Consider the following 144,179-nt stretch of genomic DNA (forward strand, 5'->3'; position numbering starts at 1 on the left):
AAAAAAAGAGTATTACTATTAGTTAGCATTTAAATAGCACTTTAAGCATTATCAGTGGGATCACATTTGAACACTTGTTTTTCAAAACCTTGCTAGGAGTTTCCCCCAAATCCTGCTGGGAGTTGGGGAAATGGCTCAATATTACCAAATACTAGAATCCTTACAAATTAAGAAATAGTTCAAGATGAATTACTCAACTTATTATTCCTCAAGTTCGAGAAAAATCTTTGCTTCCCTAAAACAGAAGAGCAATGTATAGGCCATACTGCAATGAAGTCGGTTTCACCCACTTCCTGGTGGAATGATATGAAAATCTCCTAAGTATTCGACTCCTTTCTCCTCTTAAAACAACTCAAGTCCTGTTTTCACTTTTAACTCTTTTAACTCAATTACCGTGTATTATGAAGGTTCTTAATCAGCGGTAATCACCTTGCAATCAAATTTCTTTCGTTGTTGTTTTTTTTGGGGAGGGGGGTGATTTTGCCATTTTAAAAGCTCTTAAAGAGCGAGTGCTTTTCAAATTGTTTCTGCTTAGTAGTCATCTTTTTGGGGGGGATATGATTTGGATCTTTAGAAATCCCGAAGAAGTGTCAGAAGAAGTTCAGAAGTTCTAAGAGATCCTGCAATCAGTGCCCCTAAAAGACTTTCTATCATGTGTTTCTTCAAATAGCTTATCTCCCTCTGGTAGCACTCTGATTGCTGGAAAGTTTTTCTTGAGGTCCAATCTAAATTTGTGTCTTTGCACACTTCCATTGATGAGTAGAACAAGTCTAATATTTCTCTCACCTGAGAAAGCTTTTTAATCCTTGAGAAGTACCATTAACACAATATATTTAAATACATTCTATTTGATATAAGTTCCAAGATGGCAGAAGAAGAAAACCTTCTAGCATATAAATCTAGAAAGAAAGTTAGTAGAGTCCAGAATTTTCAGGGAGATTATCAAGTCCCAAGCTTGTTTACTGAGTTGCTAAGAGCAGCAAGAGGTGACTAGGCCTGAAATAGTAATTGTTGTCTTCCTAGCATGGGGAAGATGTAAATCTCAAGGACATTGGTGTCCAATGACCTGGTGCATATTGTAACTATTTCAAAAGGTATATCAAGGGAAGTCATTTTACACAATTCAATATTCAGGATTACCTGATTTTTTAAAGCATTAATTTCTCTACCCATTTCAGAATCAGTTCACTTCACTCCCACCCTGGTCAACAACATCTCCATTTTCATATTCTTTTAATGCCGTCATGGCTGTTTCCAACGCGTCGAAACATCTGTGACAATGAACAGAATAATTAAGTCAATGTCTTCATAGCTTACATATTATACATTTCAAAAGGGTAATTTTTGAACCACTACCTTAAATTATCCTCAATCATAGAGAAGAAAATAAATATAAAAAGAGTTCTTGTCATTACTCAACACATCTGACGATATTTTGGGAAATAAAACCAGAGAAACAGTAGCCTCACCAATGATTTCATCTCTCTTTCAAAAGATATATATTCGTCATCAGCTCTACATTAATGTCACTTCATTTTAGAACACTGCCCACATGATTTCTCGTTATGCTGTCATATTTGTAGAACGAAGGATGCCTTCCAAATAATATAATACAACAATTAAAGGATAAGGAAATTCATTTTGAATAAAAAAAGTTTTACAGTGCTGTGTTGTTTCTTCGTTATTTTCATTGTCGATCCATGTAAATTGGCTGGGGAAGTGTTTAAAGGTCCTAGGCTACAAAACACAAATGATCTCATTTAATGCTATTGGAATACCAAGTTGCATTTAAAATGTTGCTTTAGTGGATGGAATTACAGGTAGTCTCTAACATGAAAAATCAGATGGATCTCAAACGCTCCTTTGCAAACTGACTTTGTGGAACAGGGGAGGCATTTCTCCCTCCCACTCAGAGGTAGTACTCTTAAAAGCAGTTCAATAAAAGCCCCGCAAAAACTAATTCTATCGTAACACTACTAAATTAAAGTCCTGGAAAATGCAGGACCATTTAGAGATTGTCCTCTCCCACTAATATGGCAACCTCTCGCCTGTGGTAAGAAGCTCTGATACCTCGACAGTGATAGCCTCTTGCCACATTCAATTAAAAGTCATCCACTGGAATTCAGTTACAATGCAATTTGAAAGCATTAAATGCTTACCTTTCAAAATTGTGACAGAATACAGAATTTAGATAGACCGTGGTCGATGCTCTCATTGAAGCAGGATATGAAATAAATGTGCAGATAATGACAATATACAACCACGTGTAAGAGCTTTAGGCGAGTGTAATGGAAATTTCAATGTGAACTCAGATGGGGAAGGTCATTCATTATCAAGTACAGAGATCAGAGTAGGCCCCAGTGAGAAACTGCATTTGGGTGAGGATGAGTGTAGATACCATGGGTAAATATCACAGGCACAGGACAGATTTGGGAAAGCCCAGGGCATGTTTTGAAGCACAGAGAATAGCCCAGTTGAACAGGAGTGTAAAGTGTAGAAGACAGAATAATATAATTGAAGAGAGAAAAGGCACGCTGCTGGCACATCGTGAAGAGCCTTATATCCCAGGTCAAGAAATGCTGTGGGGTCTAGCTCAAAAGTCATATACTTAACTTAGTTTGGCTGATCCCACAAAATTAGAAGAGGCCTTTTACTCCTTCAGTCTCTGACTGCATTTCATTTCGACCATTTTTTTTTTATTTTTCTAGTTTTTTTTTATTTTTTTTATTTTTATTTTTTTATTATTAAATTTATTTATTTAACTTTTAACATTCATTTTCACAAAATTTTGGGTTACAAATTTTCTCCCCTTTTATCCCCTCCCCCCCCAAACACCAAGCATTCTAATTGCCCCTATGACCAATCTGCTCTCTCTTCTATCATCCCTCTCTGCCCTTGTCTCCATCTTCTCTTTTGTCCTGTAGGGGCAGATAGCTTTCTATACCCCTTTACCTGTTTTTCTTATTTCCTAGTGGCAAGAACATTACTCGACAGTTGATCCTAACACTTTGAGTTCCAACTTCTCTTCCTCCCTCCCTCCCCACCCCTTCCCTTTGGAAGGCAAGCAATTCAATATAGGCCATATCTGTGTAGTTTTGCAAATGACTTCCATAATAGTTGTGTTGTATAGGACTAACTATATTTCCCTCCATCCTATCCTGTCCCCCATTACTTCTATTCTCTTTTGATCCTATCCCTCCCCATGAGTGTCGACCTCGAATTGCACTCTCCTCCTCATGCCCTGCCTTCTATCATCCCCCCCACCCTGCTTGTCCCCTTATCCCCCACTTTCCTGTATTGTGAGATAGGTTTTCCTACCAAAATGAGTGTGCACTTTATTCTTTTCTTTAGTGGAATGTGATGAGAGTAGACTTCATGTTTTTCTCTCACCTCCCCTCTTTATCCCTCCACTAATGAGTCTTTTGATTGCCTCTTTTATGAGAGATAATTTGCCCCATTCAATTTCTCCCTTTCTCTTCCCAATATATTTCTCTCTCACTGCTTGATTTCATTTTGTTTTAAAGATATGATCCCAACCTATTCAATTCACTCTGTGCACTCTGTCTCTATGTATGTGAGCGTGTGTGCATGTGTAATCCCACCCAGTACCCAGATACTGAAATGTTTCAAGAGTTACAAATATTGTCTTTCTATGTAGGAATGTAAACAGTTCAGCTTTAGTAAGTCCCTTATGACTTCACTTTGCTGTTCACCTTTTCATGGTTCTCTTCATTCTTGTGTTTGAAAGTCAAATTTTCTTTTCAGCTTTGGTCTTTTCATCAAGAATACTTGAAAATCCTCTATTTCATTGAAAGACCATTTTTTCCCCTGAAGTATTATAGTCAGTTTTGCTGGGTAGGTGATTCTTGGTTTTAGTCCTAGTTCCTTTGACTTCTGGAATATACTGTTCCATGCCCTTCGATCCCTTAATGTAGAGGCTGCTAGATCTTGTGTTATCCTGATTGTATTTCCACAATACTTGAATTGTTTCTTTCTAGCTGCCTGCAGTATTTTCTCCTTGACCTGGGAACTCTGGAATTTGGCCACAATGTTCCTAGGAGTTTCTCTTTTTGGATCTCTTTCAGGCGGTGTTCTGTGGATTCCTTGAATATTTATTTTGCCCTCTGATTCTAGAATCTCAGGGCAGTTTTCCTTGATAATTTCATGAAGGATGATGTCTAGGCTCTTCTTTTGATCATGGCTTTCAGGTAGTCCCATAATTTTTAAATTGTCTCTCCTGGATCTATTTTCCAGGTCTGTTGTTTTTCCAACGAGATATTTCACATTATCTTCCATTTTTCCATTTTTCTCTCTTTGTTCTGTGATTTCTTGGTTTTGCATAAAGTCATTAGCCTCCATCTGTGCCATTCTAATTTTGAAAGAACTATTTTCTTCAGTGAGCTTTTGAATCTCCTTTTCCATTTGGCTAATTCTGCTTTTGAAAGCATTCTTCTCCTCATTGGCTTTTTGAACCTCTTTTGCCAATTGAGTTAGGCTAGTTTTTAAGGTGTTAATTTCTTCAACATTTTTTTGGGTCTCCCTTAGCAGGGAGCTGATCTGCTGTTCATGCTTTGACTTCATGTCTCTCATTTCTCTTCCCAGCTTTTCCTCCACCTCTCTAACTTGATTTTCAAAATTCTTTTTGAGCTCTTCCATGGCCTGAGCCCATTGGGTGGGCTGGGACACAGAAGCCTTGATTTCTGTGTCTTTGCCTGATGGTAAGCATTGTTCTTCCTCATCAGAAAGGAAGGGAGGAAATGCCTGTTCGCCAAGAAAGTAACCTTCTATAGTCTTATTTCTTTTCCCTTTTCTGGGCATTTTCCCAGCCAGTGACTTGACCTCTGAATATTTTCCTCACACCCACCTCACCTCCTGATCCTCCCAGCCCGTGTTTGTGGTCTGAGATTCAAATGCTGCTTCCAGCCTCAGGGCTTTTGGCGGGGGCAGGGCTGCTATTCAGTATGAGATTATGATCTGGTGCTGAGATCGGGGCAGGGCCACCTCTCAGGCTCAGTTCCCTCAGGGGGTTTATGCGCAGACCTTCCGCAATGGATTCAAGCTCCCGCCCGCTTGGGGAGCCCCTGTCTGCAGCCGCCTCTCAGCTTCTACCTCCCGGAGGGGGGGGCCTGAATTATGGGGGCACCCCACTCCCCTCTCGACCCGCCAAAGAGACTCTCTCACCCACCCCTGTCACCTGTGGGTGGAGGGACTTGTGCGGCCGCTGGAGATCCAGTCCCTGAAGCCTGCTTGGATCTGTTTCTCTCGGTGCCGCAGCCGTGGCCGCAGCAGGTCTGGGCTGGGCTTTGTGTCTGCAGCGCGACGGACCTTTTGCGAGAGGTTTGCAGATCCCTCTGTGGGTGGAGGGACCCGCGTGGCCGCTGGAGATCCTGTCTGTGAAGCCTGCTCGCATCTTTTCCTCTCGGTGCCGCGGCCGCGGCAGGGCTGCACTCAGCTCCCAGTCCCGGCGCCCAGTCCGCAGCGCGAAGGACCCCCCGCGAGAGGTTTGCAGGTCTCTCTGGAACAGAAATCTCCCTCGCTCCAATGTTCTGTGGCCTCTGGGTGCGGAATTTGCCGTGAGTTACTTCCCTGTAGCCATTCTATGGGTTGTGGGTTCAGAGCTATGTGTATGTGCGTCTTTCTACTCCGCCATCTTGGCTCCGCCCCCTCATTTCGACCATTTTAAAGCACTTAATACATTCTCATTTGCACAGCTTATTTGGGTCCCTACATTACCTCTTTGAATAGCCTACAATCACTCACTGTCAAAGCAGGGACTGCACATTAGTAATCGACCCCTGCCAGTCCAGGACCAGCACAGTATTTTATATACAATCGATGTTTGATAATACTTTTTGACTGAATGACAATTGAACAAATTAGGTAAATAATGAAGGAAATAAATTAGGATGGAAAACATAGAGATTTACCATAGAGAAGCATTTGTGTCCAGAAATAGTGTACTGAACAAGCGACTGTCAAATGCTGTATAGTATCATTCCACCAAACATACTTTCAGGTACAGGTGCTATGCAGCATTTTACTATAGCTCCAGAGATGCAGGACAGAAGGTTTATTTGTCAGCGGTAAGTTAGTGAAGAAAATGAAAGTGAAAAAAAAAAAAAACCCTTTGTTCACTTAGAATCATCCATGGTGGAATTCTATAAGTGTTAATATACAAAATGAATTTGTACTCAGTATTTAACAAAATAGTGAAGTCCTTGCTTACTTTATGTTTCCTTTGAAAGGCCTGCCAAAAGGGGTCTTACCGATTTAAATCTTCCTCTAATTCATCATTTCTCTTCATTTGTCGTTCTAGAGAATCTTCCAGACATTGCTTCCACTCATTGAGTCTCGTGAATTTTTCCCTTTCAATACGAAGCTTTAAAAAAATTTTACAATGAAAAATATCACAATTGAACTGGCATTTCTCAAAGGGATTCTCTTCATTAACTCTAGCTCCAATTGTAAATATCAATTTAAGCATAGATTGTTGAACCAAAACAAATATGGAAAGATTTGAAAATGATTGATCTTCCTTGACATGACATACATTTCCCGTGATTTCACTACAAACTATTTCTTTTCTTTTGAAATTTAAATCAATGAAAGTTCTGATTTGATTCAATATAGGTATTACTTTTACCAACAATATTCATAAATTTAGGAATGGTTGAAAGGAATAGGAATGAATAGAAAGTGGGCCAAGTTTCCCAACACACCACACCTTGGAGGAACATTGGCCTTTCCTACTTCTCTAGAACCCATGATAATTATCCGTTCAGCTCCACTTCCCCTTTGTGTTGGCACACCTGCCCCATGTTCCAATCATTCCTATGTTGAAATGACAATGTATGTCTTTGTAAGTAAGGGTGTAAAACAGTTCTGCTAATCTCTTTGTACTGAAATAAGAGAGATGCAACGTGAGTAAATTGACGTTTTCTTTTTCTCCTTGAGTGGTTATCTGTTGTTCCCGATTATGAGCCAGGTGCTCTTTACTCTCTTGCAAAGGAAGACAGAAGTCTGCTCATTGTGGTGAATACCGCATTTCTCCTCTTTGCTTCCACATTTCTCCAATGAATGATTACCACAGCTGCAATTTCTTCATTTCCTATTTCCATTTCATTCATCTATTTATCTGTAACTCTTCCCTTATTTATTTTCTATTTATCTGTGACTTAATTGGTATAGGAAATTCCCAGTCATAACGTTTATAACGTATCAGTACAAATAGGCCCTGCCCTCAACCGACATCTCAGAATCTGCAACTCTCAGAGTTTTACTGAATAACTTAGGGCACCAAAATTATACAAAACTGGCCCAGGTTCATGAAGCCATTTATGTCAACATTGGGATTTCAACCTACGCTTACGTCTGAGGCAAGATCTCTATTCCTAAAATATAGTGCCTTTCTTCATTGCCATAAAATCAGTTATTCCCTCCTTACTAGTCTACTACAACTGCATTCTCAAGAGGTAGAAGTCATACTGGTATCCAAAAACTTTTCTTCTTAGTCTCTGACTTCACTGAAACATAGATCCTCTTTCTCTTCTGTGATTGGTAATTTATTTTCCCTATAAATTATCCTTTCACCCTGTTTCTCTTTCCTCTTCTATCTCATGGAGACCCCTTTGGTCCTGGATCATGACTTCAAGCCGAGGATCAAAGAGTGAGGGAGGTGAGCATTTAATCCCACCTTCTCATTTTACAAAGGAGGAAGCAATCACACTGGTGTTAAATCAGTTGCATACAGTTTAATTAAAAACAAAAGGGCTACTGGGTCTTTCTGTTCTAATTTTGCCCCCACACCAATCTTTCCTACAAAATGCTAAGCCAAGTACTATCAAACATCGTTGTGATCATGTTACTGCCTTACTCAGCAACATGTACAGGAACTTCTATGGGCTATCAGATTGAGGCTTAAATTCTCCGTCTTTTTTTCTCTTATCTCTCACTTCATCACATTTTTCCAACTTTTAATTCTAATTGCTTTACGGCTCCCCTCCTCACACTCCTATGCTTTTTGTATTTTCCTATCGCTCCCTATCCTACTGATCCATCACTTTCTTAGCCTATTGGACTCCATTGCTCTCCTATCCTGCTGATCCCTTCCCAAATCTCGAAGGCAACTCAAAGTTCTCACTTTTCTTCAATGCTTTCCTTACTATTTTGCTGCAATGATCCTTGCCTTCACTGCATTCTTTGAGATTTTTGTCTGCAGCATTCAGTGAATATGCTATTGGGGTAAGTGCCTACATTGAGAATCACCTCTCATTTTAGTTCTTTATTATTTCAGTGTCTACTGGTGATATATTGTATAGGGACCTAGCAGGAATTCACTAAATATTTTCAGGATAATCAACTGCACTATACTCATTTAGAACTATAAACAGAGCAAAAATGGACAAGTCATGAGTTAGTACAGATTTTTTATAAATGAAGAATCCAAGGTTTGAGAGAGAAAAACATTCATAAAAACAAGTTGTATGCCAAGAGACTGAGCCAGGACGTAAAATTTTGAAAGTTCACCCTCCTATATATGCTATCAATAATGTATATACATATATACAGATGTATAGATGTGTGTACGCATATATAAAATTCAGATATTTGGCAATTTTTCTTCCACTAGAGTTGCTACTTCAGCAAATTTGCACTGGGAACTTCTTGTGTTAAAAATAGGGGTGGATAATACCATCTGTTCTAACCTCCACCTCTAGTGATCTCTCCTTTTCATAAATACTTACGTTTACCATTCACTTAGTAGTTGTTTATATGCTACGTTGTATTAAACATGAAATTCCTTTATTTGGCATTGGTATGCTAGAGAGACTGAAAATTCTTCAAGGAGAAAATGCATGTCTTATACATAGCTTTTGCTACCTGCTCAGAACCTCTCATAGTGGAATTCACATAATGAATATTCACTAGTTAATGAGGTAAATTTTGAACAAGGAAGAAATTGTAATTTGACTGAATTTTTACAGAGCAAAAACTTGGATGATCTGGGAAATTAGACTAGAAATGGGTGCTAGTTTGCCCTGAATACCATTTACATGAGGCAATTTGTACTGACAAAGAGGGACTCTAACTTATTTCTTCCTTACGTTACTTTCAAGGGCTCAGTCCACACCTAGTTTCTGGACTGGAGCCTAAAACCAAAAGGTTTGGAAGGGTAATATTTTAATTGATGTGTTCCACAAATAATGTGAGAGAAATGAAGAGAATGAGGGATAGGGGAGTTAATTGGGGAAAAAAAAGTTGTTTCACTCTCGTACTGGTTTCTGAAACCTAGAAAAATGTCTCAAGCGTCAAATGCCAGAGTAAAGAAGTTTTTCTAAGAATGAGATTGGACCTTGTAATAATTTCATAGCTAAGGGAAGTATACTGAAATTAACGAGGTTAAAAGAACGCTTTTGGAAAATTAGGAGGTGGATACGAAAATGGGGGAGGCAGTGGTTATTTGTATGAAAATGACAATGGTCTTTTGTTTTCAGTGTAGCGAAACTAGCATTTAGTCAGTGTCTAATGTGTTCAAGGAACAAAGGCCATAAAGTTGAGTGATTTGCAATTATGATCTCATTTGATTCGCACAACAACCCTGGGAGGTAGGTGCTATTATCAACCCCATTTCATGTTTGAGAATACTGAAAAGATCAAGTGACTTGCCTAAGATCACACAGAGAGCATCTGAGGCTATATCTGTAATAAGATCTTTCTCAGCCCAGACTCAAGATTTTATCCATAATTGCTGAAAATCCCCTTCAAGCTGAGAAACATCTCATCATACAAAATTCTCTTTTTGATCACTTTGCCTTAGATTTCCCTTGATTTACCACTTATGATGGGTACTAGTTTGAAAATATGTTTGAGGAATGTCAGAAATATCCACTTCTAAACAGGCATAATGATGAATAGCACACATAACTACATATAAATATGGGAAAGCAAATGAAATAGGAGAAAGGCATTTGACACTAATAATGGAAACCCGTTAGGGGAATTTGACTGTGTTGCTATTCTATGCGTAACCTCCCCTTCACTGTAATAATTTCTAATAATAATAACAACAATAATTTTTTTTTTTTACTGAATTTATATGTGGCCATTGCAGGCTCTGGGAAATCGAAAATATATAAAAAACCAGAATAGACAAACTCAAGGTGCTTTCGTACAAATATTACCTTGAGTCAATTTTCATTTTCACTACATTTTCAGCCTAGGCAAAGCCAAGAAATGAACATATAGTTTTGTCCTTCTTGTTCTTCCACTAGTAATACTACTATTATTACCAGTACCACTACTACTTCTACTAGAAGTACTACTACCAAATCTATTACAACTACTACTACTACTTTTGCTACTACAATAATAACAATTACTCTACTGCCAACATCCTGTGAAAAGGAATTTCTATGGAAAATAAGGAAGCATGAATACTCCCTGTCCTCAAGGAACTCCATTATAATTGGGTAAAAAACAATGAGATAAAGCAATTGATTTTTTGATAAGAAATGCGATCACCATAGGACAATCCATATGTAATTAAATACCAGATTTTGTGGTATCAGATGAAAAGTGTATTTGAGGAGATTCAGGAATCAACAGGGGTGAAAAGCCCAAAAAGCATTATGGCAAAAGAATCATACTTTTGTAATTCAAAAACATCTTGAATGTGAAGAGTAGAAAGGTTTTGAATAGGTAGCACAGATGAGGAAGTGTAACTAAACAAGAAGAGTACCTAAACAAGATGGAGGTATGGAGGTGGAAATCCACAAGGTGAGATCAGATTGATTAAGTTAGGGAATATTAATGAAAGCATTCATCTAATTACTTCAACTTCAATTTATCCTTTCCATGTACAATTTCTGTATGTACAAAATGTGAAGAAATAGCATTTTCTTGTTATTCAAGGAGTAGTTTGAACAGAAAGAAACAAAGAATTTGTACTTGACAGTGCTGTTTGGGGGATTAAATGAGAAAATGAAGGTCAAGGTGTTTCTAAAAATCAAGTATGATAGAAATGATTGAGCTATTATTGGTCGTGGGAGAAACACCTCTTCTCTTTGCATAAGGACAGATAAACCAAATAGTCAACCACAGAAAGAGTGAATATAAGTATTAAAATTTACGTGTACAGATTTTGGAAGTTGTAGATGTAATTCTAAGTCAACGGAAATTACAGGCACAGTGTTCAGAAAATTGACAAAACTGGTAAAATGAGAAAGCAGCAATTCCCCAAACCACTAGGTAGTAGCTAAGAAAGAGAAGGGTAGAGAAGTGGAATGGGCTAGGTACTCAAGAGATAGCAGGCAAAGAATATAGCAGTCTCTGGGCTGATAAACTCAAGGACCCCTACCTTCTGGGATAAGAACTCACTGTTCGAGAAAATTGCTGGGAAAACTGGATAACAATGTCGTGGAAACTAAGCATAGACCAATTCCTGACACCATTCACAAGAATGAATGGGTACATGATCTAGGGATAAAGATTGATACCACAGACAAGGTGAAGGAGGAAGGAATAGTGTATTTATCAGATTTATGGAGAAGGGAAGAGTTTTTGACTAAAGGAAAGACAGTAAGCATTATGAAGGGAAAGGTGAATAATTGTGATTGCATTAAGCTGAAAAGTTTTTGCACAAGCAGACCCAATGCAATCAAGATTCGGAGGGATGTAGTACATTGTAGTTAATGTTGGGGATAAAGGCCTCATTGATAGAGTATATAGAGAACTGAGTCAAATGTACCAGAATACAAGTCATTCCCCAATTGATAAATGGTAAAAGGATATGAACAAACAATTTTCAGAGGAAGAAATTAAAGATACCTATAATCATAGAAGAAATGCTCTCGACCACTTTTGATTAGAGACATGCAAATCAAAACAACTCTGAGGTACCACAACACACCTATTAGACTGGCAAACATGACAGAACAGGAAAATGATAAATGTTGGAGAGGATGTGGGAGAGTTGGAACACTAATTCATTGTTTGTGGAGCTGTGAGCTCATCCAACCATTCTGGAGAGCGCTTTGGAACTATGCTGAAAGGGCTACAAAAATGTGCATACCCCTTCACCCAGGAATATACAGCAATATGACTGTATTCCCAAGAGATAATAAAAATGAGAAAGGGCCCCACATGTACAAAAATATTTATAGCATCACTCTTTGTAGTGGCCAAAAACTGAAAATCAAGGGGGTGCCCATCAATTGGGGAATGGCTGAAGACATTATGGTATATGAATATCATGGAATACTATTGCACTATAAGAAATGATGAGCAAGATGACTTCAGAGAAGCCTGGAAATATTTACATGGTTTGATGCTGAGCAAGAGGAGCAGCACCAGCAGAACTTTGTGCACAGCAACCACCAAAGTGTGCAAGAGCTTTTTCTGGTAGACTTCGATAGTCACAGAAAAAAAAAAAATTCCTAATGATGCCCTAAGGCAAAATGCTTTCCACATACAGGGAAAGAACTATCGAATTCAATCGCAGAATTTAACAGATCATTTCTGTATGTGTGTGAGTGTGTGTGTGTGTGTGTGTGTGTGTGTGTATTATATTTTGGTTTGTTATATGATTTCTCCCATTTATTTTAGTTCCTCTACACAGCATGACTATAGTGAAAATGTACTCAGTAGGAATGTATATGTAGATTCTATATAGAAGTGTATGGCTCTTGGGGTGGGAAAAAAATCTAAGTTTTGTCGTAGTGATTGGAGAATATTAAAACTAAATATATTGCTTAAAAATGTGAAATGTCACACTGAATATACTTTCCACTCATTTGTTTCCAGAACAAATTACTGATCTTTTTGCATACGTACTTGACTTTTGGTTTCATCTACTTCCTTCTTTAGTTTTTCCTTATCTTCATAATCAATTTCATTAAATGATGTGACTTGTTGTGAAACTCCTGTCAGGAACTGATAATTGCAGGAAACAGGTGATTCTCGCTGAAGATTTCTTACTCTAGCCTGACAGAAATATGTCCAAATTACTAATATTACAGATTTCATAAAGCAACATTAGCTCATGTAAAATAAATATAAATTTAAAATTCAAATCAAAAGTCTATATAATTTTGCATGCAACTTAATTTCTTCAGTATATTCATAATTATCAACGATTGAAAGACAGAAATCTCTTAGGGATTAAGAAAACAACCTCATTTTGCAGGTGAGAAAAACTAAACTCCAAAGAGGTTTAATGAGTAACCAAGGTCCTAAAGGTAGACGTTTAGAGAGAAAAGGATTGAAACTTGGCTCCTGGGGCAGCAAAGTTGTTTGGATTATACCACTCAACTTCCATTTAGCACGGAGCAAATGAGATCTCCCTCAGAAGACTCCTCAGAAATTACTACAGTCAGCCTGCTTTCCCCATTATGTCTTAATTGACAAGAATGAGACCACCTCCAAAGCTATCTAGGGACTAAAACATTTTACGTGAAATTCCCATGCAAAGTAAAGGAAACAGGAGGGAAGAATGTACACTTTTTTATACTTGGTAGAAAACTTAAAGGTTTCCCATTCCATTTTTCGGAAAAGTTGACTACCTTATTTCTGTGTGCCAGTCCGTAGAAGAAAGACATCTACAAGAAAAGGTTGTGCTTTCTTTCCTCTCATGGTTTACGCTGGAGAGTGAACATCGGCACTGATATGCTTGTCAGGCTTGGTAAAAGCACTTCACATGCCCAAAGCCAAAATGTCAACAACAAATGTGGCCGCTAGGTACTATTCACATCTTCAACAGTCTTTGCTTAGCCTGCGAGGAAGTTGCTTACTCTATTCAGATAGGAGTTACACTCCTGGTTTCAGTGAATGGAGAAAAAAGAGGAAACTCTGGAAAATATGCCAGTTCTCCACGCTATGTGTACATAGCATGTTAGAAGTACAGAGTTTTGGACATACAGACGTATTCATCCGTTCACATATATGTATATGTAGATATCCACACAGAAAAACACAACCGTATGTGTATAGAATGATATACTGCAACAATTCCTCTCCTTTTTCACTACAGAGCAAGGGGAATTATTGAATAAATTATGAAAACCAAATGAAGCCAAAAATCAAAAGAAGCCAAATGTTTTTTTCTAATTAGACAAGATGAAGTACTTTGTAAAAGTAAATTTTAGTAGAGTCTCATCAAATTTTTTGAAGAAAACATAAGGCTAAAAGAAGACAATGTAAAGTTCAGAGAGTAAAATTGGCACAATTCACTGAATTTCTACAAGTAAACTATATTCTATTATGGAATGACTAGATAAAATTTTAAATTTTTTAGATGAAATCATTACCCAGGACAATACATGGTAGAATTCACCCTCATTGCATATATGAAAAATCACAGATAATGAGATCTGCTATTAGACTGTATAAATTATTCATATTAAGGAACTAAAATGAGTGATTCCAGAACCGGCAACTTTGGAAACTGAGCAAGACTTGTTAGTCCAACCACAAAAAAAAAAAAAAAAAAAAAAAAAAACAGAGATGAAAAAATAGTGGAGTACAATTAAAAAATAAGATTAGTAACTGAAAAATTAACGCTTAATGAAGAATCATAATGTTTCTGAATAGAAGCACTGTCTTAAATTTAAAAGAAAAGTAGTGGCTCGACTACGGAATTTCACTACAACTAAAATCCAATCGTTAATGTTTCAAAAATTAGTTCAAAAGTGTCTAAATTGAAACTAGTTAGACAGATGAGTATGTTTAAATTTTAATGAAACTCGTAAAGAGAATATTGCACAGTTATCTCATAAGAGATTTCATACTTGAATGTAATATTGTTCCTAGCATTATGTTGGAAGACTTTTCTTAAGTTGCAGCATTTGAAAAAATTTGTTCCATTTCAATGTTGAAATGGAATAATAGAAAAATTAATGAAATAAAAATTTATCTTTATTTAGACACTAGAGATTTCCTATACAAATATTTATTAAGCCAAATGTCATGGACAACATAATTTCTTGAAGCAAAACGTGTTGTTACCTAAAAGAAGAATTTGTAAATTATTTTTATACTTATAGCTTTTATACTATTATTTTATATTTAAAATTGCTTTCAACTGTTTGCTTTATTACTTATATTGTATTACAGTACATTTTATTTTCATTTTTGTATTCATTTGATCTTAAAAGTTATTATATTACTTGTTCTGTTTATCATATCGTGGATTCTCACTCTCAATTCTTATATATCAGAATTTGTACAATGAAAGATAATAGCATCACCAGCCTGTCGAATATTCAAATTCCTAAGATATCTTGATAAAAATTAACTTGAATTTCATTTCAAAAAGACTAAAACTTATCCAAGTAAAATACTTCAAGAGCGAACCCTCTTGCGGCCTTCTCATTTTCATATTTCCACGTTTGCTCTCTTAAGTGGTTCCATTCACGCATTAACTAATACTTTACTGCTCTCTTCTACTATAAGAGCTTGTTTATCAATATCAGCATAAGCTTTATTGAAGAGATCAATAAATTGCACCTGGGCATCACGAATTTGCTTTTCATGAAATATGATTTTCTTCTGTGTGTCTTCAAGCTCTTGCTGCAGCACCGTATTTTCACTCTGGATTTGGCCTAATCTTTCCTGGAGAGATTCATTTTCCAAACTGTATCTGTTGACTTTTTCCTTTAACACTTGATTTGTTTCTTCAAGTTCCTTTGCCTTCTCTTCAGCATGGTTCAGTTCTCTTTGTGTGTTTTCTACAATGTATGTCTTTTCTGTGAGGGATTCCTGGACATGGTCTAGCTCATTTTCTAAACTCTTGGCTCTACTTTCAGTCTTAGAGAGTTTTTCAGAAAGGACAGCGTTATCCTCTCTTAGACTCAACCAATCACGGTTTAGTTTGTCCTTTAAATGAAGCCACTTATCTCTTTCCCCCTCAAAGGAATCCTCAAGGGCTAATTTTGATAACTCATATTCGCGACCAACTTCAATCAACCTGGACGCGTATGATGCCCTATCGTCCTCTAGTTTTTCAATGTTGTGTTCTGCATTCTGCAGTTTAGAGTTCAGCGTGGCATTCTCAGCTTTCAGAACGTGTACTCGTCGACGGCACTGAAATCCGATTTTTCTTAACGCTTCTCTGTTCCATTGTAATTCCTGTTGAAGCTCCTCAATCATTTCTTTCAAAGCTTCAGTTTCTTCTGTGTGGTGCTTTCTGGTGTGCTGATAGTTAATTTTTACTGTGTGTAATTCCACTTGGTGCATGGCACCATACTCTGCGATTTCCTTTGTTTTCTGCAGGTATTTTTCCTTTACATTCCTAAGAGAAACCTAAACATAAGAAAAAGAAAAAAAATTTTATTCAAAATAAAATTATTTATTGTGATATTTCCATAAAAATTCAAAATAGACACCAAGGGTCCCAGAAGCATAGTGTATTCAGAGAAAAGCTAACTGAGGGAGTTTCACCTATTTCCTATTTCTGTCAATTTGAGCAAAGAACAGGACTTAAAACTACATCGTCAATCGGAAGATTTGGAACGCGTTTTTGAACCGACAAAGCTCTCTGTCTTTCAAGATATTTGATTTCCTTTTCTCCATGCATTTTATCTCACACTGATGATTCTATTTCAGACATTTCAAGGTCTTTGGAAAGTACTTTCAATACATGATCTCACCTAAAATTTGCACAACCTTTATGAGGGAAATATTTATATTTATTTATATTGCTAACTGTGGAACAGAAGTGGAGTTCACGCATTTGAAACTATAGATTATTAGAGCAAAAAGGGACACTACGGATGAGTTAGTACATCATTTTATAATTCAAGAACCAGAAGCCTAACGACAGAAAACCATTTGCTGAAAGTCGTGTGGATGGCAATGGACTGAAGCAGAACACAAAATCTTGGAAAAGTCCCCCTTAGATTGACAGTTTTACCAGATTTCAGACATATAATTATATGAACACACGCACACGTGTGTGTAATTACGTATGTGTACATGTATATTTTTGTGTGTACATATACACATCCACGCAGGAACAGATATATCAATATAAATAAATATATAAATGTACATACATATGTATAAATATATATACATGCATATTTACACATATATATGTATAATACGTAGGTATTCAGCAATTGTTCTTCCACTAGGGCTGCTAACTCAACCAATTTGCATCGAGTAATGTTTGCATTAATAAAAACATGAATGGATTAATACCATCTGCTCTAATTTCCACCTGTACTGATATCTTCTTTCATAAATACTTACAGGAATATCGTTCCCTTAGTAGTTGTTTAAATTCCACTTTGTGTTATAAATGAACTTTCTCTCTTTTGTATTGACTTCCCAGAGAGAGTGAAAATTCTTCAAGGAGACAGTGCATGTCTCACACACAGTCTTTGTATCCTTCTCAGGGCCTATCACAGTGTTTACGTAATTATTATTCACTAATTGATGAAATAACGTTTGAACAAGGGAGAAACTGTAATTTCACTGAAATCTTCCGTAGTGAAAACTTGCACTATCAGGGAAATTACACAAGACATGGTGCCAGTTTGGCCAGAATGCCCATTAACTGACATACCTCTTCCTACCAAAGATGGATTCTAAATTACTGCTTCCTTGCTGTAACTTCCAGGAGTCAGTTCACACCTAGTTCCTTGACTGCATCCTGACGCAAAAAGCTTTTGACGGTTAATATTTTAATCCAAGTCTTCCAGAAAGAAGGTGAGGGAAAGGAAGAAAAGAAGCGATAAGGGAGCTACTTGGGAAACAAAACTTATTTCATTCCAGTGCTGATTTCTGACACCTTGAAAAATTTCTCAAGAATACAAATTCAAAAGAAAAGTAATTTTCAGAAGAATGAGACTGGAACTCATAATAGTTTCTTAACTAAGCCAAGTCTACTGAAATTAGCCAGGTTAAGAAAAGTCTTTTGCAATATTTGGAGATGCTTATCAAAATTTGGGAGGTAGTATTATTTGTATAAAATGGACAATGATCTTTATGTCCTTGGAGCAGGGAAACTGATATTTCTTAAGTATCTAATATGTGCCAAGAACAAAGGCCATAACCTTAAGAGAATTACAATAATTATCTCATTTGATTCTTCCAACAACACTGGGAAGTATGTGCTATTATAATTCCCATTTTGTGGCTAAGGAAAGGGAGAAGAATTAAGTGACTTGCCTAGGATCACACAGACAGAATCTGTGGACACATCTGAAGTCAGATCTTTCTAACCCCACACACAATTTTCTATCCCTAATTCCCCCAACATACGTCTAAGTGGAGAAATATCTCATCATCCAAAGTTCTTTTTTTTGCTAGCTTTGGAAGAGATACGTACTTACTATGCAATTTATGATGACTACTAGGGTGAAATTTGTTTTCAAGAGTATCCGAAATACCTCTTACTATAGATTGTGACTTCTACAATAATGAATCCATACCTAAATACTTGGAAATGTGGGAAAGCAACTGACAATGGAGAAAGGTATTTGCTAGCATTAAAGGGAACAGGTTAGAAGAATTTGACTGTCATGCTATTGTACGCTTAACTGTACCTTCATTTTAATAATTTCTAAGAATAATAAGAGTAACTAAAAAATAATTTTGTATTCAATTTCTTCTTTGCTCTTTGGGGTCTGGAGCATTCAAAATTTATAAAAATCAGACTAGAACATCTTCAAGTATTTTAGTCCAACCACTTTCAACTGCTGGCAAAATCAACAAATAAACATTTAGTTTCCTTGTTCCTGTTTTCCTACTACTAGGACTACTACTACAAGTACTCCTATCACTAGAACTAGTAGTACTGGAACTTCAACTAGTACCACTTGTACTACAACAATCATAACAATTGCCTCTACTGACGGCGTGCTTTGAAAGCAACGTTCTACCAAGAAAGAATGAAGTATCCATTATCCTGTCCTCAAGAAACTTTATTACAGTTGGGCAAAAAACAGTTAGAAAAAGTAAGAAATAGTTTGTTAACAGATGTGAAAACCATAAAGCAATAAATACTCACTTTCATACCCAATTCGGTATTAGGTAATTAGGTGGTATCAGATGAAAAGTGGATTTCAGGAGATTTAGAAATTCATAGGGGTGAAAAGTCCCAATGGCATTATGGCAAAAATATCGTGCTTTTGGAATGCACAAGCCTGCTGGAGATGAAGAGTAGATAGGTTTTTGATGGGGAGTGCAAATGAGAACGTGTAACTGAGCAAGAAGTGAAGAAGGTATGGAGCTAGAAATGCACACGGTGAGATCAGATTGCTGAAGTTAGAGGATATTAGTGAAATCATCCATCTAATTACTTTAATTCTCAATTGTATTTTGCAGGTACAATTTACATATTTAGGAATTGTGAAGAAACAACCTTTTCCTGTTATTCAAGGAGAAGTTTCAATGGAAGTATACAAATAATTTTAACTTCACAGCATTGTTTGGGGATTAAATGAGAAAATGATGGTAAAGGTCTTTCTAAACATAAAGAATCATAGAAATGATTTAAGCATTATGGGTCCTTGGGAAAACATCTCATTCTTTGTGTATGGACAGATAAACCAAATGGTCAACGACAACATGAGTGAATATTAGTATTGAAATTCATGTGCACAAATTGTTTTATGTTATGATTTTTATTTGTCACATTATTTTCATTTCTTAATTTAATTACTTACTTTTAATTACAGTATATTTAATTATTACTGCATTCGTATTATCTTAAAAATCATGACATTACTTGTTCTATTTATCATATTATGGATTCTCATTCTCAATTCTTACATATCAGCATTTTCCCAATGACAGTTAATAACCTCACCAGCCTGTTGTGAATTGAAATTCCTAAATTATGTTGATTAAAATTAGTTTGACTTTCATTTCGAAAATCTTTATGGTTATCCAAGTATGACATTTAATGATCGAACCCTCTTTCAGCCTTCTCAATTTCATATTTACTCATTTGTTCTCCTAAGTGGTTACATTCACTGATTAACACTTGATTGCTCTTGTTTTTAACTATCAGCATAAACTTTATTGAGGAGATCAAAAAACTGTACCTGGGCATCACTTAGTTGCTTTTCTTGAATCGTGACTTTCTTCTGTGTGTCTTCAAGCTCTTGCTGCAGCACCGTATTTTCACTCTGGATTTGGCCTAATCTTTCTTGGAGAGATGCATTTTCCAAACTGTATCTGTTGACTTTTTCCTTTAACACTTGATTTGTTTCTTCAAGTTCCTTTGCCTTCTCTTCAGCATGGTTCAGTTCTCGCTGCGTGTTTTCTACAATGTATGTCTTTTCTGTGAGGGATTCCTGGACATGGTCTAGCTCATTTTCTAAACTCTTGGCTCTACTTTCAACCTTAGAGAGTTTTTCAGAAAGGACAGCGTTATCCTCTCTTTGACTCCACCAGTCTCGGTTTAGTTTGTCCTTTAAATGAAGCCACTTATCTCTTTCCCTGTCAAAGGAATCCTCAAGGGCTAATTTTGATAACTCATATTCGAGACCAACTTCAATCAACCTGGACGCGTATGATGCCCTATCGTCCTCTAGTTTTTCAATGTTTTGTTCTGCATTCTGCAGTTTAGAGTTCAGCGTGGCATCCTCAGCTTTCAGAACGTGTACTCGTCGACGGCACTGAAATCCAATTTTTCGTAACGCTTCTCTATTCCATTGTAATTCCTGTTGAAGCTCCTCAATCTTTTCTTTCAAAGCTCCAGTTTTTTCTGTTTGGTGCTTTCTGGCGCGCTGATACTTAATTATTACTGTTTGTAATTTCACTTGGAACATGGCACTACACTCTGCGATTTCCTTTGTTTTCTGCAGGTATTTTTCCTTTTCATTCTTAAGAGAAACCTAAACATAAGAAAAAGAAAAAAAATTTTATTCAAAATAAAATTATTTATTGTGATATTTCCATAAAAATTCAAAATAAACACCAAGGGTCCCAGAAGCATAGTGTATTCAGAGAAAAGCTAACTGAGGGAGTTTCACCTATTTCCTATTTCTGTCAATTTGAGCAAAGAACAGGACTTAAAACTACATCGTCAATCGGAAGATTTGGAACGCGTTTTTGAACCGACAAAGCTCTCTGTCTTTCAAGATATTTGATTTCCTTTTCTCCATGCATTTTATCTCACACTGATGATTCTATTTCAGACATTTCAAGGTCTTTGGAAAGTACTTTCAATACATGATCTCACCTAAAATTTGCACAACCTTTATGAGGGAAATATTTATATTTATTTATATTGCTAACTGTGGAACAGAAGTGGAGTTCACGCATTTGAAACTATAGATTATTAGAGCAAAAAGGGACACTACGGATGAGTTAGTACATCATTTTATAATTCAAGAACCAGAAGCCTAACGACAGAAAACCATTTGCTGAAAGTCGTGTGGATGGCAATGGACTGAAGCAGAACACAAAATCTTGGAAAAGTCCCCCTTAGATTGACAGTTTTACCAGATTTCAGACATATAATTATATGAACACACGCACACGTGTGTGTAATTACGTATGTGTACATGTATATTTTTGTGTGTACATATACACATCCACGCAGGAACAGATATATCAATATAAATAAATATATAAATGTACATACATATGTATAAATATATATACATGCATATTTACACATATATATGTATAATACGTAGGTATTCAGCAATTGTTCTTCCACTAGGGCTGCTAACTCAACCAATTTGCATCGAGTAATGTTTGCATTAATAAAAACATGAATGGATTAATACCATCTGCTCTAATTTCCACCTGTACTGATATCTTCTTTCATAAATACTTACAGGAATATCGTTCCCTTAGTAGTTGTTTAAATTCCACTTTGTGTTATAAATGAACTTTCTCTCTTTTGTATTGACTTCCCAGAGAGAGTGAAAATTCTTCAAGGAGACAGTACATGTCTCACACACAGTCTTTGTATCCTTCTCAGGGCCTATCACAGTGTTTACGTAATTATTATTCACTAATTGATGAAATAACGTTTGAACAAGGGAGAAACTGTAATTTCACTGAAATCTTCCGTAGTGAAAACTTGCACTATCAGGGAAATTACACAAGACATGGTGCCAGTTTGGCCAGACTGCCCATTAACTGACATACCTCTTCCTACCAAAGATGGATTCTAAATTACTGCTTCCTTGCTGTAACTTCCAGGAGTCAGTTCACACCTAGTTCCTTGACTGCATCCTGACGCAAAAAGCTTTTGACGGTTAATATTTTAATCCAAGTCTTCCAGAAAGAAGGTGAGGGAAAGGAAGAAAAGAAGCGATAAGGGAGCTACTTGGGAAACAAAACTTATTTCATTCCAGTGCTGATTTCTGACACCTTGAAAAATTTCTCAAGAATACAAATTCAAAAGAAAAGTAATTTTCAGAAGAATGAGACTGGAACTCATAATAGTTTCTTAACTAAGCCAAGTCTACTGAAATTAGCCAGGTTAAGAAAAGTCTTTTGCAATATTTGGAGATGCTTATCAAAATTTGGGAGGTAGTATTATTTGTATAAAATGGACAATGATCTTTATGTCCTTGGAGCAGGGAAACTAATATTTCTTAAGTATCTAATATGTGCCAAGAACAAAGGCCATAACCTTAAGAGATTTACAATAATTATCTCATTTGATTCTTCCAACAACACTGAGAAGTATGTGCTATTATAATCCCCATTTTGTGGCTAAGGAAAAGGAGAAGAATTAAGTGACTTGCCTAGGATCACACAGACAGAATCTGTGGACACATCTGAAGTCAGATCTTTCTAACCCCACACACAACTTTCTATCCCTAATTCCCCCAACATACGTCTAAGTGGAGAAATATCTCATCATCCAAAGTTCTTTTTTTTGCTAGCTTTGGAAGAGATACGTACTTACTATGCAATTTATGATGACTACTAGGGTGAAATTTGTTTTCAAGAGTATCCGAAATACCTCTTACTATAGATTGTGACTTCTACAATAATGAATCCATACCTAAATACTTGGAAATGTGGGAAAGCAACTGACAATGGAGAAAGGTATTTGCTAGCATTAAAGGGAACAGGTTAGAAGAATTTGACTGTCATGCTATTGTACGCTTAACTGTACCTTCATTTTAATAATTTCTAAGAATAATAAGAGTAACTAAAAATAATTTTGTATTCAATTTCTTCTTTGCTCTTTGGGGTCTGGAGCATTCAAAATTTATAAAAATCAGACTAGAACATCTTCAAGTATTTTAGTCCAACCACTTTCAACTGCTGGCAAAATCAACAAATAAACATTTAGTTTCCTTGTTCCTGTTTTCCTACTACTAGGACTACTACTACAAGTACTCCTATCACTAGAACTAGTAGTACTGGAACTTCAACTAGTACCACTTGTACTACAACAATCATAACAATTGCCTCTACTGACGGCGTGCTTTGAAAGCAACGTTCTACCAAGAAAGAATGAAGTATCCATTATCCTGTCCTCAAGAAACTTTATTACAGTTGGGCAAAAAACAGTTAGAAAAAGTAAGAAATAGTTTGTTAACAGATGTGAAAACCATAAAGCAATAAATACTCACTTTCATACCCAATTCGGTATTAGGTAATTAGGTGGTATCAGATGAAAAGTGGATTTCAGGAGATTTAGAAATCCATAGGGGTGAAAAGTCCCAATGGCATTATGGCAAAAATATCGTGCTTTTGGAATGCACAAGCCTGCTGGAGATGAAGAGTAGATAGGTTTTTGATGGGGAGTGCAGATGAGAACGTGTAACTGAGCAAGAAATGAAGAAGGTATGGAACTAGAAATGCACACGGTGAGATCAGATTGCTGAAGTTAGAGGATATTAGTGAAATCATCCATCTAATTACTTTAATTCTCAACTGTATTTTGCAGGTACAATTTACATATTTAGAAATTGTGAAGAAACAACCTTTTCCTGTTATTCAAGGAGAAGTTTCAATGGAAGTATACAAATAATTTTTACTTCACAGCATTGTTTGGGGATTAAATGAGAAAATGATGGTAAAGGTCTTTCTAAACATAAAGAATCATAGAAATAATTTAAGCATGATGGGTCCTTGGGAAAACATCTCATTCTTTGTGTATGGACAGATAAACCAAATGGTCAACGACAACATGAGTGAATATTAGTATTGAAATTCATGTGCACAAATTGTTTTTATGTTATGATTTTTATTTATCACATTATTTTCATTTCCTAATTTAATTACTTACTTTTAATTACAGTATATTTAATTATTACTGCATTCGTATTACCTTAAAAATCATGACATTACTTGTTCTATTTATCATATTATGGATTCTCATTCTCAATTCTTACATATCAGCATTTTCCCAATGACAGTTAATAACCTCACCAGCCTGTTGTGAATTGAAATTCCTAAATTATGTTGATTAAATTTAGTTTGACTTTCATTTCGAAAATCTTTATGGTTATCCAAGTATGACATTTAATGATCGAACCCTCTTTCAGCCTTCTCAATTTCATATTTACACATTTTTTCTCCTAAGTGGTTACATTCACTGATTAACACTTGATTGCTCTTGTTTTTAACTATCAGCATAAACTTTATTGAGGAGATCAAAAAACTGTACCTGAGCATCACTTAGTTGCTTTTCTTGAATCGTGACTTTCTTCTGTGTGTCTTCAAGCTCTTGCTGCAGCATCGTATTTTCACTCTGGATTTGGCATAATCTTTCTTGGAGAGAAGCATTTTCCAAACTGTATCTCTTGACTTTTTCCTTTAACATTTGATTTGTTTCTTCAAGTTCCTTTGCCTTCTCTTCAGCATGGTTCAATTCTCTCTGCGTGTTTTCTAAAATGTAAGTCTTTTCTCTGAGGGATTCATGGACATGGCCTAGCTCATTTTCTAAACTCTTGGCGCCACTTTCAGCCTGAGAGAGCTCTTCAGAAAGGAAAGCATGGTTCTCTCTTAAAATAGACAAGTCACTGTTTAACTTGTCCTGTACATGAAGCCACTCATCTCTTGCTTCCTGAAAGGAATGTTCAAGGGCTAGTTTGGACGCCTCACTTTGCTCATAATCGTCAATAACAGATATCAGACGAGACCTGTATGATTCAATTTCGCTCTCTAGTCTCTCTGTGTTTTCTTTTGCATTCTCCAATTGAGAGTTCAGCGCTGCATTTTCAGCTTTCAGAACCTTTACTTGGCCACTGTATTGAAATCGGATTTTTCTTAATGCTTCTCTATTCCACTGCAATTCCTGTTGAAGCTCCTCATTCTTCTCTTTCAAAGCTTCAGTTTCTTCTCTGTGGTGCGTTCTGGTTCGCTGATCCTTAATTTTTACTGTTTTTAATTCCACTTTGTGCATGGCAACTTCATACTGTATGATTTCCTTTTTCTCCTGCAAGTATTCTTCCTTTACATTCCTAACAGGAACCTAAACATAAGAAAAAGAAAAGAAAGTGTTATTCAAAATAAAATGACTTATTCTGATATTTCCTTCAAAATTCAAAGGAAACGCCAAGGGGCCAAGAAGCATAGTGTATTTAGAGAAAAAGTTAACTGAGGGACTTTCACCTCTTTCCCATTTCTATCAATTTGCCGAAAGAATAAGACTGAAAACTGCTTCATCAACCAGAAGATTTGGACACCATTTTTGAACTCACAAAGCTGTCTGTCTGTCGGGAGATTTGGTTTCCTTTTCTGCATACATTCTGTCTCTCACTGATGATTCCATCTGAGACATGTCAAGGTTTATGGAAAGGACTTTCAGTACATCATCTCACCTAAAATTTCCACCACCCTTATGAGGGAAATATTTATATTCCTTCATATTGCTAATTGTGTAACAGAAGTGCAGTTCACGCACGTAAAACTCTAGATTGTTCGAGCAAAAAGGGACACTACTGATGAGTTAGTACATCATTTTACAAAGCAAGAACCAGAAGCCTAAAGACAGAAAATCATTTGTCGAAAGCCATCTGTTTGGCAATGGAATGAAGCAGAACACAAAATCTTGGAAAAGTCACCCGTAGATGCAGAGTTTCAACAAACTTCAGACACATATCTGTAAAAACACACACACACACATATATATATGCGTGTATCTACGTATGTGTACATGTATATTTTTCTGTGTACATATACACATCCACACAGGAACAAATATATCAATATAAATAAATATATAAATATAAATGTACATGTAAATATAGATAGATAGATAGATAGAGAGAGAGAGAGAGAGAGAGAGAGAGAGACAGATAGACAGATAGATAGATAGATATAGATATACAATAGTTAAGTATTTAGCAATTGTTCTTCCAGTAGGGCTGCTAACTCAACCAAATTGCATCAAGTAAGGTTTGCATTAGGAAAAACATGAATGGATCAATACCATCTGCTCTAACGTGCAACTTTAGTGATACCTCCCTTTTATAAATGCTTACTGGAAAATCGTTCACTTCGTAGTTGTTTAAATTCTACCGTTTGTTATAAATGAAGTTTCTCTATTTTGTGTTGACTTCCACAGAGAGTGAAAATTCTTCAAGGAGACAGTGCACGTCTGACACACAGTCTTTTACCCTGCTCAGGATCTATCACAGTGCTGTTCACATAGATAATATTCACTGGCTGATGAAATAACGTTTGAACAAGGAAGAAACTGTAATTTCACTAAATTCTTACATAGTGAAAACTTACACGATCAGGGAAATTACACAAGAAATGGTGCCAGTATGGCCAGAATGCCCATAAAATGACCTACTTCTTGCTGCCAACGATGGACTCTAAGTTACTGCTTCCTTGGTATACCTTCCAGGAGTCAGTTCACACCTAGTTTCTTGACTGCAAACTGAAGCCAAAAGCTTGTGAAGGTTCATATTTTAATCCAAGTCTTCCAGAAAGAAGGTGAGGGAAATGAAGGCAAGAAGTGATAGGGGCGTTAATTGGGAAACAGAACTTATTTCATTCCAGTGCTCATTTCTGACACCTTGAAAAATTTCTCAAGCATGCACATTGAAAAGAAAAGTCATTTTCAGAAGAATGAGATTGGAATTCATAATAGTTTCTTAACTAAGCTAAGTACACTGAAAGTAGCCAGGTTAAGAAAACTCTTTTGCAATATTAGGAGATGTTTATCCAAACGTGGGAGGCAGTATGATTTGTATATAATGGACAATGGTCTTTATGCTTTTGCAGCAGGGAAACTATCATTTGTTCAGTATCCAATATGTGCCAAGAATAAAGGCCATAAATACAACAGATTTACAATAATGATCTCATTTGATTCTCGCAACAGCCCTGAGAAGTATGTACTAGTATTATCCCCATTTTGTGGCTGAGGAAACTGAGAAAAACTAAGTGACTTGCCTAGGATCACACAGATAGAATCTCCGGACACATTTGAAGTCAGATTTTTCTAACCCCAGACCCAAATTTCTATCGCTAATTCCCCCAACATACGTCTAAGTGGAGAACTATCTCATCATCCAAAGTTCTTTTCTTCCCTGCTTTGGCAGAGATACTTACTTACTTTGCAAGTTATGATGACTACCAGGGTGAAATTGCGTTTGGAAGAATCTCAGAAATCTCCCTTAATATACGTTGTGCCTTCCACCATGATGAGTAGCATACAGAAATACATGGAAATGTGGGAAAGCAACTGACAGTGGAGAAAGGTATTTGATAGTATTAAAGGGAAGGGGCTAGAAGAATTTAACTGTCATGCTATTGTACGCTTAACTGCATTTTCATTTTAATAATTTCGAAGAATGATAATAGAAACTGAAATACTTTTGTATTGAATTTGTACTTTTGACGTCTGGGAAATGGAAACTTTGTAAAAAATCAGACTAGAGAAACTCAAAGCACTTTAGGCCAACCATTACCTTAGAACAAATTTAATTTTAGGTAAACTTGCAACTCCTGGGAAAATCAACAGACAACATTGAGTTTCCTTGTTCCTGTTTTTCTACTGCTAGTGCTACCACTACAAGTACTACTATCACTAGAACTACTAGTACTACAACTACTACTAGTACTACTTGTACTGAAAAAATAATAACAATTACTTCTGCTGACAGCATGCTTTGAAAACAACGTTCTATGGAAAATAACGAAGTCTAAATGATCACGGTCCTCAAGGAAATCTATGATAGTTGGGCAAACAAGAGGTAGAACAAGGAAGTAATAGTTTGTTAACAGATGTGAACAGCATAAAGCAATAAATACCCAATGAGGTCATATCAAATGAAAAGTGGATTTCAGGAGATTCAGAAATCCATATGGGTGAAAAGTCCCAATGGCATTATGGCAAAAGAACCATTCTTTTGGAATGCACAAGCATGCTGGAGGTAAAGAGTCAATATGTTTTTGACGGGTAGTGCAGATGAGGACGTGTAACTGTGCGTAAGCCAGAAGAAGACTGTGAAGAAGGTATGGAACCAGAAATCTACATGGTGAGATCAGATCGATGAAGTTAGAGGATATTAATGAAATCATCCATCTCATTACTTGAATTCTCAATTGCATTTTGCAGGTACAATTTACATATTTAGGAATTGTGAAAAACAACTTTTTCCTGTTGTTCAAGGAGAAGTTTCAACGTAAGTAAACAAGTAATTTCTACTTCACAGTATTGCTTCGGAATTAAAAGAGAAAATAATGGTAAAGGTCTTTCTAAACATAAGGAATCATAGAAATGATTTAGGCATTATGGGTCCTTGGGAAAACACCTCACTCTTTCTGTAAAGACAGATAAACCAAATTGTCAAGGACATCATGAGTGAATATTTCTATTGAAATTCGTGTGCACACATTGTGGAGGTTGTAGGTCTAATTTAATTCGACTTAATTGACAGACAGAGCGTTCAGAAAATTTATACTGTTGACGAGACAAAGGGAAATGTCACACTGCACACAATTTCCATTCATCAGGAACAAATTATTGATCTTTTTGCATACATACTTTACTTTTGGTTTCATCTACTTGCTTCGGTAGTTTTTCCTTCTCTTCATAATTCCTTCGATAATATGATGTAACTTGTTGCGAAACTATTCTCATGGATTGGTAGTTGCCGGAAACAGGAACTTCTCGCTGAAGATTTCTTTCTCTGGCCTGAGAGATATATGTCCAAATTATTTCTATTGCTGATTTCAGAAAGCAGTATTAGCTCATATGAAATAAATATCATGTCAAAATTCACATCAAAAGTCATTATAGTTCTGCATGCAATTTAATTTCATCAACATATTCATAATTTTCATAGATTTGCGGTATAAATAACTTAGATGTTATTTAACAAAATTCCCGCATGTTGCACATGAGAAAAATGAAACTCCAAAGAGGTTAGTTGAGTTACCCAAGGTCCTAACGTTAGTCGTTTCTAGGGAAAAAGATTGACACTTGGCTCCTGACACGAGAAAGCTCTTTTGATTATTCTACTCAACCTTCATTTAGCATGGGTCAAATGAGATCTTTCTACTTGCTCAAACATTCAGCCTGATTTCCCATTGCCTGTTTTTTGAGCATAATTGTATCACCTCAAAAGTTATCTAGGGACTAAAATATGATAGGTGAGACTCACATGGAAGGTAATGGAATGAGGGGGGAGGAATGTATACTTTTTTGTACTTGATAGACACATTCATGGTTTCCCATTGGGTTTTTCAGAAAAGTTAACTGCCTCATTTCTATGCACCAACCTTTAGAAAGAAGAGGACATCTACAAGAAACGTTTAAATTTTCCATCCTCTCATTGTTTAACTCGGGGGAAGGAACGTAGGTACTGGTACGCATGTCAGGCTTGGTAAAAGCGCTTCACATGAATGATGTGCTTTGCTCAAAGCCACAATGAGAACCACACATATGGTCACTAGCTGCTGTTCCCATCTTCAAGAGTCTTTGCTAAGCCTTCAAAGAATTCCTTTTCCTGTTCTGATAGGAATTACACGCCTGGTAATGGCGGTCCATCGGCAAAAAAAAAGGAAACTGCGGAAAACATGCTAGCTCTCCCGCTTATGCATATATAGCACATTACAAAATCAGAGTTTTGTACCTGCAGACGTATTCATTCATTCACATATGTGTATAAGCACATATACACACAGAGATACAAAGTCGTGTGTTTATGGACTGTTATACTGCAGAAATTCATCTCTGCTTTCATCATAGTGCCAGGCAAGTTATTGCATAAATTATGAATACCAAATGAAGCCCCAAATCAAAAGAAATCAAAATGTTTTCTCCTATTAGAGAAGTTGAAATACTTTGTGAAACTAAATTTAACTAAAGTCTGGTAAGTTGTTTTGAAGAAAACGTAAGGCTAAAAGAAGACAATGTAAAGTTGAGAAAGTAAAATGGGCACAATTAACTGAATTCTTACATGTTAACTAAATTCCACCATTGAATGAGAAGACAAAATTTTCAAATTCTTTAAATGAAATTATTACCCAGTACAATATATGGTATAATGGACGCTCTTTGCATATATGACAAATCACAGAAAATGAGAGCTGCTCTTAGACTGTGTAAAGCTGTTCTTATTCAACAACTAAAAGGCAGTGATTCCAGAACTTGCAATTTTGCACACCGAGCAAGCATTATTAGTAAAACAATAAAAAGTACTGAGATTAAAAAAAAATTGGTAGTGAAGCACAATAAAAAATAATATTAGTAACCCCAAAATTAACCTCTTTGTGAATAGAATTACTGTCCTAAATTGAAAAGAAAAGGAGTGTCTAGACTCTGGATTTTCACTACAACTATCATCCTGTCGTTAGCGTTGCAAAGAGTAGTTCAGAGGAATCTGAATTGAAACTCGTCAGAATGTTGAGCATGTTTAAATGCTAATGAGATGTCTAATGGGAATATTTCACAGTATCTCAAAAGAAATGTTATCTTTCAACTGTTACATTATTCCTAGCATTTTTTGGTAAGACTTCTCTTAAACTTCAGCGTTGGAATTAATTTATTCCATTTCAATATTTAAATAGAATACTAGGAAAATTAATAAAATAACAAAATTATTTGTGTTTATACACTAGCGAATTCCCCTACACATATTTATGAAACCAAAATGTCATGGCCTCTAGAATTTCTTCAATCAAAATGAGTTCTCTTACCTACAAAAGCATTTTCTAATTTTAGTTTTATTTGGTTTTTAAATTATTATTTTATATGTCACATTATTTTCATTTAGGTTAATTACTTATATTTTATTACAGGATATTTACTTATTATTGCAATCATATTATCTTCAAAATCATGATGTTACTTGTTCTATTTATCATATTATGGATTCTCATTCTCAATTCTTACATATCAGCACTTCCCCAATGAAAGTTGATAACCTCACCAGCCTGTTGAGAATTCAAATTCCTAAATTATCTTGATTAAAATTACTTTGACTTTCATTTCGAAAAGCTTTATCTTTGTCCAAGACATTTAATGACCGAACCCTCTCTCACCCTTCTCAATTTCATATTTACACATGTGTTCTCCTAAGTGGTTACATTCACTGACTAACACTTTCTTGCTCTCTTCTACTAGAAGAACTTGTTGTTCACTATCAGCATAAAGTTTGTTGAAGAGATCAATAAACTGTACCTGGGCATCACTCAGTTGCTTTTCTTTCATCGTAACTTTGTTCTGTGTGTCTTCAAGCGCTTGCTGAAGCACCATATTTTCACTCTGGATTTGGCCTAATCTTTCTTGCAGAGATTCATTTTCCAAACTACATCTGTTGAGTTTTTCCTTTAACACTTGATTTGTTTCTTCAAGTTCCTTTGCCTTCTCTTCAGCATGGTTCAGTTCTCTCTGTGTGTTTTCTACAATATATGTCTTTTCTCTGATTGATTCATGGACATGGCCTAGCTCATTTTCTAAACTCTTGGCTCCACTTTCAGCCTGAGAGAGTTCTTCAGAAAGGAAAGCATGGTTCTCTCTTAAACTAGACAAGTCACTGTTTAACTTGTCCTGTACATGAAGCCACTCATCTCTTGCTTCCTGAAAGGAATGTTCAAGGGCTAGCTTGGACGCCTCACTTTGCTCATAATCGTCAATAACAGACATCAGACGAGACCTGTATGATTCAATTTCGCTCTCTAGTCTCTCTGTGTTTTCTTTTGCATTCTCCAATTGAGAGTTCAGTGCTGCATTTTCAGCTTTCAGAACCTTTACTTGGCCACTGTATTGAAATCGGATTTTTCTTAATGCTTCTCTATTCCACTGCAATTCCTGTTGAAGCTCCTCATTCTTCTCTTTCAAAGCTTCAGTTTCTTCTCTGTGGTGCTTTCTGGTTCGCTGATCCTTAATTTTTACTGTTTTTAATTCCACTTTGTGCATGGCAACTTCATACTGTATGATTTCCTTTTTCTCCTGCAAGTATTCTTCCTTTACATTCCTAACAGGAACCTAAACATAAGAAAAAGAAAAGAAAGTGTTATTCAAAATAAAATGACTTATTCTGATATTTCCTTCAAAATTCAAAGGAAACGCCAAGGGGCCAAGAAGCATAGTGTATTTAGAGAAAAACTTAACTGAGGGACTTTCACCTCTTTCCCATTTCTGTCAATTTGCCGAAAGCATACGACTGAAAACTGCTTCATCAACCAGAAGATTTGGGCACCATTTTTGAACTCACAAAGCTGTCTGTCTTTCACTAGATTTCGTTTCCTTTTCTCCATACATTTTTTCTCACACTGATGATTCTATCTGAGACATGTCAAGGTTTTTGGAAAAGAGTTTCAGTGCATCATCTCACCTAAATTTTGCACCGCCTTTATGAAGGAAATATTTATATTCCTTCATATTGCTAATTGTGTAACAGAAGTGCAGTTCACGCACGTAAATCTCCAGATTGTTCGAGCAAAAAGGGACACTACTGATGAGTTAGTACATCATTTTACAAATCAAGAACCAGAAGCCTAAAGACAGAAAATCATTTGTTGAAAGCCATCTAGATGGCAATGGACTGAAGCAGAACACAAAATCTTGGAAAAGTCACCCTTAGATGCAGAGTTTTAACAAACTTCAGACACACATTTGGAAAAACACACGCACACAAATGTGCATGTATCTATGTATGTGTACATGTATATTTCTGTGTGTGCATATACACATCCACACAGGAACAAATATATCAATACAAATAAATATATAATTATATATATTTACATGTCAATATAGATAGACAGATAGACAGACAGATAGGTAGATAGATAGATAGATAGATAGATAGATAGATAGATAGATAGATAGTTAGATAGATAGATAGGTAGGTAGATAGATAGATAGATAGATAGATAGATAGATAGATAGATAGATAGATAGATAGATAGATAGATAGATAGATAGATAGATAGATAAATAGATAGATAGATAGATAGATAGATAGGTAGATAGAGAGATAGATAGACAGATAGGCAGATAGACAGATAGATATAGATATACAATAGGTAGGTATTCAGCAATTGTTCTTCTAGTAGGGCTGCTAACTCAACCAAATTGCATCAAGTAATGTTTGCATTAGGAAAAACATGAATGGATTAATACCATCTGCTCTAACGTCCAACTTTAGTGATATCTCCCTTTTGTAAATGCTTCCTGAAAAATCATTCACTTCGTAGATGTTTAAATTATTATTTTATATGTCACATTATTTTCATTTAAGTTAATTACTTATATTTTATTACAGGATATTTACTTATTATTGCAATCATATATCTTCAAAATCATGATATTACTTGTTCTATTTATCATATTATGGATTCTCATTCTCAATTCTTACATATCAGCATTTTCCCAATGAAAGTTGATAACCTCACCTGCCTGTTGAGAATTCAAATTCCTAAATTATCTTGATTAAAATTACTTTGACTTTCATTTCGAAAAGCTTTATCTTTGTCCAAGACATTTAATGACCGAACCCTCTATCACCCTTCTCAATTTCATATTTACACATGTGTTCTCCTAAGTGGTTACATTCACTGAATAACACTTTCTTGCTCTCTTCTAATAGAAGAAGTTGTTTTTCACTATCAGTATAAAGTTTGTTGAAGAGATCAATAAACTGTACCTGGGCATCACTCAGTTGCTTTTCTTTCATCGTGACTTTCTTCTGTGTGTCTTCAAGCGCTTGCTGAAGCACCATATTTTCACTCTGGATTTGGCCTAATCTTTCTTGCAGAGATTCATTTTCCAAACTATATCTGTTGAGTTTTTCCTTTAACACTTGATTTGTTTCTTCAAGTTCCTTTGCCTTCTCTTCAGCATGGTTCAGTTCTCTCTGTGTGTTTTCTACAATATATGTCTTTTCTCTGATTGATTCATGGACATGGCCTAGCTCATTTTCTAAACTCTTGGCTCCACTTTCAGCCTGAGAGAGTTCTTCAGAAAGGAAAGCATGGTTCTCTCTTAAACTAGACAAGTCACTGTTTAACTTGTCCTGTACATGAAGCCACTCATCTCTTGCTTCCTGAAAGGAATGTTCAAGGGCTAGCTTGGACGCCTCACTTTGCTCATAATCGTCAATAACAGACATCAGACGAGACCTGTATGATTCAATTTCGCCCTCTAGTCTCTCTGTGTTTTGTTTTGCAGTGTCCAATTTAGAATTCAGCACTGCATTCTCAGCTGTCACAACATTTACTTCTTCACTGTACTGTACTCTGATTGCTGTTAATATTTCTGCATTCAACTGTAATTTCTGTTGAAGATAATCATTCTTTTCCTTTAAAATTTCTATATGGTTTTCTTTGTCTCGATTCTTAATTTTTAGTGTATCTACTTCGAGTTTGAGCATGGCATTTTCATCCTCTAAGATTTGATTTTTGTCGAACAGATATTTTTCTTTCTCATGGCTGTCAGGAATCTAAACATAATAAACAGAAAAAAAGTGCTACTCAAAATAAAGTTATGGATGCTGATTATTCCCTAGCAATTCCACATAAACGCCAAGGTACCAAGAAGCATACTTTAGTAAAACAAAATTAAAATGAGGGAGTTTGCCCTATTTCACATTTCTCTCAGAGTCAGTTTTCACAAAGAACACATTTTAAAAGTGCTTCATTAATCAAAAGGCATGGAGTGTACTTTTAGGCCTAGAAAGCTTATATTTTATTTCCTTTGCTCTGTCCATTCTATTCCACGCTGATAAGTCATATTGTTAATAGAATTAAAATACTTAATATTTTCAAACTGCCTCTTCTATGTTGTGTTATTTTACTCATTTTCAGTGTTGTGCAATCTCTTCTGTATATCTTAGATTCTTTTCCCTTTCCCCCACCTCCTTTCCTCTTCTCTCTCCACTTACTGCCTTACACGGTGTACGATCTTATAGAGCATCAATATCTTGTCTTATATCTTATCTAGTATCTTGTATCTATACATACATTCCTATTAAGTGCATTTTTACCTTAGTTATACTCCCTAGAAGAATTAAAATGAACGGGGGAAACCATAAAACAAAATGTAACAGAAAAGACAATGCTGTGCTACATTCTGCGATCAAATTTCATAGTTGTTTCTCAGTATGGGGAAGGCATTTTGCTTCAAGAAGCCAAAGGGAATTTTTTAAGTCCTTGCAATGCAATGACATACTACATCTACAAGAATATTTCCTCACACACTCTGGTTGTTTCTGCATACAACATTTTCCTGGTGCTGCTCCTGTCACTCATCATCAGTTCACATAAGTCCTTCCAGGCCTCTCTAAAGTCTTCGTGACACATTGCCTTTGGTGGTATTCAGCAAAGTACTTCCCATACATTGTCTCACCTAAGCCTTGCCACACCCTGATGCGGGAAATATTGATATTCTCCTCCCCGTTTTACAGATTAGAACTTAGGTTAGGATACATTATTGAAAAACCTGTCCATTATCACACTCAGTAAGTATCAGCAGCAATATCTCAATCCAGGTCTCTTCAGACTCCAAATCTAGCACACTTTTTTCAATAGCTTATTTCCTTTCAGCAGTTGATATTAAGAATTTGTCCTAAATGGAGACTCCTTGCCCTGGTACAATGAACTTCACTCCAGAACAATGAACTCATAAGTCTTATGTTTCTTAGTAGAAGTCTTACGAATAATCGATTTTCTCATGGATGTGTCGCATTTTCATAGCATCATTGATTTAAAACTTTTAGAAGTTATCAAGTTGAAATCTCTCATTTTAGGGAAGGGAAAAGTCAGGCCTAGAATGTGGTCCCCTACTGATGGTAACCTAGTCTTAACCATGACATGTTAAAGAAATGATGAAAGAATTATTGGGGCCAAATAATAAAATATGACTATTGCACTCCCATCACAACCAAACTCCTCCATGAGCGTTGGATCCCGTTCAGGACCAGAGAACAGAGTTTTGTCCAATAGCTTAGAAGCTGCATTCTATGATATCTTTTCTAAAAAGCCAGAAGGAGAGCATGAATTGGTCACAGGTGAGTTCAATGAAGCACTCCAGTGTGCAAGCACCAAAGGACTACTAAGGGCCAACAACCCAAATGGTTTACTTCAAACAACTGTTGAAAAACAGAAGAAAATGAAAATTTCTAATTTTGGCATTTGAGAAACTTGTGTTTCTATCATGCTGAGCAATGATGAATGTGAGCGAATGGAGGAATTCATGGCCCGGATAGAGCCTTATGTCAGAAACCTAAGTGAAATTTATTTCTGTGGCAAATACTTTTATTCCTTTTCTTTAATGAAAGATGAGGGAGACAAGAAGGTGAAATAGAGCAATCTATTAACATATATTTCAGAACCCTCACTCTCTTCCCTGAAAAGTACAAGCAGATGATATCCCTTAATCAAGGAAGAAAAATGGTTTGTGTTTGAGGTGTCACCTTCTACCTAGTTGCATTCCTTTCTCTCTCTAAGCTAGGAGTTAGTGACACTGATGTGCTGCCCCTTTCCTATGTCCAGAAAGGAAGAGGCACTGTTGTGCACCAGGAACTTTTTTCAGTAGACGTAAAGTTGGGTCTCGGGAGAGATCATTCAATTAAAAGAAAAAGAAACGGTCAAGCAAGACAAACAGTATTGTGCTGATTTTAGTCACTAGCTGTGTCCTGAACTATCTGTTGCAGACAGATGGACAGGACTGAGGATAACAAAGATGTCCCAAAATGAAGAACCGAAATCTGAACTTTCAAAATATGTAGTTAGATTTGAAAATGACCAAAGTAAATATCTCAGAAGTCTGAGTGATTTTGGAAGCAGTTGTTTTGTTTTCTTTCTGCTTCGAAAGAGGATTGTTCAGAATCCCACTTTGCAAAGCTATAACATTTAGCCCCGGAAAAAGTGGTCCTTGAGTTTCCTTTAGCTCTTCTTCGTCCTGCGGACAAGAAGTTCATAAAATTTTCATCATCATTTTCCTTCAACAGTCAGCAACAACATTTTACCTTTAACTGGAATACAGAATCCGACAAAGCACGGACACTAACTTTAAAAACTCAAAGAAAAACAGGCTACTGAAAAGGAAAAGCAACAAGAAGGAAAGCATTTCAAAGTTGGAAAGGAAACTCAATCACTCCTCAGGGCGATAAACACCCAGGGTTAAGTCCCTAACTCTTACAAGCCTCAGCTTGAAGTCTTCACAGGTGAGGATAGATACCATATCTCAAGTGAACTCATTCGATTTGTGGATGGTTCTCTTTGTTGGCAAGTTTTTTCTCATTAATCTTAAAAATGTACATTTGTGCAACTCTTATCCATGGCTCTTAGCTCTTCTCCTTAGACTGAAGCAGAGCAAGCTTCGTCCTTCTTCCACATGACTCTCCTTCAAAAACTTGAACATATAAGGATCAATAGCTCTGTTTTCTTGAACACATCCTCACAAGTCATGGTCCCCAAGGGCCTTTCTCATCCTGTTTGCCATCCTGCTTATTAGCGAGCATAATTCTGAGGAAGCCACAAATGAGTTAAACAACATAAGCCTATCTACTTATTCACTTCAGAGTAGAGAGTGCTTTTCGCCTTCTCTATTTTGGAAGCTATACTTTTCTGAATAAGATGCAAAATTACACTAGCTTTTGGGTTCTCAAATAACATCAATAAATCAACTTTAGTTTAGAACTGGCCACGATTCTTATATCTTTTCAGGCAAAATGCTATCTAAACCTATTTCCCCCAACTCATACGTATGAACCTAATTTTGTAACTAATTGTATAATTTGACAGTAATCCTCACTAAATATCATGTTATGAATAGGCTCAGTCCAGTACTCTGACTTCTTGAGAGTTTGCATTTCCTCCATGTAGAAAGTCTGCAATAATTTTAAGTAAATCAACACGTAAATAAGTAAAACATAAAGACCCTAGAGACCAATAAACTCTTCTGAAAGCCTGAAGGATGTGTGCTAAAGTGTAGTGAAAGGAAGAGAAAAAGAGAACGAACTTGCACTTGCATTGCCCAAAGTATTTTCAGATAAGGAGACTCTCTCTAAAAATGGAGAGGAATCCTCTGGAACTTATGTTCCTATCAAAGTTGAGGATAGAGCAGTGGTGTCAAACAGATCCTCCAGCACTGAGTTCTATGGACAGATTTGGGGGACTTTGAAACCTTTGGCTCAGGGTTAGGTGAGATGAACTCCGTGGCAACATTTGAACCCAGGTTTCTCTGGATATCAGGTTAGTTCTATTCACTACGCCATAGTGATCCTCTACTGTGAGATATACTTTAAAAAGTACTAATTTCACTTTACTCTTTCATGGCTCTTTAGACTGCAATTTTACATTCTAATGCTACTGCATGGGATATATATTTTTTTATATTCATGAGTACATATCTACAAATGATTAGACCCAACTTACTTACACTAGACATAAAAATCCTAGTCCTTTCTCAAGATTAAAAAGAGTATGATGTTCACTTCCCCACTCCCAGGGAACCCACAAGTTTTCTTACCAAGAACAGATGGAAATAGTGACTTTAAAATTCCAATTTACCTGTTTCGAATGATTTGTTTCTGTTCTCAATTCCAGGTCCAGAGTTCTGAGAGGGTATTGAAATTCCTGTCTTAGCTCCACTTTTTCACCACGTCGTTCTTTTTTTCTGAACTGGTGACTCATTTTTAGAACTAGCTTTTCTTCAGCGTCTTGCTCAATTTCTTCTTGCTTCCCGGGAACCCTAGATGAAAATTGTCCTTTTTCAATGACAATGCAGTAGAAATAAGGATGAAATACCATTGAATATACTCATCTGGATTTCTAAAGGAAAAGAAGATTAATTTATTGGGAACTCGATCTATGTAGGGAACTCCCTGTCAAGGAACTCCCTCTGTTCATGCAGAGTGGTCCGTGCTCTACACTTTTGAGTTGACCTGTTTCTGTTCCCTATAACACTGAGAATAAACGTAACTTGCACAGGCTCACAAAGTCAGGATGTGTCAGAAACTGATGGAGTTCTTGGGTGCCTGTGCTTGGACACAATTCTAAAATCACGTTTCTCTTTCAAAATCGCATTTCTCCCTAGCCTCAAAACATTATCTCAGGCAGTTTCTCCCCAGTGCAAGAAAACAGCCTGTCACAGCAACAACTATTATCTCCTTACCTGATACAATAGCCAGTTACAACCATAGAATTCAGAAGTTTGAACAGCTGTGTGCTGGCTGAACAGTCTGTGAACATGGCCAGAACGACATTGACTACTCATTGACCCATCATATGTTTCCTCGATTTAGATATAGGAACACTCCCTTACATTTTTCTTGTCCAACAAGATATTCGTGAGACCAATCTGGCATCCGTTAGTCTGTCCTGACCACTAGTGGACTTAGGGATGTTTCAGTCCTAAAACCGCATCTCTATGCAGTTGCCACTCCTCCTTATGCTATTTCCCTGTGAACTCTGCGTATAATACCTGCCAGGTAGATACCAAAATTACATGTTCCTTTAACAAATAACCTCTGCTTAACCATTGCCTAGTCTCACCTTGAGTCATCTGCTTAGCATATTTGGCACATGTTTTCCTATAGACTATCGTATATAAACTTTACCTGTACCCAGCTAGGGTTGCAGTTTCCCTAAGAACCCTTGCTGCTGAAAAGTGTCAGAAAGCTTTACCTTGATGTCAAAAATGTTTGAGTTTGTGAATTCATTCCAGGTGACCTGCCCGTGGTACTCTGGTCTTTGCGTGGCACTTGTTGCCCCTCTGCCAGTTGTCATCAAAATCAGAGGGGACCCATTTTTTTTATCCAGGCTACTGCAGGGCACTTTAATTCTATCAAAACTGTATCATATATTCACTTGGATGCTTTTGTTTCTTGTATTCAATGAAGAGAAATTCCATAAATTGTATGGAGCTGGAACAAAAGATTATTTCCAAATTCCCGAGTTCTGATACATTTCAAAGACGCCGGTGAAAAGTGTAGAGGGGGATGCATATGAAATTACATCCATTTTTCCATTACTATTGATTAGTGAAGTGATTTTTTACTTCATGTTGAAAAAAATGAAACACAGCTACTTGTGTTACAGTTTTCAAAATTCACTACAAATGCATCTCTACCTGATATCCACAGAGTAAAAATGAGTAAGTAGGGCTCATTCATAATACTGTTTGAATGAGGTGGTATTTTGGCCTTCCTAACCTCAAATCCTCTATCACATTTCTTCAACGGTAAGAAAAAAGCTTCCAAGGATTTGTTTAAAATCATGAGTTCCATACCTCGTGCTAAGGAGTTCTCTTTTCCATTCTGCTTTTTGTTGCTCTAAGTCAGACACCATTTGCCTTGTTTCTGATAATTCTTCCCGCAGTCCACAAATCTTGTTTTCTAAACTCTTCACTTTCCTGGTGAGTAATGGACAATGTCCTTTTTTACGTACCACTGATCGATCATATCTAAGTATTGCATCTTCATTTTTCACAAGTTTAATAAAATCTGTACAGAGAAAAACGCAAGTCAATAAAAATATGAGTATTTTAAAATCCGCTGAACCATAGCAGTATACTTAGAATTCAAATACTCTGGCAATGACAAAATCATATCCACGTATAAATCCTCACATATTGCAAAATAATGCGTTGTCAAAAATTTACATTGAAGATGACAATAACCTATTTCTATGTGTGCACTGTAGGCAATGAAACACAATCTCTAAGTGACAAATTAATTGATATAAAAAAATCTGAAAGCTCAGAATTCTTCACAATGAAAGAAAAATATTTGTGAAAAGGAAATATTTTGAGGTGTATTCTGGGTGGGACAAATAAGATTCATCCAAGGGATTATATACTTAATATCTACATAATGAAAATATACTGAATTATTTTAGAAATATAAATATGTTTTGCTTTACATAATTGTATGGAAACACTGTTTCCTCTTTAGAGATTTATAATATCAGTAAGTATGTAATATTCACACATTGAAATATCCATCCTCATTTATTCATTGGCGAAACCTCTGGTAACTTGAAACACCAGAGGAAGGTCAAAAATCGTTCTGAGCACTAAAGAAAATAGCTGCCCCTTTATTCTTGAGAGACATATGGAGTCAAATTGAGACCTAATCCAGAGTTAGAAATGTTCGTTATGTCGTTACAGTTTCAACGAACTTGATTATTGGGTTTTCCTTGGTAACTTCCAATTCTTCATATATTCATTCACTGTTGAACTGAAGTGAGGCAACAAGAGAGAACCCAGTTGCTGGATGTAGCCACACTGGAGTAGAAGCGAAGCTGACACTGAGGGAACTGGTTAGCTCACCGATTCAAAGAAAAGAAGGTACTGAGGCACCGAGAAGTTAAAAGACTTGTTAAGATTCACACAATTGGAACGTGTAAACGGCAGAATCTGAACCTAGCTATTCATGGCATCGTGTCCAATGCACTATCCTCTATGCCATGCTGAGAGAAGAATTATAAAAACTAGGCAGAATATTTACAAGATGTTTGATATTTGGGGCCATTTTATGAAAGATTATCATATTTTGACTATTCTTTTCATGAAAGAGTTCACTCCTTGAGACCTTTATACTCGTAGTCAGTTCAGTCTCTTCAATGGTTCTCCTATTACCAACCAATATTAATAACACAGATTATATAATATAGCACTTAGAGGCTTACAAAATACACCTCCTCCAACAACAATCCTGTGAAGTATGACATTTTATACGTTATGAAACTGAAGTTCCACGTTTAAGTGTGTGCACTACAGACAAAATCAAGGCCCTGTGCAAATGTGCAATATCCTAACTTTCCATATTTAATTCTTACAGGTATATATTGTCCAGAAAAACTGGATTTTTCAGTGTCACTTTTTTACCTTTCTACTCAGAGTTTCCATGGTTGAAAATGCTCATTTCATCTCCCTATTTTCCCATGATCTCTACCTACTGATTTCATACTCATTCTTTAAAAGTCAGCTCAAATGCTACCTTCACACACAGGTTATTTATTTTGTAATGTTGATAGTCTTTCCCCCACTGAACCTCAAACAGCAATATGACTGTGCTTCTCAAACATACATATATATATGCATATGTATGCACACATATATAGTACATATATACGTATATGTACATATACATATATATATGAATATACATATTAATTTTTGAGTTATCTATGTAGGCTATATTCCGTACTAGATTGCACATTGAATGAGGAAACTTATCTAAACTTTGAATATTTAGCACACAATAGGTACTTAGTGATTCTTTGGTGAAGGCCTGCCAGAGATTAAGCTGACCTCTACTTTGCTATGAGAAAATGGGTTAGGACTTCAGTTGTATCTTCTTGCATACACACACATCTTTGGTTTCTGTTGAACATTGTTATTTTCTTAAGAAATTGTAAAACGTTCGTACCATCACAACCAACACTAAGTTGTTCCATCACTAACAAAACATTCTTATAGTTCAAGGCAGGTAAATCATCACCCTCTGTAGCTGTGTCAGAAGACTGAGTGAGGTCATCACAATTGTTTGCATCCATCTGTACTGTGTCCTGTAAAATACATGACAGCAGGGGAAAATTAAAAAAACAAATATTTAAAGAACAACAATGGCTAACATTTCTGTCGCACTTTCAGATTTTCACAAAACTTCGTGGCATTCTCACAACCATTTTGTGAGACAAGCAATATTCATAATCATTTTACAAATGTAAGGTGGCTTGTCCAGTATCATAGACTCAGCTAGGAATCCAAGGATGGATTCAAAATTAGGTCTTATTGACCCTACCTAGTATGCCACCTAACCCATTAGAAGCTACATTATTTAGGAATCTTGTGAAAATTATTATATATATGTATGATATCATGTATGATATCATATAACGTATATAAAATAACGATATATAATCATATATTATTATATCATATGTATAATATATATAATCACATCTTCCTGATTATAAACATTCTTCTTTAATATATAGGGAGAAATGAAGTAAATTCCAGCTTTATCATCAAATTTCTAGCATTCACAATGGACATATTTGACTAGGAGACAATTTCTAAAATTATTCATTTTCAGATTAACTATTCCTATTCGTTGTCACTGAAACATGCATTATTTTCTAAAGTTATTGCAAAAAGCATTGAAAAGTAAACCAAGTTATGAAAGTCTTGCAAGCAAACTAGCATGAAAGGCACTTTGCATAATACAAAATATCAGAAATTGGAATATTATTATTACATACCTGTTCCAGGTCACTTTTATCAAAACTTTCTTGACTTTCCTCTGATGATCCTTTAAATTCCAATTATTGGGTTAAATGGGCATTAATGTTTAAGTAACAGGTGATTTTATTCAGAAGTATTTTTCTCATAGAAATGAAACCTCCCCCTCTTATCAGCAGTGGCAATCAGGACAGCTATAAGTTATCCATTGTATTCTCTTTTCAAGAAAGGAATGAATATAAGAAAATTCGATTTCACTAATCATGCATTCATCAAATTATTCTGTAATCTCAATCAACTGCTGCATTTTAAGTAGCTTGTGAGATGTTCATTTTATACCAAATCACAGGAAGCTGTGAGGATTGATTTATGTATTCATTCCAGATGATATTGTAAAATTTGAAAATTAAAGGTAAACTAATGAACAATGGTCATGTGTGATCATTTTGGTAGTTAGGCCAGGAGTAATCAATCCATTGGGTTACTTGTTTTTCTCAATGATGAAAGAGAAGGAGAGAGGCTTGCTAGCCTTCACGGAATGTGGGGAATATATTATCTGATATCTGCCCTCCTTTTCACTGTCCAAGTAGTAGAGTTATTTATATTCATTTGTCAAACCCTTTTGTCTGCCCTGGATCTAACCTTCTACAGAAACTGCTGATTCCAAGATTAGCAATGGTCTCTAAAGGCTAAATCTGATAGCCTTTATCCTCGTTCTTACTCTTTCTTGACCTTACATGATCGTGATCACATACTGTTCAAGTTCTATGCTTCATGGATAACCTCCTCTGATGCTATTTGTTAGCAACTCTCATGATTTCTTGAGATAGGGTCAGAACACGTCATAGCAGACTATATTCACATTTTGACAATCTTACTAGACTGACGGAACAGGGTATTATTGTCATTATACTTTGCCTCCCTTTCAGAAAAGCATTTGACAAATTCCTACAAGTCATCTTTCTGGGCAGAATAACAAACGCAAGTACAAGAACAGGATAGAGAATTACATAGAAATGGTTGTCAGAATTTCTTGGGAGTTTTTTGGATGATGTGCTTTCTCTGAATCAATATAATAGCCGTGAGAGACAAAGCAATTTTAGATTTCATCAAAATAGAAATCACGTTCAGAGGAAGGGAGATATAAATCCAGCTGACCCCTGCCTTCGTCAGACCACACCTAAATACTGTTCTGTGTTTTGGGCACCATCTTTTGGGACTGGCTCCTGGATCTCTCAGCCTGTATGTCCTCCTGGAGCTTCAAATTCAACATGAACAAGTCTGAACTCATCATTTTCTTTTCTCTCCATTCCAGCTCTTAAATCTACAGTCTTTAATACTTTTTATCTTTGGTAAACGCATGCCATCTTCTCAGGAATATGGGCCCGTATCTTTGATACTCCTCTCATCCATACATGTATGTGTGTGTATGAAGAAACATACACATGCAAAAGCTGCTAAGTCCCTGTTGATTCTACCTCCATCACATCTGTCATCCTCTCCCTTTTCATCAGTATCAAAGAACCCCCATTTCACGAACTCCTCAACTTTTACCTGGATTTTTGCCATAGCTTACTAAGCAGTCTTCATATTTCTGAATTCTACCTTCTCTGCTTCCTTCTACACAAAGTCATCAAGTAATCTCTTTAAGACCCTGAACTGGCCATTCTCTTGCTCTCAATCCTTCTGTGGTACCTTATTGCTGCAGTTCTCGGGGCTATGAAACCTTTCTTCCACAACCAATACCCTTTCTCCTGATCTCTCACCCCTCAATTTTCCTGGAGCAGTGTAATTCTTCTCCCTTACCTTCCATACTACTGACATTTTAACACAGTTTGTACGTTGTACCCCTTCAGAGAAAGTAAATTTCTTGAGGCAAAAAAACTGTTTGTTTTTATCTTTCCATCGTCCAATAAAGCAGCAAGAATGTGATATTCACATGATAAATAATCGTTCCTTAATAAATACTAACTTGAATTGCGATAATACATACATAACTCAATTTATGTGGCTTTGGGAAATGTAGAAAGGAGGCAGCAAGTACAAAAATGCCACTTGAAATACGGTACTCATAACACAACAGCAAAAACTGAAAACTGCAGGGCACATCTCCTATTAGGTGTGATTTTTTGAAAATAAAAATCACTTAATCTCCTACTTGTAAAAAAGGGGAAAATGAGACAATACCGTCAATATCATCTGAGTCATCTAAGTTCCTTTCTTCCACTAAATCTGTAAGATAAGTAGGGAGAAATGGAAGGAAAAAAGGATATGAATATTTACGTTTTTAAAAATATACTTTCTTTCTTCCTAAATTATAGAATTAGGACACTTACATGACTTTCGTTTTTCCTGAACTCCATTTCCCAGATTATCATTCGTGTAATAAACATGCTTTTCTGTAGTGGGTTGAATGGACTATGAAACCAATAAGAAGAAGATAGTTATATTGAAAGCTTTGAATAAATATCAGATGTAAATTAACAGTATCATTTTTATTACCTTCACATTTTGATGTCTCTCAAGAGAATCTGAAAGAAAAAGAATGAAAGGTTTATCAACAAGTGTATTTCAGCAATATAATACCATCACAACTTCCCACAAAACGAATAGCCTTGTTGGATACCCTTATGTGAATTAAAGAATGAAAGCCATAATTTGGTGTACTTCCGGTTATGGCGTTTGCATCACAGCAATTAGAATCAATTATCAGTTCTTGAAATAAAACAAGAATATAGTGTTAACACAACATGCAACGCACATTTCAAGTAGACCCTACTTCAAGGGTTTTACATATTTGTATATGGAGCAGTACATAACATGCTCCACAGTGACACATGTAAAGGTGATTCTTTTGAAGGGATGGATACTCAAGATTCCCAGGGGGCTCTTATGAAGTTGATGCTGCAACACAGCATCATATCTTCCAAACAATGGCAGTGATTGATGCAATTATATCACAAGGGACCCCAGTGTGGATGATTCCTTAATTAGTTGTATAATTTGGAAATTCGCGTAATATGTAAGCAGTCACAATAAGGTACTTTCAAACAACGTATAAATGATATTCTTATCTCAGAAATAAAGAGCTAGAATTATGTTTTGAATACATCCACTTCGATGCACACTTGTAGAATAACAGTTAATAATACAGTTTCATTTCTTTCCTTACCAGTGCTGCCTACTGGCATCTCTACACCTCTGGTATCCATTAATTTATCAGTCTTAAAAGGTTTTTCTTTACTCATGACGGAAAGTGCCGTCCACAGCCAGAGAAAGTACTAAGGAGTGTGAATTCAGAGTCAAGCAGACAATTTTCCTTTCGTTTTATTTTCTTTGTCATGGCTCTTCCCATTCACTCCAGTTCTTCTATATAACATGACTAATGTGAAAAAACGTTTGATAGGAAAATACATGTACAGCCTATATCTGATTGCAGAATGTCTTGAGGAGGGGGAAAGGGAAGGAGGGGGAGAAAATGTAAAATTAATGGAAGTGTATGTTCAAAACTATAAAAATATAAAAGCTACTTTTTAAGTTTAGTTTATCCATATAGGAAAGAACGTATATAAAATATTTTTAAGACATGATGGAAAAACTTTTGCCATTTGGAGAGTTATTTCAAGAAAGAAAAATGGTTTTAGTCATCTCCTTTAGTAATTCAAAGTTATTAATATATAAACACCCTTTCCACATATGTATTTTACCATTAATGAAAAAGAAAGCTATGTACATGTTGGAGATATATCTCAGAAATCAAAATTTGAAGCTTTGAAACTATTGTATACTTTTAAAATATCATTTGTTTTCAGTATTCAACAGTCATTTCCATATATCTTAGATTCCCCCCTCCCTGTAACCCCGTATGTCCCCATGTCCATGCTGAGACAGCATACCGTTTGTTATAGATTCTACACTTACATTCCAATTCAATATATTTTCACCTTGGTCATGTTACATAGAAGAGTTAAAACGAATGAGAGAAATCCTAAAACAAATCAAAACAGAATATAAAAGAAAATGATCTGCTTCATTATGTGATGAAATTTCGTAGTTCTTTCCCTGCATGTGGAAGGCATTTTGCCTTAAGAGACCACTGGAAATTATGTACATCCCTGCATTGCAATGAAGTGCTACGCCTAGCAGAAAAATTCCTCCCATATAGCGGTTGTTGCTGTGTACAAAGGTCTCCTGGTTCTCTTCCTTTCACTCACAATCTTTTCACATTACTATTTCCAGGCCTCTCATTAATCTTCCTGTTCATCATTTCTTATAGCAAAACAGTATTCCATTACATTCCTGTGCCACACTTTATTCAGCTATTCCTTAAATGATATGCATCCCGTAGAGTTTCAGGTTTTGGCCACCCAAAGGAGAGCTGCTATAAATATTTTTGTACATTTGGGACTCTTTCTCATTTTTGTGATCTCTTGGGGATACAGTGTTAGAAGCGGTAGTTCTAGGTCAAGGGCTGTGCACATTTTTTAGCTCTCTGGACATAGTTCCAAAATGTTCTCCAGAATGGTTGGATCAGGTCCCAGCTCCACCCACAAGAGATTAGTGTTCCAACTCTCCCACATCTTCTCCAACATGCATCATCTTCCTATTTTCTCATGTTACCCAACCTGATGGCTGTGATGTGGTATCTCAGAGTTGGTTTGAATTGCATCTCTCTAATCAAAAGTTCTTGAGAGCTTTTTTTATATCACTCTAGACAGCTTTTATTTCTTCCTCTGAAAACTGCCTATTCATAACCTTTGACCGGTAATGGGCTGGGGATTGACTTCTATTCTTGTACATTTGACTCACTTCTCCATCTATTTTAGAAATGAGGCCTTTATCACAGACGCTAATTGCAAAAATTGTTTCCCAGGTTTCTGCTTTCCTCCTAATCTTCGTTGCATTGGGTTTGGTTGTAGAAAGCTTTTCAGTTTAATGGAATCAACATTTTCCATTTTGAATTTCATAATGCTTTCCACCTCCTGTTTAGTCAAAAATTCTTCCCTTCTTCATAAATCTGAAAAATAGATTATTCCTTGCTCCATTAATTTATTTATAGTATCAATCCTTATTCCTATAGCATGTATCCATTTGGAATTTATTCCTGTGTACGGTTTTGGGCAATGTTCTAACCCTAGTTTCCACCACAATGTTATCCAGTTGTCACAGCAATTATTGTCAAGTAGTGAGTCCTTATCCCAGGAAACTGGGTTCCTTGGCTTTCTCGAAGTGTAGATTGCTATATTCTTTGACCACTGCGTCGGAAGGACGTAAGCTATACGACCGGTCTGCCCTTCTGTTTCTTGGCCCGTATCAAGAGGTTTTAATGATTGTTGCTTTATAATGAAATTTGGGATCTGGTAGATCAAGGTCACCTTCCCTGGTATTTCTCTTCATTAGTTCGCTTGACATTCTGGGCCTTTTTCTCTTCCCGACGAATTTTGATCTTATTTTGTCTAGCTATAGAAAATAATTATCTGATAATTTGATTGTTATGGCACTGAATAAGTAAATTAACTTAGGTAGAATTGTCACGTTTTTTTAACATTGGCTTGGCCTAGCCATGAGCAACTAGTGTTTTTCCGCTTTCTTAGACCTGTCTTTATTTGTGCAAAAACGGTTTTGTAATTGTATTCAGATAATCCCTGGATTTCTCTTGGCAGGTAGACTCCTAAATATTTTATAGTGTCTAACCTAGCTTTACAAGGAATTGTTCTTTCTATCTCTTGCTCTTGAGCTTTGTTAATAATATATAGAAATGCAGAAGATCTGTTCATTTTGCAACCTGAAACTTTGCCAAGTTGTTTATGATTTATCATTTCAAGTAGTTTTTTACTAGAGCCTCTGGCATTCTCTAAGTATATCATCATATCATTTGCAAAGTGAGATAGCTTAGTTTCTTCTTTGCCTATTCTAATTCCATCCTTTTCTTTTTCTTCTCCTATTGCTACCACTAATATTTCTAGTACCATATTGTATAACATGGGTGATAATGGACATCCTTGTTTCACCCCTGGTCTTCTTGCAAGTACATCTAGCTTATCTCCCTTGCATATGATGCTTGCTGAAGGTTTTCGGTAGATACTGCTTATTGTTTTATTATTTTATGGGAAGTTCCATCTACTCCTATGCTCTCCAGTCTTTTCAATAGGAATGGGTGTTGTATATTGTCCAAGGATTTTCTGCATCTTTTGAGATAATCATGTGGTTTCTGTTAGTTTTTGACATGATCAATAATGTTAATAGTTTTCCTAATAATGAACCATTCTTTTCAAGGTAAGTTGCTGTATTTTTTTTTTTTGCTAAAATCTTTTTTAAAATTTTTGCACCAATATTCATTAGAGAAATTGGTCCAGGATTTCCTTTTTCTGTTTTGGCCCTTCCTGGTTTAGGTATCACAACGATATTTGCATCATAAAACGACTTTGAGAGGACTCCTTTGCCAATTTTCCCAAATACTCGATATAATATTGGAAGTAACTGTTCCTTAAATGTGTGATAGAATTCAATTGTTAATCCATCCAAACTTGGAGATTTTTTCCTAGGGAGTTCATGGATGGCTTGTTCAATTTCTTTTTTCCGAGACAGGGTTATGTAACTACTCAACTTCCTCTTTTGTTAATCTGGGCAATTCACATTTTTTAAAATAGTCATCCATCTCCTTTAGATTGTCGAATTTATGGGCATACAGTTGGGCAAAGTAATTTCTAGTTAATGTTTTAATTTCCGGCTCATTGTAGGTGACTTCAACCCTTTTCATCTTTGATAGTGTAATTTGCTTTTCTTCTTTGGTTTTGTTTTGTTTTTTTTATCAAATGGCTCAAAGGTTTCTCAATTTTGTGGTTTTTCATAAAACCAACTTAAAGTTTCATTTATGACTTCAATAGTTTTCTTAATTTCCATTTTATTAATCTCTCTTCTGGTTTTCAGTCTTTCTGATTGGGGATTTACTTGGGGATTTTCAATTTTTTCTTGTTCTGGCTTTTTCACCTGCATGCCCAATTCGTTCATGTCCTTAGAGGAAGAAATTTTACATCTTTAAATTCCTACATCAGCCATTGTCTATTTTGAAATATTAAATGACTTTACTATATATCAGTCCAAAAACGTCTTAAGATGTTGTTTAATATACAAAACTATATAATTACCTTTACTATTCATCAGTCCACAATATATTACTAAATTCAAAGCTTTTTTTTTATCAGGGATTTCTTGTTTATTAAGTATTTACAATTAGTTTGACAAGAGGAATTGGTTGCATCAATGAACATATGCAAAACTTTTTATTAACTTTGGGAATTTTCAATTATTGATATATATGTATATGTACACGTATACATAGATACACACACATACATAAATATGTATGTATGTATAGTCAAAGTCAGGTCCTCTGGTCCGCTGAAATATGGGGCCGTGCTCTAGAGCCCTTCTGGAGGGGAGCACAAAGGTAAATGCATCAAGAAACAGGTACTACTGTGCAAGTTTTTGTATATAGGATTATTGTTGCACCTTTGATTGTGATATTGCCTACGTGAAAATTAATATATCCCTTCACCTTTCAGTGCTCAAGTCAATTCTCTGCCACCCGAAGTTTCACAGAAGGTGCTAACCTGCTCTTGCAGAAGGAGATAATTCATGCCAACGGAAATACAAGTCTTGTCTTTATCACCAAAAAGAATTGTGTGATATGGGCTTGTATCCTGAGGCAGACATTTATATAACCCACTCATTAAACTGAAATTCATCTCATTGTTTCCTAAAGCTAAGGACAAGAAGAGAAAAGTAATTAACAAGAGCACTGGATTTCTTAATTCAACACAATACCTGGCAGAGCCAGGACTAGATCACTTAGTCCTAAATCCTGCCTGTCTTATCTAGCTACACTACAGCACTGTCTGACTTGGGAAGGACAACTTTTACTTGTCAGCATTTCCAATTTGTATTACCCATGAAGAGTTGTGCAACAAGATGACATTACTCAATTAAAGTAATGGCTTCATGAAAACAAAACTGAATATCAATCATCAGGGAGAGAGAGAAAAAAGACTTTTGGATTGCAATGTTTTGGGATAATTTGTGACTTTGCTACCATAACCCTGAATTAAAATATCAAAGAAATGAGAATTACTGATTAGGGAATGCTCCACCCCAGAATACAATAATTTGTCAAAATGCCAGAAAACCAGAAAATTTCGAATTTCTCTGACAAATAATTTGGGCTTATTCTCAATGTGAACAAAAGAAAACAAGAAATAATTACAAGGAAGGAAGATGTTGCTTCAGGGAACGAAAAATGACTACCAGGCCCCAGGATCGGAACTCTATCACACTCATACTTCATGATAAGAGCCTGGTTTCCTTTGCCAATATGATTTATAAGAAAATGTGTACGCAAAGGGTTCACTACTAATAAAACTCAAGAAAATATGTCCTCACTTTATTACTACTCTCATCTTCCCCTCAAAACAATGAAGATTTGAGGTTCATGGTCACAGCTCAGTGACTCCTCAAGTTCAAAAAAGTCATCACCAATTTTGTCTAATGCTGCATGAAGCTATGCTGTACTGCCACACTCGTGTATCAGATAACAAATTTTACTAATTCTTGGATGAACATAAATGAGATAGAACAAATAAATGTCTTATGGTACAGAATGAGTATTTCAAGGAAAGCATACATATTTAATAAAAATATATTTAAAAAAAGAAATTTTTTTCTTCCTATTCCTATCCCTAGTTGTTTGAAGCTTTTAAAATTCTAACCTTACTATGGTTGCGCTTACACTCTGATTTGGGTTTCTATAGAAAATGATTCTGGTTATTATATATTTCATAAAGTCAGTGTCTGCATTCAGATATCTGTCACAAACCTACTTATGAATAGTTCTATCAGTAACAATCCTTTCAGTTTTCCCTATATTTATTTCCGTCTTGTAGACTATAAATTTTCTTGTTTGATGAAATTCATAGACATTCCACCTTCATTGAGTTTCCTAAGTACAATTATTTTTATTACAATTTGATTTGGAATTTCAAAAAATTTGATTAAATTTCTTTCTCTAGATAACATAATAGAAATTGAGGAATACAACTTGACATTTTTAATCTTAAAAGTTCATTCTATTTGCATGTATGTAGCTAGAGATATACTATTTTACAAACGAAGAAAACGAAGAAAAATGAAGTTCATTCATCACCTGACAAGCTATAAGCAAGGAATGTTTTCTGAAAAGGATGTGATTTTAGACTGTACTAGATATACTTAAAATTAAATACTGTTTCTTGTGCCATTGTGATTTCTTATTTCTTTTAAGGAACGATTTACATAGCTCATCTCTTTCAGATCTGTAGTGTAATATGCGCATGATCACACTTTCTTTGGAGCTCTGTTGGCATGAGCAAGGCATCTAAGCTAACTGCTCCTTAGTTTCATCACCATTCAAATGGAAGTAAACAGAATACCCACACTGCTTTTCTCACAAGGTAAAGGGTAAATTGATTTGAAACAGAAAACTCATAAATACGGGATGAAGTTATTATTGCAAGCCCAGGTCATTGAGATTCCCAATGGCCCAGCTGGCAGGATTCAATATTAGGCAACCACTCAGAAAAATCTCTTCTCTTTGAAAGTTTAACGGCCTGAATCAGGAGATTGGAAGTGTTCCTAGGATGATGTTGGAAGTGGGCACATGTGCAAATATCTACCAAAAATCTAGGAACATATATGTATTACCTTTCAAACCTTTGTCCCCTGTTCCCCCTAACTTCTGTGTCTTTTGCATCCTCTTTGGTATCTCTGAACTGAAAGCTTTATGAACATTTAGAAATGTTGGAAACGTTTAAAATGTATCCATTTCCAAAGCTTGGATAAGTGATTTTCATAGACTTCCAAAAAGGAAGAAGGCTTTGCTCTCCAGCTGTTTTACCGTTCTGCCTTTATATGTCCAAATATTAGATGAGCCCATCTGTGTCGGTGTGCCTCTGTGTGTGAACATGCTACAGTTACAGGAGACGTTTACGTACTTATTTTTCCCATGTTTTAGCATCAAAAATAACTAATATCACTACATATAATACATGTGAAATATGTTCAAAATTTTTCACATGATTTCATTAATTACATTTAGAACAATGGAGAAATCTGATAATTGTTATTGTAACTTGCTTAAAGAAATTTTTGGAGAAAGCAGACATTAATAACACAAAATACCTTGAGGCTGTTTTGTTCAGGATAATCAACCTACAAGGATAATTAAGTAAATAACCAAAAATAGACCAATTCCTACCCTTTAAAAGTATAAAATGGAAATAGAACATATATACATATATTTATATACGTAAATATTTAATATATATGAAATTAAAGATTGCTCTTTCATTATTTTTTAAAATTAGCTATTTTTTTTAATTTGTCACTCTTACCTTCCTGATCGTTGGCAGGTCCAGTCACGGTAAATCTGGAATCAGCAGCCCTTTCCAAACTGCTGATTTGGAGTGAAAGGGGCTGATTAAGTGCCTTCTGTTGTCCATATTGATAAATTAGTTCGTAATGACTATGTACAAAGTAAAAGATAAAACAAAATATTTCTACATCAACCAAGATAAAATTATACGTACCGGGTCTCTGCATACCTTAGACTTTAATAATCAGATTATCAGCAAAATTGTTGTTATTCTTTTGATAAAGTCTGTAGGGTATAGCTAATTATTCAGCCTAAACCTAGTATACATGTACTCAGAGTCACAGTAATAGAGAAGTATAGATTCAGAGCTTTAGATCATCTACTCCAAACACTTTATTTTCTAGATTAAGTAACTGAGTTCCAGAAAAGGTTAACAGTTCTCCAGGGTGATCCATAAAGTGAGAGGCATCATTTTTCCTCAGGTCCTCTGATTCCAATTAGAGCACTCTTTCCCCTGACCAAACTGCCTCATTGTAAATTTTGATGTTGATTATTATATTTATTACTTATTCTCTTTAGCTGTCACTCACTTTCAGGTGTCCAACATATCATGTGGCTTTTCCTAAAACTAACTTTAAATTTACTATAACTGGAGGTATCAGCAAAGATTAAGAAACAAACAGGAAAAAAAAACCGTGTCTTTAAAGCAGACTTTATAAATAAATTTTTGTGAAGTGAACTTTTGGGATGATCAAATACTAAAATGTATGGAAAACATTGGAAAACCTTATAGAACTATAAAAATGGCACCTATCATCCTCGTTATCCTTACTTCTGAAAAATCTGATCTCACATACCCTGACTCTACTTTGTAACTCGTCTCATGCTTATGTCCTCCTGAACTTGGATAACCGAAATTGGCCTTTGGACCAACTTCTTCACAGTGCCTTGAAGTATGCTTGCCAGATGCTTGCCATATTATGCAACTATGAAAGTCCCAGACAGTCTCCTTTGTATAGAGGAGAAATGATTTTAAATGCAATTCCATACAAATTATTAGAATTAAAACGTTGATACTTACATGGAATGACCACTGAAAGCAGCATGTTCCTCAGCTGTCTGTCCAAATGCATCTCGGCAAGAGAGATCAATATCATATTGAAGAAGAAGACTGACTACACCTGTTGGTTTACAACGGGCAGCAATCATCAGGGCTGTTCTAGAATAACAAAGAAACCATCGACATTTCAGAATTTAAAGGAGTCACACGTAATTAGATTTCTCTCGATATGTTGCAACAAGAGGATATCTCATATATGAGGTTATACGCATGTGCAACATGAATACTTCGTGAGGGATGAGTACTTTTTGTGCTTATATGCAGCATGAAAAATGGCAGTTAGGAAAAGAAGGAAAGACAGGATTGAGAGGGGTATTTTTTGTCCTCTTAGAGTTCTAGCAGGAACTGTCCAATTCAAGATTTTCATGACAACAAGAAGGTAGTGCATCAGAGTAACTTGTGTACAAAAGTGAAGAACTTTCAAGGGAGCCTACACCAAGTTTCCACTTGTTTACTAGCCTTGAAAGGAAAGTGGAGGCTCTTTGAAAGTAATGTTTATGGACAAGCTCATGTAACTGAAGAAAGGTTCATCACCAGATAGCTAGGACCATTGGATTTCAGGAAGGCCCATTAACCCATGAAGGCAGTTGATAAAGAGTTAGTGTGATTACAAGCTGCACTAGTAGAGAAAATATCCAAAATCGTGAAAACAGAGATCTTTTGAAGTTCCGAGTTTGTGTTATGTTGAATAATTCACTGTCTTTCTGCCTAAGGCAGTATTGTAGGTATATCAGTAATGTCACGTAGAGGTGTGCTGTTCCTTGATTACTTCGTGATAACTCATGGGGCAGCGAGGTGGTGCAGTGCATAGAGCACGAGTGCAGGAGTCAGGAGGACCTGAGCTCAAATCTCACCTCAGATACTTGACACTCACTAGGTGTGTGACCTTGGCCTAGTCACTTAACCCTAATTGTCTCATCCTGGGTCATCTCCAGTCATCCTGATGAATATCTGGTCACTGGATTCAGATGGTTCTGGAGGAGATGTGAGGCTGGCAACCTGCACAGCCCTCCCTCGCTCAAAATAAAGTCAATTGCAAGTCATGGCAGTATTGCCCTGATGGCATGGTCTTCCTCTGCAAGGAAGGGTGAACACTCACGCAGTGATAACCGATATAGGCTAACTCTGTGGAAGGTGGAAGTAGTGTCAAAAATATCCATGTAATGTAAATATATTATATAGGGAAATTATGGATATTTTAAGGTATATTCAAGTGTTAATAAACTCTTTATGGCAGGTAGAAATGTTGATTCTGTTTAAATGTTTTTCTCTGATCCAAAATCTCAATACCAAACATAGCAAAAGGAACGAGTACAATATATTTGGGGGTGGCGCGGAATAAAGGATTATGGGAAAGATTGAAACTGATGGAGTTATGAAATATAGTATTAGCTCTTAATATTATCCTATCTTTTAAAATATTAGGTTTGTTTTTTAAAAGATTATTTTTAGTTTTGCGATCCAAGATGATGGAGTAAGCAGTAAATCGCCATAACTCTCCAATATTCACCTCGAAACAACCATAAAATACTGCCCTCAAACAAATCCTGCCACAGCAGAACCATCAAAGGTATAGGGTGAAACAATCTTAGAGCCCCCAAACCTTGGAAGATTGACAGGGAAGTTCTTTCTCACTTAGGTAAAAGGGAGCATACTCCAGGACAGGAAGTGTCCCAACAGGGCAGCAGCAAGCCTCATCTCAACAAAGCAATGGTAGATTCGGAGTCCCAGTATAGGGAGTGGGCAGACTCCAGTTCTAAGAACTGACATGCCTCAGAATAGACTCAGCCAAACAGGTAGGGTCTATCCCTACAGGTGATTAAGGAAACAGGCAGCCACCAATGGTTACAATGCCAAGAACTTCAGGGTACATCTAGGGAAACTCAAGAACACTCCACCAGTCGTAGCACATGACAAACATCAGCAGTAGAACTCCGGGACAGCATCAGGTAAGCTGCCAGAACCCTACTATCTGCAGCAGTGCCTTTCATTCCCACTCCCATCCCCCGAGCAAACCACCGTAAAAGAGGGCTCCCACACGAGTCAGCAAAACATTGCAGCACCAGGTAAACAGCCAGGACCTGGAGACCCTGCTACAAAATTCTGAAACAGTGCCCTTTCCACATTGTGAGCAGAGCTCAAATTGAAAAGAAAGGGGAAAAAAAGACGAGCAAAAAGTCATTGGAAAAAATGACCATAGGAAGTTATTGTGGCCACAAAGAATGTGGAGGAAAAAAATTCAGAGAAGGAGAATGACGCCAAAACACGTATAGGCAAAATCGCAAAGCAAAAAGAGAAGTGAGCTCAATCCCAGAGAGAGCTCATGGAAGAGCTCAGAAAGGAAATTAAAATCATATAAGAGAGGTAGAAGGAAAAGTGTGCAAAGAATTGAGCGATGAAAGAGAATTGTGACAATATAAAATACTTGGGAATCTCTCTTCCAATACAAACCAACCAACAATGAACACAATTACAAAACGTTTTTCACTCAAATCAAGTCAGATCTGAATAATCTAAAAAATATCAGTTATTCATTGGTAGGCCAAGTTAATATGATACAAATGACAATTCTACCAAAAGTAATATCTTACTCAGTGCCATACCAATCAAACTACCAAAATTATTGTATAGAAATTAAAAAATAAAATTCATCGGGATGAACAAAAGGTCCAGAATACCAAGGGAATTAATCAAAAATAATACAAGTGAAGGTGATCTATCTCTACCATATATAAAATTCTATTGTATAAATCGACAATCATCAAAGCCACTTGGGACAGGCTGAGAAACAGAGTGTAGGATTAGTGGAATATGTTTGGTATCAAAGAACCAGGGTCAATGACTACAGTAATCTTCTATATGAGAAATCCAAAGATTCCAGCTTCTGAATTCACTAGTTGACAAAAAATGCTGAGAAAACCGGGGGAAAAAGTCTCATGACAGAAAATGTTATTCACATCCAGAGAAACAATTATGGAGTCTGAATGGAGGTGGAAGCATACTATTTTCTCTCCCTTTTGGTTTTTTGTTTTTTCTGTCTTCAGATTTTCCTCTTTTATTCTGCTACTTCTGTCAAACATGAGCAGTGTAGAAATAGGTTGAATATGATTGTACATGTACAGCCTATATCAGTTTGCATAACATCCTGGGAAAGGGGGAGGCCCAGGAAGAAGAGCAATTTGAACTCAAAATTTGAAAACTGCAAAAAATTGAAAAGTAAAAATAAATAAATTTTAAAAGAATAAAAGAGAGAAAATGTGACAATGTAAGTGCTTCCATCGTCCTCAAATATTAAAAGAACCAGGAGAAGGCTTCAATGCCTTTCTTGGATCCTCTATGTGGAATTTCTGGTATTAGGACAAAAATCCTGTAGCATAAGAAAGTATGGAAGGACTAAAATCTCAGCCAGTGGCATAAATATTCACAGTGATAAGGTCACAGGATCATGAAAGTCAGTCATCTTATTATTGTATTGATTTGTATTTGTCAGTGCACATATCCTTAAGAACAATGAAAGGAAGAAGAAGGAAAAATTACACACATCAATTCTCATGATTGACATGAAGATTATTTCATGTAGAGAATCAATTGCATCACGAGTACACAAAACAGCTATGTGATGATCTTAAGTCATTGAAAATCAAACAATGAAACCTGAGAAAATAAATCACTAATTGATGGTGGATGGCATGCCCACATGAATGGCTTTCTCTGCTGCAGAAGCATAAATAGTAGCCCTTTTCATAATTGATGTTTGTGCACATTGTCACCCTTTCTCAGTGATGAACAATTTCAATTATTGTTGCTCACTAAGAGTTCCCTGATTGAAGTTGTTCTTATTCCTCTAATAACAGTTACCTCTTTTTTTCTTGGAAGCTTTAATTACCGTACCTGTCAAGCCTATCCGATGTATTCACATTTGCTCCATTCTTTAAGAAAAGATCTACCATATCTCGGTTATTTTCTTTAACTGCAAGCAAAAGTGGTGTGCAGCCTTCCTGCAAAATCATATTAAAGATCAAGTTAAGGTATGCAAGAATTGTTTATATGATAGAATTCAGTTGAAGGCATGTTGTGAACATCCTGTGAACTTGCTAATGACATGCTAAGGAAGTAGGCTACAATGGAACTCTGGAATGAGAAGAGCAGGGCATAAATCCAGCTTCTGTTAGTTAATTTCCATGTGACCGTAAGTAAATTATTTCACTTCTTTGGGCCTTAATTTCCTCACATGTAAAATGAGGGAATGAAGTTAGATAGCCTCTGGGATTGCTTCCAGTTATTAATTTGTGATCAGGACGTAGAAAACCAGGATGTGTAAGAGATTTTCCTAATCTTTTAGGGGTACCTTCCTTTCCTCTGTCTTCATGTCATGATCAATGATCGTTCTGCGTGCAGTCACCCTTATTTCCCCAGTACTTGGCCAAGCTACAACTAAGTTCTGGTCAGTTTTCAAGTTGCCTAGTTCTCTTCATCCTTTCCCTTGAAGTGTGTTACAACCAGCCTCAAAACTCAAGAAAATCTTGCCTTAAGGTGGCTGAACCTTGAAGAAAGTCATTCTCTTGATATTTTCCCTCCCTTCACAACCCTCCTAATGTATATTTTGATTTTTATTTTCTTTCTTGAGCAGCAGTGACGAGGAGTCAAACCTTTTCTTAAAAATCAGGAGATACTCAATAAGTCTAGAAAGGAAACGGCATAGCGTGTAGGAAATAGAAAAAAAAAACACACCTACATACACTTAAGAATTTGTTCTTGTAAAATGTCTGTCTGCAGTTTTATGCTGAACAAATTTTTAACAGAATATTTTTTAAAACATTATGACATTTCTTCTTGACCAATTAACATTGTACTATCATAGGTAAAGGTTTATATGTAAAGTATTGCAGACAGATATTTGATGGAACCTTTGAATTCTGGGTACCAGACCTAATATAGCATGCAAAGAAAATTCTAGAGAGATAGATGTGGTGGACTGAATGGAGAGCCAAACTCAAAATCAGTGAAACAGAGATTCAAGGCCTGCTGCTGAGACACTTAGAGTGGCTAGGTGAGCCTGGGAAGTCACTTCACATTTCACCATTACAAACCATTCCCTAAGTCACGTTTTCATAACTTTTTGTGTGTGTGTGTCATGCACCCCTTTCCAGAATAATGCTTTTAAATACCTAAAATACAGAGAATGCAAAGGAAGCCAATAACATTGAAAGAACTATAAAATAAATGGTGATTTTTTTTGAAATTAATGGATCCCAGGTTAACAACCCTACTCGAAGATTAAATCTTAGAACAGGCCCTGGTCCAAAGCAGTCGAGGGAAGTTCCTCATTAAGAGTTCCGTTGTGAATGGAGTCTCCTCCCCGTTTTGCCTGGCCATCAGAAAATTCCCAAGGCCAATGAACTTTGACTAGAGATGGATTTTAAGATACTTGCATTAAAGAAATGCTTCCAAGAATATAATGTGCATTGGAAAATACCTGATTTACACATTTGATCTCAGAAAATATTTTCTCACACAAGAGGTAGACTTCTACCTTGTTTTTTGCTTCCATGTCTATTGTATGTCTAAGCAGCTTTGCTGCTATGGCTGTGTTAAGTCCAGAGGCAGCATAGTGAAGTGCAGTGTTGTCATGGGTATCCATCAGAGCAGGGTCTGCACCATAATCCAGCAGGATCCTTGCACACTCCTCCTGCTGACACTGTACTGCCTGTGAATGGAATGTAGAGAAAGAGACAATCAATACTCTAAAAAGTATTTAGTATACTAAAACATCATTAGTGATATTTAAATAATTTAGTAAAGCACATTTTCTTATTCCAAAGGCATTCTATAGACCAGCAAGGTTAACTAGGGCATACCTTCATTAAAGATGTCTGATAGTTCTTGTCACGCAGGTTTATTTTGCATTTTCTCTCTACTAAGAGAGACACAACATCTGGATGGCCATTTGCAGAAGCCAGGTGTAGAGGTGTGCTATGAAAATGAGAGCTAAGTCAATGCTTGGTAATTACGAAAATCAAAATTGTACTCTTGTTAGGTACTATACTTGTAACATAAAATGCATTATTGTTACTCCGCCTGAAATCGAAATCGCTGCCCAAATAAATATAAGTGGCCACCCTTCTCACCCGAGGACATCTACAATGTGCATTAGTTCTTCTGACCGGATATGATGAACAAAAACGTCTGGGAAATAAATAGCAGACTCAGAAGAACATTTCACTGGAAGAGAGCAGCATTTGCTCCCACCACGTCACTGAGAAAGAGTAAGTCAGCTGGAAGCAGACTACAAGTAAAAGGAAGGAGTTTCCCCTCCATTAAAAATGGGCAGGCAGGAGGGTCAGGGGTCACCAGCACTCAGAACTTGGGATCCAATCTCCAGGAGGCAGAGCCTGCGCCTGCTCTGGCCCAGGTGCTCAAAGGACAAGTTTTCCAAGGATTAGCCAAGGCACATGCAGACTCGTGGAGGGAGGGTGGAGGAGGGGGTGTCTTACACTGTTCCTGGGGGGGGGCCATCCCTTCTCTCACCCCCAGCGCCCTCTCACCGCTTCTCTTTATCCAGATCGTCCACGTGTGCCTGGCCCAGCAGCAGCAGGTGCTGCACCCTGGCCACATCCCCGAAGGAGGCAGCTTTATGGATCTTCCCGAGGTCCTTCATTCTGATGACATAACCGGCACCTGGGACCAAGGGTCGGACCTCGCTGTCTCTCCTGGGAGAGGAGGAGCCAGATGGAGACCGCTCTCTCCTTCTCAAGATTTTGAAAATCTTCCTCATCCTGAGGGCGGGCTTCAGAGATGGTCTGGAGAACTCACTTGGAGACCCTCAGCCTTCTCCGGGAGCTCGCTTACTCTCCAAAACACTTCGATAGTCAGAGACTCCAAGGAAACTGCGTCCAAACAGGGCAACAGTTAGAAAGGAATCGATCCTGGAGATGCTTGGAGCCCTAGCAACGCCTCGAGGGAGACCGAAGTGCGCGTGAGCTTGACAGACGCTCAAGGCATGCGCACGCGCCCAACGGGAAAGATTAAGCCTGCACGAGTGCTCACGTGCCAGGTCCATTAACTCTCTGCTGGAAGGCTCCAAAGGTCATGATCGCGAGGGTGGCTGGGCCCAAGGCTGGCTGCTTCCCCTGCTAGAGGTTCTGCCGGGTCTCGCGCTGGGACAGGATGCATAGGGGCGGGGCTGTGAAGGGGTGGAGGAGACCTAATGGGAAAGCTGGAGCAGCTGGATTCAGAGGACTTGGATTCGAATGTCGAACTCCGGACTGGCTCTGTTGTTTCACTTGGGAAAGCACCTCCTCTCCCAGCCTCAGTTTCTGCGTCTGTAAAAGGAAGAGGTGATTCTCCATAGCCCGCCAAGGGTCTACAAGGCTTTAAGAATTCGTTGACGCCCCGACTGAAAACGAGTAGCATGTTACTACTCTGATGTCTGGTAGCCTAGGTTCCTCTTTGCTCTCATTCTTCCTTTTCCCTTCTGACCTTCAGGAGAGGAGGGCAATGATTCCTCAGGGACAGGCTGCCTGGCACGGGGAGGGTGGAGCTGGCCTTAGACAGGAAGCCCTGGGTTCAAGCCTAGCTTCTGCAAAATTATCATTGCCCTAGATATGTCCTAAGTAAGGGTAGGGGAAGAGTGGGTTGCAGCAGTTTCTTGGAAAAAGTGATGTTCGTTTTAGCTGATCATAAGAAAGGCTACGGTAATAGAATAATACAGTTTAAATCTCTCAAGTTAACAGTTCCATTCACCTCTGGGCTGCAGGGTCCCCGTCCACAAGACTATGATAATAATGGGGGCTACATATTAAGAGGAATATTGATAAGTTAAGAGTTGTGATTATGGTTTGTCCTTCCTTCTGATAGAGGACCTTGACCTCAGTAAGAAGACAACATGACTTATACTTCAACTGGATTGGAGGGAGGGCTGTGCAAAGCCACCAGCTTGATTTTCTCCTCTGGAGCCATCTGAGTCCACTGGCTACATATCGATCAGCATGACTGGAGATGACCCAGCGTGTGCCGAGGAAACTTGTTCGTTTGAAATAAATGTCTTTTCAAATTCTCACTTTGAGTGAGGCAATGCCAGTTCAGTGAAGAAGCCTGTTTAAAAGGTAAATCAAAGGATATCTACTTTAATGGAAATTAAAAAAAAAAAATTCAACTCTCTTCTCTCCTGAAGAGAAACAATTATTATTTACATTCACTCTGAAGCCAGGATGGCCAAAAAATACTCATTAAGTGGTACTTCGTCAGCGACCTATAGTTCACTTAATCAGAGGCAGAGTGAATTGAGTTGAAGGCATTATCGTTAAGAAGCGAATCCAACCAGTAAATGTCCGGTAACTATGTAGGTTTGAGTCATGAAATCTCACCTTTCTTTGGGCAGAACCCCCTACAGGAAAGAGGTGATACCCTATGTCGGGGAGAAAAAGAGGAGAGAGGACAGGACGAGCTGAGTAGCCCAACTAGAACTGCTCAGCTGGGTCCCTATTGAGCTAAAGTGAGCTACTCACAGGCTTTGGTATCTCCTTTATTCTTGAGGAGCAATAGAACTTGAAGAAGATGATGACACGGCTTACCACTGAATTGGATTTCAATAAGGAATGGCTGTGCAAAGTCACCAGCTTCACTTTCTCCTCCAGAACCACCAGGGTTCTTTGGCCATATATGAATCAGGATGACTGGAGAAGGCTGAACTCAATTCAGAGACAAGTGATATGGATGAACTAAGAATGAATAAGACAGTTGAGGGACGGTATGATGTCTAATTTCAGATCCGTGAAGAGCTGCTGTGCTGACTTGGGTATCTCTAGAACAGATTGGTCAAATCAGTGATGAAAGGTGCCTAGTTGTGACTTTTATAAGAAAAATGAAAATTTATGGCAATGGAATGGATTGGTTGTGAGACAAGTTCCTTCAGGAGACACTGTCTGACTATGGGTGACTACTACAGACACAATTCTTACATTGACTGCAAGGTTGGACTCTGGAATTTATAATGTCTCTTCCGACAGGGATATTTTCATTCTCTGTATTTGTTTGTATCGTCCTGTTGCAGACTTCCATTAGAATAGATCATGAAAGCTGCCTTGGTTTTGAAGGTACATATAATGCAGAGCAGATTGGCGATCTTTATTGATGTTACCTCAGGAAGTACTTGCAAAGGGGAATACAAACAGCTATGACCACATGGTCTTTGGCTTTTCCCCTTTTTTTCCTCTGCAGCTTTCCATTCATGATGTGAAATTTGTACTCTGCACTACTAACATTCATTCTGTTCATTCAGGTCCATGATCACTGGACTTCTGAATACAACAATAACGGATACTCACAAGATGATGTCCTTTTCTCCTCCTCCTCCTCCTCTCCCTTCTACTTTGCCTCCTTCTACTCCTCCTCCTCCTCCTTTTTCTCCTTTTTGTTCTTCTTCTTCTTCTTCTTCTTCTTCTTCTTCTTCTTCTACTTCTTCATCATCAACATCATCATCATCTTGTTCTTCTTCTTCTTCTTCTTCTTCTTCTTCTTCTTCTTCTTCTTCTTCTTCTGTTTCTTCTACTTCTTTTCCCCTTTTCTTATCCCTCTCCCTCTTCCTTTACCTTTAACTTTTTCGCTCACTTTCCCTTTCCCTCTCTCTCTCTCCTCCCCCTCCTTCTTCTCTTTGCTCTCCTCCTTTTTATTCTCCTCCTTCGGTAATGGTAATTTAAATGTAAACATCTTTCCCATTCCTTAATATGATCTGCTGAGGTCACATTCTTCTTTGTCTCCTCCTCCTCCTCCACCTCCTCTTCCACTTCCTTCTCCTAGTCATCAAAAATATCCACCCATCACTTCCTAAAAGAGATCTCAAATTTGAAACTGCAAGGAACATTGTAGTCAAATTCCAGAATTATCAGGTGAATGAGAACATACTGCATGCATTCAGAAAGAAGCAGTTCAAATACCATGGAATTACAGTCAGGATCACGAAGGTCCTTGGAACTTCTACATTAAAAGGTCAGAGGCTTTGGGATATGCTATTCTGTAAGGCAAAGAAGGTTGGACTATATCCAAGGGTCAGGTACCCAGCAAAAATGAGGGTGATCTTTCAGTAAAGGAGATGGATATTAAATGAAAGAAGGGACTTCCAGATCTTCCTGATGAAAGGGCAGAGATTGATGGGAAATTTGACCTTCAAATACAAGACTCAAGGGAAGTATGAAAAAATAAACAAGAAAAACACATTTTAAAAAAATATCAGCTTATTCAATAAGAGAAAACTGTTGACATACCTATGTGGGACAACAATACTCTTCACAATCTTGACCATTTTATCTTTATTCTGACATTTAAAAATCTTGAAAATTTTATCTTTATAATGACATAGACAGAGGCTGTGGGTATAAACTAACAGATGTGACAAAAAAAGGAATTAAGTATCACAAAAAGATTGCAATGGGAGAAGGGCAAAGGAGGACGCAGAAAACTGTAAATTACTCCACTTAAGGAGACACAAAAATATATGACTGTAAAGGGAAAGAAGGGAGGGAGATGAGCATTGTTTTTACTTTGCTCTCATTAGATATGATTCAAGAAAGGAAGAACATACTCAGTTAAGTATGGAACCTAACTAGGCTCAGAAGCAGTAAGAAGAGGAAGGGGAAAGAAAAAGGACGGGGTCTTTAGAAGGGAAGGAAGACAAAGGGAGCACCTCTGCCCTTTCTGAGAATCAGAAAGGGGCAGCTCATCAGTGTCACTAATACCTACAGGGAGGAAGGAATGCAACCAATAGAAGGTGATATCTCAAACAAATTTCTTTCCTTCCTTCATTAATTGATTTCATCCGTTTCTGCTTTCATAGGCAGAGGGAAAGAGTGATAAAATGCATGATAATAATTTGATCGATTTCACGATGTTGTCTCACACATGTTCCATGAAAGAGAAGGAACATAAGGATTTGTAACAGGAATAACTTTCAGTTAGATTTCTAAAATAAGGCTCCTTCCATTACAATGATTCAGTAATTGACATTCATCATTGCTCTGTATGATAAAAAATCAAGTTCCTCAAATGCCAGATTTAGGATTTTGCATTTCTTTTATCCAAAATCGATTGGAAGTAAATCATTTAGCAAGTAAATCATTTAGCCCTTAGTAGTCCTTTGCCGCCTGGGTACTGGAGTGCTCCCTATTCATGCTCTCCTCGTGACTTTATAGAAGGAATCTCATAGAATGGATCTTCTAAGCATTTTGAGATAGCTTTTCCACCTATCCTGAATGGGGCCCAGTTTGCTTGAACTGATGGCACTGCAACATCAAACTTTTATACTTTGAACTCAATAATTCTTCCACTATTCTTTTGAAATTTGATGGTAAAGGAAGTTTAGGTTACAATCTACTGACCACACTCCGGGTCTCACTTTTCCCATCCTTAAAAGAGATGTTCAGACTAGAAAACTTCTAAAAGTTTTAAATCAATGATAAAATGAAAATGCTACAGTTCTCCCAGAAAAGAGCTGTTTCTCAAGACGTGTATTAGGAAAGTTTAAGACAGTCATCATTTCATTGATTTGCAGCTAAGATGATTGTACCAGAATAATGACTCTAAATATAGGACAAATTCTTATCTTCAACACCTAAGAGGAAAATAACTTTTGCAAAAGAGTGTTAGACTTCGAGTATGAAGAGCCCTAGATTGAAATACTGCTACTAAAACCTACTGAGTGTGATGATATGGGCGGGGGGGGTGGAACATTTAACAAGTTCTCCTCACCTAAGTTCGATTCTGTAAAATGAATTGAACAATATGAATATTGCCCTCATAAGTGTGTTGCCAGTCTGAAGTGAGATAATGCAATGAAAGTCATTTGCACAGAACCCTACTATGCCTGTGCAAATAGTAGGTATTGTTACCTTTGTCATTACTGTAGGATGAATCAGTGTGGTGTCCCATCGATAGAGCAAAGGAAATGAAATATGCTGAAAGGCAGACAGTTTTACAGGCCTAAAAATCCAACCCACATCTTCAGATTGATGAAGCACCTTGAAGACCTATTCTTTGGGAAACCTGAGTCTGACCGAAATGTGAAATACGTGCAACTCCCTCGATTTACTTTTTCTCCGTATGCTTCTTGGCCCCTTGGAGTTTGTTTTGAATTACTAAGGAAAACTCAGAATATACAATTTAATCTTGAATAGCATTTTTTCCCCTTTTAATTGTATTCAGGTCCCGAATGATAGTAATGAAAAAGAAAAATATCTGCTGGACAAAATTGGAACCCTACAGTACAAAGTTGCTATGCTCAAACTGGAGCTAAATACAGTAAAAATTAAAGATCATGCAAAAGAAAATCAAGATCCAGAAGAAACTGAGGTTTGAAAAGAAAAGAAATATGGGCTTCAAGAGGAATTACAACTGAATGAAGGAGCAGTAACAAAAATCATATCCCAGTAGAGTGGACAAGTAAATGTTCGGACAGCTGAGAATGTAGTGTTGAACACTAAGGTAGAGAATGCAACAAAGAAAAATAGAAAAGGCTTGAGACAGAAACGAAATCATACCACCCCTTCTACTATTGAGGTCATGAACAAAGTGAGACATCGAAACTAGCCTTTGGACATACCTTTCAGGGAGAAAGAGATGAGTGACTTCATTTACAGGACAAACTAAACCATAACTTGTCTAGGTTAGGGAAAGGCAATTGTGTCCTTTGTCAAGAGCTCTCTACACCTAAAAGTAAAGCCAACAGTGTAAAAAAATGAGCTGCACCATGTACATGACTACCTTAGAGAAACGATAGCCATTTTGGAAAGCACACAGAGAGAAGTAAAACAGGCCCAACATAACGCAAAGAAACTTGAACACACAAAGCAAGTGTAAAAAGAAAAACTGAACAAATATATTGTCAAACATAAATCTATCCAAGAAAGATTAGCTTACATCTGGAGTGAAAATATATTACTTCAACAACAGCTTGAAGATACGCAAAACAAAGGCATCATTCAAGAACAGGTATGGAGTGATGACCAGGTAGAATGTATTGATGTCTTCAGCAAAGTTCGTGTTGATACTGAAAAACAAATTTTTAAGGTAGAAGAGAGAAATAAAGAGGTAATCAGTGAATATAATCCCTTAAGAGAACAAATGTGCAAATATGAAAATGGGAAAGCAGAAAAAGAGATAGCTCCTTATTTGTCATAGTTTGATAAGCATTTTCTTTTTAAAATGAAAATCAAAGTAATTTTAATCAAGATAAAAGAAGATTTGAATTTTCAGCCTGCAGATGATACAACCTTTCATTGAAAAAATACTGATATGTAGGAAAGGAGAATGAGAAACAATAATACGATGAATATGCTACTAAAATAATAATGTAGCACTGTGTAATAAAATATGAACCTAATCATTATAAGAAAAAAATAATTAAACAGAATGTAATAGAATATAGATATTTAAATAACTAAATGGAAATAATTTCAACTATGAAACTGATAGAATAAAAATAAAATTAAAAAGAAAAGTATGAAAATAAAATTTAAAAATCATCTTTCAAATAAGATGACTCTTTTTGATAATGAAATTATGTAGCCCATGAAATGTGGCTTTCATAAATACACGTAGGGTTAATCCCTTGTGCATAAATACTGATGAATTGATGTCTCTAATAATATGCCTACTTTTCCATTTTAATTCTGCCATGGAATAAATTACATGAAATGCTATACCTGAAGAAAATCCTGAAAAATTATGCTAGCAATTATGGAATAATTGAAATGGTACATCTGAATTTTGATTGTGTGGAATAATATAGTTACACTTTTCATAATTACTTGAAAATATTTATCAGTCGATCTATGTTCAATTCCAAACACTTGGAAATAATTTTAGAAATATTAATCCCTGGATCATATTTTTAATGTTATTCCAAATGCTGTCCACTATGTCCCTTTAAAATTTAGGACGGTGATGCTGTTCAAAGATATTATGATTCTGCATTAAGGATAAGTATTTTTTCTACATTAATATTTCCAATTAAAAAATGTTCTTTGCATTGCCACTCCATATTTTTATCTCACTATTTTTTCTCTGTTTTACTAACACTTCTTGCTAAATGCACACAATTGTAGTTTCTTGAATGATTGCCTTTTATTTTTTGAAGATGGTTAGTCTTTTGTGGTATAATAGCAGTTCTTATTATTTGAGATTTCTTCGCACATGCAGTGGGAGGCCAGACTACAACAAATTGTGCTGGGTAAAAAAAATTTCGTATAATAATATATATATTTAATTTTAATATATACGATCATGTGATTGAATCTCATGATTTCATGCTAGAACTTAATTTGTTTTTAGGCATTCAATTCATTATGCCAATTTTTCCTTTCACAATTTTATATTGGCTTCCTTTAGTTTATGTTTCCTTTCTAAAACTTCCTAGACTTTAGTTAAATTTTTTTTACATGATACTTAATTTTATCTAATGATGGAAAAATATTAATTTCTTTTGCTTTTCAGTTTTATTTGCTATTAATAATATGTACAATAATTTATTGTCTAGTGAAATAAATAGGATTTTATAGCATATCTGTATATATCTATAAAAATACAACTGTGTATTTGTGTTGTGTGTAAATACACACACGTATGTATGCAGTTTTGCTACATTAGGGCATGAAATGAAATGAAATGATTTCCCTTTACTTAAGTGGTGGAATTAACATATTTTCCCCTTTTTCTGCCTATTGACTGCAGCCAAGAGCGTACTTCCTATTCTAGCAGAAAAAGGAATTGAATTGTATGTTTGCCAAGGACAGTTCAAGATGTGAATGATAGCGAATGATCTTTTTTTCTGTTTTTCTTTTCTTTTTTCTTTTTTTTTTCTTTTGGCTTCCAGAAATCCAAATCAATCTGTTCATGTGTTTTTACCAAGCTTGACTAGCGTATCAGTGCACATGTTCATCCTTCAGGGAAAACTATGGGAGTAAAGAAAACGCAATTTTTACAATAGATGTCCTTATTCAAATAAAGTACTCTACCTTTTTGAAAAATGGAAAGAGAAACCCTAAAGTTTCTATGTAGAATAGGAACCTATAAATTCTTCCTTTCCATTGCCCCATCTTCCATGTGAATTGCACTAAAACAAATTTTAGCCCCTAGGTGGCCTTGGAGGTGTTGTAAATCTCAGAAAGTGGTAATGGGGAAATAGGGCTGAATGCATGACTTTATGAGGAGTATACCGAGAATGTAGGAAGATAGCCTTTGATCCATGCTGAATGAAGGATGGGTGGTATAGTCAAAAGAGCTGTGTAATCTCAGGAGCCAAATTGCACTTCATTTCTCTATTAATTGCAACCGTTATGGCTGTGCGTAACTCATTTGGCCTCTGTGGTGTAGCTTTTCTCATCTGCAAAATGAGGTGGTTGTATTCACTAGTCCCTGAGAATATTTCTAGTTCTAAATCTACCAAAAGTGTGAATACATTAATGAAATTATGTTGCATGTCATAATGTTTATATCTGTTAATTTTTAAGGTTTATTCTTCTTATATAAGCTGATATGAATTCATGAACTAATTAATAGAAACAATGCGAACATATTTCTATTAGGTTACAGTAAGAAAGCTTCAACTAGAACTTACTCATTCAAAAAAACATGCAGGACAGAAGCTTAACTAGAGGGTAAATCACTTTTTTGAAATAATTTGAGGGATATGAAACAAAACTGCAGAAGGAAATACATCAAACTAAATGCAACCTATGTATTCAAAAAGTCAATAGTTGCTCATTGATTAATGGAAAGTGTTTTCAATGTAACTTCAGTTTTTACCATTATTATCTGAACACTGCGTCTGTTGTTCAAATGGACATAAAACAAGATTGATAAACTCCACCATTTCTACTCTTCAACTGGGATAATTATATTCACTCTTTAGGTGTTTGACAGTTTTGTTTTTCTGTCCTTATGCAAAGAATGAGATAGTTTTCCAAGTAACAGTACTAACTAAGTCATTTCCATCACTTTATATTTGGAAATTCCTTAATCTTTATTTTCTCATTTAATCCCCATAACAGTTCTGTGAAGTGGAAGTTGCTTACTTCTAATCAAACCACTTGAATAAGAGAAAAATGATATTTCTTCATAATTTGTAAATATATAACTTGTGCATGCCAACGGACATTGAGAATTAAATTAATTAGATGAATAATCTTATTAATATTCTCTAATTTATTCGTAATGATCTCACCGTGTTGCTTTGCATCTCCACAACTTCAGTCATGCTCTTCTTCTTGCTTAATTATACTTCCCCATTTCTGCTACCTATCCATAATCTATCTGTTCCTCAGCACCCTGATGCACGAATACCTCTTTCACCTCCAAGATCCTTTTGAATTCCAAAAGAATGATTCTTTTGCTACATGTCTTTTTGGACTTTTCAGTCCTATTGATTTCACAGTCTTCTGAATTCCACTTTTCATCTCATACCACATGATTTCCTATTTAACTGTGTACTGATAGCCTTATGTTGTTCCTGTTATCAACCTACCATTCTGTGTGCCTAAGGCTTGTTTCCTCAACTAGACTGTAATTCCTTCAGGACATGGATTGTTTATAAAACGTCATCTTCCATAGAATTTGTTTTTCACAGCTTGTTGGAAACAAAAGTCATGGTCATTATTGTAGTAGTAGTGGTGGTAGTGGCATTAGCAGTAGTAGTCATCTTCATAGTGGTAGAAGAAGAAGAAGCTAAGTAAATGTTTATTTCTTGATTTTACCCTGAGTTGAAAGTGTAGCTAACATTAAAATTGTTCCAAGGTCATATGTGGACTGTATTTGGAATAGTCCACTTTGAGTCTTTCTAGTCTCATTTTTTATTAGTTCCCAATTCCCTAGAGTCTCCCAGTGGCAAAATAGAAATTCAATAAAAAATGTTTTACTGTTACTATTAATAGCACTACTACAAGTACTACTACTACAACCACCACCAATACTACCACTACTACTTCTACTACTACTACTAAAACTACTAGTACTAGTACTGCTACTACTACTACTACTACTACTACTACTACTACTACTACTACTACTACTACTACTACTAAAATTATTATAATAAAGGCTAAGGAAAGCATAGAAGAGTTTGACAGTCAAGTTCCCTAAAATGTTCCCTTTGTTATTGCAAAATACATTTCTCTGTTATCAGTTGTGTTTCACATTTATGTGCTTTTAAATGTAATATATTCATCATTACACCAGCCAAAAATTACAGAAATATATATACTTGGTATCCTTCAAAACCTATTTTCAGTCTTGTACCCATTTTCAATGGTAAAGTAATAGAAATCTATGCCAGCACACTGAAAAATAAAATTTTCGACGACGAGGTTGTTCTCTGCTTGGAGGTACGTTGCTGGAATTATGGATAGAATGTTGGCCTGGGGTTAGAATGACCTGAAAAATATTTCTAAGTCTCAGAAATCAATACTGGAATAAAATATGTTTTGTTTCCCAATTAACTCCCCTACCACCCATTCCTTTTATTACCGTCGCATTCTTTTTGGGACACATTGATTAAAATATTAGCCTTCCAAAACTTTTGTCCTTAGGCTACAATTGGGAAGGTACGTGTGAACTGAGCAGTAGAAGGTATAGCAAGGAAGCACTAAGTTAGAGTCCATCTTTGGCATTATGACTTAACTCACATGATTGCCTTCCAGGGAAAACTGGCATCATTTCTTCCCTGTCTAATTTCCCTGACTATGCTGGCAACTAAGTTTTTACTACATAAGAATTAATCCAAATTACTGTTTCCTCCTTTTTCAACACTTCATCAAATAGTGAATGCCGGTTATGTGAATTAAACTATGGTTAATTCTGACCAGGTTACAAATACTATGTGTAAGACATGTCCTCTTTCCTTGTAGAATATGCACTTTCACTGGGAAGCCAATGCAGAATAGTGGAAGTTCATTTATAATACAAGGTAAGATATAAAGAACTACTCACTGAATGGTATATATGTAAATATTTATAAAAAGGAGAGACCACTATAGTCGGGGGTTAGAGGAGGTGGTAGTTAAGCCAGTCCTGTTCTTCCCTACACAAAAAATGGTCAATGAAAATTTGCAAAGTTAGCAATTCTACTGCAAGAACAGTTGCCAAATAGCTACATTTACTGTGTAGTATATATTTGCATGCATAATATCTATTGATATGATACATATATACTAAGAAATACCTGCACTTGAAGGTGACTTTTCCAACATCCCCAGGCTTGGCTCAGCCCCTTGCTGGCCATATGAGTTTTCACAAAGGGTTTTCTGTCTTCAGGCCTTGGTTTCCTCATTTTCAAAATGTTCTAATTGACTTTTCATGTTAGGGACTGTCTATATTTACATCCACTAAAGGAACATTATAAATGCAGCTTTGCAGTCTAATAACATTAAATGATATCATTTGTATTGTGTGGAGTAGGACCTTTAAATACTTCGCTAGCTCCTTTATCCAGATCTGCAACTAAAATTACAAAGACACAAAAACACATCAGTGTAAAACGTTTTTCAAAAGAAATTTACTTACGTTTTAGATTTTGGATTATATTGGTGGAAGCTATCCGGCTTTCTACAAATATTAAAACATAACCAAAACTCATTTGGGGAATATTGTACAATGAAGTTATATTGATGAAGAGCTGATCTTGAATATGCATCTCTTGCAATAGGGATGAAAAGATAAGTTAGGCTACTGTTTCTCTGGTTTTGTTTTTTAAGAAAATGTTGTTGGATGACATCAAGAATTCTTTTTAGATTTATTTCCTTCTCTGTGATTCAAAATAGTTTAAGGCACTTGGTCAAAATTAATACTTTTTAATTATATAATATTTGAGCTATAAAGAGTTTGACTCAACTATCCTGCTCATTCACACAGATTAAAAAAAAAACTTTTGGAAACAAGTAAAAAGAAATCTGGAGAATCTGAAAAAGGAGATTTTCTTGACAAGGGGGAAGTGTTGCAAGTATAATCTGAAAGGGATAGACAAATTAATAGGTTGAAAAATAAGGTAATCCATAACATAGAAGAATGTGAAATATCTTCTCTTTATATTCCTCTTGAAGTAGTTAGAACATGTAGCAGGTCATTGGAGAGCTACATCCTTGAGATTTACATCTTCCCCATGACTGTAAAGCAATACTTTCTGTTTAAGTCCTAGTCACATGTTTCTTGCTCCTCTTAGGAACTCAGTAGATAAGTTGGGGAATTTATATTTACATGAATCTTCTAGGCTCCAGTGACTTTCTATCTAGATTTGTATGTTAGAAATTTTTCACCTTCTGCCATTATAAAATTCATGTCCAATAAAATGTATCTAAATATAGTGTGTTAAAAGCACCTATCAAGGATTTTCAAATTGTCACGTGTGAGAAATATCAAGCTTGTTTTGCTCATCAGTGGAAACTGCAAAGACACAAATATTGATTTCACGTATACACAAATTTTCTAAGAATTGGAGTCTTCCCAAAAGGAGATAGACTGTTTGAAGAAAGCAAATGATGGAAAGCCTTTCATGTGCAGTCTTTCCAGGGCTCTTAGAAATTCTGAGCTCCCTCTCATTCTCCGCTTCTCTAATCCTGAAGATAAAAAAATATCCCCGACAAGGAGGACTGAATCATAAAGTATTCGGAAACTATTTGAAAAGAGATTTGAAAATTACCAAAAATAGGTGAAACAAAATTTGATTGCAAGATGATTACCGCTAATATTAAGAAACTTCATAATACAACATAGAGTTAAAAGTGAAGGACTTTCTCTGTGAAAAAAGGGCTCGTGTTGGTTTAAGGGAAGGAAAGACTCTAGTAGTCTAAAGATTTTCATTTCATTCCTCCAGTAAGTGGGTGAAAACCTTTTTAGTGCACTATGTCCTCTGCATCGCTTTTCTATTTTAGGGAATCAAAGACCTTCCCCCAGCATGAAGAATAAGAAATTGACTCATTCATCTTAAACTCTTTCTTTTCTTCTTCTTCTTTTTCTAATTTTCTTTGTTTACAGTGTTGTACAGTCATATACATATAACTTAGATTTTTTTTTCCTCTTCCCTCCTGCTCCTTTCCCCATGGGTTTATCAAGCAATAGATTGCTACATTCCTTGACTTTGTGACTTGTGTGTCTAACTTATTCCCCTGATCTAAGATTCTGTTTCTTAGCCACGTGGTTTTCATAGTTATTGCTTTATTATATAATTTGAGATCTGGCAGAGATAGGCCACCTTCCCGAGCATTTATTTCATTACCTCCCTTGATATTCTGGACCATTTGTGCTTCCAAATGAATTTGGATATTATTTATTCTATTTCTAGAAGTTATTTATCTTGTGTTTGGTATGCCACTTAATAAGGAAATTAATTTAGGTTGAATTGTCATTTTTTAAATATTTTATCTGATTTAAACTTGATCTGATTATTTGGTGTCATGGGCAGAAGGGAGGAAAATCAAGGAGGGAGAAAAGTTTGGAACATAAAATTTTACAATAGTGAATTGCCAGGCCTAGAGGCCTGTGTGGGCTACCCGAGTCTTCTTACCTTACCTCCGAGGTCTTCGGTTGGCCAAAACCGGATGCTCATATGAGACAAAGGACGTTCCAGAGTCGAACAAGGGTTGAGCTTTATTTCAGGGTCTAGTTACAAGTGCAGGGGAGTCTTCCTTAGGAGGAAGAGCGGGAGATTTCCTAAGGAGGCTAGGATCTTAAGGGATTGGAAGTAGAAGTACAAGCGGGGAGAGAGGGGGATGGGAGAGAGGAAAGAAGAAAAGCGGAACCTACTGTCCTCTTGGCTCCTCACGTGCTAAGAGAGCTTTCAGGCTTCCTCAATCCTACTTAACCTTCAGCCGCACAGTTTGCATCTGAATACCGTGCTGTTAGGTAACTAGGTGTGCCCAGATCCGGGACAATCTCGAGGGCGGGGAGATCTCTCTCCCATCACGTTTCTCACGGGAAGAGGCGGAATTACTCGAGATACTTCGGTTCACCTCGATTCCCTGCCGTTCCCTGGGGGGGTCTCGTGAGAGCTCTAAGATTTAGAAGTCCCACTTTTACCCACCCGAGACCGTCCACAGGGATTTGAACTTCCAATCCCAACCGTGAATGTTGAGAACTATACATGTAATTGAAAAGAATACTACTAAGAGTATTAATGAAAACATTAGAAGACTATTTGAATGTGAGTTACTAGTTTTATTAAAAAAGAGAATGAAATACCAGAGAATTAATAATTAAACAACTAAAATGTGACTACATTTTGTTCATTTGTACATTTGTTCAACATCAAATCATCTTAACCACATATGTAGAAATATGCCACTTGCATTTTGTTGAGTATTCTTTTGCTGTGGTCAATCAAATATTAGAATCATAAAGCTTGAGGTATAAGAGATTTCAGAGGACATCTCAACCAACGCCATTATTTGAGATATGAGAAAAATGCAGGTGAGGAATGTCAACTGACTATCCACATTCATACTAGAAATATGAGGCATGGGATTTGAATCCAAATGATCTGACTTCAATCTGTGTTTTTTTTCCCCATTAAAGAGTGCCTGCTTCTCTTAATTTAAAGCATTAAGTATAATAGAATATTTTCCAACTCCTGGACATGTAGGCCTCGGTCTTCAGCCTTTCTCTGAACAGAATGTGTTATTAGTGGTCATGTGGCTCTCAGATTCAGAGTAGAAGCCGAATGCTCAGGTTTTTTAGCAGCTTTTCCATTTTTCATAGACTGATTTTCCATGTGTGTAAAGAATATTTTCAAAGAATTGTCAGAAAGAAAACAAAAGAATGCACCTTTCCTCCTTACGTAATACAGAAAGCTTTCAATGGTCCTGGAAAGCTTTGGTAACAGGATAGGGGTGCTGGGGAAGGGATTTTACATCTTCTGAAAAATTGATCAAAAAATCATTCTTTAGACAGGGTGGGAAGGTACATATATGGGAAGAGATTGTAAAGTCAAACGACTTATTTAAAAACATCTAGGTCAGCCTAATGTCTGCTTTATTATTAATTGTTATATGTCCCTTTAGCTTGCATAGATTATTATTTCAAATAGGGTAGATATATTTTCAATGTTTCTGCAGTGGAGGAAAGTGGCATTTATGATCTAACGATTAACAAATTATGAGATAAAATTTTGCATGTCCTTAAGGAGACAAGTGATTGAAGTGTTTAAAAAGATAAAATGAACAATTAAAGAGCATTTGTTTGTCATGCTGTAGACTCGTATTTCTGTGATATAAAATCGTGATGAGGAATAGGGACAATATCTGTAAGGGTAAGAAGTGTACGGAGAAGTGTAACACAACTGAAAACACAGGAAGGAGGCAGCTTATGAAGTTATTGAAAAACCAAGCAGAGGATTTTGTATTTGATCTCAGAGCTAAAAACGAGCCAGTGGAATTTAATGTGTAGAGAAATGAAATGATTAGAAGATTTAGCATTTAGGAAGACCACTTTGTCTGCAGAATAGGATATGGACTTTAAGAAGGTAGTGACTGGAGGCCAGCAAATCCACTAAGAAGGTTCCCGAATAGTCCAAGAGCCAGTCGATGAGGGTCTGTATGAAGATGATGGGATATATACAAGAGAGGATGTTTAAGGTAGAAACAAGACTCGGTAAGAGATCTGATATGTGGTATAAATGCAAAGAAACAGTCCAAGTGATGCCAAGGTTATAAGCCTCAGTGACCGGAAAACTTTACCTAGTGTAATATAGTTCCTACAATAAGGTCCAAAAAAGAAAAGAAACTGCCTCAACCAGTAAAAGTTTCTCTTCCTTGACGAAGGTAATATAAGTTTGGAATGCACGATCCTTTTAAGGTTATTAGTACAACGAACTCATAGATAGTACAAAATAATTCATGACAAATGCTTGAGAAATTTGAATGAATCCCTTCGTGAAGTCAGAAAGGGGAAAAATAACTCTGATGCAGGATAGATCTTTTATGTCCAAGGAATTTCAAAGTGTTTTTTTTAAGTAACGCATTAGCTTTTTAAGAAAAACAGATATTGCACTTTGGATATGAAGAATTACTTTAGAACTGTTGAAATTTTTATTACAACTCAAAGGTTCTTAATCTGTATTTTAAGAGTCTATGTGAATGTTCAAAAGGCTAACAATGTGCTATATTTCAAAAGGCATTGGTTATGAAGGTCACAATGGAATCTTCAGAGCTAATCAAGTATAAGTCATTTACAAAGACATCCAGAGAAACGAAGTGACTAAAGTTACATATCTGATCAAAGTTCCAATTTCCTATGCAATCATTTTTCTCTTACACCTATACCTCTTGCTCATCAAAATGTTTAAGGTGTGTCATCCTATTATGATTAATCATAGAGAGCAACAAAAATAAAGAAATGAGACAGGAGTTTTAGTAATTCCTGAATATTTTAAAGTAAATCGCAGATTCTTCAATGTAACAACTTCTGAATTCCTAACATTCCTATTAATCTGAACCTGCTCTCCCACAGCTACTCTTTCCCCTCCACCCTTACCCTTGTTGTAAGCTTAAGGAGAAAAACGGTTAGGAGCTTTTTTTTTTCCATTGGAGCAGCGATGCAAAGAGGGGTATTAGATATTGCAGTCTGCTGAGATGAGGATATAGACTTCTCTTTTCATTTTCTGTTTTTCCCCATACTTCCCATCACTAGTTCCATTATGGGTACAAAATTAGAAAGTTCATTTGATTTGGGCATTGATCGTCTAATAGTCTCAGTGAGTGGATCAAACATTGCTCAGAAAAGAGTTACAAGACACTAGCGTACATATATTCTGTTAGGTTGTATTGCATTACATTGCAATATATTATAGTTATTTTTATATTTTGTTATGTTACATCACGTTACATCACATCACATCAAATGACATCACATTACATCATCACATGATGTATTCTGTCATATTTTATGATATCTTTTTATTATATCATATATTATAATTGTATTATGCCATATTATATAGCATCATATTAAATCATATGGAACTTATCATATCTCATTAACTTATTATATTTACTATATCCTCCCATTTATTCAGCACCTCAAAATGCTATTATTTACAAAGTTCACTCCTCAGAACAACTCAGTGAGATAATATATAGAAATTGATGTAGTAGACTATAAGGAAATATGCAAGAGAGAGTGAGGAAATATGAAAATTCTACTCTGAAGAATTTAACAAGATTCACCACCGTCGCACGGGCTAATGGCAGTGATAAATTGGAAAAGGGGAATTGTAACACAAACTACGTGCGAAAATATACCTAAGAATCAAGAACTCAAAGTGACCACTCAAAAGTCTTACACCTATATAACATGAATATTTTCCTTAGTCGAGTAGGAAGACAACAAATATAGTGAACATTCATACACTCACTCACTCTCACACACACACACACACACACACACACACATTCAGAGACATACACACACATGGAGACATTGATACCTTATAAGAAAGGAAATCATGGGTTACTGTCATAATAATTACTTAATAACGAATTATCTATATGTGGTTTAATCATGTTCTTGGTAGAGGCTAATCTTGGTAGATAAAAGCAGTAGAATTATCTTTGAAGAAAAAAAAGGGATATAGCATGGAATTACATCAGCTGCAACACCAGAAATATAAACATTCAATGTCAAGTATTTTGAAATGGTCAAAGGGAAAGATATAGACCCTCATCTATTTCTTTTTAAAATTCATTTCTTCAATATATTTTGCTTTCTTCCATCACCAGAATTTTTCCTAGTGTCCTTTCCTGTACCTCCAGAGCCATCTCACATAAAAAATAGTATTTTCAAAGTAAACTATAACAAAGAGAACAGCTAGGAAAAGTTCAATTTAACAAATAAATCTGGAAACATAACCAATATTCCACACTGATGAACTTCCCACCAGTGTAAATGAGTGAGGTGGGAGTGCCATTTTAACTCTTCCTTGGGGACAGGCTTGTTTGTCATTCTACCACATTCACTTTTGATTATTTTGTGCTTGTGGTTTCATTTACATTACCATAGTCCAAGTATATATTGTTTTCCTGGCTCTGATTTCTTCACTCTGAGTCAGATCATGCAAATGTCTCCATGATTCTTTGTTTTCATGATATTTGCAGTTTATTATAGCACAGATAAATATCTGACTACATTCATGTACCACAATCTGTTTAATTATTCTCCAATTCTTTGGCATCTACTTTCTTTTCGATTCTTTTCTATGACAAAAATTAGTGCGATAAATATTTTTTTATGGATGAGGACTTGATTCTTGTCAAAGATCCTAATAGTGTAATATCTGGCTCAGAAAGTGTGAATGTCATACCCTCTTTATTTGCAAAACTCCAAACTGCTTTCCAAAATGATTGAACTACTTTGCTGCTCTACCAGCACTATACCTCTGTGCTTACCTTCTTACAATCCCATACCTTGCTTTCTGAGAGTAGCTTGATGCTTTGTGAAGTCAAAATACTTACCACAATGAGAATGTCCAATAACTTGATTTTCTTGCCCGTCAGAGATGGCCAGGGAAGGGAAGGGCAACATAGAGTTAGACTACAAGCCCAATTGTAAGAGTTCATAGAAAGTTAACCAATCAAGAAGAGTTTCATAAGCATTTACTATATACTAGGCACTGTGCTTAGGGCCAAAGAACATGAGATGACAAACAGCATAAACTCACAAAACAGTGAGGGGGAAAAGCAGTAGGGGGAAAAGTTAGTGTGGAGTTCTTGGGGTTCTAAGTCGATTCATAAGTTACAGTGGCTGAACAATATAGAGACGTGAAATGGAGCAGGTCTGAATATTTTTTCTGATCGGTGGTGATAACGGAACTACAACATTTGAATTCTACCTCCTCTATGCCCAGTTCAGAATGTGAGGAAATGGCAACAGCAGTTGAACAGATAAAACTAGGAAGAACACTTGGATCTAACCAACACATCCAGAAGAATTGCATAACGATAAAATTTACAATTAATTAAATGAATACAACAAAATTTTCATGGTACTGAGGAATATGTTTTCAAGGTATCTAAAAGGAGGAAAGAGTTCAGAAGGAGTGAGAGGCTCCTTTCCTTTTTAAAATGTGACTCAAAAATACAGCAGCAATTAAGCCTCACACACAGTCCTCATCATGATAAACCATAGGAATGGACTGTGCTTGCATACAAGGTATCCTGGATGGATGCATCATAAGGGAAGAAAAGGTTTTCAGAGGTTGTTATCAAGCAGACCATACCTTCTTAAATGGACGTGTTTGGATATCTTTGTTAATTTTTAAAAGTCCTTGACTCAGAAAAAAACGTTTAATCTTCTCCTGAAACATGATATCCCCAATCCTATGCTAAAATCATACAAAATTCTGTAACAGAGGCAGCCAGTCGTTTAACAGGGGACAAAACAGAGACATATTTGCTTCCTTTATTTATCTTTTTCTTGAAGGATGTCTTTTGAAGACTGAAAATGAAAGGATCCCAATCTATTCAGTGAAATTCAACAAACATCTTTTTAAAAAAAAAATTTAATTTATTTATTTTTCAGTTCTCAACATATAATTCCACAAGAATTTGAATTAAAAATTTTCTCCCCACCTCTCCCCAGCCCCTACTCCAGGACAGCATGCACCCCATCCACCTCTTCCTCCAGTCTCTCCTGCCTTCTAGTACCCATCTTCTTCCTTCCATTCCCCTACACCTCTATTTTCTTGTAAGTAAAAATAGATTTCTGTAGTCCTTTGTCTGTACATCTTCATTTCCACTTGCATGCTAAAGCAATATTTAACATTTAGTATTAAAATTTTGAGTTTCATATTCTCTCCCGCCCTCTCCACCCATCTCGATTGAGATAACAAGCAATTCAATATAGGTCATAAATGTCTAACAGTGCAAAGCACCTCCACATAGTTTGGTTTTAAAAGACTTACCACATTACTCACTGTCCTATCCTGCCCTCCACTTATTCCATTCTCTCCCTTGACCTATCTTGCCACAATAGTGTTTGCTTCTGATTATCCCTTTCCCAAATTTGCTGTCCCTTATATTATCTTCCCTCTCCTATGCCCTTTCCCTTTGCCTTCCTGTAGGGGAAAACAGATTTACACATGCAGTTGAGTGTATGTTATTCCCCCGCTCTAGCCATATCCCATGACAGTAAGGCTCACTTATTTCCCTTCATCCCCCACTCCTCGTCTCCTCCATTGTAAAAGCCTTCCCTTCTATTTTTCATATGAGATGATTTCCTACATTCCACCTCTCCCTTGCTCTTACTCATAATACATTCCCTTCAAAAGTAAATTTCATCTTTTTAGGTATTCTCCCTTCATATTCAGGTCATCCTGTTTCCTCTGTCTATATTGTTTGTGTGTATACATATATACACATATGTATGCAAATATATTTGTATATATACATATATATATACAGAGACATATACATACTCAGACACACATAGGCATATATAATATAAATATTTACATACCCATACATATCTGAATCTACTCATAGACATATGGATTTATATACATATAATATATATGTATATGTGTGTATACACACACACACACACACACACACACACATATATATATATGTATATACTACCTCTATCTGCCCTAATAATGTAAAAGTTCTCAGGAATTGTAAATAACAACTTTTCACGTAGGAATGTAAGCAACTCAGATTCAATGTGTCCTTTAAGACTTGGCTTTCCTGTTTATTTTTTCATATTTCTCTTGATTCTTGTATTTGAGAGTCAAATTTTCTATTCACCTTTGGTCTTTTCTTTTTTACAAATTCGTATTTATGAGCATTTATTTCCACAAGATTTTGAGTTCCACATTCTCTCCCCGTCTTTCCCCTCCCCCATCCCAAAACACCCTGCATTCTGATTGCCCCTTCCCTCATTCTGCCTTCCCTTCTATCACACACCTACCTTTCCTTGTTTCCATCTTCTCTGTTTTATGATGGAACAAGATAGATTTCTATACCCCATTACCACTATTTCTTACATCCCAGTTGTGTGGAAAGCAATTCTGAACGTTGGTTCTCCAAACGTTGAATTTCAGCTTCTCTCCTTTCCTCCCTCCCCACTCATACCTATTCAGAAGACAAGCATTTAAATATAGGCTCTATTAGCAGAGTTTTGCCAAAGACTTCTATTATAAACATGTTGTGAAAAACTAACTATATTTCCCTCCATCCTATCCTGCCCTCTATTTACTCCTGTTTTCTCTTTAGGTTTTGTCCCTCCCCTAATGTGTTTACCTCTAATTACTTCCTCATCCCATTTGCCTTCCCACACCTCAGGTATACCTTTCTCCCCTATTTTCCTGTAGTGTAAGATAGATATTTATAAGAAATTGAGTGTGCATGTTATTCCCTCCTTAAGCCAAATGTGATGAGAGTAAGCTTCACTTTTTCCCTCCCACCTCACCCCTTTTGCACTGCATTGAGAAAGCTTTTTCTTTCCTCTTTAATAGGAGATCATTTGCCCCCTTACATTTCTCCCTTTCTCCTCCCAATATATTCCTCTCACCTCTTAGTTTTATTTTTTACGTATCATTACTTCCTATTCAACATACCCTCAGCCCTCTCTCTCTCTCTCTCTCTCTCTCTCTCTCTCTCTCTCTCTCTCTCTCTCTCCTCTCTCTCTCTCTCTGTATCTCTCTCTCTCTCTCTCTCTCTCTCTCTCTCTCTCTCTCTCTCTCTCTCTCTGCCTATCTGTGCATGTGTGTGTGTGTGTGTGTGTGTGCGCGTGTGTGTGTACTTCCATCAACTAGCCAAATACTGAGAAAAGTTTCAAGAGTTAGGAATATTATCTTTCTATATAGGAATGTCAACATTTCAACTCTAGTAAGTCCCTTATGGTTTCTCTTTCATGTTTATCTTTTCATGCTTCTTCGATTCTTGTCTTTGAAAGCCCAATTTTCTATTCCATTCTGGGGTTTTCATCGTGAATGCTTGAAAGTCTTCTATTTCACTGAATGACCGCTTTTCCCCCTGAAGTGTTCTACTCAATATTGCTGGGTAGGTGATTCTTGGTTTGAATCCCAGGTCCTTTGACTTCTGCAATATCATATTGCAACTCCCCAGTCCCGTAATGTAGAAACTGTTAGTTGTTTTGCTTTTCTGATTGTATTTGCACCATACTGGAATTTTTTCTTTCTGGCTGGGTGCTGTATTTTCTCCTTGACCTAGGAGCTCTAGAATTTGCCTGCAATATTCCTAAGAGTTTTTCTTTTTGGATCTCTTTCAGGAGGTGTAATTTTTACCTTCTGCTTCGAGAATATCGGGGCAGTTTTCTGAGATAATTCCATGAGAGATGGTGTCTAGGGTCTTTTTTGGGATCACGATTTTCACGTAGTCCCATGATTTTTAAATTGTCTCTCCTGGATCTATTTTCCAGGTCAGTTGTTTTTCCAAAGAGATATTTCACATTGTCTTCTATTTTTTCATTCTTTGGGGTTTTTTTACTGATTATTTTATTTGCTTTCAGTGTTGTCCAATCACTTCCCATTATCTTAGATTTTTTCAGCATCCTCGTCCTCATTGTCTCCCCTCTCCCTACTCCATCGCAAAGACAGCAAGCGGTATTAAAGAGCCTATACAATACATTCCTACTGAATGCAATTTCACCTCCGTCGTGTTGAATAGAAGACTTAAAATGAGTGGGAAAAACCATAAAACCAAACCAAAGGTAACACACAAAAAATGGTGTGCTTCATGCTGTGATGAATCCCACAGTTCTTTCTGTGGATGTTAAAGGTATTTTGCCTCCAAAGTCCATTGGGAATTGTTTAAGTCCTTGCATTGCTTTGCAGGACGAAGTCTACCAGAAAAATTCCTCACACACTGTGGTTGTTGCTGTGTACAAAGTTCTCCTAGTTCTCCTCCTTTCACTCAGCATCAGTTCCTGTAAGACTTTCCTGGCCTCTCTGAGGTCTTCCTGTTCATCATTTCTTATAGCAGAAGAGCATTCCCTTACATTCATATATCACATCTTGGTCAGCCATTCCCCACATGATGGGCATCCCCTTGATTTCCAGTATTTGCCCATCATAACTAGAGCTGCTTTAAATATTTTTATACGTGGGAGACCCTTTCCTATATTGCTATATCAACGGGTATGAACATTTTTGCAACCCTTTGGGCATCGTTCTAAATGGCTCTCATGGGTGACTGGATCAGATCACAGGTCCACCAACAATGAATTAATGTTCCAACTCTCCTACATCGTTTCCCACAATTATCATCTTCGTGTTGTCTCATGTTAGCTTATCTGATAAGCGTGATATGGCACCTCCAAGTTTTTTTATTATTTGCATCGCTCTAATCAGTATTGATTTACAGAATTGGTTCATGTGACTACAAATAGCTTTAATTTCTTACTCTAAAATGTGCCTATCCCTATCCTTTGACCACATACCAGGTGGGAAATGACCTGTATTCTTGTCCACTTGACTCAGTTCTCTCTATATAGTAGAAACTACACCTTTTACACAGACCCCAGTGGCAAAACTTCTTTCCCAGTTTCCTGTTTTCCTCCTAATCTAGGCTGAATTGGATTTGTTTCTGCAAAAACTTTTCAAGCTAATATAATCGAAATTATCCATTGTGCACTTCATAACGTTCTCCCTCTCTTCAGTCAAATATTTCTCCATTCTCCATAAAATTGACAAATACAGTATTACATGCTCCCCTAATTTGTTTATAGTATCAATCTTTATACCGAGATCATTTGGACTTTATTCTTGTGTAGGTATCACGTTTTGATCTCTATCCAGTTTCTGCCACACTGCTATCCAGTTTCGCCAGCAATTTTTGTCGAACAGGGGGTTCTTTTCCCAGAAGCTGGAATCTTTGGCTTTCTCGAACAGTAGATTGGTATATTCATTGCCTATTGTGTCTTGTGTACCTATATTTTTCCCCTGGTCGGGTCTACTCCTTTGTGTCTTAGCCAGTAGCAAATGGTTTTGATGAATGCTGCTTTGTAATACAATTTGAGATCTGGAAGTACTACCCCACTCCACTCGCATTTTTTTAATTAGGTCCCTTGATTTTCTGGACCTTTTGTTCTTCCAGATGAATTGTGGTTCTATCTCTATCTTTTCTAGCTCTAGAAAATAGTTATCTGGTAATTTGATAGTATTGCACTAAAGAAATAATGTAATTTCAGTTGAATTGTCATTTTATTATATTGACTCAGCCTACCCATGAGCAAGGGATGCTTTAATACCTACTGAGATCTGACTTTACTTGTGTCAAAAGTGTTTTGTCAATGTGTTCATATAGTCCCTGGTTTTCTTCTGACAGGTAGAATCCCAGATACGTTACAGTGAATACTGTAGCTTTCAGTGGGAGAAGGTAGAGAAGTAGGAACTCAAAGTTTGAGGAACGTACTTTGTAGAATTGTTTTTGCATACAACTGGGAAAAAGGAAATAAAGGGAATATAATGGAGTACAGAAATTTATCTTGCCCTGCAAGACAAGGGAGAGGACAGGGACAAGGGAATGTAGGGGTATGATAGAAGGGAGGGTATATTGAGTGAAGGGGTAATGAGGATGTTCAGTGTTTTGGGGTGGGGTTGGGGAGACATGGGGAGTAAATTTGGAACTCAAAATTTTGTGGAAATAAATGTTGAAAACTAAAAATAAATAAACACTTGAAATCAATGAATGAATCAATGAATGAATAAAAGCTGTAGCTTACCTGACCCTGAGGTGGCTGTTGTGAGAAAGCAGAGGCCAGGTGAAATCATTCCAGATTTCCCAGGAGTTACCAGAGAGCTAGCTGCCTTAGATGTATGGGAGGAGTGGTCTGACCACAGAAGATCTCCTCTGTCGAACTAGAGCATAGGAACACTCGGTGGTTGGTGAACTTGTCTGCACTACTGTCTTCCCTTGTCCCCTGGGATGCTGAGGCATGTATAGATTCCTGGTGTTGGTTTGCGGACTCCAACGCACTGGGGTTTCACATTTCTTCCTTGTTCGCTGAAGTTCTTGATGATTTCTTAGAAGATATTGTCCAGGTCCTTTTTTGCACCATGGCTTTCTGTTAGACCAAGAATTCTTTCATTTTTTCTCCTGGATATATTTTCCAGTTTAGTTTCAGAACACCTACACTACTGGTCCCCTTCAGCCTCAGCAAGAGGGACCACCCAGCCCTTTGAGATTTTCCTAACATCACAGGCTAAGAGACTGTTTTCGACTTCGACTGATCCCACTGTTCCAGAATTTCTCCTGGGGAATTATTTTAAGGGTTTTTCAAAGATCAACAAGAGGAAGGGGACAGCATTGAACAATCACTCCTGCATCTTGGCTCCCAGAAGTTCAAGTAGATAACTTACAGACTTTGGATCTGTGGGCTGAGAGTCACAGGAGTGACTGCTGCTGTTACCAAGGGTCCTGTACATCTCTCTCCCTCACTTACACAGGACTCCTTTTCTGGGCTGATATGTTGGAGAATTCGCATACCTTCTTCAGTTTCAGTCCAGCCAGGTGCTCCACTATGGTGTGTTCTGTGCTGATGCAGCATGTGCACTCCACGCTCCCCCAGCCCCATGTTAGAGATTCTTCCCGTCGAAATTCCAGACCGTCCTGGGTTGGAAATCTGCCACACTCTATCTCACAGTGGATTCTGCCACTCTCATATTGATTCAGGGTAATTGTAACAGGGCAGCAGAGTCAAGATATTAGAGTGAAAGGAACGACTCACGTAAGCTCTAGGCAAAACTCCTTCGGATACCTCTGAAGGCAGAATCTGTCCAAATTTTGGAGGTGTGTGATCCAGGGAGAGACAGACTGTGGTGGATTCAGAACCCAGGACAGACTGGAAGGTTCACAGGAAGGATCGGTTCTGCGGGGGTCAACCCACAGCGTACAGTGCAGTGTGGCCAGCACAGTGGAGTGGAGGGGCCCCGGGAAACCTGATAGCAGCAGGCAGAATGGACAGAGCTGCAGCCATGTTTGGGAGGCCATCAAAGCCAAGCCAGTGAGAGCTACTGAGTGCCAGATATCAGCAAAGCAGCTCCTGAGACTTTCAGTCCTCAGATCAAACAAGGTGAACCTACTTGAACTCCTGGGAGCCAGGATGGCAGAGTGATCAGTAAGTGCTTTCTCCTCCCACCCTGATGACTGTGAAAGAACCATAAAATATTTCCCCATAAAAATCCTGAGTCAGCGGGAACAGCAAAGGGGGCAAATAGTCTCCCAACAGCTGAGGCTAGGAATATAGCTAAAGGGGATTTCTCCTACTGTGGCAGAGGCAAACCAGAAGGTCAGAGGACCCAGGGCAGAGAAAAGTTGCACTGGGACCCAGCCGAGCCTCAGCACCGTGAGAGAGGCCCCAGAAGGGGTGGGAACTCAGACTAGCATCTAGGAGTGTCTTAGCACTCCAGGAGAAAACGGGAAGACAATAGGGCAGCTGTGATCACCATCCCCTGAGCTTACTTTTGCCTCAGTGCAGCAGAGGAGATAGCCTGTGACCAGATCACACCTCCCCCACACTTAAGGAGCTAACCTCAGGGCTGATCTGGGATACACAAAGCAAAAACTTGCTCTTAGCTTTTTCACAAGTCAGCTCAGCACCAAGTTGCGCAGCTTCTAACTGAAAGAACTAGAAGCCACAACACACAATCAATATCATGAACAAGAAAAAGCAGAAAGGCAAAAACCATAGAATCTTTCTATGGGAATAAGGACCAAAACACAAATATCAAAGAGGTCAGTACTGGGGCTGTACTTCCTTCTGAAACTTCAGAATGGTCTAGAAACAGCTCACATGCACAAACAACTCTGCAGGAACACCTGAAGAAAGAAATAGAAGAAAAACTGACCAATGATTTTAAAATGATAAAAAAAAAGAATTCACTGATGAGAACATCTCCTTGAAAAGGAAAATCGAACAAATGGAAAAGGAATACAAAATTAACTGGAGAAAATAACTCCCTAAAAGGAAAAGTTAGTTAAATGGAAAAGGAAGAGAAAAACCAAACTGGGAAAATTGGGCAAATGGAAAAGGAAGTACAAAAATTAACTGGAAAAAATAACTCCTTCAAAGGAAAAATTGGACAGATGGAAAAGGTGATGACAAAGTTAACTGAAGGATACAATTCCATAAACATTACAACTGGGCCACTAGAAACCAATTAATCAAGGAGACATCAAGAAGCAGTCAAACAAAATCTAAAGAATGAAAAGATAGAAGAAAATGTAAAATATCTACCTAGAAACACAACTGACCTGGAAAATAGATCCAGGAGAGACAATTTAAGAATTCTTGGCCTGCCAGAGAGCCATGATGAAAAAAAGAGTCTGGACAGTATCTTCCAGGAAATCATCACGGAAAACTGCCCAGAAGTGCTAGATCCAGAGGGCAAAATACTCATCGAAAGAATCCACCGTTCACCTCCCGACAGCGATCCCAAACTCAAACCCCCAAGAAATATCGTGGCCATATTGCACAACTATCAAGTGAAGGAGAAAATACTACAGGAAGCCAGAAAGAAACAATTCAAATATGGAGGAGCTACAGTCGGGATCACATAGGACCCGGAAGCTTCTACATTAAAAGATCGAAGGAATTGGACCCCAATATTCCCTGAAGCAAAGAAGCAGGGATTACAACCAAGGATCAACTACCCAGCACACTTCAGCATAACATTTCAGGCAAAGAGAACACCATTCAACGAAGTGAAGGATTTCCAGACCTTCCTGACAAAAACACCCGAAAGTAATAGACAATTTGATATTCAAATGCAGGTCTCAAGAGAAGCATAAAAAGGTAAACGGGGGGGGGGGGGAAGACTTGTTACTCAATTTGTTCAAACTGCTTACCTCCCTATGAGGGAAGTTGGTATCTGTTAATCTTGAGAATTGTGCATCTATTATGAAATACCAAAGAGATATATGCAGAGGGAACGGGCATAAAGTAAATGATGTCATGTTAAAAATATGATTGAAGTATGCCCAAGGGATTCTAAGAGGAGATGTGAAGAGGAGGAAGCAGAAAGTGGTAAATTACATCACAGGAAGAAGTACAAAAGTATAGTAGAGGGAAAGAGGGGAGGGTGATGAGCATTGTTTGAGAGGTAGTCTCATCAGATTTGTTTCAAGGAGGGAACAATAACCTCAAGTAGATAATCCTAACTAGCTCCAGAGGCAGTAGGAAGGGAAGGGGGAAGAAACAGGAGGGAAGATAAAAGGGAGGAAAGAAGCAGTAAGGGTAAAGGAGAGTAAAAGGGAGTGGGGTCAAAAGAAGGAAGGGAAGGCTGCAGGAGGAGGTGGTGAAAAATCAAATTTATTCAGATTCTCCTTTTAGAGATATCTGAAGGAATTTCTGGTACAGCATAGGTGAGTACATGCTCTCCATCTCCCATCTTGCACAACAGCCCCCTCAGTTTCTGTTAAAAAGCAACAATCATCCAAACTACTTGGTACTAGCTAAGACATAGTTGGTTAGGCATAGGTTAGGTACACAAGACACATTAATCAATGCTTATAGGATCCTATTGTTTGAGAAACCCAAGGATTCCAGCTTCTGGGATACAAACTCACTGTGTGCCAAACCTGCTGGGAAAACTTGAAAATAGCATGGCAGAAACTGGGCATAGACCAATGCCTGACAGTATATGCCCCCCAAAAAAGTCCAAATGGTTCACGATCAAGCTATAAAGGCTGATACTATATAAAAATATCAGGGAGCAAGGAATAGATTATTTGTCAATTGAAGGAGAATGGAGACATTTATGTCCAAATAAGAGATAGAGAATATTATGAAATGCAAAATGCATAATGTTGATTACACTACATTGAAAAAATTTTGCACAAACGTAGCCAATGCACCCAAATTAGGAGGGAAGCAAAAAACTGGGATTCTTATGAATTTTGCCTGGAGAAAGGCCTGATTTCTAAAATATATAGAAAACTGATTCAAAGTTGAGAAGAATACAAGGCCTTCCCCAATTGATACACATTGAAACGATATGAACAGGTACTTTTTAGAGGAAGTAATTAACGTTATGTATGGTGACAGGAAAAATGCCCTAAATCATTCTTGTTTAGAGAGATGAGAATCAAAACAATACGCAGTTAACTCTCCGTTGATGCACTAAGATGTTAGCAATCAGCAGCAAGAACTCATATATGTCGGACCAGTGTTCTCCAGTACACAAAATGGAAGGAAAAATACATCTGAAAGTAAGCTTGTCTTCTTTTTTAGTTAAAAATGACAACTAGTTTAGCAATTGTATCTGAATAAGAAGTAAACCTGTCTTATCTATTATTTCTTAAATAGAAATTACATTATAATGTTCAACGATAGGTAATTAAAGTGTTCTAGCCAATTTAGTGGTCTCGAGAATTCCTGCAACAACTAACAATTTGAGGGACACTGTTAAAAATATAGTGAAATAAACGTTTTTAATAAAGGATTGTACAAACATATTTTCATACATATACACCTGGTGCATATTAAAACATGACAACATATTTTCGAAGTCAAGATTTTTTCACATTTGTATATTTAATGGAAAAGCAGTAAACATTGTCAAACATAGTTCATTTGATACATAAACATTATTTCTTCCTCTAAGCGTATTTCTGGATGCTAATTCATCTTTGACATTCTCAAGGATTTTTCAGTCTGTTTTCTATTGGAGAAGTCCGTCAAGGTTTGTAATCAAAGTTTATCAGTAGCTGCTGGGAAAGGAACGAAGGAAAATCAATTGACCTTATATATATGTATGTTTATATGTGTGTATGTATACACATACCACATATATGTATGTGTGTAATTCTTTACTTTTCCTTGGGACAAAGGATTCATTATATGAAGGAATTCTGTGTGTGAGAAGCATGAAAATTGTCACTGGTACAACTGAGCCTAAGAGTGTCCTGAGCCCTTTGAAGTGAAGGAAGTTGGTCATGGTGTCATAGGCAGCATGTATCTTATCATAGGGATGAGTTGAACTCAAGCTCTTGGGGAAGTCATCTACCCTACAAGGTGTTTTAAAGTTCAAACACAATGCTTTCAATGTTTCAAGTGCTATAATAAAGTTCATCTTCTTATTACACTTAAGATGTGTGTTGCCTTGATTTCAGCCAATTGTTACTATGATCTTCTTTTAAATTTTTGCTGTAGAAAACACTATATAAATAACAATCAGGATGGTGTTCATGAAAACCTCTTTACTTATGCTCATGTTGAACTTTACTTCCTACTTAAGTATGCTGATGTTTGCTTTTGAGTTCACCACACAATCAATCATGCCAATAATTTGATTTGCCTGTTTCAATAAAATAAAAACCACAATAGCAGTTTGCGGCAACTTCTTTGTATCTTTTGGTTAAACTGATAACCAGGGCGTCAATAAAAATTTTGCTTTGATTTTCAGTACTGTTGGTCATGGGACAAAGAGTGTCCATTGAGATTCTAACAATTATATTGATATTTGTAAACGGTTTTTCAATCCTGTCATTCTTAGTACCGTTTGCCCCCTGTCTCCTCACCCTTATGAAATCATCGTAGAATCACAGGATTAAACAGAACAATAGACTCTCAGCATTGAATATGACTTCAATAGCTTTCTAATCCAGACAGTCCTTAATCCTCTATCATCCTGAGGGCATTCGCCCAATGTGACTCATTTCTCATTTGAAGATCAGAAGGTGCTACCGAGAACTCAGCAGTATTCTTCCTTCTGTTTCATGGGATATGGTGGCCAAAGATTCATTACTTACTGACCAGGCTTCAGCATCTGAGTCTATCTTTAATTGACCAGGCTTCTCTTCTGAAAACAGACACAAGAGGGCTTGTGCCACCTTTCTAGCTTATTGGAAAGAAGCTGCTAAATCTTGCACTTCACCTGCAAAGAAGAGTCCCTGGTTGCATCAACGGGATGAAGAAGAGAGATGTGGAAATGAAACAGCACCTCTGTGGAAGTTTTCCACCATATTTAAAAATCAGGTATAGGATCTAAATATAACATTTTATTTGTGAGCTGTTAGAACATACCTTCATTGAGTTCCCTGGTTATATTTTCTTCCAACTCCTGTCACATCTGAAGTCAAATGAAAAACCAAGTCAGAACAGTGAGGTAAATGAGGAAAAAGGAAGTCAAGATAATACACAGAACTCAAAAAATCATATAAAGAATATAGACATTCAAAGAAATGACTAATAAAATTAAGACCTCAGTATATTTGATTTTAGACTTTCAACAGAAAAGCTACTGACGTAATAAATTAATATTATTATGAACACAATCATGAATTTCTCACGATTAAATGCAAAGAGACATGTGAACATTTTTTAGCACAGTAGTCATGTCTCAGGTTGGGAATACAATTTTCTTCTGTGTTGAGCAAATTGTGCCCTCTTTATTTTCATTGGATCAATATAACATTTTTCTCTAAAAATAAAATCAGTTTCATATCCTATGCTTCAAAATAGTTAATTTCAAACATTAAAATTGTCTTCATTAAGCTTCATTCTAAACACAAAATGACCCGTAAGAGGTCCTTAACAGAGAAGAAAATTCCTGGAAATGATGAAATACAATACATTATCGCCAAGGAAGGGCAGAGAGTACTAAATGAAAGCAGCTCCTCCATTGTCTGTTACATTCGAATTATTTCTTTATTCAGGCAGACACTGACTTCATTTGAGATTCAAAATACATGCATTCTCCTTGTGCAGATTTTAGAAACCACGCTAAAATAAATTCTATTTCCATCTTTAAGTTATAAAGAAGGAAGGAAAGATTGTTTCCTCATTCATTACTTCAATTCTTAAAACCCCTTCATAGATACAGGAAGAGAAGATGAAATGGGAAATCACTGTTGATAACGATTAAAGTGGTATAGTTTCCCTTTCAGGAGACAAATGAAATAGTTTGAATAGTATAGACAGATATGAGGTCACTCTTACAACATACACATACACCATTATTTGGACATTTTGTTTGTATTGAGTGTGACCTGGTGTGGAGTATGCCGACTTCTCATGTACTATAATTTTGTGCCTCCAATCTTATGGCCAGTATCGTAATTAGTTTTTCTGTTCTGTATTCTGCAAATGTGAAGTTCAAAATGGGTTTGTGGGAATTATTTCGTGTTTACTTAAGTAATGATAATGTCTGTTGCCTACGCAAGAGTCGAGAATGCCCTTCGGGCTGAACGTAAGGTTAATGTAAGGTTAATGGATCATGGGGGAAGAATTCAAGACCTCCCCATCCAGTAATGGGCCTCAGACATGTTTTGCTAATTTCTAACGAGGCACAGAGTCACAATAGTCTTGCCCTTCAGCCCTGAAAAGAGTATCTACGCTCTGAGGTGAGGGTTTATTTTGGGCCTTAGTATTTGGACTCTTAATAATCACTCTGAAGGCAGGAGTGTCCATACTCTGACTACTTCTTAAAGAGGCCTATTCAATGAATGAGCAAGGAGTCACCCTAAGGGAATACCTGTATAGCCATTGGCCTAAAAGTGCCAAGGTCTCCCATTGCATCTGTGGTCATCTCCAGGCTTCCTGAGGAATATCACTTCACTAGATTCAGATGGCTCTGGGGACGAAGTGATTCTATTGATGTTGCACAGCCCTCCCTCACTCAGAACAAATTCAAGTGTCATCAATTCTTTGATGGGAAGGTGTTCTTCGGGGATGAAGAAGAAACACATGTATGTGTCCATGGAGAAAAATATTCATAGCAGCTCTCTTTGTGGTGGCCCAAAACTGGAAATCAAGGCGATGACCATCAATTGGGGAACAGCTGTATAAACTGTGGTATTTAACGGTAATGGAATGTTAATGTACTATAAGAAATGATGAAGAGGAAGACTTTGAGAGACCTGGAAAAACTTGTATGAAATGATGCTGAGTGAAAGGAGCAGAACCAGAAATCCTTTTCGCACAGCACCAACCACAGTGTGTGAGAAATGTTTCTAGTGGACGTAGTCCTTCGTTGCAATGCAAGGACTTAAAAAATTCAGAATGGTCTCTTAAGGTAAAACGCCTTTCACATGCAGACAAAGAACTACGAAATTGGATCACAGAATGAAGGAGAATATTTTCTTTTGTATTATGTTTTCTTTTGTTTGATGATTTCTCCCATTCGTTTTAATTCTTCTAAGGAACACGAATAAGATGAAAATGAATTGAGTACGAATGTATGTATAGACCCCATATGAAATTGTATGTTTTCTCATGGAGGGCGGGTGCAGAGAGGAGGACGGAGAGGAAGGGATGAGAGAAAAATCTAAGATATATGGAAGTGATTGTAGAACACTGGAAACACATAAAATAATAATTAAAAAAGAAAAAAATGTTATTCCATCTTCTATCTCCAAGATATTCCAAAGACTTTCTCCCATGCCAGGCATATAATCCCACCTTCCCTGGGTCTTTCAGAATTCCCAGTATCTTTTGAAAGCTCAGTTCAAGTGCGTCCAAGTCCTATTTTAATTCCGAGTTCATTTGCCCACCGTGTAAAACAAATGATCTTGTAGGTAGTGTGTATATGCTTCGTACTTACTTAGATAAAAGCATAAATGGCTTTTAGTCCTTTTCAACGACATCCCTCCTTCCACGCAGTGGAGATGGTATTGAGACAATCATAGTTTAAGTCATTTTATGAATATTAACTTAACCGTTGGTAATTTCAGTGTAGGATGACTGAGAAATTGCTCTGTTATTGCAAAAAATCCTTAACACCCTTAATGAAGTCACCACAATAAGGGAGAAGACAAAATAAAATTCTAGTGAAACTGAAAGATAGCTTAGAGGGATCGATCATTGTTGGTTTCACTACGTGCTCCAAAGCAACAAGATCCATCTTTCCACATAATTGGCCATCACATACAGCAATGATTACGACAAGTCTTTATAAAAAGACCACCATGAAGATAATTGTTACCTCCATGCCAATAATGTGTTGAATAGAGCAAAGAAGAGACCTTCTGTGAGAAATAAAGAGGTATTATTCAAATCATAACTTCTTTTGATGTTTAGTGACTTCAGAAGAAAGATTGAAGAAAAGGGGATTCTAGAAGGTATGCTGAAAAACATAACTCACGTTTGAGAAATGAAAGAGAACAAAGGCTTTTACGATGATTTAGAATATTTCTCTGTCTGCATGTCTCTTCTGATGATTTTTTTCCAGAATTTGAAGGTAACTACCCAAAGCAAAAGAAAACCACACACAAAGAAGAAATGAAATTGGTTATTATGAGAAAAGAAAAGATTGATTCCTGGAAATGACATCAGAATCAGCTGACTACAGTCTGAATATAGACTAGTTGTTGTTTTTTTAATGGCAAAAATAAACTTCTATTCATAAGGGAATTATATGGTGATATAGATGCCCCAGCATCTATGGTGGTCCAAGCCATGAACAGAGAGCAAGTAAGACCATTGAGCAATATTGAGTACACCCATTTTCATAGATATAGTTGCAGAGAACAGAAGGGTGAAACAAATTGTTGATTAAGGAGCTGCAGAAGTAAGAACACATGTATAGATCTTACGCCACACGATTCAATGAAATAAAATGAAGTGAAGGTGAGCTGATTGGCAAAGGGAAGGAGTGATTATAATTCCTATCTATGTACAAGTGAAACAAAGTGGTCAACTATGGCTTAATAAGGAGACTTTCTCATGAAAGTTTTCCTAAAAATTGCAAAACTATCTGTTTTCAAAATGAACGTTTTAATTAAAACTTCACAATGAAGACATGTTTATTAACTTTTATTCATGTTTCCTTATCATATCTAAATCACTCAGAAGATTACAAGCCATTGACCCAAAATGCTTAATCATTTCATCTTCCCTGAGTGATTAACACATTCAGTACATATATTTTTAAGGCATTTTAATTGTGTCTTTAAAAAAAATGAAACATTTGCTGTATTGAATGTTGACTGCATTACATTTATCATGTTGGCTCTGGGAGGTCCTTAGAATTAGGCACGTTTTATAAAGGGAGAGAAAGATGCCATAGATATGCAATACCTTTTAAGTTTCTAATCTTAGTTGAAGAAAATACGCATACAAATAGAAACTAATAACTAAATTAGGACGTAATTCTTTATATTATATGTGATGACTTTGCCAAAGATTTCTCTACAGTATTGAATAAAAAAAATGTGTTGATATGGGTATGGCTTTTTGTGTTTATATAGATGTTGAAGACGTTCTAAAAAAAAGCAGAAGGATCACAGAAAGACTGTGTTTTAAGTGTTAAGATGCCAGTACCATGGGAAAACAATCAGAGGAGATAAAACCCATGTTTAAGAACTGGTTAATGAGGAAACAGAATTCATTTTAAGGAATATGAGCGGCACTAGTCCCGGGTACATAAAATGTGTTCATTTATGTATGGCTACAACTGAGGACGTAACAGATGGCATAGGATAGTTGATCCATAAAAACATAAGTACATTTGCATGCATAAAATTTAAGTATCTGGCAATTGTTCTTCCAGTAGAGTTGTTACCTCCGCAAATTTGCATGGAGTGTTTCTTGTGTTAAGAAGAACACCACGGGATTAATCCCATCCACTGTAATCTCCAATTGTAGTGATCTCTCCCTTTTATAAATACTTATGTGTATATCATTCCCTCAATAGTTGTTTATGTGTTATCTTATATTAAAAATGAAATTCCTCTATTTTGCATTGGCTTCCTATTGAGGCTGCAGATTCTTCAAGGAGAAAGGGCATGTCTTACACAAAGCCTTTGCAACCTACTGAGGACCTACTATAGTGCAATTAGCATAATTAACATGCACTAGTTGATGATGTAAGTTTTGAACAAGGAAGAAACTGTAATTTGACTGAAAGCTGACATACTGAAAACTTGCATGCTCTGGGACATTAGACGAAAAAGGGTGCCAGTTTTCCCTGATCACAAATAAAATGAGGTAATTTGTACTGCCAAAGATGGACTCCAACTTATTGCTTCCTTGCTTTACCTTCGAGGGCTCGGTCCACACCTAGTTTTTTGACTGCAGCCTGAAGCCAAAAGCTTTGGAAGGTTATTATTTCCATCAGTGTGCTCCTAAAAGAAGGAGGGAAATGAAGACAATGAGTGATAGGGGAGTTAAATGGAAAACAAAGCTTATTTCTTTGCTATACTGATTTCTGAAACTTAGAAAAATTTCTGAAACATGAAAATGCAAAAGAAAAAAGTTTCCATAGGAATGAGACTGGCCCTCACAATAATTTCTTAGTTAAGACAAGTAAACTGAAATGAACCAGGTGAAGAGAACACTTTTTTAAAATTAGGAAGTGCTTATGAAAATGTGGGAGGCCGTGATTAGTTTAACATAATCGACAATGGTCACTATGTTTTTGGAGCAGAGACAGTAGCATTTATCAAGTGTCTAATATGTGCCTAAAATAAAGGCCACAAAGCTAAGAGATTTACAATTATTATCTCTTTTGATTCTTACACCAATCCTGGGAAACAGCTGTTGTTATTATCCCCCAAATGAGAAAGATTAAATGACTTGTATCACACAGATAGCATCTGAGGCAACATTTGATATCAGATCTTTCTAACCCCAGGCTCAACTTTCTATGCATAATTCCTTCAAAGTACCTCTAAGTGGAAAAGAATCTCATGCTCAAAAATTCTGTTTTTGACCACATTGGCTTAAATTTCACTTACTTTATCACGTATGATGGATACTAGGCTGAAAATGTTTTGAAGAACATCGCTATTATCCACTTCCATACTTTTTTGGTTGGCATAATGATGAATAGCATACATAATTACATACAAATATGGGAAAGCAACCGAGAATGGAGAAATCTACTTGATGGTAATAAAGTGAACTCTTTAGGAAAATTTGACTGCAATGTTATTCTACGCTTAACTTTGCCTTCATTGTAACAATTTCCAAAAATAATAATAGTAACGATACAATAATTATATATGGAATATGTATTTTGCCATTGAGGGCTCTGGGAAATTGAAAATTTGTTTAAAAAAATCAGACTAGAAAAACTCAAAGTGCTTTAGTCCAAATGTCACCTTGCAACAATTTTAATTTTAGCTTAACTTTCAACTCATGGCAAAATCCACAAATAAATCTTTCGTTTTCTTCTTCTTGTTCTTATTCTTCTACTGCTAGTACTACTGCTAATACTCGTACTCCTGCTACTAGAATTACTGCTACCACTACTATCACAACTGCTCGTACTACTTTTACTACTACAATAATAAAATTACTTCTACTGCTAACATGCTGTGAAAAGGAATTCTTTCAAAAATGACAAAGTATAAGTAATCCCTGTCTTGTAGGAACATTTTTCTAGTTGAGTTACAAAGACTTAGAAAAAAGAAATGATAGTTTGATAACAGATGTGAACACCATAATGAATATACACTTAAATCCTAAATTATGTGCTATCTGATGACACGTGGAATTCAGGAGATTAAGAAGTCAAGACAGGTGAAAAGTCCAAAAAGGAGCCTGGGAAAACATTCAGTCAAAAGTCTCTTGAAGTTGAAGAGTAGAGTAGGAGGAGTTGTTGTAGTAGTGGTAGCGGTAGTAGTGGTAGTAGTAGTAGCAGCAACAGTAGTACTAGTAGTACTAGTAGTAGGGGTAGCATTGGCAGTAGCATTAGTAGTAGTAGTAGTAGTTTTCAGAACGTTTATAATATTGGTGAAAAAAGAGAAACATCATACTGAATATACTTTTCATTAATCAGGGACAAATTATTAATTGCGTAATTTGATTTTAGTTTTATTTTTTTGCTTCTGTAGTTTTTTCTGATCTTCATTATCAATTCGATAAAATGATGTGACTTGCTGTGAAACTACTGTCTGCAAATGATATTTGAGGGAAAGACGAAATTTTGTTGCAGGTATCTGACTTTAGCCTGATAGAAATATGTCCAAATAATTTCTATTACTGATTTCATAAATCAAGATTATCTTCCAGAGTCTGCAATTTTGGACACTGTGCAAGAATAAGTGTCAAAGCAATAAAAAAAAATGGAGATAAATGAAAAAATCCTAGGGAAGCACAATTAAAAAATAAGATCAGTAACACACAAAAGTTAATGCTACATGCATAAACATAATCCTTTTGAACAGAATTACTGTCCTCAGTTTTACAGAAAAGTGGTGGTTCGTGTTTGGAATTTCACTAAAAATATGATACAATCTTTAGTGTTTCAAAAATTAGTTCAGAGAAGTCTGAGTTGCAACTACTCGGATTGTTCAGCATGGTTACATTCTTGTAAAACATGTAGTGGTAATATGCTCTAGTATCTCAAAAGAGATGTCTGATTTGAATTGTGATATTATTCCTAGCATGACATTGTAGAATTTTTCTTAAGTTTTAGCACTTCAAATAATTTATTCCATTACAGTATTAAAATGGAACATTAGGAATATTGTTAGAAGAATAAATTTATCAGTACTTCTGCATTAATGATTACCCCTATCAATATTTATTGTCAAAATTTCATGCAGTACATAATTTCTTTCAGCAAAGTGAGCCATCTAGCCTAAAAGATGATTTTAAAATTTTATTTGTATAATTTAATTTTTTATTTTATTTTTTATTTAAGATTATTGTCATTTCTTTATTTAATTATGCTTATTTTATTCCACTGATTTATTACATTCATATTAACTTAGAGACTATTATGTCATTATTTTCTTATCATATGTCATATTATTGGTTCTCATGCTCCTTTCTTACATAGCAGAATTTTTACAATAAAGTTAAAAATGTCTACCTGCTGAAAATTCAAATTCCTCAATTATTTTGATCAAAATTACTTTAACTTCCATTTCTGAAAGTTAAATGCTTATCAGATACATTATTTAAAGATCTACCTCTGCTCAGCTTTCTCATTTTCATATTTACATGTTTGCTTTTTAAATTGGTTACATTCACTGATTTAACCATTTTTTTCTCTCTTCTATCACAAGAACTTCCTTTTTAGTATCAGCATAAACTCTATTGAAGAGATCAAGAAACTGTACCTGGGCAAGACTCAATAGCTTTTCTTGAAGGATGACTGTCTTTTGGGTGTCTTCATGCTGTAGCTGAAGGAACATATTTGAACACTGAATTTGGGCACGTATTTCTTGGATAAGGTCGTTTTTGACAAGATGTATTTTTGCGTATTTTTTCCCAATTTATTTATTTATTTTTAATCTTCAACATGCATTTCCACAAGATTGTGAGTTTTAAATTTTCTCCCCATCTCTCCCCTCCCCCACCCCAAAACAGTGTACATTCTCATGACCCCTTCCCCCAGTCTCCCCTCCCTTGTATCACACCCCTTCCTTCCCATATCTCTATATTCTCTCTTTTCCAGTAGGGCAAGATACATTTCTATACCCCATACAGTTTTCTACACCCCATTACCTGCATTTCTTATTTCCCAGTTATGTGAAAAAACAATTCACAAGAGTCATTTCTAAAACTCCTCAAAACTGATTGTTTGTAATTACTTCCTCCTCCCATTTACCCTCCCTTCTGTCATCTCCCAAACCCTACTTATCCCTTTCCCCCGTACTTTCCTGTAGTGTAAGATAAATTTTCATGCCAAATTGAGTTTGCATGTTCTTCCCTCTTTAAATCAAACGTGATGAGAGCAAGCTTCACTTTTTTCCTCTCACCTCTGCCTTACCTTAATTTTATTTATTTAGATATCATCCCTTCCTATTTAAGTCAATCTCTGCCCTCTCTCCCTCTCTCTCTCCCTCTCTCTCTCTTTCTCTCTCTCTCTCTCTCTCTCTCTCTCTCTCTCTCTCTCTCTCTCTCTCTCTCTCTCTCTCCCTCTCTCCATATATACATATATATTTACTTATGTGTGTGTGTGTATGTGTGTGTATAATCCCTTCCACTACCTAAATACTGAGAAGAGTTTCAAGAGTTACAAATATTATGATTCCATGTAAGAATGTAAATATTTCAGGTTAGTATATAACTTATGATTTCTCTTCACTGTTTACCTTTTTATACTTCTCTTGATTCTTGTGTTTGAAAGTCTAATTTTCTATTCAGCTCTGGTCTTTTCGTCAAGAATGCTTGAAAGTCCTCGATTTCATTGAATGACCATTTTTTTCTCTTAAAGTGTTATATTCAGTTTCACTTCCTAGGTGATCTTTCAGTTTAGTCCTATTTTCTTTGACATCTGCAATATCATATTGCAAGCACCTTGATCCCGTAATGTAGAAGCTTCCAGATCCTGTGTTGTCCCCATTGTATTGCTGCAATACTCAAATTGATTCTTTCTGGCTGCTTGAAATATTTTCTCTTTGACCTGGGATCTCTGGAATTTGCCTACAATATTCCTAGGTGGGTTTTTTTTTTCAAGTCACTTTCAGGAAGTGATTGGTGGATTCCTTCAGTATTTATTTTGCCCACTGGTTCCAGAATATCAGGGCAAGTTTCCTTGATAATTTCATGAAAGATGATGTCTAGGCTCTATTTTTGATCATGGCTTTCAGGTAGTTCCTTAATTTTTAAGTTGTCTCTCTTGGACCTGTTTTCCAGGTCAGTTGATTTTCCAGTGAGATATTTCACATTATCTTCTTTACTTTTCATTGTTTTGGTGGTGTTTTGTAATTTTTTGGTTTCTCATTAAGTCAATAGCTTCCATCTGCTCCTTTCTGATTTTTCAAGGACTATTTTCTTCAGTGAGATTTGGAACCTCCTTTTCCATTTCACTAATTGTGCTCTTTAAAGCATTCTTCTCCTCATTGGCTTTTTGGGCTTCTTTAGCCATTTGAGGTAGTCTATTTTTAAAGGTGCTAAATTTTTCAGTATTTTTTTGGTTGTCTTTTCGCAAGCTGTTGACTCGTTTTTCATGATGTTCTTGCATTACGCTCATAACACTTCCCAATTTTCCTCCACCTCTCTTAGCTGATTTTGAAAATCATTTTTGACCTCTTATATGGCCTGAGACCACTGCATATATATTTTAGAGGTTTAGGATGTAGAAGACTTGACTTCCCTTGATGGTATGCATTGTTCTTCCTCATCCAAAGAATGGAAGAAATACCCGTTCGCAAAGAAAATAGTCTTTTATACTCATGTTTTTTCCCTTTGTTGAACTTTTCCCCAGCCAGTTTCTTGACTTTTGAATCCTTTTTCAAGAGGAGGGTCTACTCTGGTTACATGTAAGTTCTCAGTTCCTGCGAGGTGGCAAAAATAAGGGGGAGGGATTGATTCCTCTCCTGGCCTCTGGTCTGGTCAGTGAGCAGTATTCCCTCTACAGAGACTCCACTAGCTCCACCACACCAGCTACCATTCCTTCTAACCCCAAGGTCCCCACTCAGGATTGAGATCCACATCAGTTTCTCAGTTCACCCAGGGGTTTAGGCCAGGGCTCCAACAATGGAAGATGCAGCTGCAAGGGTCCTGCACCTAGACTGCTGCATTCCCTTCTCACCCAAATGAAAGAGCTTTCTCACTGACCTTTGAAGCTGTCTTTGGCATTTGTGAGTTGAGGAATATGGGACCTGCAGCTGCTGCTGGTGCTTTCTTGAGGCTTGCTCCAGTCTTGTCCCTGTCACTGTGCTACCTATTCTGTTGTTCACTCTGCACAGCATGACAGACCTTTTCTGTGGACTTCAAGGCTACTCAGGGCTGGAAATCTCTTTCAATCTGACATTTTGTGGCTTGTGCTGCTCTCGAGTTTGTTTAGATTTAATTTTTACACGTATCTAATGGGCTGTGGGAGGAGAGTGCTAGAGGTGCGTGCTTCTACTCCATCATCTTGACCATGCCCCTTTGACAACGCATTTGATCGGTTCATCCTTTTCCTGTTCAATTGTGTTTTCAAATTCCTTTTGCCTTCTGTTTTGCATGGTGTAATTCTCTCTGTATGCTTTCTCAAATGAATGTCTTTTTTCTGAGGGAATCATGTACATGGTACACCTCTTTTTCTAACCTAGTGATTATGTTCACCTTTAGAGAGCTCTTAACAAAGGGAACCACGGTTTTCTCTTAGGCTAGAAAAGTCATGACTTAGTTTGTGTTGTAAACGAAGCTATTCTTCACGTTGTCCCTGAAAGGAATGTTCAAGAGCTCTCTCTGATGTCCCATTTGGCTCATGAGCATGAAGAGCAAAAATCAGAAGGGAACAGTATGATGCAATTTCTTTCTCTAGACTGCTGTCCTTCCCTTTGCATTGTTTAATTTAGAGTTCAACACTGCATTCCCAGTTGTCAGAACTTTTATTTTTTCCACCCTAGTGGAATATGAATTTAATTAATGCTTCTTTATTCAGTTGTAATTCCTTTTGAAGTTCATCATTCTTTGCTTTTAAAACTTCAATGTCTTCTACATATTGATTTTATTTTTCCTGATCCTTAATTGTTTCTGCGTCTACATCCACTTTGAACATGGCAAATTCATCCTGTATGATTCCATTTTTATCCAAAAGATATTTTTCTTTTTCATTCCTAACAGGAACCCAAACATAATAAACAGAAAATATGTTAGTGAAAATAAATTCATGAATTGTGAGTTTTGCTTAGAAATTCAAAATCAACCCCAGGAGGCCAAGAAGGATAGTGTTTTCAGTAAACTGAGGAAGTTTCATCTATTTCACATTTCTGTCAGACTCAATTTTCCTAAAGAACAGGTCTTAAAAGTGCTTCATCAGTCAGAAAATATGGACTGTAATTTTAAGCCCACAAAGCTGTCTGCTTTCGGTATATTTGATTTCTTTTGCACTATCCATTCTATCCCACACGGATTAGTCACGATGTTACAATAAAAATAGCAAAACCTAATTATTTATGTGGGCCTTCTATGGTTTTTCAAAAGTACTTTCAAAACATCATGTCACCTAAAACTTTGATGAACATTTTGAGAGACATATTTGTAGTCATCCTCCCCATTTTGCTGATGAGGATTTATGAATGAAGTATCCCACACCAGAGACAACATTTTTTAGGCTTGCTTACCATGAGGAACCAGATGATAGTCACAGTCACTATGAAGTGACATGCCTTTAGCGACCCTTTATTATTGTGATAAGTTGATGGAGATCTCACATTTTCACACTTTTTATTAAGCAATCTTCTCTGATTTCATCAACTGTTCATTATCTCTGGGACATTACCAGTCTATGAGAGACTTATACAAGTTCACATACTTGAAGGTGGGAGGGAAAGATTGGGATGGAAAGCAAGGCAAATGGACCTGGCAGTACAAATCACACCTTCCTGTTGGATGCAACAAATACTCCATAAAGAGAACAGTTCTGGTCTTTCAAGGAACAGGTGTGCCACCTACACAGAGAGATGGAAAAGGGACACTAACCTGAACGTGAATCCCTGCTATCAGAAGAGCTCGAGTTGCTGCTGCTGCTACCCCAGCCTGAGGAGCTGCTGCCACCGCCGTCACTGCTGCTGCTCTTCTGGCTCAACCTTGTGCCCCGCACCCCCCTGCCCCCCGCATGGCCTTGGACACTTGTGTTTTCACAGTGTGAGATTTCCTGGGTCTCTTTCCCACACCATAACGTATTTTTCTATTTCCCTCAGGATTGATGCTTTTAGTGTTTCAAAATCAATTTCTTTGTCATCAGAATTAGAATTCAGTAAAGATGGCTCTCCTAACTCTGTTATATGGACGACTCACACAAGTTTATCTCTGCGGCGTTTGTTGATAGCCAAGCTTAACTGCCTTTTTTCATCATAGTTCCTAGGCTTAGCATTATCTTCCTCCCCAGATTTATTGCCAACATTTGTTCCTTGAAATGTTTGGCAGGGTATTTTTCAGCTTTTTCTGTAGTTATTTGCTTAATTTTTTTTCCTCTCACTTTCATCTTTATTGATACATTTTTTTTTTTGTTTCTTTCTGCTTCTCTCTTTTAGATCTTTTATTCTTTTTCTTCAGCTTTTGGTAAGGTCCTTCAGACAGAACTTGCAGGTGTTGATGAACACATTTAAGCTGCTCTTGCAGTTTTGCACTCTCTCATCAGGAGACTCTCCAAAAGAGTTGTCTTCAAAGGAAGCATCTGCTGGGGATGGAAGCTCAATTCCAGGTGGACAGTCTCGGGCGGGTAAAGGTGGGAACTTCTAAATCTTAGAGTTCTCACGAGACCCCCCAGGAAACGACTGGGAATCGAGGTGAACCGAGCTATCTCGTGTATTTCCGCCTCTTCCCGTGAGAAACGTGATGGGAGAGAGCTCTCCCCGCCCTCGACATTGTCCCGGATCTGGGCACACTATTGTTATCTAACAGCCCGGAATTCAGATGCAAACTATGCTGCTGGAGGGTTTAAGTAGGATCAGGAAAGCCTGAAAGCTCTCTTGGGCGGAGGGGCGAGGAGTGGTGAGGACAACAAGGCTCAGCTTTTCCTCTCTCTTCTCTCCCCTCCCCCTCTCTCCCCACTTATACTTCTACTTCCAATCTCTTATTCTAAGATCTTTGCCTCCTTGGGAGATTCTTCGTTCCCTCCTAAGGAAGAATTCCCCTGCACTTGTAACTAGACCCTGAAATAAAGCTCAACCCTTGTTCGACTCTGGAGCATTCTTTCTCTCATACCAGCATCCGGTTTGGCCAACCGAAGACCTCGGGATAGAGGTAAGAAGACTCGGGTAGCCCTCAGGCCTCTAGGCCTGGCAAGCATCACTGCTACTTTCTCTACAGAATGCTTTGGTGACATCCTTTTCTATATAGCACATAGACATTCTTGCAATGGGTTCATCTGTGATCTTGGAAACTGAATCTCAAAAACATCTGAAGTGTTCTTGCCATCACTACCACCTCAAGATCTGGTGGGTTATACTTGCAGCAATTCATAAACGTTAACTGAACATCTGCAGCAAATTCACGTGCATCCTTACATTTCTGGTTATACCTTTTTCTTTAGTTGTGCCAAGGTCCATTGGATTTTTGACAACATCATTGTACTTATGGAGTCCTAGAGCAGTACTGGCAACAGGCTTATGGAAAGGTCAAGTATATGCTACTTCGTCCTTTGAAAACATTTCTTCAAGAATTTCATTACGGTATTTTAATTACTCAGTTAATTTAACATGTTCCCAACTCTATATTTTTGCTGAGAATCTGGTATGATATTCTTGACTACTTTTTCTATTACAAGTGGTATTTTAGCAGATTTGTGCTCAACCAGGCTTGATGAAGATTCACTACTTGCTGTATCTATCCACGTTATACAGGTTATAGTATCTGCTTTCCTTTTCACACCCCTTTTCACTTATGTTACAGCTTGTGTGTTATAGCTTGGTGGAGCTAGTTTAGCAATGTGCAATGCAGAAAGTAACGTCTGAGGACATAGAGGAGATGGAATCACTTGCTGTTTAGCTACCTTTTCTGATGCCTTAGGGAATGGTTTTTCTTTCATAGTGGAAACTCCTGAAGATTGTTGAGTACCTTTTCATTTTTTTTCCTTTCCACCTGCCACTAGTTGTTCTGAAGGCATTTGAGACAGTTTTTGCAGAAACAGTTTCTCTAAGACTTGTGTCATTAGAACAATGTCATCACCTGGCTTGCAAAACAATTGCAAAACAATATTTTCAAGTCTTCTATACATTCTGAGGCTTCCGCATAGTATTTATGTTCCAAGAGCTTTAGGAGGCTGTAATAATCTGGGAGAGTGAGCTTGGCCGCATCCACAGTCTGCTGGAAGGGTAAAGAGAAACTTTGCTGCCATAGAGCCTTCAGGACAATCTTCTGCAATTACTGCAGTTGGTTTGTGAGGAGGCCAGTCTTTCTGGCATTTATGTACTCTGGTGGAAGGGGGTTGGCAATAGCCATCTGTTGGCTTGACAGAGACATTCTGAACAGCTTTTTCCTGATGGAGTGTTGTCTTCCATGTATTTGTATCGCCACTCACCCATCGGCGTTACTGCTCACTCGAAATGGTGACCAGCCTGAGTCATTTTGGAAGTAGTAGCTTCTATTTCTTTGTTCACTCATGGAGGCTTATTCAGAATTCCATCTTACAAAGAACTGACACTCAGACCCTGCCTTTGTCTTTGAGTGTCATTTTGCTCTTCTTCAACCTGGGGAGAACAATATTGTAAAGTTTTTCATCACTTTTTTCTTCAGAATTCTGCAGAGACATTTTAACTTTAACTGGAATATAGAATGTGAAAAAGGATGGAAAAGAGATAAAAATTCTAAGAAAAGGAGGCTACTGAAAACGAAAGGGAATAAGGATATCATTTCAAAATTGTAAGGGACCCTCAAGAACTATTCAGTCCAATTCATATCCATTGCTAGGTGTGTAACAGAAGTGCAGTTTAGTCTTTTAGAACTATAGATTGTGAGAGCAGAAAGGGATACTAGAGATGAGTTAGCACATCATGGAATAAATGAGGAATCAGAGGCCTGAAACAGGAAGCCATTTGTTGAAAATCATGTGGATGGCAATGGACTGAGGTAGGACTCAAAATCTGGTAAAAGTCACAGTCAGACGCAGATTTTGGACAATTTGTGTATGTACACATGCATATGTTTCTGTGTACATATATATAGAGGAACAGATATACACATATACACATATGCATATATACATATATATGCATGTGTGTGTATAGATATATATATATAGATATATAGATATATACATATATAATGTAGGTATTCGGCAATTGTTCTTCCAGCAGAGGTACTAACTTAGCAAATTTATATGGAATATTTTTGGCGTTGGAAACCCAGTAATGGATCAACATCACCTGCGCTAATCTCCAACTATAATAATCTCTCCTTTATATAAATACTTACAGGTATAGCATTTATTTAATACTTCTTTAAATTCTACCTTGTATAATAAATGAATTTCCTCTGTTTTGTATTGGCTTCCCAGTGAGATTGAAAATTCTTCAAGGTAAGAGGCCATGTCTTACACCAAGTCTTTGTAACCTGTTCAGAATCTATCATAGTACTATTTGCATAATTAACAGTCACTGGTTGATGAAATAAGTTTTGATGAAGAAAGTAACTATCATTTCACTGAAGTCTTACGTAGTGAACATTTTCATCATCAGGAAAATTAGACAAGAAATGGTGCCACTTTCCCCTGAGTGTGAATTAAATGACCAATTTCATGTTGTCAGAGATGGAATCTAAATTGTTGCTTCCTTGCTATGCCTTCGCACCTAAGACCATATATGAAGGCAGATCTTTGTAAGTCTAGGTTCAAATCTCTATACAAAATTCCCCAATGTATCTCTGAAAATTCTCACCATCCAAAGTTCTCTTTTTGACTGCTTTGACATAGATTTTGCTTAGTTTTCCACGTACGATGGATACTAGGTTGAAACTGTGTTTTGAACGTTATCAGAAATATCTATTTCTATAATTTTGGGCTGGTATCATGATAAATAGCCCACTACATAATACATGTAACTGTGGGAAAGCAACTGATTATGGAGAAAGGCATTTTATAGTAATAAAAGGAGCAGGTTGTGAGACTTTGACTGCCATGTTATTCTACGATTAACTTCACATTCATCGTAACAATTTCTAATACTAAAAATGTTGAGAATGAAATAATTTTATACTGAATTTCTATTTTGCCACTGGGTCTCTGGGAAATTGAAAATGCATAAAAAATAAGACCAGAAAAACAAAAAAATGCTTTAGGCCCATTATTGCCTTAGAACAAATTTAATGTTGGGTAAACTTTCAATTCATGGTAAAATCAACAAATAAACATTTACTTTCCTTGTTCTTCCTCTTCTACTACTCGTGCTACTACTGCTAGAACAACTACTACAACGTCTTTTACTATTACAGTAATAACACTTACTTATACTGCCAACACTCTGGGAAAAGGAAGCTCTATTGAGTAAATGAAGAATAAATAATTCTTGTCCTCAAGGAACCACAATCTAGTTGAAAAAAACAGACTTAGAATCAGGACATGATAATTTGTTAACAGATGTGAACACCATAAGGAAATCAGTATAAAGTTAACCACTAAATTATGGTTTGTCCAAATCTAAGTGGAATTCAGGAGATTAAGAATTCAATAGGTATGAAAAGTTCAAAAAGCGTTATGGCAAAAGAATCATACTTTTGTAATTCAAAGGCACCTTGAAGTGAAGAGTAGATAGGTTTTAGATAGGTATACTAAATAGGGAAGTGTAACTAAGTGAGAAGAAGAGGGTGCTGAACGTATGGAGCTGGAAATCAGCATGGTGAGGTCACTTTGATTAAGGTAGAAGATAATAATGAGATTCTCCACCTAATTACTTTCATTCTCAATGGCATTTTGCATGTGTAATTTATATATTTACAAATTTTGACGAAATGACATTTTGCTTTTATTCAAGGAGTAGTTCGAAGAGAAGGAGAGAAATAATTTCTACTTCACAGTGCTGTTTGGGGGAATAAATCAGGAAATAAATGTAAAGGTCTTTCTAAATACGAAGTATGATAGAAATGATTTACTTATTATTGGCAGTTGGAAAAACACCCGATTCTTTGTGTAAGGCTAGAAAAACAAAATTGGCAACCACATAAAGAGTGAATGCTGTGAAATGATTAAATATTGGGTGGGGCTAGGATGGAGGAGTAGGAAGATGCATAGACTTTAGCACTTCCCCTACAGCCCACAAAATAACGGTAAAAAGGTCTCTCCACAAAGTGTAGAGCAACAGAAGTCTCAGAACAACAGAGCAAAAGAGGTTTCCAGTCAAAGGCAACCTGCAGGCTTACAGGAAAGGTCTATCTCACAGGACGCTGAGCAGAGCAGAGCTCAACCCTGGCCATGCGGCACTGGGAGGAAGAGGACCTGAACAGACCTCTGGGAAGAGCTCCTAACAGGGAGGATCCCACTTACTTCAACCCACAAGCAACACAGAAATCACCCAAAGTCAATGGGGGAGGGATTTCCCAGCTGGGGAGAGGTAAAGGGATTTCTTCAGCAATAGCCCAAAGTGATGGCAGAGGCCAGGAGCAGACACGGGAAGCCACAGAGGGTGGGAAGTAACCTGGGTCCATTGTTCAAGAAGCTCAACTGAAAGCCTCTGGCAGTAGGGAGCAGCTGATCTAAACGTCATCCCTGAGTGATAGTAAATGGCTGTGAAAGTGCCCCAAAAAGGGAAAAAATGTAAGACCATCAAAGGTTACATTCTTGGTGACCAGCTGTCTCCTCCCATCCTTTCAGACAAGAAAGAACAAGACTTACTGTCACAGGAAGTTAAGACCTCTGCCTCCAGGGCCTCCAAACTGAACTTAAAGTAGACTCAGGCAATGGAAAAACTCGAAAAGCAAGGTAGCACCTGGTTCAAGGACAACCACAAAAATGCTGAGGAAAATAAAACCTTTATAAAGAGACTGACACGATTGGGAAAAGAGGTCCAAAAAGCCAGGGAGGAGAAGGAGGCAATAAAAAGTTGAATTAGGCAAAAGAAGGAAAAGGTTCAAAAGCTCAGTGAGCAAAACAGTTCTCTGAAACAGAGAACTGAGTTCAGGGAAATGAATGAGTGTAAGATAAACCGAGAAGTTGGAAAACAAACAAAAAAGAGTTTGAAAAAATACAAGATAATGTGAAACACCTCAATGGAAACACAAATGACCTGGAAAATAGATCCTGGGAGGACAATATAAAAATTATTGGACTACCTGAAAGTCATGATCAAAAAAGGAGCGTAGACATTATCTTCCATGAAATTATTGAGGAAAACAGTGCTGATATTCTAGAACGAGAGGACTAAATAAACATTGAAAGAATCCACTTACCACCTCCAGAAAAACACCCGAAAAGAGAAACTCCTAGGAAGATCATGGCAAATTTCAGAGTTCCAAGGTCATGTAGGAAATTCAGCAATCAGCTAGAAAGAAAGAATTCGAGTGTTGTGGAAATACAATCAGGATAACACAAGATGTGTTAGCTTCATCATTAAGGGATTGAAGGGCTAGGAAAAGCATATTCTAGAAGTCAAAGGAACTGCGATTAAAACCAGGAATGAGCTACCCAGCAAAACTGAGTATAATACTTCAGGAGAACAAATGGTCATTCAGTGATATAGAGGACTTTGCAGCATTCATGTTGAAAAGACCTGACTTGTACAGAAAATTTGACTTTCAAACACAAAAATCAGGAGAAGCTTCAAAAGATAAACAGGAAAGAAAAGTCATAAAAAAACTCTCTAAATCTGAAGTGTTTATCTTCCTACTTGGAAGGAAATTATTTATAACTCTTGAGACTATTCTCAGTGTTTGGGTAGGTGGAAGGATTGTATACACATGCACACATGCACACACACACACGCATTGACAAAGAGTACAGGCTGTGTTGAATCAGAAGAGAGGATATCTACAAAAATAATATATAGAAAAAACCTGAAGTGTGAGGGAGTAACATACTGGGAGGAGAAAGGGAGAAATGCAATGGGATGGGCTATAACTCATAAAGAGAGAAAGAAAAATCTAGTTCCATGGAGGAGAAAAGGGAGAAGAGGACAGGGGGTAAGTGATGCTACTCTCACTACATTCGTCTAAAGGAGGGAAATTAAATGCTCACTCAAATTGGTATAAAAATCTCTGTTATACTAGAGGAATGTAGCGCAGGAGGCAACAAGAGGGGTGAGGGGAATGATAGAAGGGAGGGCAAATGGAAGAAGGGAATAACTAGAAATAAACACTTTTGGGAAGGAAGAAGGTTAAATGAAGGAATAAAACATACCGGGGAATAGAACAGGATACTGGGAAATATAGTTAGTATTAGAAAACATGATTATTATAGAAGTCTTCTTTAAAGCGGCCTGCATTTACTCTGTATTAAATTATTTGCCTTCTCTGGGGGATGAGTAGGGAGGGAGGGAGGGAGAGAAGGAGAGAGGGATGGAAAGAAGGTTGAATTCAAAGCAGTAGAAAGGAATGCTGATAATTTTTATTGCATATAACCCATAAACAGGTAACACAGGTAGTGAGGTACAGAAATTTATCTTGCCCTACAAGATAAGACAGAAGATGGGGAAAAGGGAAGGGTGTGGTGTGATGGAAGGGAGGGCTCATTGAGTGAAGGGGTAATCAGAATGCAGGGAATTAGTGGGTGGGGGGACGGGAGAGATAGGGAGAATAATTGGACATATTACAAAGTGATGTTAAAGCACTTAACATTAAAACAATTGACAGAATTAATTACTGAGACTACACCAGAGACATCGTTAGATTGGGGAAATGCATTTTATTCTAAACCTCCTAGAGTCAGGTAACCTGGGGTAAAATGGGCATTGATGGAAAGGTTAAGGTTTGATTGGTAAATTTGTTTTTATGATCGTTATTTAAGTGGGAACTAAAACAGGTATAGAACGGCATGGAAGTCACTTAAGACTTCTCTCAAAAGATGTGCCTTAGCCAATGTGAAATTATAGTCATAACTGAAACCGTGGTCATTGCAACTTGCTATTTGAAGATGCTATGAGACTACTAAGTGACTGTTATTCTGAATCTAACTCCATATATGGATAGCAAAATAGTAATCTGAGCCTCCAATCCATGGTGCCATTAAGCCTGTATAGGAATTGAAAAAGGTGATCTCATGGGAAGGGTGGGAGAGCGGCTGTACAGCCTGGGCTGAGGTAGGATTCTCCTGACTCAATTTCCCCACTGATAGCTGGCAGACTCGAAGCCTCAGTGAATGCAAGTTGACAATCTATTCCTGCCTGAAACTGACAGGAATTTGGGGAGATTTGTTTTTCGCTGCAATGTCCTAACACTTAGTGGCAATTTCCTCTAGTCAAAAGGGTGGTAAGCCTAATACGACATCAATTAAATTATAGCTTGTTGGTAGGGGAACATCCAAGGTCAAGTCTAAAATTAAGCTATTAGGCTTAGGAGTTTAGAACAACAACAGTAAGCTAAGGTCGTCTACTTCTTAGTAGGAATGTGGAGACAATTAGGACAAGGGCTTATGAAGTTAGCATACATAGTTATCATTAGTATCTCAGTTGGATACTGCTAAAAAAAATTACATTGTGGTCTACATTGTGAACACTTTAAAAGAGATATCACCCGACCAAAGGTGGGAATTGTTTTATGTGATATGAAATATGTTACAAATGAAAAATTAAAAAAAATATTAAATATAATTTAATTTAATATATTAAAATTCAAGTGTACAGTTGGTGGAGTTTTTATGTCTAGCTTTATGTGAGTGTAAATGACAGGCAGAGTGTTCAGAAAATTTATAATATTGATGAAATAAAGGAAATAGCACACTCAACACACTTTCCCTTAACCAGTGAGAAATTATAGATTTTATGCATACATACATTACTTTTCCTTTGATCTAATTTCTCCTGTAGTTTTTTCTTATTTTCAAAATCAGTTCGATAAAATGATGCAACTTGTGAAACTACTGTCATGGAATGATATCACAAAGAATCAGCAAGTTCTTGTTGAAGCTTTCTTACTGTAACCTGAGTGAAATATTTCCAAATTATTTCTGTTCATGATTCCATGACATGATATTAGCTCATAAAAAAACGAACACACTTTTAAAATGAACAGAAATTAATATTTTCTCTTTCAACTTAACTTCATTTATATATTCATAATTACCATAGATTTACAGCTAGAGATATCTTAAGGACTATTTAATACAAGCACCTCATTTTGCCAACATGAAAACTGAAGCCCAACGAAGTTAAATGAATTACTCAAGGTCCTAAAGGCAGTCATTGAGAGAGAAGAGGATTGGAACTTGTCTCCTGAGACTACAAACCTCAATTAACTATACAACTTCACCTCCACTCAGCATGGATCAAATGCTGTCTTCTTCTTGCTCAGTGTACTCCCCATTAAGCAATGCATTCAACCTGATTTCCCCATCACCTCTTTCAGAGAAAAATTAAAAGACCTCCAAAGTTACCTAGGGACTAAACTCTTTTATCTGAAATTGACATGGAAGGTGATGTAATGGAGTGGGAATAATCAATAGTTTTTATATTTGATAGAAACATTAGGGGTTTCCCCTTCCCTTTTTCAGAAACGTGAACTACTTTCTTTCTCTGCCCCTGCCTTTACAATGAGGAAGACATGCATAAGAAAGGGATGCATTTTCGTTCCTCTCATAGTTTCCCCTGGAGAATGAACATAGGTGCTGATATCCTTATCAGGCTTAGTAAAAGCACTTGACAAGTATGTTTTAGTTTGCTCGCAGCCAAAACTGCAACATATATCCTTGTTAACTACCTTTCACATGTTCAACTCTCTTTGCCAAGGCTTCAAAGCAATTCACTTATCCATTAGAATAGGAATTACACGTCTGGCTGTAGCCAATGGACAGAGAAAATGAAAACAATAAAAATAGGGTAGTTTTCCCACTTATGTATACACAGTATATTGCAAGGTCAGTGTTTCTACATACATAAGTATATTCATCCATATGCACATATCCATATGTCCAAATATGCACAGAAATACACAGTCACAAATGCATAGAGAGATATGCTACAAAATATCATCTTCACTTCACCATACAGCAAAGTATGTGAATGCACCAGTGAGTAAGAGAAAATGAAACCAAAAAATAAAAGGAACTAAAGCTTTTTTTTCTCTTATTAGATAATATTAAGTGCCTTGAAACATTAAATTTAAATAACATCTAGTAAATTTTTGAAGGAAGCAGAAAGCAGAAAGATGGCAATAAAAACTTGTGAAAATAAAACTGACCTAATTAACTAAATACATACAAGTAAACTGAATTGTAGTATGGAAGGACTGGATTCAAATTCATGACCATATATACTAAAAATAAAATTTAAAAATTTTTTTGTGACGTGTTTCCCCATTGAATTGATGATGAATCAGAGAGAATGAGAACTGCTAGTAGATTGTAAGGGGCAATGCATATTCAACAAATAAAAGGCAATGATTCTAGAAACTGCAATTTTGGACACTGAGCAAGGATAATTATTAAAACAATAAAAAATACTGAGATAAAAAAAAATTAGTAGGGACACCCAAACAATTAAAAAATAAGATTAGTGAGGACACCTCAGGGGCTGAATCTGCAGTTGCAACAGTGAGGCCTCAGACCCCTTGGCCCACAGGCACCAAAGGCCAGTGATGGGGTTCAATCAGCAGACCAGGAAGGGAGACGGCTTTCCCATAGCTCTGGCAGCAGGCAGTGGCCACAGATCTTGCACAGCAGCCCCTATGGAAGCTCCCTTGTTGGAGCGTAAAAACCCCTGGGGCCATTGAAGAGCTGAGTCTTGCCTCTGCCCTGGGTGGAGGCCCTGGGCTAGCTGCTCTTTGCTTCACACTGAATGGTGGCCCTGCCATCCAGCCTATCTGAAAATCAGCCCCAAGTGCTGACTTGGGAACTCGAGGCCAAGTGCCAGTGGAGAGGTATCTGCTAAGATTCTTGGCATAGAAATCGCTCTCTGCATCCAGACCAGGACACGCTTCATTGTGCCACTTTGGAGGAAGTGAAATCTCACAGATTCCCGGAGAATACCCTGCTCTTGACAAAGGACCCAAAAGTCAAGTAACTGGTTGGGAAAATGCCCAAAAAAGGGAAAAAATATAAGACTGTAGAAGGTCACTTTCTTGGTGAGCAGATGTCTCCTCCCATACATTTGGATGAGGAAAAGCAATGCTTACCCTCAGGGAAAGACATAAAAGTCAAGGCTTCCGTATCCCAAACAACCAAAATAAATATTCAATGGTCTCAGGACATGGAAGAGCTCAAAAAGGAATTTGAAAATCAAGTTAAAGAGGTGGAGGAAAAACTGGGAAGAGAGATGAGAGAGATGCAAGAAAAGCATGAAAAGCAGGCCAACACCTTGTTAAAGGAGACCCAAAAAAATGCTGAACAAAATAACACCTTCAAAAATAGGCTGACTCAATTGGCAAAAGAGTTTCAAAACGTCAATGAGGTGAAGAATGCTTTAAAAAGTAGAATTAGCTAAATGGAAAAGGAGGTCCAAAAGCTCACTGAAGAAAATAGTCCTTTAAAAATTAGAATTCAACAGATGGAGGCTAATGACTTTATAAGAAAACAAGGAATCTCAAAACAAAACCAAAAGAATGAAAATATGGAAGATAATGTGAAATATCTCATGGGGAAAAACAACTGACCTGGAAAATAGATCCAGGGGAGACAATTTAAAAATTTTGGGATTACCTGAAAGCCATGATCATAAAAAGAGCCTAGACATCATCTCTCATGAAATTTTCACGGAAAACTGCCCTGAGATTCTAGAACCAGAGAGCAAAATAAATATTGAAAGAATCCACGGATCACCACCTGAAAGAGATCCAAAAAGAGAAACTCCTAGGAACATTGTGGCCAAATTTCAGAGTTCCCAGGTCAAGGAGAAAATATTTCAAGCAGCTAGAAAGAAACAATTCAAGTACTGGGGAAATAAAATCAGGATAACAAGAGATCTAGCACCTTCCACATTAAGGGATCGAAGGTCATGGAATGTGATTATCCAAAAGTCAAAGAAACTAGGACTAAAACCAAGAATCACCTACCCAGCAAAACTGAGTATATTAGTTCAGGGGAAAAAATGCTCTTTCTATGAAATAGAGGACTTTCAAGTACTCTTGATGAAAAGACCAGAGCTGAAAAGAAAATTTGACTTTCAAACAGAAGAACGAAGAGAAGCATGAAAAGGTAAATAGCAAAGAGAAGTCATATGGGACTTACTAAAATTGAAATGTTTACATTCCTACATGGAAAGATAATATTTGTAACTCTGCAAACTTTTCAGTATCTGAGTAGTTGGTAAGATTACACACCCACAGACACACACACACACAGCACAGAGTGAATTGAAGAGGATATGATCATATCTTTAAAAAAAATGGAATTAAGTGGTGAGAGAGAAATACATTGGGAGGAGAAAGGGGGAAATGGAATGGGGAAAATTATCTGTCATAAAAGAGGAAAGCAAAAGACTTTTCAGTGGAGGGAAAAAGAGGGGAGGTGAGAGAAAAACATGAAGCTTACTCTCATCAATTCGACTAAAGGAAGGAATAAAATGCACACTCATTTTGGTATGAATACTGATCTTCAATACAGAAAAGTTGGGGAGAAGGAGATAAGCAGGGTGGGGGGGATGATGGAAGGGAGAGCATTGGGAGGAGGGAGCAATTTGAAGTCATCACTCTTGGGGAGCAACAGCATCCAAAGAGAGAATAGAAGCAATGGGGGGGCAGGATAGGATGGAGGGAAATATAGTTAGTCTTACACAACACGACCATTATGGAAGTCATTTGCAAACTTACACAGACATGGCCTATATTGAATTGCTTGTTTCCCAAAGGGAATGGGTGAGGAGGGAGGGATGAAGAACAGTTGGAAGTCAAAGTTTTAGGAACAACTCTCAAGTATTGTTCTTACTATTAGGAAATAAGAAATACTGGTAATGGGGTATAACAAGTTATCTGGCCCTACAGTTCAAAAGAGAAGATCGGGACAAGGGAAGGAAGGGATGTTCGAAGAGAGGGTCGATCGGTAATAGGGGCAATTAGAGTGCTCAGTGAATTGGGGCGGGGGGAGGGGAGAAATGGGGAGAAAATTTGGAACCCAAAATTTTGTAAAAATGAATGTTAAAAGCTAAATAAATAAATTTTTAAAAAATCCAAAAAAAAAGTAAATATGTACTGGTTGACTTTGTAGCTGCAAAAAAAAAAATAAGTTTATTAACACAAAAAATATTAATGCTTAGTGCATAATTATATTCCTTTTAATAGAAATACTGTCCTAAATTTTAAAGAAAGGTAGAGACTAGTCATTGGAATTCCACTAAAAATATGATTCACTCTTCAATGTTTCTAAAACTAGTTCAAAGGAGTATGAATAAAAACTCGTCAGACTGATGAATATTTTAAAAATCTTATGAAAAGGGTAACGGTAATACTCACGAGTATCTCAAGGGAGATATATGATTTTAATTGCTACATTATTCCTAGCAAAATTTTGTAGGATTCTTCAGAAGTTTTAGCATTTCAAATAATTTATTGTATTTCATTAAGAAAATGTAATATTTGGAAAGGAATGAGAATAATAAATTAATCAATATCTATGCACAAGAGATAACACTATCTATGCTAATGAAAAAAAAATTTCATTGACTATACAATTTCTTTAAGCAAAGTGAGTCATCTTACCTAAAAGATGACACTGACACTTTATTTTTTTATTTTATTTTTATACTTTTATGTATTTATTTTTATTTATTTCTACATAAATACTTTCTTTATGAAAATTTATTTCTATTTCATAGAAATTTTAATTTGATATATTAAGTATTTACTTTTATGAACTTAATTACCTGTATTTTACTGTATTACATTTCATTACTATTATTAAATTCACACTTACTTATGCGTTTTTATGGTATTATTTTATCATACTATTGCTTCTCATTCTTCTTTCTTACATTTCAAAATTTTGACAATAAAAGTTAATAATATTGCGTGCCTGCTGAAAATTCAATGCTTAAATTATCTTCATCAAATCAATTTTGACTTTCATTTCAAAAAGTTACATGTTTACCCAAACAGAATTCTTAAAACCCTACCTCTCTTTCAGCCTACACATTTTCATATATACACATTTGCTCTCTTAAGTACATACATTCACTGGTCAACACTTTACTTCTCTATTCTACCGTAAGAACTTGTTTTTCAGTGTCAGCACAAACTATATTCAAAAGATCAATGAACAGTACCTGGGATTCACTCAAGAACTTTTCTTTAGTCATGGTTTTCTTTTGGGTGTCTTCAAGCTGTTGCTGAAACAACATATTTTCACTCTGAATTTGTGCTAATCTTTCTTGGATAGATTCCCATTTGATAATGTAACTTGTTCACTTTCCCCTTTTTCAGTTGATTTGTGTGTTGAAGTTCCTTTTCTTCTGTTGGGCAAGGTTTAATTCTCTCTGTATGCTTTTTAAATGGGTGTCTTTTCCCTGAAGCAATCGTGCACCAGACAGCTAATTCTCTAAACTATTGGTTTTTCTTTCAGCTTTAGACAGCTCATGAGGAAGGACACCATTGTTCTCTCTTAAGCTAGGGGTGTCATGATAGCTTGTGTTGTAAACAAAGCCACTCATCTCATTCTCCCTGAAAGGAATGTTCATGGGCTAGTTTGATGACTCACTTTGCTCATGATCGAGAACAGCAAAAATCGCATGGGAACTTCATGATGCAATTACTCTCTCTACTCTGTCTCTGTTTTGCATTGTTCAATTTAAAGTTCAGAACTGCATTTTCAGTCGTCAGATCATGTACTTTTCCACTGCACTGGAATGTAATTTTTCTTAAGACTTCTTCATTCAGTTGTAATTCTTTTGAAGCTCCTCAATCTTTTCTTTTCAAACTTTTATATCTTCCATACAATGACATTCTTTTTCTTCATCCTTAATTATTACTGTGTCTAGTTCGAGTTTGAGCTTGGCAACTTCGTCGTGTAGGATTAGATTTTTATTCAACAGACATTTTTCTTTCTCATTGCCGTTAGGAATCTAAATATAACAAACAGAAAAAAAATGTTACTCAAAACAAAATTATGTATTCTGATTTTCCTTAGTAATTCAAAATAAATGCCAAGGTGCCAAGAAGCAGAGTTTCCTCAGAAAAAATTAAATTAAGGGAGTTTCACCTATTTCACATTTCTGTCCAACTCAGTTTTCAAAAAGAACAGGTCTTAAAAGTGCTTCATCAATCTGAAGATAAGAAGTAAACTTCTAGTCCCACGAAGCTGCCTTTCAGCATATTTTATTTCCTTTGCTCTATCCATTCTATTCCAAACTGGATAGTCAAAGCGCTACAATAAAAATAAAAATACTTAATATTTACACATTGCCTTTTTATATTAAATTATTTTTTTGTTTTCCGTGTTCTAGAATCACTTCCATATAGCTTAGATGTTTTCCCTTTCCTTCTCCTCCATCACCTCTCTCTACACACACCCTCCCTGATTCTGTGTACAATCTTATATAGGTTCTACACGTACATTCCTATTAAACACATTTTCCTGTTTTTCACGTTGCAGAGAACAATTAAAATGAATGGGAGAAACCATAAAACAAAACATAATCCAAAGGAAAATGGTCTGCTTCATTCTGTTATCCAGTTCAGTATTTCTGTCTCAGGATGTGCAAGGCGGTTTGCCTCCAGAGGCCATTCAGAATCTTTTAGGTACTTGCATGGCAATGAATTACTAAGTGTACCAGAAAAATTCGTTGCACACTGCGGTTTTTGCTGTGTAAAGAGTTTTCCTGGTTCTGCTCCTATCACTAATCATCACTTCTAATAAATCCTTTCAGGTCTGTGTGAAGTCTTCATGCCACGTTGCCTTTTAAGGTATTTTAGAAAGTTCTTCCAATATATTATCACGGCTAAAATTTGCAACACACTTAAGAAGGAAATATTTAGATTATTCTCCCCATTTTACACATCAGGACTTACGGTAGGAGATATTACTGAATAACCTGCCCATTGTCACACTCAGTACGTAGTAGTAGCAGTGTTTCAAACCACGTCTCTTCAAACTCCAAATCAAACATGCTGTTGCAATAGCTAATTCCTCTTAGGAGCTGAAGACAAGCATTTGTCCTACGTTTAGAATCATTGTCTTGGTACAATTATATTATCTCCAGAACAATGAAGTGATAAGTCATAAATTTCTTAGTGGAAGTCCTCAGAAAATTCTCTTTGCTGATAGCTGTAGCGTTTTCACAGCAACACTGATTTAAATCTTTTAGAAGTTGTTAAGTCAAAACCTCTCATTTTCGGGATGGAAAAAGTGAGACCTGCAGTGTGTTCTCCTAGTGATGGTAACCTACCCTTCACCATCATATTTTAAAAGAATGATGAAAGCATTACTGAGGCCAAAGTGTAAAAAGTGCATATTGCACTCGTATCATAGTAAAACTGGTCCAGGAGCATTGTTCCCCATTCAGGACTGGTGGAAAGAGTTACATCAAAAAGCTTATAAGCTCCATGCTGTGACATCCTTTCTGGAAGTGTAGCAGGAGGGTATGAGGAGGTTTCAGCTGAGTTAAAAGGAGCACCCCAGGGCACCATTAACCAAGGATTACTGGGGGCCACCAACACAAATGATTTCCTTCAAACAACTTTTGAAGAAAATATGAAAATGCAAAACTGTAAATTTAGAATTTGATGAATATGTATTCCTATCATGGTGAGCAATGTTGAATTAGAATTAATGTAGGAATTCAGGTCACAGATAAAGCCAGAGGTCAGAAATCTAAGAAAAGTTTTTCTGTGGCAAATATTTTTTACTTCTCTTTCATGGGACATGAATGAGACAACAAAGTGAAATAGAGCAAATTAATAATATATACATATGTGTGTGTGTATATATATATACATATATATGTATGTATATATATTATATATTATTATATTATATATAATTATATATGTATTATTATATATTATTAATTTGCTCTATTTTTATATATTTGCTCTCTCTGTATATATATATATAGTAACCCTTAATCTCTCTCGTGAAAAGTACAAAGAGATGAATCGCTTAATCAAGGAATAAAAATGGTTTGTTTTGGAGGCGTCACTTTCTACCTCTTTGCATTCCTTTCTCCCACTAATTTAGGAGTGAATGACACTGATGAGCTCCCCCTTTTCTCTGACCAGAAAAGGCAAAGGCATTACTGAAATCCAGGGATTTTTTGAGTTGAAGTAGAGTTGGGTCTCAAGAATGGCCATTGAATGAAAAAGGAAAAAGGAACAACCAAGCATAACAAACAGCATATGCGGATTTTGATAACCAGCCATGTCCCGACTTGTGTGCTGTAGACAGATGTACCGGACTGAGGATGACAAATATGTAGCAAAATGAAGAAGCACAGTCCTGATTTTGAAAATATGGACTTAGGTTGGAAAGTGATCAAAGTGAATACCTCAGAAATCTCAGTGATTTGGGAAGAAGCTTTCTTTCTGCTTCCAAGAGGATTATTCACAATTCCACCTTGTTCAACTCTGGCTTTTAGCTCCAGAAAAAAGTCTCTTTGAGATGAGCTCTTCTTCGTCCTGGGGACAACAATTTCAGAAAATTTTAAATCATCTTTTTTCCTTCCAAAGTCAGCAACAACATTTGACCTTCAACTGGAATATAGAATGTGAAAAAGCAAGGAAAATAGCTTTATAGATTAAAAGAAATGCAGGCTACTGAAAATGAAAAGCCAAAATATAATAGCATTTCAAAGATGGAAAGCAACCTCAGTCACTACCCAAGGCAAGCCTTATCAATTCTTAGGGACCTAACTCTTACAAGCCTCAACTTGAAGGCTTCACAGGTGGGGGTGGCCACCACGTCTCAAGTGAGCGCATTCTGTTTCAAGATGTTTGTGTTGGTTAACAATTTTTTCCTGACATTCACCCTAAAAATGTACATTTTGGAAACTCTGATCCATTGCTCCGAGCTCTGATCCTCAGTCTGAAGCACAGAATGCTTCATCTTTCTTCAAAATGACTGTCCTTCAAAATCCTGAAGACATAAGAATCAATATCTTTAGTTCCTTTAACAGATCCTCACAAGTCATGGACCCCCAGGGTCTTCCTGTTAGGCATCGTGCTTACTACTTGTCATAATTCTGTGAGAGCCACAAATGAATTAATCAGGATAAGCCAATCTATTCACTTCAGAGTACACAGGGATTTTCACCTTGTCTGTTTTGAAAGCTATGCTTCTCTGAATAGGATGCAAAATTACACTAGCTTTTGGGTTCTCAGATAACAGTACCAACTCAGCTTCAGTTTAGAACTGACTAAGATTAACATCTTCTCAGACAAAATGCTGTCCAATTCTATTTCCTCCAACTTATACTTATGAAACTATTTTGTATTTAATTATATAATTTTGTATTCATTCTTACTGAATTTCATGTGATTAACAGGTTCCATCCAGTGCTCTGACTTATGAAGACTTTGTCTTTCCTCCATGTAGAAAGACTTGAATAATTTTACGTAAATTAATAAGAAAATAAGTAAAAGATAAAGATCCTAGAGAGCAACGAACTATTCTGAAATAGTGAGGGATGTATACTAAAGTGTAATGTAAGGAAGAGCAAAAGGGAATGAACTTGAAATTTCATTCGCCAAGAATTTTCAGGTAAGGAAATACTCTCTGCAAAAAGAGAGGATTTCTCTGGAACTTATATTCTTATGGAAGGTGAGGAGAGATCAGTGGTGTCAAATAGATGCCCCCAGGACTGAGTTTTGTGAAGAAATTCGGGGCAATTTCAGACCTCTGGCTCAGAGTCAGGTAAGATGAACTCTGTGTCAACATTTGAAACCAGATCTTTCTGGACTTGAGGCTTATTGTATTCATTACATCATGCTGATTCTGTATTGGGAGAAATACTTCACAAAGTACCAATTCCATTGTACTTTTCCATGGCCTTTTAGACTGTAATTTTACATTCAAATGATACTAGACGGGAATTTTTTTGTTTGTTTTATATTTATGTGTACTTATTTACAAATGATTGAACATAACTTATTTATTTAAGACATTATTTATTTTATGTCTTGTTTAGGATGAAGTAGCTTGGTAAACTGCATTGCCTGTTGTATTTCCCATTTCCATGTAAAAACAATTTTATAACATTTGTTTTCAAAACTTTGAGTTCCAAGTTCTCTCCCTTCCTCCCTCCCCACCCACCTTTATTGAGAATTCAAGCAATTCAATATATGTTATACATTTGAAGTCATACTAAATACTTCCAAAATAATCATATTGTGAAAGAATAACTATATTTGCCTCCATCCAATCACACTTCCCATTTATTCTCGTCTCTCATTTCACCCTGTCCCTCCTTCAAAGTGTTTGCTTTGGATTACCCCCTCCCCCAAACTTCTTCCCTTCTGTCAATCCCCCCCTCTTATGCCCTTCCCCTTACTTTCCTGTACGGTAAGATAGATGTCCATACCCAAGAGAGTGTGGATGTTATTCCTTCCTTAAGCTAATTCTGATGATGGTAAGGTTGACTCTCTCACTCTCACCTCCCTCCTCTTCCCGTCCACTGTAAAAGCGTTCTCTTACCACTTTTGTGTGAGATAAATTACTCCCTTCCACCTGTCCCTTGTCCATTTCTCCTCCTCCCGGTACATTCCTCTTTCAACTTTTATATTACTTTTCAATACCATCCTTTGATATTCAACTCACCCAGTGCCCGCCAACTATCATAATGAGAAAAGTCTCATGAGTTACAAATTTTTTTTCCATATAGGAATATTAACAGTTTCATTTTAATAAGTTATTTATGATATCTCTTTCCTACTTTCCTTTCCATGCTTTTCTTAAGTCTTGTATTTGTAAGATTCTTTTTCTGTTGAGCTCTGTTTTACTCAAATATGTATTAAATTCCTCTGCATCATTGAATATAATTTTTCCCCACTCAGTTTTGATAGGTAAGTAAGTCTCAGTTTTAATCCTTGCTACTTTGACCTCTAGAATATATTCCAAGTTCTCTGACTTTTATATTGCCCAAGCGCCCAATTCTTGTGGTACTGGGATTGTTGTTCCACAATATTTGGATGATTTCTTTCTGGCTGCTTCCAATATTTTATCCTTGACCTGGGAACTCTGGAACTTGGCTATGACATTCTGGGAGTTTTCCTTTTCATATCTCTTCCGGGAGATGATAGGTGCCTGCTTTCAATTTCTATTTTATTCTCTGTTTCTAGAATATCTAGAATATCAGTTCTCCTTTAGAACTTTTAGAAATATGATGTAGAGACTCTTCTTATATCATGTCTTTGAAGTAGTCGAAGATTTTTTCAATTATCCCTCCTGCATCTATTTTCCAGGTCAGATGTTTTTCGGTTAGATATTTCAGATTATTTTGTGTTTTATATTCTTTTGGTTTTGCTTCGTCATTTCTTCATTTCTGATACACTCTTTATCTTCTGTTTGCTCCATTCTAATTTTAAGGACTCACTTACTCAACGAACTTTCGAGTTTCCTTTAAAATTTGGATGATTCTGCTTTTTAAGGCATTCTTCTCCTCATTGATTTTGTCCACCTCTTTTGCCCTTTGGTCTAGTCCACTTTTTTAACACGTTATTTCCTTCAAGATATTTTTGGTCTCGTTTATGAACTTGTTGACTCCTATTTTGCCTATGATTTTTTTCCCCTTACTCTCTTTTCTCTTCCAAATTTCCCTCTATTTCTCTTATGTGATTTTCAAAATCCTTTCTGAGCTCTTCTATGACCTGGGACCAATTTATATTTATGTGATATAAAAATCATAGCCCTTTCTTAAGATTAAAAAGACTATAATACTCACCTCCCTATTCCAGGAAACCCATACATATTCTTAACAAAAAGAGATGGAAATAGTGTCTTTTAAATTTCATTTTCCCTGATTCAAATGATTTGCTACTGTTCTCAGTTCAAGGTCCAGAATTCTGAGAAAGCATTGAAGTTTCTGTTGAGCTCCACTTTTTTACATCATCATTCTTTTTTCCTTAACTGATGTCTAATATTTTCAAATAGCATTTCTGCAGTCACTTGCTTCACTTCCTCTTGTTTCAGAGTAAACCTAGGTGAAAATTGCCTTTTTTCAATGACAGTTCAGTGGAAGGAAGTAATAAATGCCATTTGAATATACTCATCTGGATGTCTAAAAGAAAAAGAATGTTCATTTCAGCTGAACTAAATCCATGTAGGGAACTCATTGTCAAGAAACTCCCTCTATTGATGCAGAGTGGTCCGTGCTCTACCCTTTGAAGCTTACCTTTTCGTATTACCTGTGGCACTGAGAATTTGTTGGCCTGCACAGGCCCACAAAGTCAGGACATGTTAGAAATTGATGGGGTGCTTGGGTGCATGTGATTGGACTCCTATTCTAAAATCACATTTCTCTTCAAAGATAACATTTGTTGTTAGCCTCAAAACCCTATCTCAGGCAGTTTCTCCCCAGTCCAAGAACACAGCCTGCCCCAGCAACCACTATTTTCTCATTTACTGATACAGTAGCAAGTTCCAACTAGAGAATTCATGAGTTTAAACAGCTGTATGCTGGCTGACCTGTTTGTGTACTTGATCATAATGACATTCACTACTCACTGACCAATCATATGTATCTTAGACTTCGATATAAGTACACTCCCTTTCATTTATCTCCTCCAACAAGATATTCATGAGATCAGGACGGTATTCCTTAGTCAGTCCTGTGGCCAGTGGTCAGTCCTGACCACTAGTTGACTTAGTGAGGTTTCAGGCCTAAAATTGTACCTCCATGGAGTGGCACTTATTCGTTTCCAGACGAATGTTGGGTAAAATACTTCCCCAGTAGCAAAACTACATGTTCCTTTAAGAACTATCCATTCCATAATCCCACCTTGAATCATCTAGTTAGCCTATTTGACACATGTTTTACTATAGAAAATCCTCTAGAAACATTACCTGTACACAGATAAGGTTGCAGGTGCCCTAAGGACCCTTGTCCGCTGAAAAATGTAAATCTTTACTTTGAGTTCAGAAATGCTTGAGTCTTTGCATTCATTCGAAGTGAACTGCCCCTTGTACTATGATCTTGGCAAGGGTCTCACTGCCCCCCTTCTAGCCTTCATCAAAATCAGTGAGGAACCCATTTTTTATCCAGGCTACTTTAGGGCATTATAGTTCTATGAAAAATGGGTCATATTCTTATTTGTGTACAACTTCTTTTTTGTATTCAATGAAAAGGAATTCCATAAATTCTATATAGCTAGAACAACAGACTTTTTTCATTATTCCTGAGTTTTGATGCATTGGGATGACTCTGGAGAAATGTGTAGAAGGGCATGTACATAAAATTCTATCCATTTTCCCATCACTATTGATTATTCAGAGTTGACTTTTTTACTTCATTTTGAAAAATAAAACACAAATAATTGTGCTACCATTTTCAAATTTCGCTCAAAATACATCTCTTCCTTACATCCCTAGAGTGCAAATGAATAAGTAAGGCTCAACAATAATACTGTTTTAATGACGTAGTCCTTTTGCCTTTCTAATCTTAAATCCCCTGTCACATTTCTTCAACAGTAAGAATAATGCTTCCAAGACTTTCTTTAAAATCGCGAGTTTCATACCTAAGGCCATGGAGTTCTCTGTTCCATTCTGCTTTTTGGTGTACGAACTCACATATCCTTTGTCCTGTTTCTGGCCATCCTTCCTGTAGTCCACGAATCTTGCTTTGTAAACTCTTAACTTTTCTGGTGAGTAGTGGGCAATGCCTTTTTTCACGTTGTAGTGATCAGTCCTATCCAGGAACAGCATCCTCAGGTTTCACAAGTTTAATAAGATGTATACAGACAAAAACACAAAATAAAAATATGAGTATTTTAAAATCTGCAAGACAGTAGCAGTATTCCCAGAACTGAAATGCTCTTGCAATGGCAAAATAATATCCAAGCATAAATCCGGAGAATATAACAAAATATTACTTGGTCAAAAACTTCACATTGTGTATCAGAATAACCTATTTTTCTGTGAGCATTGAAGAAAATGATAAAAGATCACTAAGGGATAAATTACTTAATAGAAAAAATATATATGAAAGCTCAGAATTCTTCACAGTATGAGAAAAATATATGTGGAAAGTAAATATTTTGATGTGTACTCTGCGATGGGACAAATAAGATTAATATAATGGATGCTATGCCTAATATCTATATATTTCAAATATACTGAATGATTTTATAAGTATCATAAATGCGTTTTATTTTACAAAGTTGTGTGGAAACACGGCTTCTCCTTTAGAGATTTATAATAGCAAAAACCGTTCAAGATTCACATGGTAATATCAATCTTCGTTTATTCATTGGCCAGACTTCTAGTAACTTGAAACAAATATAGCTGAAACAGCAGAGGAAAGTGAAAAATTCTTTATAGTATTAAGCAAAATAGCTGCCCCTTTACTCTTCAGAGAGGTATGGAGCCAAATTGTTACCTAACCCAGAGGTAGTAACGTGTGTTATGTCAAGTTACAGATTCAACAGATTTGAGTATTGGGTTTCCCTTGGTAACTTTCAATTCTTCGTATATTTCAGTGTTTAGCAAAACTGAGGCAACAAGACAAAACTCGCTTGCTAGATGGAGCCACACTGATTGTAGCAGGAAGTGAAGCTGACGGTAAGAGAAATGATAAGCTGAAACATTCAAAGCAAAGGAAGAAGCTGTGGCACAGAGAAGTCAAAAGGCATGTTAATACTCACACAATTGGTATGTGTATAAGGCAGAATCTGAACCTAGCCATTTCTGGTACGGTGTCCAGTACACTGTACTATATGTCATGTTGACAGAAGAATTACAAAAATTAGGCAGAACACTGACAAGATTGTTGACATTTTGTGCCGTTTTATGGAAGATTTTAGTAATTTAACCATTCTTTTCATGAAAGAGATCACTGCCTGATCTCTTGATACTTGAAGTCAAGTCAATCTCTTCAATGGTTCTCCTTTCACCAACCAAGCAAATAAAATTAATGCACCTTATCCTACCATGAAGTATTAATAACACACATTATATAATATAGCACTTAGAGGCTTACAAGATACATTCCACCCCCAAAAAAATCCTGTGAACTATGGTATTTTCTTGATTAAGAAACTGAAGCTCCAAGTTTAAGTGACTTGGCAACAGAAAAAATCTCGGCCCTCGGCAAATTTGTAATCCCCTAAGTTTCCATATTTAATTCTCACTGCTAAATACTGTCCAGAAAAACTCGATTTTTCGCTGTCACTTTTCTGCCTTTTTACTCAGTTTCCATCGTTTAAAGGTTCATTTCACCTCCCTATACTCCCATGATCTATAGCTACTGAATTCATACCTATCCTTTAAAACTCAACTCACATGCTACCTTCACACACAGGTTATTTTTTCTTGAAAGTTAGTGTTCTTTCCCCCACTGAAGCTCACAGAGCATTATGACGGTGCATTTCATACATATGCGTATATATACAAATATGCATTTGTATGAATATTTATATATATAAATACATATATAGCACATGTGTACACATATATCTACTTAGGTACACATGCACTTATATTTATATGAATATACATATCAGTATTCGAGTTACCTAGGTAGGGTATATCCCCTATTAGATTGCACACTCAATGAGATAACTTATACAAACTTTGTGTATTCAGCACAAAATAGGTACTTAGTAATTGTTTTTGAACTGACACAAGTAGAAGATGGCTGAAAAATTTATGACCCTGCAATCAACACAATCCCTTTCCCCTTGGCCAAGGCCTGTCAGTGATTGACTTTCCTCTATTTTGTTGTGAATGAATGGCATAAGGTTGCAATGGTCTCTTCTTGTATACATGCACGTCCTCGATTTCTGTTTAACAGTTATTATGTTTCGAAATTTTAAACTGTACTTACCTTTGCAATCACTACTGAGCTGTTCAACCAATAACAAAATATTCTTACAGTTTAAGGGAGATAAATCGTCATCCTCTTTATTTGTCTCAGAGGACTAAGTGACGTCCTCCCAATCATTTGCACACCACTTTGTCCTGTAAAATAAGTAACAGTAGGGGAAAATTCAAAAAAAAATCAGAAATCTTTAAAATAATAACGGTGGCTAACATTTCTCTCACACATGAGGGTTTTCACAACACTTTATATACATCATCTTGTGGCATCCTCACAACCATTTTGTGAGACAAGCATTACTCAAACTCATTTCACAGATGTTAGGTGGCTTGTCCAGCACCACAGAGTTAGCTAGGATCCCAAGGATGGATTTTAATGTGAGTAGAATATAAGGTAGTTCAAAGTTTACTCTAAATTCTTCATGATTAACCTTTTAACTTTCAATATGCATTACAAATCTAAAAGGCAAATAACAGTTTATAGAGTTTATGTATTCTCACTTCAGATATTATAACATGACCTTTATACTAGGCTCAAAAAGTGCAAATTAAGGACAATGATGTATGAAAGGTGATATAAACACCACACTATCCAATATATGTTTAATTTCTGGGTTTTTAAAATTTCTCCTATCTTCATTGAATTTGGCATCCCTTCAGGTTATTTTTATGTAGTGTCTCCCCTCCTTTTCCCTGTCTAAATATTAGAGTTATTTACAGTCACTCCTCAAACCCATTTATCTGACTGTGACCCTAAAACTCTACTCAAACTGCTTCCTCCAAGGTTGCCAATGGTATCTTCACTGCTAAATCTGATCACACTTTTTGAAGTCTTTTTCTTTCATCACCTTACCTAGCATCACAGCCTTGGTAATGAGGCTGACACAGGCACTGACTGACCTAACTCAGTGTTTGGGAGGGTCCAAAGAATATTATGGAAGAGAAACTGTATTATACTGTTGTATGCCTGTGAAACCTGGACACTATAGGAGGTCCATGACGGGAAACGGAATCTCTTTCATTTGAATGGTATTAGGAAGATTCTGAAGATTATCTAGAAGGACAAGGTACCAGACTAAGTTCTTTTCTAGATATTGAATGTTCAGGACTTCAAACTCTACAAATCTGATGGGCTGGTCACATGGTTCGAATGAAAAACTTACGCTTGCAAAAAAGACTCTTTTTTGAAGGACTCACAAAGAACAAGCGTTCACACGGTGGTTAGAAGAAGCAATGCAAGGACACTCTCATGGTCTCTCTTAAGAACTTTGGAATTCATTATGTGACATCGGAGACACTGGCACAGGACTGCTCATCATGGGGTGACCACATCACAAAAGGTGTTGTGCTCTGTGAACAAATCTGAATTGAGATAGCTCAAAGGAAACACAGGATACCCAAATTTGTTCACAAATACTCACAAGGACCATTTCTGCCTAAAGTGAGGTAGACCATTGCTAGTCGGAACTGGTATCATCAGCCACAGTCAGACACACTGAATCTGGACTCAAGCACAATGATGTTATTTTGGTCTGCTTTGAGAACAGAGGTCATACATACTGGAAGCATTTTCAGGTTGAGGAAGGATACAGTGGAATTGTTATTGGCAACTGGAAGACGGGTTTAATTTCCAGGAGAGAGGGATAGCTTATGCTACTGGATGTGATCAAAGTTGGTCCCTATATGTACATTCTTGTGGGGATCAATCAAATCCTGGCAATAAGGTGCTGATTGTTTTTGCTGAGAAGCGAATAAAAAAGTCTCTAGGTAACTCAGACCAGATGGAGAAAAGTTCTCGGGTTCAATCTGTATCAGTTTTAGGGAATCTGGGCTAGAGTCTAGACCTATGAATTCAGGGATCGTGGGATAATTGAACACTTACATATAATCATTGCCATTTCTATTTAATATTTGTCCACTATTTCCCTTTATGAATAGTTCAGAAAAAAAAATGGCTGTTAGGTCAAAGTTTGGCAAACTTTGGGATGGATTACATTATCATGCATGTAGTAGTAGGTACTCTGTTACATTAATTGATAGAGTTTTTATTTAGTATGCCTTTAAAAGAAACAAATAAATCAATTTATTGGGAAATGATTATCAGGGAGATGAGCAAAATCCAGGAAAGCTTCCTGGAGTTTACACCTGTGAAAGTTTCTGAAGGAAGAGAGAGATTTCAACAGATAGCCCGAATGCATACAGAGCAGGACAAAATACAGAGTAAGTGGTAGAGCAGTTTGGCTGAAAAATGAGAGTGAAGACGAGCAGGATGAATTAAGACTGCTCAGACTCCTACTGTCAAGGGTCCTAGAAGGCAGCGCTCCTTCATCTCCTGAACATTTGCTGGAAGGTGTGTTTTTCTGCTGGGTATTGGAAATATTTTTTTTGACTTTGTACATTACCCTATGCCCACCACATTTGAATATCCTTAGACTACATATCAAGATAGCAACACGCCAAGAAAAGGAGGCAAAAGGTGCAAAGAAGGGTGAGAGCAAAAAGCATAACCTATTCTTGAATAAATGAATTTAGGGAGGGAAAACATATGTCTGGGTAAAAGTCAGTAATAAGAACTCCCAGTATAGACTGAGGCCTTCATACCCTCCCTCAAACTTTATGAAAGTAAGAGAATTCTTTGTTTCTTTTTCTTCCTGATTCCAATGAACTCATTTCCTACTATCTATATTTCTGACTTCCTATTGCCTACATTTTTCTTCAGTCACTGTTTGCTGTCAAGAGTGTGAACATTAACAGCCTTTCGAAAGCAGATACATAAGATTGTTTTTTAAAGATGAAGGTTATTACTCATTTTCTTCAATTTGTGTTTTATCTGATAGACACAGCGAATAAATAACCAGAGGTTTCAGGATCAGGGAATGAGAGCGACCAGGGAGTAAGCATCACAGGCAAAATTTGAATTCAGGTCCTCTGCTTCTACAGCCAAGGCAACGTTTCTCCAATGGACCACACTTCATTCCTGTCTACCTAGTTAACATTGGAAAAAAAACTGGTTTACTCATTTTTATTAATGAATATAATGTCTACTCTTGATACCGAGTTCCCAATGGAGTCATGGATTTGTGAATTAAGGATTTGTTAAAAATCATCATCGAAAAGTTCAAGAGCAGTCTGATAAGTTCAAGTATTATTTCCTTAGTGTCTCTGCCTCGGCTTACCTGTATAATTTGTTTGACAATAATTGTCTAATTTTTAAATCTTCAAAAGAAAGCTGGGCATATTTCTGTCTCTCTCTCCCTCAGTACCGTCTTGATATGAGTTTGTCATTCTTGAGAGTTGGGATTCCAGATCTCTTATTGGTTGCTCCATTTGGTTCCTTAGATCAGCATTCTTATTTTCTAATTTGTAATTATAAATATTTATAATTTATTTTCTCTTCATTGTTCTAACTTGTCTGTCTCTGCTGAGTCTAAACCAAACGGAAAACAAAGAATGAAATTAATGAGAAACTGCCCAGTTTTATCGTGGAAATTAACAGATGTCTACTTCTTAGCTTTCACTTTAATTTCAGTCAGGGATTCAGAGACCGATTCTGAATTTCTAAAAATAGATTCGAACTTTGAAAGTATTGATCATAAAGTTCATCTGAATTAAATTTTAACTAAAAGCAACAACAGCCCTATTTCTACAGGAAGTTAGTCATTAGTTTGCACTCTGGTACTTACTCTGGTGCTAGTATTAGGATCATTCCAAAAAACATGTATAATTCCAAAAGTTGTCTTCAACTCCAGAATCTCTGGGAATGCTTACTTTGGGTGTACAACCGGGAAAAATATCCTAAAATTTCATTTACATTGAAATATTTTACAATCGTAGTCGTGGTAAATGAAGTTACCTGGAGGAATGTATGGAGTTCCTTTGGTTTTTCATCAGTTTCCAGCCATGCTCGTTCATCAAGATCATGTTTCTATTCTGTGTCATTTAGCTGCATTTTAGCTTAGGAATTTCCAGATGATGTCTAATAGCAACAACTTCTTCTTCCAGGTGTTTGCTGTCTGCTTCCAACTGGTCACATTTCTTTTGCAAGATTTTCCTGAAAAAAAACCTCTTCTTGAAGATTTTGATCAATTGATCCCAAGTGTTTATAAAATGAAAATGCTGCTTCCAATTGCTGTGTAAGGTATTTAATCTGTATAAAAGAACATTATCAAGTTACACCAATTCAATTTAGGTCTTTCAAACTAAAGACTAATTTTAAACTGATAACATTAAATTATTTTGAATTCAGTTGTAATTAAATGCATCATTCTCTACATATTACAGCTACAAATTGTATTTCCTGAAATGATTACTCAGGTAAAGTGACAAATCAAAAACAAAATTAAGACTGAAATGATAAACCAAGAATTTCTTTGATTAGCTCTGATACTCAGTGTAATCCACATTTCATATTTCATCCCATATTTTCTTCTGTGATCTCTAATTTTCTCATGCATCTTTTTTCCAGCTCTTAATACAGTGCGCAGATATCAATAAAATTCATACTCGAAGGAGATCAATAAATTCTTCACTTATGCCAGGCCTAAGGCAGCAAGACATCTCAAAAGGAATTTGGAAAGACATGAAATTTCCTTTCTCATTCTAATGAGAAGACTGATTCTATGTTGATAAACTTCACTGAGAAATCAAATACATTTATAGCCATTTGAAGGCGACATGGTAGGATTTTGGGTTACAGAGCCAGAGAAAACCAGAGAGGTCTTTCTCAAAACTCAGGTGACAGTACCCAGGGACATCACATTGTTTCTCAGAGCTTCTGTTGTGAAATGGCCGTCTTCCTGCTCCCCAAGTGCTTTAAGGGAATAAACCAACACGCTAAACAGGACTCGATCGTTATTCCTTCAGACCCAGGGGTTAGAGGACAGACTGAAATAAGTGATCAATAAAACATATGCTACCACTGCCTTCCAGAGGACCAATCCTCAGTAAATGTTAAGAAGTTAATTCTTTATGATAAATATTGATGAGAACTGCAAGACAGGAGATATCATCTACGAACATTAATGAGAGTTAAGATAAAATGTTTCTAAGGAGTCACTTGACATAGAAAAAAAGAGTATTACTATTAGTTAGCATTTAAATAGCACTTTAAGCATTATCAGTGGGATCACATTTGAACACTTGTTTTTCAAAACCTTGCTAGGAGTTTCCCCCAAATCCTGCTGGGAGTTGGGGAAATGGCTCAATATTACCAAATACTAGAATCCTTACAAATTAAGAAATAGTTCAAGATGAATTACTCAACTTATTATTCCTCAAGTTCGAGAAAAATCTTTGCTTCCCTAAAACAGAAGAGCAATGTATAGGCCATACTGCAATGAAGTCGGTTTCACCCACTTCCTGGTGGAATGATATGAAAATCTCCTAAGTATTCGACTCCTTTCTCCTCTTAAAACAACTCAAGTCCTGTTTTCACTTTTAACTCTTTTAACTCAATTACCGTGTATTATGAAGGTTCTTAATCAGCGGTAATCACCTTGCAATCAAATTTCTTTCGTTGTTGTTTTTTTTGGGGAGGGGGGTGATTTTGCCATTTTAAAAGCTCTTAAAGAGCGAGTGCTTTTCAAATTGTTTCTGCTTAGTAGTCATCTTTTTGGGGGGGATATGATTTGGATCTTTAGAAATCCCGAAGAAGTGTCAGAAGAAGTTCAGAAGTTCTAAGAGATCCTGCAATCAGTGCCCCTAAAAGACTTTCTATCATGTGTTTCTTCAAATAGCTTATCTCCCTCTGGTAGCACTCTGATTGCTGGAAAGTTTTTCTTGAGGTCCAATCTAAATTTGTGTCTTTGCACACTTCCATTGATGAGTAGAACAAGTCTAATATTTCTCTCACCTGAGAAAGCTTTTTAATCCTTGAGAAGTACCATTAACACAATATATTTAAATACATTCTATTTGATATAAGTTCCAAGATGGCAGAAGAAGAAAACCTTCTAGCATATAAATCTAGAAAGAAAGTTAGTAGAGTCCAGAATTTTCAGGGAGATTATCAAGTCCCAAGCTTGTTTACTGAGTTGCTAAGAGCAGCAAGAGGTGACTAGGCCTGAAATAGTAATTGTTGTCTTCCTAGCATGGGGAAGATGTAAATCTCAAGGACATTGGTGTCCAATGACCTGGTGCATATTGTAACTATTTCAAAAGGTATATCAAGGGAAGTCATTTTACACAATTCAATATTCAGGATTACCTGATTTTTTAAAGCATTAATTTCTCTACCCATTTCAGAATCAGTTCACTTCACTCCCACCCTGGTCAACAACATCTCCATTTTCATATTCTTTTAATGCCGTCATGGCTGTTTCCAACGCGTCGAAACATCTGTGACAATGAACAGAATAATTAAGTCAATGTCTTCATAGCTTACATATTATACATTTCAAAAGGGTAATTTTTGAACCACTACCTTAAATTATCCTCAATCATAGAGAAGAAAATAAATATAAAAAGAGTTCTTGTCATTACTCAACACATCTGACGATATTTTGGGAAATAAAACCAGAGAAACAGTAGCCTCACCAATGATTTCATCTCTCTTTCAAAAGATATATATTGGTCATCAGCTCTACATTAATGTCACTTCATTTTAGAACACTGCCCACATGATTTCTCGTTATGCTGTCATATTTGTAGAACGAAGGATGCCTTCCAAATAATATAATACAACAATTAAAGGATAAGGAAATTCATTTTGAATAAAAAAAGTTTTACAGTGCTGTGTTGTTTCTTCGTTATTTTCATTGTCGATCCATGTAAATTGGCTGGGGAAGTGTTTAAAGGTCCTAGGCTACAAAACACAAATGATCTCATTTAATGCTATTGGAATACCAAGTTGCATTTAAAATGTTGCTTTAGTGGATGGAATTACAGGTAGTCTCTAACTTGAAAAATCAGATGGATCTCAAACGCTCCTTTGCAAACTGACTTTGTGGAACAGGGGAGGCATTTCTCCCTCCCACTCAGAGGTAGTACTCTTAAAAGCAGTTCAATAAAAGCCCCGCAAAAACTAATTCTATCGTAACACTACTAAATTAAAGTCCTGGAAAATGCAGGACCATTTAGAGATTGTCCTCTCCCACTAATATGGCAACCTCTCGCCTGTGGTAAGAAGCTCTGATACCTCGACAGTGATAGCCTCTTGCCACATTCAATTAAAAGTCATCCACTGGAATTCAGTTACAATGCAATTTGAAAGCATTAAATGCTTACCTTTCAAAATTGTGACAGAATACAGAATTTAGATAGACCGTGGTCGATGCTCTCATTGAAGCAGGATATGAAATAAATGTGCAGATAATGACAATATACAACCACGTGTAAGAGCTTTAGGCGAGTGTAATGGAAATTTCAATGTGAACTCAGATGGGGAAGGTCATTCATTATCAAGTACAGAGATCAGAGTAGGCCCCAGTGAGAAACTGCATTTGGGTGAGGATGAGTGTAGATACCATGGGTAAATATCACAGGCACAGGACAGATTTGGGAAAGCCCAGGGCATGTTTTGAAGCACAGAGAATAGCCCAGTTGAACAGGAGTGTAAAGTGTAGAAGACAGAATAATATAATTGAAGAGAGAAAAGGCACGCTGCTGGCACATCGTGAAGAGCCTTATATCCCAGGTCAAGAAATGCTGTGGGGTCTAGCTCAAAAGTCATATACTTAACTTAGTTTGGCTGATCCCACAAAATTAGAAGAGGCCTTTTACTCCTTCAGTCTCTGACTGCATTTCATTTCGACCATTTTTTTTTTATTTTTCTAGTTTTTTTTATTTTTTTTATTTTTATTTTTTTATTATTAAATTTATTTATTTAACTTTTAACATTCATTTTCACAAAATTTTGGGTTACAAATTTTCTCCCCTTTTATCCCCTCCCCCCTCAAACACCAAGCATTCTAATTGCCCCTATGACCAATCTGCTCTCTCTTCTATCATCCCTCTCTGCCCTTGTCTCCATCTTCTCTTTTGTCCTGTAGGGGCAGATAGCTTTCTATACCCCTTTACCTGTTTTTCTTATTTCCTAGTGGCAAGAACATTACTCGACAGTTGATCCTAACACTTTGAGTTCCAACTTCTCTTCCTCCCTCCCTCCCCACCCCTTCCCTTTGGAAGGCAAGCAATTCAATATAGGCCATATCTGTGTAGTTTTGCAAATGACTTCCATAATAGTTGTGTTGTATAGGACTAACTATATTTCCCTCCATCCTATCCTGTCCCCCATTACTTCTATTCTCTTTTGATCCTATCCCTCCCCATGAGTGTCGACCTCGAATTGCACTCTCCTCCTCATGCCCTGCCTTCTATCATCCCCCCCACCCTGCTTGTCCCCTTATCCCCCACTTTCCTGTATTGTGAGATAGGTTTTCCTACCAAAATGAGTGTGCACTTTATTCTTTTCTTTAGTGGAATGTGATGAGAGTAGACTTCATGTTTTTCTCTCACCTCCCCTCTTTATCCCTCCACTAATGAGTCTTTTGATTGCCTCTTTTATGAGAGATAATTTGCCCCATTCAATTTCTCCCTTTCTCTTCCCAATATATTTCTCTCTCACTGCTTGATTTCATTTTGTTTTAAAGATATGATCCCAACCTATTCAATTCACTCTGTGCACTCTGTCTCTATGTATGTGAGCGTGTGTGCATGTGTAATCCCACCCAGTACCCAGATACTGAAATGTTTCAAGAGTTACAAATATTGTCTTTCTATGTAGGAATGTAAACAGTTCAGCTTTAGTAAGTCCCTTATGACTTCACTTTGCTGTTCACCTTTTCATGGTTCTCTTCATTCTTGTGTTTGAAAGTCAAATTTTCTTTTCAGCTTTGGTCTTTTCATCAAGAATACTTGAAAATCCTCTATTTCATTGAAAGACCATTTTTTCCCCTGAAGTATTATAGTCAGTTTTGCTGGGTAGGTGATTCTTGGTTTTAGTCCTAGTTCCTTTGACTTCTGGAATATACTGTTCCATGCCCTTCGATCCCTTAATGTAGAGGCTGCTAGATCTTGTGTTATCCTGATTGTATTTCCACAATACTTGAATTGTTTCTTTCTAGCTGCCTGCAGTATTTTCTCCTTGACCTGGGAACTCTGGAATTTGGCCACAATGTTCCTAGGAGTTTCTCTTTTTGGATCTCTTTCAGGCGGTGTTCTGTGGATTCCTTGAATATTTATTTTGCCCTCTGATTCTAGAATCTCAGGGCAGTTTTCCTTGATAATTTCATGAAGGATGATGTCTAGGCTCTTCTTTTGATCATGGCTTTCAGGTAGTCCCATAATTTTTAAATTGTCTCTCCTGGATCTATTTTCCAGGTCTGTTGTTTTTCCAACGAGATATTTCACATTATCTTCCATTTTTCCATTTTTCTCTCTTTGTTCTGTGATTTCTTGGTTTTGCATAAAGTCATTAGCCTCCATCTGTGCCATTCTAATTTTGAAAGAACTATTTTCTTCAGTGAGCTTTTGAATCTCCTTTTCCATTTGGCTAATTCTGCTTTTGAAAGCATTCTTCTCCTCATTGGCTTTTTGAACCTCTTTTGCCAATTGAGTTAGGCTAGTTTTTAAGGTGTTAATTTCTTCAACATTTTTTTGGGTCTCCCTTAGCAGGGAGCTGATCTGCTGTTCATGCTTTGACTTCATGTCTCTCATTTCTCTTCCCAGCTTTTCCTCCACCTCTCTAACTTGATTTTCAAAATTCTTTTTGAGCTCTTCCATGGCCTGAGCCCATTGGGTGGGCTGGGACACAGAAGCCTTGATTTCTGTGTCTTTGCCTGATGGTAAGCATTGTTCTTCCTCATCAGAAAGGAAGGGAGGAAATGCCTGTTCGCCAAGAAAGTAACCTTCTATAGTCTTATTTCTTTTCCCTTTTCTGGGCATTTTCCCAGCCAGTGACTTGACCTCTGAATATTTTCCTCACACCCACCTCACCTCCTGATCCTCCCAGCCCGTGTTTGTGGTCTGAGATTCAAATGCTGCTTCCAGCCTCAGGGCTTTTGGCGGGGGCAGGGCTGCTATTCAGTATGAGATTATGATCTGGTGCTGAGATCGGGGCAGGGCCACCTCTCAGGCTCAGTTCCCTCAGGGGGTTTATGCGCAGACCTTCCGCAATGGATTCAAGCTCCCGCCCGCTTGGGGAGCCCCTGTCTGCAGCCGCCTCTCAGCTTCTACCTCCCGGAGGGGGGGGCCTGAATTATGGGGGCACCCCACTCCCCTCTCGACCCGCCAAAGAGACTCTCTCACCCACCCCTGTCACCTGTGGGTGGAGGGACTTGTGCGGCCGCTGGAGATCCAGTCCCTGAAGCCTGCTTGGATCTGTTTCTCTCGGTGCCGCAGCCGTGGCCGCAGCAGGTCTGGGCTGGGCTTTGTGTCTGCAGCGCGACGGACCTTTTGCGAGAGGTTTGCAGATCCCTCTGTGGGTGGAGGGACCCGCGTGGCCGCTGGAGATCCTGTCTGTGAAGCCTGCTCGCATCTTTTCCTCTCGGTGCCGCGGCCGCGGCAGGGCTGCACTCAGCTCCCAGTCCCGGCGCCCAGTCCGCAGCGCGAAGGACCCCCCGCGAGAGGTTTGCAGGTCTCTCTGGAACAGAAATCTCCCTCGCTCCAATGTTCTGTGGCCTCTGGGTGCGGAATTTGCCGTGAGTTACTTCCCTGTAGCCATTCTATGGGTTGTGGGTTCAGAGCTATGTGTATGTGCGTCTTTCTACTCCGCCATCTTGGCTCCGCCCCCTCATTTCGACCATTTTAAAGCACTTAATACATTCTCATTTGCACAGCTTATTTGGGTCCCTACATTACCTCTTTGAATAGCCTACAATCACTCACTGTCAAAGCAGGGACTGCACATTAGTAATCGACCCCTGCCAGTCCAGGACCAGCACAGTATTTTATATACAATCGATGTTTGATAATACTTTTTGACTGAATGACAATTGAACAAATTAGGTAAATAATGAAGGAAATAAATTAGGATGGAAAACATAGAGATTTACCATAGAGAAGCATTTGTGTCCAGAAATAGTATACTGAACAAGCGACTGTCAAATGCTGTATAGTATCATTCCACCAAACATACTTTCAGGTACAGGTGCTATGCAGCATTTTACTATAGCTCCAGAGATGCAGGACAGAAGGTTTATTTGTCAGCGGTAAGTTAGTGAAGAAAATGAAAGTGAAAAAAAAAAAAAACCCTTTGTTCACTTAGAATCATCCATGGTGGAATTCTATAAGTGTTAATATACAAAATGAATTTGTACTCAGTATTTAACAAAATAGTGAAGTCCTTGCTTACTTTATGTTTCCTTTGAAAGGCCTGCCAAAAGGGGTCTTACCGATTTAAATCTTCCTCTAATTCATCATTTCTCTTCATTTGTCGTTCTAGAGAATCTTCCAGACATTGCTTCCACTCATTGAGTCTCGTGAATTTTTCCCTTTCAATACGAAGCTTTAAAAAAATTTTACAATGAAAAATATCACAATTGAACTGGCATTTCTCAAAGGGATTCTCTTCATTAACTCTAGCTCCAATTGTAAATATCAATTTAAGCATAGATTGTTGAACCAAAACAAATATGGAAAGATTTGAAAATGATTGATCTTCCTTGACATGACATACATTTCCCGTGATTTCACTACAAACTATTTCTTTTCTTTTGAAATTTAAATCAATGAAAGTTCTGATTTGATTCAATATAGGTATTACTTTTACCAACAATATTCATAAATTTAGGAATGGTTGAAAGGAATAGGAATGAATAGAAAGTGGGCCAAGTTTCCCAACACACCACACCTTGGAGGAACATTGGCCTTTCCTACTTCTCTAGAACCCATGATAATTATCCGTTCAGCTCCACTTCCCCTTTGTGTTGGCACACCTGCCCCATGTTCCAATCATTCCTATGTTGAAATGACAATGTATGTCTTTGTAAGTAAGGGTGTAAAACAGTTCTGCTAATCTCTTTGTACTGAAATAAGAGAGATGCAACGTGAGTAAATTGACGTTTTCTTTTTCTCCTTGAGTGGTTATCTGTTGTTCCCGATTATGAGCCAGGTGCTCTTTACTCTCTTGCAAAGGAAGACAGAAGTCTGCTCATTGTGGTGAATACCGCATTTCTCCTCTTTGCTTCCACATTTCTCCAATGAATGATTACCACAGCTGCAATTTCTTCATTTCCTATTTCCATTTCATTCATCTATTTATCTGTAACTCTTCCCTTATTTATTTTCTATTTATCTGTGACTTAATTGGTATAGGAAATTCCCAGTCATAACGTTTATAACGTATCAGTACAAATAGGCCCTGCCCTCAACCGACATCTCAGAATCTGCAACTCTCAGAGTTTTACTGAATAACTTAGGGCACCAAAATTATACAAAACTGGCCCAGGTTCATGAAGCCATTTATGTCAACATTGGGATTTCAACCTACGCTTACGTCTGAGGCAAGATCTCTATTCCTAAAATATAGTGCCTTTCTTCATTGCCATAAAATCAGTTATTCCCTCCTTACTAGTCTACTACAACTGCATTCTCAAGAGGTAGAAGTCATACTGGTATCCAAAAACTTTTCTTCTTAGTCTCTGACTTCACTGAAACATAGATCCTCTTTCTCTTCTGTGATTGGTAATTTATTTTCCCTATAAATTATCCTTTCACCCTGTTTCTCTTTCCTCTTCTATCTCATGGAGACCCCTTTGGTCCTGGATCATGACTTCAAGCCGAGGATCAAAGAGTGAGGGAGGTGAGCATTTAATCCCACCTTCTCATTTTACAAAGGAGGAAGCAATCACACTGGTGTTAAATCAGTTGCATACAGTTTAATTAAAAACAAAAGGGCTACTGGGTCTTTCTGTTCTAATTTTGCCCCCACACCAATCTTTCCTACAAAATGCTAAGCCAAGTACTATCAAACATCGTTGTGATCATGTTACTGCCTTACTCAGCAACATGTACAGGAACTTCTATGGGCTATCAGATTGAGGCTTAAATTCTCCGTCTTTTTTTCTCTTATCTCTCACTTCATCACATTTTTCCAACTTTTAATTCTAATTGCTTTACGGCTCCCCTCCTCACACTCCTATGCTTTTTGTATTTTCCTATCGCTCCCTATCCTACTGATCCATCACTTTCTTAGCCTATTGGACTCCATTGCTCTCCTATCCTGCTGATCCCTTCCCAAATCTCGAAGGCAACTCAAAGTTCTCACTTTTCTTCAATGCTTTCCTTACTATTTTGCTGCAATGATCCTTGCCTTCACTGCATTCTTTGAGATTTTTGTCTGCAGCATTCAGTGAATATGCTATTGGGGTAAGTGCCTACATTGAGAATCACCTCTCATTTTAGTTCTTTATTATTTCAGTGTCTACTGGTGATATATTGTATAGGGACCTAGCAGGAATTCACTAAATATTTTCAGGATAATCAACTGCACTATACTCATTTAGAACTATAAACAGAGCAAAAATGGACAAGTCATGAGTTAGTACAGATTTTTTATAAATGAAGAATCCAAGGTTTGAGAGAGAAAAACATTCATAAAAACAAGTTGTATGCCAAGAGACTGAGCCAGGACGTAAAATTTTGAAAGTTCACCCTCCTATATATGCTATCAATAATGTATATACATATATACAGATGTATAGATGTGTGTACGCATATATAAAATTCAGATATTTGGCAATTTTTCTTCCACTAGAGTTGCTACTTCAGCAAATTTGCA

General features: G+C 36.8%; 2 protein-coding genes, 1 long non-coding RNA gene and 1 pseudogene across 3 annotated transcripts in view; all 4 read right to left on the bottom strand.

Moving 5' to 3' along the window:
* Positions 1-6,109: 6,109 nt before the first annotated feature.
* Positions 6,110-61,264, bottom strand: LOC140522468 (uncharacterized). Its single transcript, XM_072637902.1, has 21 exons — positions 61,242-61,264; positions 60,972-61,086; positions 60,590-60,820; positions 59,005-59,111; positions 55,075-55,212; positions 54,013-54,143; positions 46,175-46,303; positions 46,091-46,119; positions 45,925-46,006; positions 45,776-45,820; positions 43,609-43,658; positions 42,774-42,912; positions 40,631-40,844; positions 38,911-39,091; positions 34,617-34,838; positions 28,934-29,083; positions 24,596-25,402; positions 20,049-20,843; positions 15,502-16,296; positions 12,832-12,981; positions 6,110-6,379 (listed from the first exon to the last, which is right to left on the bottom strand). The coding sequence occupies exons 1-21, from the start codon at positions 61,262-61,264 to the stop codon at positions 6,263-6,265; spliced, it is 4,650 nt and encodes a 1,549-aa protein (XP_072494003.1). The 3' UTR covers positions 6,110-6,262.
* A 35,624-nt stretch (positions 61,265-96,888) lies between these two features.
* LOC140524328 (bromodomain testis-specific protein-like) lies at positions 96,889-108,608 on the bottom strand (annotated as a pseudogene).
* Positions 108,609-111,268: 2,660 nt separating this feature from the next.
* On the bottom strand, positions 111,269-120,211 carry LOC140524329 (uncharacterized). Its single transcript, XR_011973666.1, has 3 exons — positions 119,766-120,211; positions 114,351-114,497; positions 111,269-111,905 (listed from the first exon to the last, which is right to left on the bottom strand). It is a non-coding gene; the product is annotated as an uncharacterized lncRNA (long non-coding RNA).
* Positions 120,212-141,635: 21,424 nt separating this feature from the next.
* LOC140522470 (uncharacterized) overlaps positions 141,636-144,179 on the bottom strand; it is a 23,838-nt gene continuing 21,294 nt past the window's right edge. Inside the window, exon 7 of the mRNA XM_072637903.1 lies at positions 141,636-141,905. Within this exon, the coding sequence (XP_072494004.1) occupies positions 141,789-141,905 (117 nt within the window). The 3' untranslated portion in view covers positions 141,636-141,788. The remainder of the gene's footprint in view (positions 141,906-144,179) is intronic.

The sequence above is a fragment of the Notamacropus eugenii genome, chromosome 2, assembly GCF_028372415.1.
Source record: "Notamacropus eugenii isolate mMacEug1 chromosome 2, mMacEug1.pri_v2, whole genome shotgun sequence".
Classification (NCBI taxonomy): domain Eukaryota; kingdom Metazoa; phylum Chordata; class Mammalia; order Diprotodontia; family Macropodidae; genus Notamacropus; species Notamacropus eugenii.

Coding starts and splice junctions, on each gene's coding strand:
- LOC140522468 (XM_072637902.1), bottom strand. CDS start 61,264: ATGCACATTGTAGATGTCCTCGG. Junction 46,120..46,174: donor TTTTGTGGGAAGTTGTGATG/GTATTATATTGC, acceptor TTTTTCTTTCAG/ATTCTCTTGAGAGACATCAA. Junction 20,844..24,595: donor AGCAACTAAGTGATGCTCAG/GTACAGTTTTTT, acceptor TCTTATGTTTAG/GTTTCTCTTAAGAATGAAAA.